The following is a 144,179-nucleotide window of genomic DNA, read 5'->3' on the forward strand; positions in this document are numbered from 1 at the left end:
ATTTCACAACAGGACTTTCAGGTGGGAGGGGGAACACATCAACTCTTTGCTGAGATTCTGGGACCAGTGTTCTTTTCTGAAAAAAAGGACAGAATTTATAGAACCTAAGTAATCTTGTACAGAATTCCATTGTAGAGTAGGCCTAAAAGGTTTTTCAACATAGATTTAAATATTCTCTCCAATTTACTTAATATGTGAAGATATGTAGGATTGTGAAATAGTTCATAATCAATCAACTTTCCTTTGGTCTGGATTGATCCCTGGCCCTGATGATGATAAAATGCACCCTCTATGGAGATCTGACTCCATGATTATTTTTACATCCTATCATAGTTTTGCACCTCTTGCACTTCTTAAGATCCCTCTAATCCCTCTCTTATCTAAATAAGGTAAATAGTTACCTATTATTCGTTTTTGAGTAATCACAATAAATGTATGGCTTTGTTAATTTTCTTTAGGATGACAGAGTGACATTGTGGTGTTTTTCCAACTGTGAGAACTTTTGTCTCAGGGGTTGATAAACCAATGCCCCCCATCCCCCCTGCCCCGCTTTTTGCTGCTCTTCAAACTATTTTTATGTGTAGATTTGTATTGTTTTATTGGCGACACCTTACAATAAGGTTCATTAGTTAACTACAGTTAACATGAACTAATAATGAACTGCACTTATAAAGCATTTATTAATCTTTGTCAATGTTAATTTCAACATTTACTAATACTTTATTAAAATCTTGTTAACATTCGTTAATGCACTGTGAACTAACATGAACAAACCATGAACAGCTGTATTTTTATTAACTAATGTTAACAAAAATGAAAAAAAAAAAACAGTAACAAATGTATTGCTCATGTTAGTTAATACATTAATGTTAACTAATGAAACCTTATTGTAAAGTGTTACCATTTTATTGTTTCCCTTGTCCCAGACCCAAACTTTCAATCTGACATAAAGATATGAATTATTGCAAGATCTGTGGAGCAGCTGTGCACATGATCTGGTCATATGAGTCCCCGAGAGCCCAACCTTGGACATGTTATGATCCCACAAGTTTTTTTTTCTTAGGAAAAAGCCCCCCAAATTACAGGAGATGGTAGCCTAATACTTTCATAAATGTAACCGCTAACAATCATACAACTATTTGACTTTTTCTTTTTAAACAAATCATTCTGTTCATCAGTGTGGCATAATTTCCAGCACATTCAACAATTTTGCCCCTACAGCCAATTAAAAAATGTATAATAATTAAGTATACCGGTTACTGAGGAGGAAACCGTGAAGAGGCTTTTAGAGATTATCAAAGAAAAACCAAGGCAAATATATGTTATTTGTATACTACTTGGACATTTTAAATAGACAAATTAAATAAACTAGAGTGTGATATATGACTAAATCTATTTTCTAAAAATCCACAGGTTATCCCTATAGGCTGTCAAACGCTGTTGTTGAAAAAACCCTCTTATAATCTTTAGTTATTTATTACATTTCGTGAGTGTATCTTGGCACTATTCAAAGATGCTGTCACTAAAGACCCTTCTAAAAACACCAAAAACAGTCACGAGGAAACTTCTGTATGCACTGGTTTGCATTAAGTGCGACAGTTAACGGGGCTCATTGGCCGTTCCAGCAGCGAAGGCCCCGCCTCCCATCCAGCTGCGCCACCGGATTGGCTGCCCCGGTCGCCTGTCACCGAGACATCAGTAGAGGCACGAGTTCGCGCTGCTCTCGCTGAAGTGTGATCAGTTTCAGCCGCGTAGTGGGACTCAGCGAGACTGATGCACAAGTCAAGGCGACGCGCAGCGGAGATGAAGCCGGATTGGCTCTGATTTTTAAAAGCCCTTTCATTCAAGAGGCTGTCCATTATCAACCGTCGGTTTCAGTACCCCCTCAAAAAATGGCGTCACTTAGCCGGGTCCGAGCCTTTACTTTGATTTTCTTTACTGCAAGCAGTTATTTAATTACTCCCACAAGTGGCAAGGAAGGAGGGGGAGAGGAGACTGTCATCATCGGGCTGAGACTGGAGGACACGGACGACATTTCCTTCATGGACAGGGGCTATTTGCGGGTCAGTGAGAGGTCTCGGGTGAAATTGAGGGTGTACGGGCAGAACATTAACAACGAGACGTGGTCCAAAATCGCCTTCACGGAACACGAGAGGAGTCGAGTGATTGGCAACATCGACAGCTCCTCGGGAGACAACAAGAGTCAGGAGGACACGTCGGGTTTGCACCCCTGTGGCATCAGGACTTCAGATATCCTCATCTTACCCAACATCATTTTAAATCGTAAGACCTCTGGCATCGTGGAAATCGAGGTCAAACCTCTGCGAAAGACTGAGAGGAGCAAGTCGTACTACCTGTGCATCGCCACTTCCACACCTGCTGTGGCTGGCATGCACGACCCGTGGACGGAGACCACGTGGATCTATCACGATGGAGAGGACACCAAAGTGATCGTGGTGGAGGAGAAAAAGTTCCTGCTCCCTTTCTGGCTTCAGGTCACCTTTATTTCCATGTTGCTCTGCCTCTCGGGCATGTTCAGCGGCTTGAACTTGGGTCTGATGGCGCTGGATCCCATGGAGCTCCAGATCGTCCAGAACTGCGGGACGGAGAAGGAGAAGAACTACGCCAGGAAGATCGAACCTGTCAGGAGTCAAGGGAACTACCTGCTTTGCTCGCTTCTTCTGGGGAATGTTCTGGTCAACACGACCTTGACCATTTTGTTGGATGATATCGCCGGTTCTGGATTGATAGCTGTAGTGATGTCAACCATTGGCATTGTGATATTTGGGGAGATTGTGCCTCAAGCTATATGTTCACGACACGGCCTCGCTGTGGGTGCGAATACAATCTTCTTGACCAAATTCTTCATGCTGCTCACTTTCCCTGCGTCCTACCCGGTAAGTAAACTGCTTGATTATCTCCTCGGACAGGAGATTGGCACCGTGTACAACCGAGAGAAGCTCTTGGAGATGTTGAGGGTCACGGATCCCTATAATGACTTGGTGAAAGAGGAGTTAAACATCATTCAGGGCGCGCTCGAGCTCAGGACTAAGACCGTGGAAGATGTGATGACCCCGTTGCGCGATTGCTTCATGATCGCTGGCGACGCCACGCTCGACTTCAACAGCATGAGTGAGATCATGGAGAGCGGCTACACGCGCATTCCGGTATTCGAGGGCGACAGGTCCAACATCGTGGACTTGCTGTTTGTGAAGGACCTTGCGTTTGTGGATCCCGACGACTGCACCCCTCTGAAGACGATAACGAAGTTCTACAGCCACCCCTTACATTTCGTCTTCAACGACACTAAACTCGACGCTATGCTGGAGGAGTTCAAGAAAGGTGAGAAAGATGATGCTCAAGCTGTGTCTTTGAACAGTGTGTCATTTAGTGTTTTCCTGCTATTTTAGTCTACGTTGCATAAAAGTTTTTATTGTTATATGAAAGCTACACTATTATGCGTAATGGCATATATAAGGCGCAGTCGCGTGCCTTTTACGCACCGGCTGTATTACGCACGACTAGATTTCATTTACAGATTCGACATTTCTTTTTCTTCAAAAAAGTACATTTTAGCTGTTTTTGTCCAACATTTCTATTCAGGTATTTAAACATTGACCTGACAGGCATAATTCATTCATTCAATTTACAAAGGGAAGGTGCTTCGTTTTAATTTTATTATGTAATAGCGCACATAGGCTATGGTATGCCTTCATCATCTTTTCATCTCATGTTATCATGTAAAATGCTCTGTTTTTTAACTCTATCTCCTTTAATGATTTAAACTCACTTATATTGAGATAACTTTTTTTTTAAATGGGCAACTTGCAGCATTACATAGATTGCATTTTTTGTGGTATCATGGATCATAGCCTACTTAAGAATAAAAAAGCATTTTAAACTCATTAAACATCTATCTATCTATCTATCTATCTATCTATCTATCTATCTATCTATCTATCTATCTATCTATCTATCTATCTATCTATCTATCTATCTATCTATCTATCTATCTATCTATCTATCTATCTATCTATCTATCTATTAGAAATTATATATAGAATAAGACACTTTAGTGTTACTTTGATGGACATAACTTGTTATATTGTAATAATTTGAGCTTTTTCCACACAAGGTCTAGTTTATCATTCATGGTCATCCTATTTCAGAGCTAGCTAAATACTTCCTCTCCATACCCATTGCTTACTCTTTCTTGAGTGTTCCTGCACTATTTAAAACTATTTTGAGTTGTCAGCTTTAGCCTATTTGACCCCACTTGCTGCCCTCAGGACCCTACAAACGTATTACAATGTGCCTAAGTGCAGGGAAGTGTGGTATCTCGATGTGCCCTCACAGAGCTAAGGGTTAATGCTTGCAGCAGTGGTGAGAATGTAGTGATGCAATGGAAATACACTGCAGGTGTACTCACAGTTGCTAAAGGATGACTCAGGGGGGTTATTAGGTGTAATACTTCATAATGCATGAAATAACATGCCAGTTCAACAATCTGTATTTTGTGCGAGTCTTGATGGGTGTTTTCTAAGTAGTCGAAAATAAAAAAAAAAGTTCTAAAAGTCATTACTGTGGAGTAAAGAAATAAAAGTAAAGAAAATGTAAGAGAAAATTGTATTTAATAGCATATTCCCTCTATAGATTTTAAAAAGACATTGATGTATAGACTAAACATACTAAATGGAATAACCAATTACATTGTCAATTTTCATTAGACAGCCTCATAACTAAGATCTTATGACAGCATGCCCACCTCTGCCAACCTGTTTGAATGTCAAACCAGCTTTCATAATATCAAAATCAACTACTTTATTAATATATTAATACATTTAACATTTTTGTCATCAAAAAGTTGACATGATTTTAGCACTCTGATTTGAACACTGTTTGTAGGAGCGTGTCTGCTGTGGGACGCCAGTGTAAAAGCCTACTGCTGTGATTGTAGTTTATTACTTCGGGAGTTTGGGTCATATGACAAAGCTATGGTCTGAGGCGATCAGGTGCACGTAGGGCGTGTCCGAATACACTTTTGCTAGTTTAGACAATTTAACAATGGATAAAAACACAAACGTTGGCGCGCCATATGCATGGTCCAAAAGGATTGTACCTAGTCTCTTAATGAGTCATTGGTGTGTTTTGGGTGTAACGTGCAATAATCGTGCAAAGTCTCCTCTCCCATTTCCTTTAAAAACCAGTTGCGCTTGCACCATGGTGGATTCGCTATTTACATGGAGAATTTGCGAGCAGAAAGACTGTACGCTTCTCCAGAGAGGAATCTTTTTATTTTTAATATAAAAAATGTTTGTGTGCTGCTGCACGTCCCTGTGTGTGTACAAGCAGAGTGTACGCGCGTTGTGCACCCGCCTATAGGCGCATATTACTAACTCGCCCTTTAAATAACACACAAAATACTGCACTATTGACTTCCGACCGGGTTTTTGTTGGTCAATGGTGCAGTCGTTTTCAGTTGCCTCAAAATAGCAACGTGCCAACAATACGTCTGAACACACCTCGTTTTCAGACCAGCATGCCCATGGCGAACAGGTGGGCGCGAGTGCATTTGCTATTTAAACAATGTGGCGCTGGACGTGAAAATTATAACTGCGTCGGGCTGAAACTAGCAAAAAACACTTGCGTCGCTCCTGGTGCTGCATTGCGCCCTGTGTATGATAGGGCCATTAGTATTTCATGTGGAACTCTCAAAAACTTTAAGCACATTTTTGCTGTAACAGACAGCTCTCAAGGTTAACTAATCGTGAAAAGTGTTGATTAGAGCATTATATCTATGGCATTAAATTTAGATTGTGGCATTAAAGGTTGCAGTGATGAGCACTGCAGCCGATCACAGACATTTTGAATCACATGAATGCAGTGATCTCGATCATGTAAATAAGAAATGTTGTTGATTATTACGGGAGTTTTGGGGCAAGTTCAGAACTCCGCTATTTGATTGACAGCTCCAGCAATTGTAAAGGGAGCTTCCTTTGATCGCTTACTATAATTTAATCAGTTTTAACAGATTATTTTCATTTTACTAAAAGAAACAATGTGAAGTTTACTGTTTAGTCCCTGGTTTAATTTACAGACACATAGACAGAGAACATCTGACTGCACATGAATCATTACATATCAGAAATGAATGGTCACAGATCAGGTATTAGAATTAATACAGTTACTTGCATGTTGTCGCATTACGGTCATCAAAGTCTGTTTGCAAAGCCTGATGATTTACCAAAGAATCCACTGTGAAATGTACCGAACGCAAATAAAAAATGCTCAACTGAGACATTCACATTGTTGAAAATAAATAACCACATTCCTAGCATTAGGATCCTTTGGAAGGTAGTGTTATTTGTAGTCCTTCCTGTATTGCACTTCTCTCCTCGTCATCTCACTAACATGCAAATGGGCGGGGGCAAAGTTGCAATGATGAAGTAGGCGTTGATTTTCATCTGCAGAGACGGTCTTTCACCTATATAGGATTCCACGAGTCGTTATCTTGGCTTGGTTACAATAAACAATGTTTTTGGACTAACAAGGACATTTTCAGTTCTGAAACAGGATATTCTTGTAGTATGTTATGTCAAAAGTTCTCAGTTCATGTACAAGTGTTTTATAAGTACTAATAAACAGCCAATATCCTAGTAATGTGAATGCCAATAAGAAACGAGTTAATAGTGAGAATCTGACCCTGAACTGTTACCAACATTTTTAGTAACATTGGCTATGATTTGGACTCTTTTATTCTTGGCTTCTCTCCAGAGGAAACTCACAATTGGCTGTTGGTATTCTAATGACTGATTAGGGGAGTGGGCACAAAGTTTCACGTCAATCTGGCTGCGGTTCGAGCACTCTCTCAGTTCAGAGTGCTTTGTATTGTAAGTCAGTGTTAATTAATCTAATGCCTCTTGTGGAGCTGCACAGCCATCCAAAGTAGGAACAAAATACAGCACTCCTGCCAAGCACACCTTCAAAGTGTAATTTGTTTTTCTTTGATGTTGCTTTTTGAGTGGCAAAAATAGCTTTTTTTATTATTTCAGCAGCCGACTTGCATGATAGCATTTGAACATGAGGTAGATGATGCTCAATTCTGACGGAGGAAAATGGACTTATAATAGTCAACTAATTAGGGTCCGAAAGAGAAGGACTTCTGACTGCAATCATGACCTTGAAGGTCAGCCCTAAAATTCCTAGAGCTACAGACTAGTTCCTTTATGATTGAAATAATTAGTGTGTCATAAAGGGACCCTTGCCAAACAGCAGTTTTGTGTTTAATGAGAATGGCATAGTTCATCTGGGCTTAACCCAAAGCTGCGCAGTTCAGGAGGCATTTGCTGCACGTTCAGTGTGTATTTTGTTTTTTACTCTTAGTATGCAAGTTTAGTTGTAGTAATATTTATTATGCTAAACAGAGTTGTGATTAAATATTTAATGATTCAACAATAAGGATTGCCCACTGGCCAGGAGTCAATGTGAGACAGTTGAGAACATTTTGCATTCATTGAACTTGTACGTCCAATTTTTTATACATTACAAACTTTTTTCTGTAATGTTTTCTACATTTTCAACATTTTCCAGGGGGGGGGGGGTCTTCAAATTTGTCTCAAAAACACCTTATTTATAACTGTATGATTTCCAGCTTGTGACATATATTATTAAGTGAACAAATGTGTTTAAAAAAAAAATCAAACCCAAAAATCTAAATTCGGTCGTCATTTACTCACTTTCATGTAATTTTAAGCCCACAAGAGTTTAGTTAATCTTTAAAACACAAAGTTTAATCCAAGCCTTGTGAAGAGATATGATCGCTTTAAATGAACAGATTTAATTTAAGCTTTTATTTACATCTAAACAATGATTGACACGTACACATAGAGCACATAACATGCGCAAATGTGTTTGTGATGCAATAGGACCAACAAGGTCTGTTCTTGGGTTTACCATATGTGATGTATACAAAGTATGTGTGTTTATAAATGGAACGACATGATAAAACAGATAAAACAAAGTACATAAAACAAAGTACATAAAGACAAAGGTCAAGAAATCAGAGCCTAACTCTCCTGAACTCACTAACCCTCAATATGATTTGGTTCGAGATAGGAAGATCTGTTATCATTTTAAATCATGCAGATGAACTCTTGGCTTCAGTTCTTTCTTACAAAGTGACTCCACACTCATCTGCATCTCCAAAATGAGTGTTTTGTGATCATGTTTTTGTCATTATGGTTATATGTATCTGTAGAGACTTACTTCATCTTATCTAATATTCATATTGTTATACCTTTACTTATACCAATACTCTGTAAAAAGCCTGCATATTCGTTTGCACATGGCATGTAATCAGTAGTGACATCTATAGATGTCATAAACCACAGTAGTTCATTTACAGTACAGTACTTGCTGTATTATTGTAATGCAGGGCCACTGAAGGTGGTTGGCCTCCACATGAGATCTTGCACGTATTGAACCATTCCACCAGCCTGCTAATGTAGGGCAATCTATGCTTAATTCAGATTCAGCAACCTCCTTTCCCTCTTGTTTTAACGTGGGAATTCTTTTTCACTTCACTTGGCCTAGTTATGGCTGCATTATGTCTCATAATAGATGACATGCCTCCTTCTTTTACTGTTATGCTCAATCCAAATAACATCCTCTTCAATGGAATCAGATAAATTTGTGTGGCACCCTGCATCTTCAATATTGACATTGTTCATCTGATAAGCAGTTGACCAGTGTAGTGATTTCTGCTGGGATGTTGGAGCGTACAGTACTTTGTAACACTTGTTTTGCCTTTGGGGATTATGTGGCGTGATATTGGCAGGAACTCTGCTGGATGCAGTGTGTGGGATCCCCCTTTGAACACACTATGGTTTCACACTTAGACTCACAATTCCATATTATACTAACACTAATACATTAGGGCTGGCCGGTATGACGGTATATATATATATATATCTGTAAATCTAGTTCAGTTATGAAACTCTAGAGGGCGCAGGCTAATAGGTCCTTTACATGCAATCTTCAAGCAATCACATCATTACCGCATGGCACAAGCTGATTGGCTTCTGCTGATCCTGCAGCCAGTTAGATTGATTTCTCAACATTTAAATAGTTTCCCTTAATTTTATGAAGCGACAATAATACTATTTGTGTGCAAAAACAAACAAAAATAACTTTATTCAACAATTTCGTTATAGCCTGTGCTAGTCTCCTACGCAGTTTCCGTTGTGGAGCGTTCTCGAGATCTACGGCAGCCGATGCTGTTCACGGGAGCACCACGATGCATGCGCGGGAGCTGCGCTGTATTTACAACGTAAACCGCGTAGGCCGTAGGAGAGTGGCACAGGCCAGAATAAAGTCATTATTTTTGTTTGTTTTTGCACACAAAAAGTGTTCTCGTTGCTTCATTAAATTAAGGTTGAAGCACTGGAGTCACCGTTCCGAAGATGAACAAAGGTTTTACGGGTTTGGAATGACATGAGAGTGAGTAATTAATGACAGAATTTTCATTTTTGGGTGAACTATCCTAACTTTGCCATATTCAATAACATGCTAAAACATCCCGAGAGTTGTCATGAATATATTGAAATGTATATTCTTTAACTGTTAAAGATGGCATTCGTACCGTTTAGTGCAGTACCGGAAGCCCTGTACCGAAATGGTTCGGTACGAATATGTGTACCTTTACACCCCTAATATCTCATACCGCCCAGCCCTAATGTAATAGTATCATACAGTGAAATCTATGCAGTTTTTTTTACGTATAGGCTAATTATTGAAATGCATCTAGTGTACCTGAAAATCTTAAAGCACTGTTTATATAATTTGTATCTTTATTTTATATTATGTCTCCTATTATTTGTAAATTGCTTCAAATCTTTTAACAACTATATTATAAAAAAAATATTAAAGTTGCTTAAAAAATGTAAATTACTTGCATACTTTTTTGGCCAATATATCCAAAATATTACTTCATGAAGTAGAGCCTAGTTGTATTTCACAATATATATCGTTGTCGAAGAGTAATTAGCTGGTGAAGTGGATTTACTTGTAGAGTTAACGAGAGTTGTCACGAGCATTGTAATGTTTGAAGCAGATGTCATAACAAGGTAGACCAGGAAGATTTTAAAACGAGCAGTCCATTCATAAATCCAAAAGATTTTACCTTCATGTTGTGGAAATATAACACAGAAGACACAGTGCAGCACTGAGCGTCTGGAGGGGATGTATGGTTACATGTGGTTTGGCACTACAAGGACGATCAGCTGTCCTACTTGTCTCCCCATAGCACTGTCTCTGGCGCTTTACATTACAGGCATTGCAGTTTATTGCTCTGACCACATCTGCAGTCCTAAAGCCTCCCTACAAGCAGGTCTATGGCATGTTTGCACAGTTGTTAAGGAACCCTGCGCATATTTCTCCTGGTGATTTTAGGAGTCAGTAGTAAAGTCTCTTTTAGAAAGTTCTCTCCTAAGTTATTGGAACTGTGACTTAAATTGTCTTAAAGTCTTCATAAAATCTTAATTTATAATTCTTATTTTTTATGGAATATTGCAATATTTATTATTATTTAAATAATTTTTCCATTCACATAATTATTTTTAATTCATGTGCCCTTGTAATTTTAATAGACGTTATGTTGAACGTAACATGATCAAACAGGAAAACAGGTCTTATCGCATCCGCTTGTCGGAGAAAGTGTTAACGGCAGTATGAACTGACAGCAATATGTTCTTTAAGGTATAATCAGCTAATTATTATTTTCATTGTTGCCGTTTAATTCGATTTTAGTGAGTAGGGTTAGGATTTTAGTGAGTAGAAAAAAACAACTTTTATGTCAATCTGCATATGCGATGGCCATTGGTTATGCTTGCTCATCTTTGCTCACTTCTTTGAAGGCATCTTGAGTAACAGCTCTATATTTAGCAAGGCACATACAAAAGACATGAACCGCAAGCGATGCAATCAGTTTTACAGAATACTGAAGTTTGTTGAGCATAACACCCATTAAAATAACTTCTCCTCCCATAAATTGACATCCTGTCTTTTCTCTGGCACTGTTTAAACATGTGTGTTTTGGTCGATCTGATCCCAAGGGGACGACACAAAATTCAGGTGTAAACAGGCAGGGTGTAACTTTTTGAGCTTGTCCACTTTCGACCACGTCCATAGGTAGCCGAAAACGCATTTGACCGGATTGCTTTCGTAGTGTAGACGCTCATGTGGTTGAATGTGTTTGAACTGCCACAAAACACCGCCTGCTGACCTAATGCGTAAACATTATTGGAAGTGTGCTAGCCCTATGGAATTCAAACTTTGTCAGCTGAAGACCCAAGTTTGGTTTGAAGATGAAAATCGTACCTTGCACGGTGTTCTCTCACCATTACTGATTTCTAACATGCACTCACAGCGTTCATGGTCATGGTCTGTCAAGGCAGAAACGGAAGCGGATGCTCTCCGTATGTTTTTCCGTTGTCTCCGGGCGCATTCATATGTAAACTGTGAGTTTATTTTGTCCATTAGATTGAAAGATCTGAAAAAAAAACTACTTTTAATACTTTTAACTGCCCATAGACCCTCCCAAAAGAGATGGATTAAAACACCAGGTGTATGTGTCTCCTTCGTCTACTACTTATGATCTGATCGACCAAAATGCATCTTAATACCAGGTGTAAACATGGCCTCAGATGACGTGTTAAGGCCGGGACAACCTGTCACTCACATGAGGTCACAGCAATAGCAAACCACAACAATCCAATCAATTCCCGAAGGACAAAATTAAGTACCGTCCTAGATTTGTTCTCATTCAGGAAGTCGTTTCACTCGATATTTGTGACAATAGGGAAGAAAAAATGAATGTACTCAGAATTAAAGTGCTGTAGTGATGTTGTTTTGATTTTGGCAAGCTAACGGCAGTAGTAGTCAGTTCTGTCAGGAGGGTTAAATGTTAGTGAGCATGCTCAACATTGTCATTCCATGTGTGCAGCTCAAGCGCATACTAAGACGTGGCTTTTCAAATGGCCTACATTCCTCAAATTCTGGTACAAGAACATGAAATGGCCTTAAAACCGATTAGTAAAACAATTGAGTAGTGCCAGTACCTCAACAAAGTCCGTCTGATCTTGCATTACTAGCCTCTGTTGTGTCTTGTTCATTTTAACAAAGATAACAAGAATATATTTTGTACTCAATGTTTGAGTGTTTCGAAATAGTTATTTAGAAGTCGCGTGCCAAAATCACTTCTAATAGAATTAGGTTAAGTCTTGTTCAAATCAAAGATTGAGTGCTGAGTAATGGCCTTTTATTTTTCCTGACTATTATGCAATCAGATTGTTCTCTGATTCAGACGTCTGCTTGTATCCTCACTCATTAATCTGTCTCCGCTTGGAAACTGGAAACCTTCCAGAAAAATACAAATGAAAACATGTGCTTTCCAAAAATACTTTTTGGATGTTATTATTTACAGTTTTTAAATACGTTTTTGCCGTTCGGAGGACAGATTGTTAAATGGTTTAAGGTTAAAAAGTTAGCTCTTTTTTTTCTTTTAAAAGCATTTTTTTTTAGGTTTTCACACATCATTAATCTTTGTGAGTATCAGAGGAATATTATGTTACTAATGCTGTCTTTTGAAACTCCCTTGAAGCTTCTGCCTAAATTGAGGTCTGCCACTGTACTTCCATTCTTGGAAAGAAAATTTGGATCCAGCTCTCCTGCTTTACTGTAATTTAAAGATCAAGCAAATTCAACATAATACTTCTCTTCCAAACTCTCCTTTTGCCTTTCTCACTCTTTCTCTCTGCCACCTACTTCACAACACATTCAGAGCTGCAGAACCCACTTGTGTTTCAAAACTGCCCCCTGGCATTCCCAAGGCTTCCGTGCCATGCCCCCTCCCCCCTCCCCCAACCCCCCCTCCCATATTGTCCTTTTGCCCGTTTCCCTCAATGTCGTAAATTACAAGCGACACAAACCCTTGCCTAATGCTCTGGCATGGAAGTCTTCCAACCAGAAGAGCTCTGGCTGGCATCATTGATTGCAGTAAGCAGTTCTCTCTCCCTCTCTTAGTGAGAGGAAAAACATCCATGCCAAACGGGTGCTTCCATGGAGGTTTATAAAATACAGCTCTAGTGTCAGATAAAGACATGACAAAACTTAACTCCTGTTAAGGAGTTTATCATGTAAGGCCCAAAATTTCATGGCTCTTACTTACATCTTATCATATTTCATGCCCAGTTGCATGAAGTGTATAATACTTGTTTTATGATCACTTTTTATATTATATAATTTATTTTTTCATAAGAAATGTAATTAATTAACCTCTGCTTGTAGAGGGTATACCTTTCTTTTCTTATTTTGCTTTTAGTTTAATGGAGTCCAGCCCCAGTGAATTGTTTTCATTGTTGTATCAGTTGTTATTTGCAGCTTAGTTGGCTTGGATTGAAAACATGCACATTTGCATGTATCAAATAGTGTTTTGTTACCATAGCTGTTTCACTTTCACATTTAAAAGTATAGTTTGCCTAGAAATCTACTTAATTTGCCCATTTCAATCAAAGGATGCATTTCATTTGAGTGCTTAAATTGGTCAGGAAGAATGATTGTTTCTTCAAATCACTGATTAATAAGAACATGGAAACATAGCAACTCTATTGAAGAGTACGCTATTGAAGTTGACGCTGAATTGATTTTCTGGATATTTCTAATCATTTATGTTATTGTTTACATTTCAGTACTACAGACATGATCTCCTGATTAATAGATGATCAACTATTTAACAAAACATTAAATGATTGTTTTAATATTTGTGTGCATAATCTAATGTACACTCACCTAAAGGATTATTAGGAACACCTGTTCAATTTATCATTAATGCAATTATCTAATCAACCAATCACATGGCAGTTGCTTGAATGTATTTAGGAATCTGGTTCTGGTCAAGACAATCTCCTGAACTCCAAACTGAATGTCAGAATGGGAAAGAAAGGTGATTTAAGCAATTTTGAGCATGGCATGGTTGTTGGTGCCAGACGGGCCGGTCTGAGTATTTCACAATCTGCTCAGTAGGGATGAAACGGTATGGAAATTTAACATCACGATTATAGTGACCCAAATTATCACGGTTATCAATATTATCACGGTTTTGTTCAAACGAAATGAAAGTGTTCAAAAAGAACAGATGCACACACTTAAAACATTTCAACAAGTTTTATATTTGAAATTCAACAAACAACAAATAACTAAAGCAGCTCTAAGCACTTTTTTAAGCTAGATTCTGTGGGATTTCCTTCCTTAATGGCTGTCATCAATAGCAACGCATAACACATAAATAATAATAATTTGTCGTAAATATAATCTCTAATATTATCACTGTAAATATATTCCCAAGCAATATTCTCATCAGTGTTCTATCAGACACATTTAAATCTAGCATATTTTGTGTTGGAGCCCAAACAGTATCCTAGTGAAATAATGCATATCCATATTTCCATATGATTTGACAGTTTATTTTATTAAATATCAAAATGTGTGCATCATACCTGACACCTAAATGAACACTTTACAGTCTTTTTATGACTGTCATTCTCTTCAAATGCTATTGAAGTTTGAAACGTGTATAACGTTACCAATGTTGTATGTAACTTTACAGACGGTCCCTAAATTCGTCATATCAGATGCGCTGTGGTTCTGCTGTGTTTTTTTTAAACCATTTTCGCTGCTGAAATAGAACAAAAACAGTCATCCACTGTATGATGAATGAATCTCCTGCGTACAGCACACGTTTATCTCTGCTTTGAGTGCAGATTTCAGCGTGTGAGAGCGGCGCGCGCTCCGAACAAAACTCCGCTAATCTGAACGCCTCTGATTATGAGATATTGCATTCATAAACTCAATAGAAGCACGTGTAAGTGCTTATAATGCGCAACGCGATTATAACAGATGGCTTTTGAGAAGACTATTATAAGTTCAACAGCCAGAGTGGCTAGTGTGCAGCCGAAATAACGTTACACTCGCAAATGGCGGTTGTTAATGTCAAACACTGATTATTATCCCTTAAATGTCACCCTAGTCTTGTCTGAATTTGTTCGTTCGCTTCACGTTATTATTTCCCAGACGTAGGTTTGGTATTGAGGTCAAAGTCCACTTGCCTTGCGTTCGTAGTTTTGAAGTGTTTTCCCTATTACAGCGACTTTCTTCTGGCATGTTTGCAGACAGGGTAGGGTTGCCACCTTTGGTGTGGCAAAATAAGGGACACCCATTTACTCGCCCTCATGATGTTCCAGACCTGTATGAGTTTCTTTATTCTGCTGAACACAAAAGAAGATATTTTGAAGAATGTTTGTAACCAGGCTTCTTTGGGGGAACCATTGACTTCCATAGTAATCTTATGTGTTCAACATAAAGAAATGTATACATGTTTGGAACAACTTGAGGGTGAGAAAATGATAACAGAATTATCATTTTTGGGTGAACTGTCCCTTTAAGCAGTCATTCTGAACCAATAATCACTTTTTTGAATTTCAAAAATGTAATTTTTTTTAATTAATTTACTTAAATTATGACTATATTATCATGTAGTTATTGGTCCCATTTTTATCAAAATTTTTTTTTAAATGTCATAAACTTTTTACGACAGGATTATTGGTTATGTATGATTATCGTAGCTAAATTATAAATTAATAATTACATTTATTAGGCTATAATCTATTAATTAACCTGTCTAAAAAATAATAATTCTGTCTGCCAAGCTCTGATAATTTATGGAATATTATATTAAGATATTATCCATTAAAAAAAAACTATAGGCTACCTTTAGAAGCACAGATGTGTCTGTCACCGCTGTTGCTTTAAGTCAGTCAGTCTGAGACACTGAAATGCTTCTCACAAAGTGTGCAGTTGGCCTGAGGTTCATCCTGAGTTACTGGACAGACCCATTGATACCTTTTTGATATTCAGCTCTATATCTGGAGATTGTCTTGCGTTTGGACGCACGCGACGCGAGCTCGACATGTTTTTTAAGAAACGGGCAAGTTTTCAGGCACACGGCACAGCGCATGTTCTCGAGACTCCGCCGCTATGGCAACAAAGCCGCTAAAACGCAATCACGCACAAATGAGCTCCTGTACTACTTATTGTGAAATTGATTTGTTTATATTTGCAATCAGTATTCTCCACACTGCAAAATCCGTGTGTGTTTATTGAACTATGTGTGACCTATGTAAAATACGGAACAAATCGCGTCCCGTATTGGTTTGATACGGAACGCGTCATTTTGCTTGTAAATACGGGACGATTCCGTATTTTACGGGACGGGTGGCAACCCTAAGACAGGGTACGGCAGTGTAAGGCAGAACAATCCCCCGAGTGCTGTCACTGCTTTCTGCCATTTCTCCTCATTCAGAAAACAGCGGTGCGCCAGACTGACGCTGACTGGACAAGATTTACCGCGAGTTTTCACAACCGTGATAATCACACGCGGTTTTAATGATAATAAAATTTTATACGATATTACTAACCGTCACTAAATTTTATCGTGGTTTATCGTGAAACCGGTAATCGTTTCATCCCTACTGCTCAGTTACTGGGATTTTCATGCACAACCATTTCTAGGGTTTACAAAGAATGGTGTGAAAAGGGAAAAACATCCAGTATGCGGCAGTCCTGTGGGCGAAAATGCCTTGTTGATGCTAGAGGTCAGAGGAGAATGGGCCGACTGATTCAAGCTGATAGAAGAGCAACTTTGACTGAAATAATCACTCGTTACAACCGAGGTATGCAGCAAAGCATTTGTGAAGCCACAACACGCACAACCTTGAGGCGGATGGGCTACAACAGCAGAAGACCCCACCGGGTACCACTCATCTCCACTACAAATAGGAAAAAGAGGCTACTATTTGCACAAGCTCACCAAAATTGGACAGTTGAAGACTGAAAAAATGTTGCCTGGTCTGATGAGTCTCGATTTCTGTTGAGACATTCAGATGGTAGAGTCAGAATTTGGCGTAAACAGAATGAGAACATGGATCCATCATGCCTTGTTACCACTGTGCAGGCTGGTGGTGGTGGTGGTGTAATGGTGTGGGGGATGTTTTCTTGGCACACATTAGGCACCTTAGTGCCAATTGGGCATCGTTTAAATGCCAAGGCCTACCTGAGCATTGTTTCTGACCATGTCTATCCCTTTATGACCAGCATGTACCCATCCTCTGATGGCTACTTCCAGCAGGATAATGCACCATGTCACAAAGCTCGAATCATTTCAAATTGGTTTCTTGAACATGACAATGAGTTCACTGTACTAAAATGGCACCCACAGTCACCAGATCTCAACCCAATAGAGCATCTTTGGGATGTGGTGGAACGGGAGCTTCGTGCCCTGGATGTGCATCCCACAAATCTCCATCAACTGCAAGATGCTATCCTATCAATATGGGCCAACATTTCTAAAGAATGCTTTCAGCACCTTGTTGAATCAATGCCATGTAGAATTAAGGCAGTTCTGAAGGCGAAAGGGGGTCAAACACAGTATTAGTATGGTGTTCCATGTCATATCAGCGTTCACCCTCGATTGGCTCTTGATTTCCAGTTTTACTTTCATAGAAACCATGAAAACACCTGTTTGGATACATTTATCAACAAAAAACTGATAATTGTTATATAGCTCAATGCGGTTAGTCTTATTGTTTGAATAAACAATTGTTTTCTTGATTCACGAGTAGCATGTTTTTACCATGCCTCACAGACGACACTATTTTGTCAAGTGGCTAACATTGCATAATCAGAGAGAGCTTTTTCTATTATACAATATATTTTAAAACTAATTGCATCCAATTTAGCAACACAAGTCATCCAATGTTTTATTTTAATATGACATTCTAATATTGATCTGGAGTATTGCCAAAGTGCAACAAGTCTCTCATAGCAGCCACCGAGCGAACGCACAGAGTAACATTATAACAACTTTCAACACACTCAGAAAAGAGCAGAAGTGGCTGACTACAGCATAAGCATAATAAAAGCTCTGCTGGACTCCCGCGGCTCTCGGCCTGCCCTGCTTCATACCAGACATTAATACAATGTTTAATACATTTGCTCATCCATGAACATGATTTCTGCCAATGTCCGTTGGATTCCTTTCCATCGGCCTTTATAAAGCTGGGAAGAGCCAGGACATTTTTAATATAAATCAGATTGTATTCGTCTGAATGAAGAATGTCATACACGCCTAGGATGACTTGAGGGTGAGTAAATCATGGGCTAATTTTCATTTTTGGGTGAACTATCCCTTTAATCCACACAGCATAGTCACTGTAGTCACAGTATAAGAATGCAATTTGTAGCAACGTTGTATCTATTTCATTCACTTTGCCAGTCTTATCTATAACTCCTTATAGTTCACCATTCCAACAGACTGGATATCACAATGAAACCGCTGTTAGATAAGTGCACCAAGGACACCTATGAAGATGATGCTTCCCGAATTAGCCTAACCAAAGTCCTGCAAATCCTGGGAATGGCATGAGGGAGTCAAACCCATGGTGATAAAAAGTTAAGGGAGTAATTTTTTTTTATGTTGTGGAATGAACCTGAAGAATGCATGCCTTGTAGTTTGCAATGTTTCTATTGTTAGTGTTGTCTATACTTTTATTTATTTATTGTATTACTAGTATTGTATGAATACTAGTAGATAACAATACAATTGCTCTTTTCACCCATAAAAATAAACCAATAAATTCGAATAAGTATTTTTTGTTGATCAAGCCAGTAACTCCTGAGTAGAAATGAATTGAATCAAGCATATTCTGCATATCCTGCTGCTTGTTAGCAATAATTTTCAACATTTTAGTGTTAAAAATAGTGGAGAGGTCTTGTGACTGTGTCTGTCTGTGCTTAAACGGCCCCTTAATGATGCTGAATCTGTAAGTAGCATTAACCCAGAGCTCCGGCTCCTGTAATGCAACGCTCACAGACAGATCACTGTTATTCATTGTGAACCTTCATTGAGGAAACAAAGGTGTTGGTTGGCTTAGTTACAGAGTAAAGAAATGAATCATTTTTAACAAGGAGGTCAGTGTAGTGAGTAAACTGAGTTTTGCACTCAGCAGTTGGGTTTTATGTAAACAAAGCGATGAAATTGCTAAATTTGTTTTCTTCAGATGATATCAATCTTATTTGAAGTCCATTTATATTTGTCAGGAAAAAAGGAACATGCACTGAGGAGCTTATATTTAGAAAACGGGCTGATTTGCAGCAGCATTATCTGGAGGTTGTTTTGGCTGGAGTTCATAATCACTCTGGGGGTTTGCACTGGGACTTTAAAATTACTTAAAAAAATAATCTATTATAAACTTGACCTGATTTTTTTTTCCAGCATTTTTGGGGTTAAAGAGTTTGTTTTGATTTTTTAAAAATGTCTTCTGTATTTTATTTTGGGGTATGGATACATAGTGTTCATCTTTTGATTAGGATTCAACAGCACATTAATTTCAGTATTTCTTATTAAGCAGGCAGATCATTCTTTATCCAGAACAGCAGTAATACCAGTTGCAGGACGGTCCCCATTGGAATAGGCTGGGGTTAGGAGTCTTGCTCCAGGGCACATTATTAAGAGAGTAAATTTAGTTCCTTGCTGTTATTTTTTCTGAACGTGCAGATGCTTAACCATTGATCTACTAGTACTACTTCTACCATGTTGAACTTTTCTAACGAATCAGCATTTATTGTGGTGCATGTTTGCTCACTGTAGATAAATCTAAATCCTGCAACCTAATTCACTCTGCGTGTGAGTTATATTGTGCATCTTGTGGAAAGAATAATGTACATGATAAAGAGAAAATAGAAAAAAAATTGGGTACACTTTATTTTAAAGTGTCTGTGTTACAGTGTAATTAAGCATTTAAGTACTGATTTATAATAATTAACTAAATGTACTTACTATAGGGTTAGGATTAGGGTGTGTTTTAGGTTAGTTACATGTAATTAAGCACAATTTATATTAATTACTAAAGTACAAGTAACGTGTGTAACAGACACTGAAATAAGGTGTCACCAAAATCTGTAATTATAGTGTACCTATAATGTACGTTCGTGTGTATATAAGGGAACAATGTGTAAAGTTTGGGAAATAAAGGGGTAACAACCAGGAAACTTAACAAATTATTTATTCTGCAAGTATTTTAGAACTAAGGGGTACTTCTACTATTTTGATAGGCAACGAGCTTACATTTGGGAGCAATTTAGTGAAAACATACACTGCATACCTTTTTGTAATAATTTTTTTATCTTGCTTGGCTTCTTCTTCCTCTTGTTCCTCTTCTTCTTTTTTATTATTTCCACTAATGAGTCTTAAGATTCCTTCTTCTCTTTAGATTTGTTTTGTCTCTTGTATTATGTATTAAAAGAAAACACAGTGCACCCAGAAGTGTTCTCATAATTTACTCATCTTTTCACTTCCGACCAACTGTCACCAGCATGTGCATGAGAGTTAGGGGTGTAACGATACACCAATGCCATGGCTCGGTTCATATCACGGTTTTGGAGCCACGGTTTGGTTTGGTTTGCTGTGGAGGCAGGGTTCAGGGCAGGGCACCAGCAATAATAACACTAGATTCACTTTTAACTTAATAATAACAACAACAATAATTTAACTTTTATATGCTGGCTTCATGTTTTCTTTAGAGCAGTTGGCATACCTGAGTAAACTAAAATAAAATAAATAAATGCCTCCACAGTAGTCTAGTTCGAAATAATCTACTCATTTTACAATTTTATCATTTACCATACTGTTTAAAAAAATAAAGCTAATATATTTTAATAAAATTGATGACACACACAAGTAATGTCCCACTTTAGCCTACTTAACAAACACATAAATTGTATGAATATGACTAATACTGAAGAATAAATAGGCCTATAAGTTAAAGCTATTAAATAGCAGTTTTTGTTAATACAATAAAATAGCCACCATATTAATTTAAAAAGAAACAAAATAACATAAAGTGAAAATAAAGTGGTATTTTGGGGTTATGGAAACAACAGTTACCATGGCGAAAACACAATACATCGTGGACTGTTAATGAATAATATAACTGCTCCTGATGAGCAGAATGAATATCATACCTGCATGCCTTCCCAGCTAACACACGTCAGACCAGTTACATGATTTATTGGTACTTTACTTTTATTTCATGACCTACAATTTGACAACGTAACGTTGCTCATAGTTTCTTTTGTGCTTTATGAAGTGATAGGGCTATACAGCGCGCGCCGGCGCATTTGCACATTAAACGTTAATTGAAGAGTGTGCGCTACGAGCAGAGTATAATGGCTGACATGACTGGACAGGAAAGCGGTTTTCTGAGGTGAGAAGAGATTTTTTTAATTTCGTAACAAGCTACAAAAATGACGATGTTGCTGGGACTTGCATTAAATGGGTTGCATTTAGCCTACCTGGCTAAATGGGGAAACTGGCTCTCTTTGTCCTTCCACCATGCAACTTGAGCGATCACCCAAGTCATGTGACATGCACTTGGAAGACAAAAGTATTTAGTAAATAAAATACATCTCGTATTAGTTGTTAAAACTGTACTAATTACTATTTATTCAAATTTCAAAGAAGAAAAAAATACTTTTGTGGCATTAGGTGAAGTGAAAGCTGGGAGGGCAGCAGGGGGCGGGGCGTGTTCGGTTCGACATGAGAGTATCGTGGTTCTTACCGTGGGTGGTGTATCACACTTTTTCGGTTCGCCTATCATAATAGTAGAATCAGTACCCCCTACTTCTAAAATACTTACAATAATTTGTTAATTGTCCTGGTTGTTACCCCTTTATTCCCCTAACTTTTCATATTGTTCCCTTATACCTACATGTATGTACTTTATAGGCACACAATAATTACCGAAAGTCATGCTGTAAATTTGTTTTAATTATGCAGTACTTTGCGGGCTGTAATCTAAAGCGTTACCAAAATCTTTTACATTTTTTTGTTTAAAACACTTGCCAAGTTCCTAGTATGTTTATATTTTTTTAAACTTATATCATTTTCATACTATTTAATGACTCCCTGACATCATAAAAATAATTAAATAATATAATATATTTTCCCTATACATTGAATACATGATGGGTGTACACATCTTAATCATTATTTAAAGGGGTGGTAAAACACAATTTCACTTTTCTAACTTTAGCTAGTGTGTAATGTTGCTGTTTGAGCATAAACAACATCTGCAAAGTTACAACGTTCAAAGTTGAAAGCAAAAGGAGATATTTGCTTTTAAAGAAATCAATTTCTAAGGACTACAGCAAACGGCCGGTAGGGACTACACACATTCCTCCAGGGCTGCTGACACCACCAGCCTCAATATTTACATAAACCCCTCCTCCGAGAATATTAAATAAGGGGGGGCGAGGCCATTTTGTATTGCTGTGGGGAAGAGTTGTTGTGGTATAGTTAGTAGGCTGGAGTGTTGTTGCCGCAATGCCGACGAAACGCTGTTATTTTCATCCGGATTGCAGATCCACTTTGTTCAGCCTTCCTAGGGACAGGGGTGTGTTGCAGTGCATTTAACATACAACATGTTATATGCATGTGTGTATGAGACAGAGGGGAACAGGTCGCATTTGCAGCAGATATATGCTGCCCATCATTAATCAAAGCACGAGACAGACAGGGGTCAGAGGAGAAGACCGGAAAATGTGAGATAATGGACAATATTCGTCTGTATTTGCAATACACGAGCCGCGGTTCAGCTGCGTGAGACAAACACTGCCAGTGTGAATGCACAACGGGCGCGCGCGGCTCCCGCTGCACATTTCACGGAGAAAAGCTTCCACAATCTTTGCGAGTTCAATGCAGGATTCGCACAACGGCTTGTCCTGAAAGATGGATTTAAAAACAGAAGCTGTTTACGGGCCACAACCTGTAAGTATGATTTATTTTGCGTCGATGATGTGTTTTCCTGTAATAGTTTGTATTGTTAATTGTACTTTATAGAAAGGTAGTAAACAAATGACAACGCTGTTTGGCTCTGCAAACCAGTTTGTTAAATGCTCATTCATACTTAACGTTATCTGACAAACACCTAACGTTACAAACTTTTTAAAAATCTCATCAGCGAACTTGGAATTAGTGTAAATTATTCTTTGATTAGAGCTTTTATGTATTGTTTATCTACATGCTTGTTTATCTACAGGCATGCTAAACATGGTTCTGTGTTTGATTTGGCTACTATAGTAAAGCCAATGTTTAGTGTTCGTTTTGGGTTAATAGTTCTTGCAACAGATATTTGGCTATAATCGTTCTAAAAATACAAAAGTCACGGTGCCATTCAGTAGTGATCACTATAGATCCGCAGTCTTTACTCAAAAAAATCCCTTTGAGGACTGAACAGGTTCTGCTCGATCATCTTCACTAAAATTGTCTGGGTCCAATTTGGGCTCAAATTGGTATGTTTTATTGACGCCATTGTTTCTAATACTACCAAAGCACCGTCTACTGGTAAAGGTAAGGGGTGTGACGTTTCCGACAAACGTGCACTCTGCGGTTAGCCAATCACAACACACTGGGCCAGCTAACCAATCTGAGCCCATTGCGTATTTTTGAGGGACCAGCTTCATAGAACCCGGAAACCATCAGACCGTTTTTACAAGGAGGGACAGAGCAGTGTAGAATAAAGGTAAAATATATGAAAAATAATGCAATTTTTTAAAAGCGAAGCATGAACACATGTTACAGTGCACCCCACAAACACAATCAAGCCTTCGAAAGAATGTGTTTTACCACCCCTTTAAAGGGGCTATATGCAACTTTTTCCCCAAAATAAACGTAACAATAGCCTTTTTATTTTACCATTTATAACTCAAACATCTCCTGATGAGCATACTGACACCTTGTCCGCTCACAGTGGGTGCACCTATAAGCCTGTATCCTATTTTTCCTATTTTCTGGCGGGTCGTCTTTTCCCGCGCTGTCTGCGGATGTGACGTCACCACCGCTGCGAGAGCGAGCAGAAAATGAGAGCAGTTCTATTTTTTGGCCACAGGTGTCAGTCGCGAGTTTAAATTTCAGAAAAACGCATATAGCCCCTTTAAAGAAGGCTTTAAATATATTTTCATTATTTTAAGGTAACAAATATTTTTTTACTGTCATGAATTATTCATTTATAAAAATCCCAAGTTATTGAGGAGTTGTACCACATATTATTTTACAATCTGAACAAAACTTGCTTTGTCATACAATTTTTACTGATCTTGACATACAAGTCTATGTATTTATACCCAGATTTTTTTGGGGTATATGTCCTTTTTTTAATCACAATCTTTTTAAAAGATTAAAGCTATTTATAGGTTATGGGTACAAGGTTACAAATTACATTTAGGGTCAAGTATTTGGACAACAATGTAATGGTTTTCTCAGACAGTCCTCTTATGAAATACGTCACTTAATCTGTGATATCCCACCGTTCATTTCCAGTGTCCCAGTAGTTGTCAGAACAAAAATATTTTCTGAGAAGGCTGATCACTGTCTGTCTGAGACAGTGGCCTTGTTGCCTTACGTGACTATTTATGGTGGGAATTACGCTATGGAAAAATATGACAAACTGCATTCCAAGACTTAAACTGGAAATGGTGGAAAAGAGCACACAATGAGTCTCAGAAGAGCTGAGGGGGAGCAGTAGATGTTCTCATGCTCATGCTCACATCCACAAATTACTGCTTAGCTATTATCCCTACAAAATTATATACAATATACATGTGTAAGTGTCTAAATAATGGATGAAGATGACGTTGATTTATAATAAATCAATAATGGGTGTGTTTTGGGCATCACATGCAATAAACCAATTAGAGTCTCATCTCCCATTCCCTTTAAAAGCCAGTTGCACTTACACGGCGGAATTTGCGAGTGGAAAGACTGAACGCTTCTCCAGAGAGGAATCCTTTTATTTTTAATATTTAAAAATGTTTGTGTGCTGCTGCTGTGTGTGTAATAAGCAGAGTGTACACCTGTTGTGCACCCGCCTATAGGCGCATATTACTCGCTCTTTAAATAACACACACAATACTGCGACTTTTGACTATTGACTTCAGACCAGGTTTTTGTTGGTCAATGGCACAGTCGAATTCAGTTGCCTTAAAATAGCAATGCGCCAACAATATGCCTGAACACACTTCATTTTCAGATCAGCACGGCCATGGGCGGAAAGATGGACATGAGTGCATTTGCTACAATGTGGCGCTGGACGTGAAAATGATAACTGCGTCGGGCTGAAACTAGCAAAAAATACTTGCATTGCACCTGGCGTCGCATTGCACTGGGTGTATGATAGGGCCCTAAGAGTCGTACTCAAGTACCCACGTAGTGAAACCATTCACTCATTTACCTTATCTTCAGACCAAGTCTGCAAAACAGCAAGCACATTATATGCTTTACACTCAGTTTGCAATTGTAAAACAAACTTTTTGCAAAATACTAAACACAGTTCTCTACATTAGACACATTGTTCAAAACGAACAGCTTTAAACTTTTCTTGGGTTAAATTATATTTGCTCGCAATTATTAATATTCACTTGTGTGTGCTTATATAAGTATCATTAAAAAATATTAGGATGTAAGTTATTAATGTTTTAAAATTTCACATTTAAAGAAATCTAGTGTTTGATCATGTCTATATGTATTCAAATGCAAAACCTAAAAATAAGTAAGCAGTTATGATCTGCAATACTTTTTTGAGCAACTAGATACATGTTTATTTATTAAAGAGCCGTACAGGCACCTATAGTGGGTAAACCATGGCATTACAAATTAAATGTATTATTTTTCCAGCCACAAAATGACTCTAATTTGCCTCTTTGTTACTGTTACTGTAATTTGTTAATTACACTAATTGTAATATAAATAAGAAAAATATTAGAAGAAAAACATTGATGTCATTGAATCATTAATGGACCATAATTATTGCACAAATAGTAGGCCTATTTAGTACCAAAAGTCTCCTCGAAGTATTCAATAAATATTATTAAACTAAAATATAGAACATTTATTTAATTGAAAAATAGTTAAGGTGTATAGTCACATTTGACCATCAATGAGTATGAGTGTGACCAATTAGTAAGGAATACCTGAGGGCTAAATACAAGAAAAACATTAACATTAATGTTAACAATGTTGCATCTCCATCACTCTCCCTAATAAAATGATACTGTAAATATGGTTGACGTAATCAATGCACACTATGCTGTACTGTTTACCAAGAATTGCTGCAAATACCTGAATAGTGAAACTGTCGTCTATCCATTCAAATGTATTGACACAGCGCTGGTTTGTTTGGAACTATTGAGAGCTCCGTGAACCACGTGACCGCGCGCACCGCCGGGAGATGAGAGCATGTCATAACTCTGTTTTTCAACACCTCTGGCTTTAGCTGCCACATTAGCGCCAAAACGCTATTTATTGTTTGAATTTCGAATTAAAACTTTAGAAATTGTAAAAGCTTAGACTATGTTTTATATCAAAAGCAGGTTTGGCCATTTGAGAGCGAGAGACGCGCGTGAGTGACCGCGAGAAAGCAAGGAAAGGAAATGCGGCTGAACGAATACTACGCGTGTTTTAAATAGAGTAAAAAAAAAGAAGAAGAATAACGACATGCAATATGTGGCGGCCGGTGTTGATTCTGTGGCGCACCGCCACGAATTAGTCTATGTGTGGGAAACACTGTTGAATGTTCCCCGTTGCCATGGCAACTCTCAACGGCCACCAGGACTTATACAGTTTTATAAAAGCTATTTATTGTTTGTTGTTAAGTGTAAGAATCACCTCAGAAAAAGGCGCAGTTGAAGCCCAGGACAAACGCTGTCAAGATGAGATGGTGTAGCCAGGCTATGTTTGTGTCATTATTCCAACATTATATGTTCATAACTCGTTACGAAATAAAAAGTTTAATACAGAAAAATGAACTTTCCTCTCTTGTCAACATTAGCCTGGTGTGAGTGCGCGCTCTTCAATTGCGTTAGTTGCTGACGCTATGGGGACACATCCTCACAGAACTAAGGCACGTGTAACTTCAGTGCGATATAAATAAGTGCTTAAATAGGGTGCCTACAAACATCAGCTTCATTGTCTTCAGTTAGCAGTGTGATTGTGTGTGGAAAAAGTCTCGTGTTTGTCAGGAGTTAGTTCAACGGAGGCAGGAAAATAAAAATAGGATATGAGAAAGAAAAAAATGTATACGTTATATTACACCAGGCGATGCACATGAGATGTGTGCCATCTGTTTAGGAGCTATGTAAACCGTGACTCTCTTCACGAGTGATGGGAGTGAAGCCTCTGAGCCTTGCGGTTTGGGCCTTTGCATCTCTGATGCATCTCTGATGGAGCTATCAGAGGAGCTTGAAGGGGTCTCCCTCACTTCTCTGGCTAGCTCTGCAGCTCTTGGATCTGGCCCGGAAGCCTGTGTAGTGGCTTGTTCCTGGTTGGATGAGAGCAGTTTGCTCGATTCTGGTTCCGAGGAACTAGATATGAAGTCAGTAACAGACATTACATCTAAATCTGATACTCTCCCCTCCAATCAAAGGCTTGCATACGGTGAGTTATTGGAGCTTATGACTCGCGTCATGTTTCGACTAAGTTTGAATTGGCGAGATTGTCCGTGGCCGCTTAGATGAAAGATACCAGTTCATAAGTCTCCAGCTCCAGTGTGCCTTCCCTTTCTTTCAGACCTGCACGCTGAGGTGGCGGGTTTGTGGAACCACATTTTATCTGCTCACATAGTTCCTTCAAATTTGAGTTATGCAAATATCGAGGGGATGTGTAAGCAGGGTTATGGACGGATGCCTTGAGTTTAAGACAGGGGTAGGCAAGTTCAGTCCTAGAGAGCCGCTGTCCTGCAGAGTTTAGCTCCAACCCTAATTAAACACACCTGAACCAGCTCATCAGTGTCTTCAGGATTACTAAAGCTACAGGCAGGTGAGGGTTTTTCAGGGTTGGAGTCAAACTCTGCAGGACAGCGGCTCTCTAGGACCGAACTTGCCTACCCCTGGTTTAAGAGAATTTGGCTCCCCGGGGACTTTGTCACTGAATGCTCCCCTTCTGCCATCCAAGCCATGCAAGATAACATCCTAGGCTGGCCAGTAGTATGCGGCAACATCCCGATGGTGCTGCAGGCATACCAGGCTGACCTACTCAAATACCTGTACCAGGGTGAGGGTCTATCCCCTAAGGCAGTTGCTGAACTGAGCATAGCCACAGACCTGGCCCTCCAACAGGCAGCCCACTCCATCAGCCTATCCATTGCGGCAATAGTGGCGACAGAGAGGCATTTGTAGCTTAACCTGTTGGGCATTAAGGAGCCTATCCATTGTGGCAATAGTGGCGACAGAGAGGCATTTGTAGCTTAACCTGTTGGGCATTAAGGAGAGTGAAAAGACCCCAGTCTCGCATTAGCTTTTCGGTGGAGAAGTTCAGGGAGGTGATAGTGCAGTCGGTTGTCTTCAAAAAAGTTGCTTCTGCTCCTTCTGTTTGAACGAGTTCTTGGAGAGAGGTAGCCTAGAAATCTAGATGCACCCTAGTGGCGGAAAATTTATTTTGCCGCGAGTGTAGTCTAGCAACTCTCGGTAGACCTCAGAGCTGGAAAAAACAAACTTTGGTCAGGCCAATCACAGCATGTGTAGAGTCGGTGGGCGGGCTTAACATAATGACGGAGCGGAGTTGTGGAGATTCTGCGTGCTACAGGTAAACAAAGAAGCTGATGACCAGCGTCTTTCAAATCGGTTTTGGCCGCTACTCTGGAAGACTTGGAGTTAAGCTTTTCTTTGAGGAAAGAACAAAGAACGGCACTTAAGTCATTCGTAAGAAAGGAAGATGTATTCAGAGTTTAATCTGTCAACTAACGTTAGCTCCACCTCGGTTGGTTGTGGCGCTATCCAATTGCGTGCAGAGGGAATTTGAAAGACAACCGTTTATCCCGCCCCTCGGATTGAGCCCTGTCAATGGTTTTCATCTTGATGTGGGTCTGGCTTGTCAGGCTAGGAGAAAGGAGCAGAAGGTGAGATTCATAACTCCGAGGAGTAGGGGGAAGAGGCGCCGAGCTGGGAGGAAGCCGAAATCCGACCTGAGGGCTGTGATTTCGGCAAGAAGGAAGGGAAAGATGGGCAATTGAGCTAGATAAAATTTGTGCTCTCACCCTTCTCTTTTCCTTACTATGCACATCAGGAGCTTACTATATGATGAGTATTAAGTGGACTATTTCGGAAAAATCCGTCCAGCTCTCTCATCGGCTGCACTCCCCAATCCTTTGGTTTCTAAGAAAGGCTATGCTCCTCATGGATATCTGTTGGGTTGAGCTTGACACTCAAGACCTTTCTTATCCAGTCTTTATTAGGACTTGAGATGGATTAGGCATGTTGATGTGGTCCAGACTTCAGTTTGGCCATTTTTTCACCTTGTTAGCCCTTCATCTGGTATCAAAGCCGAGTAAAAAGAACTGCTTTATGTAGGCCCGATGAGTCTCTTGCCCTTCCCAGTGTATTGTAAAAGACATAAGCAGGGCTGTGCTCTCTGACGGATATCCAGTAGGTGGAGCTGACAGGTGAATAGATAGGATAGATAGGAATATTGGTTATGTTAGGGCTTATGCTCACTTCCTAATGGGTAGAGCAATATGTTAATTTTTTTTTAAAGTAGAGCTGTACGGATGAAGGTTGAGGTGGTTGAGTCATGAAGCAACCCACACATTAATCTTTTGCCTTCTTCAGAATGGATACATAGTAAGGCTACAGCCTTGCAGACTCTTCAGTAGAATGGGTGGTACAGTTGACAGATGAAACTAAGATCAAATGAAAACTATTTTTCACTTGCCTCCTTCTCCAGTTTTTCTACTGAAGTTTTTAATCAAGGCTGCACTCCAGAATTTGGCTGTGAGGTTGAGCTGGGCAGATGGACTTGTAGTCCTTCCTAGTTTTATTCTATAGGAGTTTAAATATAATTGTTCTCCTGGGTGGTCCAATTTCTTTCCATTCTACTTGGTTAAGGTTGATCCTTCCTATGATGAGCTTGGCAGATGGAATCTGATACCCTCCCCAGTTCATAAACTGGGTGTTCAAGTAGGGCAGAGCATGCTCATTTGCATGCTCCCTTTGGTCCGCTGCTCTCCTAGGATTGTGCTTAGGTCTGGAATCGTATGTAGATATTTAATCTCTATATTTCATCTTCGCCTGGTTTAGCTGACGGGTGTGGTGCTATGAACTTAGCATAGGCTATGTCTGTTAGCTCTGCTCTTATTGATATACTCTGGCGCTCTGTGTGACATCATCACACTGCGTCAACCAATGATATTGGTGTGAAGTTTTATTTTGGGAAATGTATATTTTTACTTCAATACATTCCAAAGCATAATATCATACTTTTTACTCCACTACATTTCATAAAACATATTGTTCATCATATTTCAAACTGAATAAATCACTGTATAGATACTTGGAAAAACTTAAGTGCTTACTTAAATACAGTAAGTAAAATTACTTTGTTACTGTACACCGCTGTATACAAAGCACACAGAGTAAGAAATATAACATGTAATCATAGATAAACTTTAAATAAGTTACAGTATAAGATATAAAGTCACAATTATGAGGAATGAAGTTGCATTTACATGATATAAACTCGCAATCATGATATATACATTTGAAATAAAATGATTGAAGTCTGGATCTCACAATAATGTCATGTACAGTATTAAACTTTCAAAAAAGTTTAGATTTTGTATTGTGCATGTCTGCTTTAAGTTCTCTATGTTTTTAGTTTTTCCTGAATATCAGTATTAAGAATTAAGGTGCGATCAAATTTGCCATTGTTCAGCAAATTTTCAGGGGTAAAATCCAATTTCAATAGGAATTCACACTATTTAGGAATTCCTGTGAGCGCAAAATATTTCACAATGAAAATTTCGCAATAGATTCCACTTGCTAGGTTTGAAAGTGACTCCTTTGTGAGCAGTGCTTTATATATTGCTACACTGTAATGGACTTTTTTGCCCAATAATGTTCAATATAAAAAGTGTCAAAGCAACATTAAAGCTGTTGTGCATATTTCTGTACCACTAATGGCATCCGATTTAATTGCAAATATGTCTGTCTGCATCTTCCATTATTCAAACAGATTATTAGAAACAACTGCAGTGATTTTAAAAAAAGCATACCTATCCTCAGAATAAAACATTTTGTTTTATTTTTTTCCCTCTACATTGGGATAGAAATAATCCCTGTAGAGAACAGAGGAGAAGCTAATATTCTTGTTTCCTTGAAGGGGTGAGATATGGTGTACTCAAGGGAACTTATGAAGGAAAATACATAGAGTAAACATGTTTTTTTTTCCACTGTGGCCTGAATAAACCCTTCTTTTTGTGCTGAGATTTAATGCTTGAGCACTTATTTATTTAGTCTTGTGACTTCTACTACCCCTTGACCCTTGCTCTTACGTCCTCTCTTTAGGGTGATTCATTTCCACTTGCATACAAAGGATTGAATGATATTATTTAAATACTATCTTGAGGAGTTGTTTACTGTGGTAACACTGGTAACCTTTGCCATCATGCTACTTCATTGTCACATATCACATAATCCCCCTTTAGATCTAGTGTAACTCTGTTTCCTAGTAAGTGTTTCTTTTGAGGTTTAGTCATTTAACTGACTAGGTTTATCTGACCTTAAATTAGATTTAGTTTATAGTGTTGTGCAGATGAGTTTGGATAAGAATTTCAGATCAGGTCATCAGTCTAAGTAACCTTTGAGTATGAATAAAATGAGAATGAAATTACTTTATTTTTCAAAAAAATGTTTTAATTATTTTTTAAATTAAATTATAATAAGACAGTTCAGTTATCTTTAATAATCATATTTTTTGTGTGGTTATATATATATATATATATATATATATATATATATATATATATATATATATATATATATATATATATATATATATATATATATATATATATATATATATATATATATATACAGTGCCCTCCACAATTATTGGCACCCCTGTTTAAGATGTGGTTGTGGACTTCTAAAAATTCTCCTTTTTTTTTAAACAACATAGAACCCAAATGCAAAAAAAAGAGAAAAAGTACAAGTTACATTAACTACATTACTTTGGTGGTAAAAAAAATCACACATTTAGAAAAAAAAAAAAAACTTGAAATCATGTGTCCCACAATTATTGGCACCCCTAACAATTCCTCTGAAAATTTTTATTGATTTTTTTTTAAATATATTTTTCTGTAGTTGCTAAAGTTGGTCAGGGTATCTAGGAACTTTTAATTAGTAATTCATGACTTCCTGTTTCCCTGGGGTATAAATATTACGTGACACAGAGGCCTAATTCTCTTACCCATTTGTCAACATGGCAAAGACAAGAGAACACACCATTCAAGTAAGGCAGATGTGTGTCGACCTTCATAAGTCAGGCAATGGCTACAAGAAAATAGCCACTCGCCTTAACTTAACCTTAACCCGTATCTACAGTCAGAGGAATCATTAAGAAGTTTAAAACAACTGGAACAGTGACAAACAAGGCTGGAAGAGGTCCCAAGTTTATCTTGCCACAACGCACAGTGAGGAGGATGGTAAGAGAAGTAAAAAAATGTCCTAAGCTCACTGTCACAGAATTGCATCAAAGAGTGGCATCTTGGGGTCACAAAGTCTCCAAAACAACCATCAGACGCTCTCTACATGCCAACAAGCTGTTTGGGAGGCATGCAAGAAAAAAGCCTTTTCTCACTAACACTCACAAACGTAAACGTCTGGAGTTTGCTAAGCGGTACTGGGACTTCAACTGGGATCGTGTGCTTTGGTCAGATGAGACTAAGATTGAGCTTTTTGGCAACAAACACTCTAAGTGGGTCTGGCGTAAGACAAAAGATGAGTATGCCGAAAAGCACCTCATGCCCACCGTGAAGTATGGTGGAGGATCTGTGATGCTGTGGGCCTGTTTCTCTTCCAAAGGCCCTGGGAACCTTGTTAGGGTGCATGGCATTCTGAACGCTTTGCACTACCAGGACATTTTAAATAAAAACCTGATGGCCTCTGCCAGAAAGCTGAAGATGGGTCGTCATTGGGTCTTTCAGCAGGATAATGATCCAAAACATGTGGCAAAATCTACACAAAAATGGTTCAGCAGTCACAAACTCAAGGTCCTCCCATGGCCATCTCAGTCCCCAGACCTCAATCCAATTGAAAACCTGTGGGGCGAGCTAAAGAGGAGAGTGCATAAGAGAGGACCCAGGACACTGGATGATCTAGAAAGATTGTGCAAAGAAGAATGGTCAAAGATCCCTCTCTCTGTGTTCTCCAATCTTGTGAAATGTTATAGGAGGAGATTAAGTGCTGTCTTGTTGGCAAAAGGGGGTTGTACAAAGTATTAACATCAGGGGTGCCAATAATTGTGGGACACATGATTTCAAGTTTTTTTTTTTCTAAATGTGTGATTTTTTTTTTTACCACCAAAGTAATGTAATAAAATGAAAGGTTGGATTTTTGTCTTTTTTTGCATTTGGGTTCTATGTTGTTTAAAAAAAAGGAGAATTTTTAGAAGTCCACGACCACATCTTTAACAGGGGTGCCAATAATTGTGGAGGGCACTGTATATATATATATATATATATATATATATATATATATATACACACACACACACACAATAGTGTGTACAATAGTTCCCACATATTCCTGGATGTTTAGTGAATCAAGCTACATGCCTAGGTTCATTGAAGTCATTGCAGTGGCAAAATAAGGAAAAGAAGGTACACACACTCAAGTTAAGGCCACACTCCTTAAGCAGAGATTTATATCCAATCATTGTTTGTGTGTTGTCATGGGGTTTGCCACAAGTGCGTCCCAGGCTTCCTAGTATTTCAGCAAATGGCCATCTGCATATAAACGACCAGCTCTGAGACAGATCAGATCACCCAGCAGTCGCTTTGGTGAGAATATTGCCCAAGTGGAATGGAAACTTCATTTCAGGGCTAATATTAGCCTGGCCCTCTGGAAAATTCCTTCTAAAAGTTCACAAGCTGAGAAAAGGCAAAGAATTTGTTTGGTGTTTTTCTTGACAGTATACACAAAAAGAGGCTTTCACTTTTGTCTTTGGGCTATGTATTAAAGTTTCAGGAGAAACCTGCAAGGTTCACCCTCGTCCTTTTACAGGGTTTCAGACAGTTTTCATTTAGTTGAAATAAACACCAATTATCAGGAGCAGGAGCTCATTCAATCTTTCTTTTAAAGTTTTTTAGACAGCACAATGGTTATGACATGTTTGTCCACTCCAGTGGAGATATCTCACCAAGACTGGACTACTTTTGTTCAAAGACACAATACACAATATTTTGAGACTGAACCCAGTTACTCTAGACCTCTAGACCTTCAATATCAAAGACAAAACACTTCAGTGTTTTGGGAAACAGGGTCAGACTTTTGAGTTTTTGGCTTCATGTCATTGATGCTCTGAGATACTCTAGAGTGTTGGTTGTACAGGTACAGTACATATGTTTGATAATTTGTTAAGATTTAGTGTTGAAAGCACAATAGGATTGTTGATTGATGCTAATACCATAATCAGCCTGTAAACAGCAGTTACACATTGACTTTTGTCAGAATTTTGAAAGGCAATGAAAGTCAATGGGGTCCAGTGTTGTTTTGGACCCCACTGACTTTGGATTTATGGAGGAAAACTGTTGAAATGGGTCAAAAAAACACATTAAATGTTCCTTTATTTACAAATAGCTTAAACTGTTTTAAATCAAGAATGGTGTGCGACCTCTAATCAACCTCTAAACAAATCTATTATTTCCTAGGTAAATCTCACCTGGCAATAGTCCAACGGGTTAACAACGAAGGAGAAGGCGACCCATTCTACGAAGTTCTTGGCATTATCACCCTGGAGGATGTCATTGAAGAAATCATCAAGTCTGAAATCCTGGATGAGACAGACTTATATAGTATGTGCCATGAATGTCATGTACTTATGCATGTGTTTTTACAAAGAGCAGTTTAAAAAGTGCAAAGTGTAAAATCATGTAAAATGACAGTGTCATGGAGAAATGCGTATTTTGTCCTGTATCTAATGTCTTATTAAATAGTTATCCAATACTAGCTTGTTAAAATATGTTGCATTTTCCCCATTTAGTACTTTTAGTGTCAGAGTTACGTCAGCGCAAACCCTCTTTTGGCATTGGTGTTAAAAAACAACTGTCAGGATTTACTAAAGACACGCAGTGAAAACATAGCCTTGAAAAGGCATGGACAGTCATTTTTGAGGCTGACCTTATTGCATACAGTTGTTGGAGTTTCCCTTTTAGACGCAACATTTATGAGAGGAGAGTATTAAAATGAATAAAATAAAATTATTTACCGCACAAAAAAGCATGTCTTAACCAGATGCTAATTTGCAATGCTCTTGGTAGAATGCGTTGGTCATTCTGGAAATTATCCGGCTGCGTCTGTATTCTTTAATTTGCGTGTCGACGTGTATTCTTTTATGTTGTGTATCAGGCGCAGAACTTTCCACTCCCTTTGGCGCTTTTTTGGAATTGCGGTCTCTAGCTAATCCCCTGTTTAATAAATCTGGCCCTTACTTTAGTACAGTTTTATGTAATTCCATTTGAATAGATTGACATTATAAAAAGTGTTTACCTTTTATGGTAACACTTTACAATAAGGTTTCATTAGTTAACATTAGTTCAACATCTCACTATGGGAAACATCTCTTGTGGGGCCATCTGTGAAGCCCTATGCAATTACGCCTCCCGGGAAGCTCCACCCCATTCTATATAAACAGCTGCACTGGCCCAAAGCTTGAGTCCTTTTTTCAGTACACTTAGTCTTAGTTTGGTAAGACTAAACTGTCCAAAATACAAGCTACCACTTGTCAAAGGGTGTAAGGCCAAATAAAAAAAGAAGTGTAGTGTAATGCTTAACCAAGCATATGGTATAATAGACAAAAAATGAACTCACCAGTTGAACATGACTTCTTCTATGAAGTCTAACATGTCCAGAGCACCTTCTCACACTTGTCATGGTGGATGTGGAATTACTATTGCAGTTAAGGATCCGCACGTGGTATGCCCGGCATGTCTGGGCCCAGAGCATGCCCAAGCATTACAGACACCAATCTCCTGTAAGCAGTGCAGTAAACTTTCACCTGGAGTGCTGCGCAGAAGTGTTTGTACAGGACGTGTGTCGCGATCCCTCACAGGGGATAGACAGCACGGCATCCCCAGAGAAAATAGAATCTCCTTTGTCAATGACAAGTTAGGCTGGCCAGCTTAATCCTTCGGATGTGTTTGGGGAACCGGTTGCTTTCGAGGTGGAAATCAAACCATTCCTGAAGGTCCTACTGGGTGACTATTACGTTTCCGTCCTTGCCTCTGATGATCTGTTAGATGAGAGCGAGGAAGATATGTTTGTTCTCCAAACAGAGTCCCTGGGTTACCTTACAGAGGCAGACAGCAGCAGGGTGTGTAACACATTTATGGTCGTGACCCAGGGTGGCAAATCCTCATGATTCATTTTAAATTTAGATATGGTGGGCGAGATGGAGCTAACATATTAAAAAGAATAATTCAAGCTATTTTGTTTTGTTGTGATATATAGACACATTTTCGTCATGCATTCCATAGGTAAGAAATGTGTTTAATGCTTAACTTAAAAAGTTAAGAGCATATAGGCAACACACACACACACACACACACACACACACACACACACACACACACACACACACATATAAAGCATATTTAAAAAACTTCATTATAAATGTACATTTATTTGTCATATTAACAGCAATAATACGATATTCCTGTTTTCATTGCCTAGCTTTGTCATGGTTACATTCCAGGTGAAGATAATGAGGGAATTATGTGGTCTTTCAATGCTTCCTTCGCCAAGTGCGTTCCAAACGACATCATTATGACACACAAGTACCATGCTCCCTCCAAAGTGACTACTTCAAGGGCTCTGCCCTTCGGAGTGAGTGGGGCATAGGGATGCTCACTTACATTTGGAATTTACCCATTGACTTTCTTATTGAGTGAGTCGTTGAATCATTCATTCAGCCAATTCGTACAAACTGATTGATTCATTCAGTAATGAAACACCGCTTGTTGCTGAGAGATACAAAACAGTTCTGCTGTGGCTTTGTTTAGAACTATTTTCATTGGCGAAATATATTTTAATGTAAGTCATTTAATATTAAGCTCTTGTTTATTGAACTGTTCTATAAAATCAATATCACATTTTTGCAATATCTGGGGGGAAACAGCGCTCTCCATGTGATTGCTTAACAAATACTCAATAAAGAGCTGTTTTTTACTGCATTTTAATTTAGCAAATCTAGCAGTGAGAGTTTGCACTCTAAATGCGCATACAAATTGAGGGACATAATATTAGATTGCACATCCTTAAAACAAACAATTGCGATATTATAGACTATATATATATCGCACACCCCCTAATTTTCATCAATACTGTTATACACCAAGCACCCTGTAGAAACTATTGTTCAGAACACCATCTACAGTACTGGTAGAGAGCCTGTCGCACTTTCTTGCACAGACTTAAAGTGGTTATTAAGCACAAACCAAAATGGGGGGGTACAGACTGCAATTTGCTAGAAAACCCCCGGGTACACCCCCGGGACAGTCAAAAGTGCAGGAAGAGAAAGCAAACGTTTTGAGACAGGAAATAAATGTTCTCCTTTTCAAACAAGCAATTCAGTTGATGCCGGCAGAGGAATCAAAGAAGGGGTTCTTCAGTCAGTATTTTCTTATTCCAAAGAAGGGGTGAGGCATACGCCTTATTCTGGACCTCAGAGTTTTAAACGGATACCTGAGGAAATACAAGTTCAGAATGCTGACACATAAATCCCTGCTTCATTCTGTAAAGTGGGGAGACTGGTTCAACTCAATCGATCTTAAGGATGCATATTTTCACATCCAGACCCATTCCCAACACAGACCATTTCTGAGCTTTGCATTCAAATGAACAACATACGAGTTCAGGGTTTTCACGTTTGGTCTTTCACTTGCACAGTGCTTTTCACAAAATGTGTGGAAGCAACATTGACAGCATTGAGACAGTAGGGCATAAGGATATTAGCATATCTTGACGACGACGCATATCTATGGTTAATAAGTGCCAGATCAAGGGAGATGGTGGAGCTGCATACAAGGGCAGTATTAATACATTTTAATTATCTTGGGTTCGTACTAGTGAACCAGAAGAAGATCTCATTAAACCCAACACAATCAGTGGTATTTCTTGTTTTGAACCTAAATAACTTACTGGGCAACCCTCTCAGAGCAGAGAAGGAAGAGTTTATGGAACTGTGTGAATCAGTTTCGCCTGTAAACGACATTCTCTTTTTGGCTTTGTATGATACGACTGGGATTCATGGCTTCAGTCATTGCAGTCATAGCCTTTGGGACTGTTGTTCATGAGAGATATACTGCTTCTCTGAAATGAAATCCCTCCAGATGTCTGCACAAGAAGTTTACTGCAGGATGGATTCTGATTGGTTGTCAATGTTTTTATCTTTCATCAGCTGGATACAATCGTTCTGAAAGTGATTCCATCGACATCGTTTCTCTGTGCTGTTATCATTAGAGCCCGACCAATTTATCGGTCTGCCGATTTTATCGGCCGATATGTGCCTGTCGCAGATATATTGGCATTGGCGTATATGACGCAGATATCCCACTGATATGAACGCATGCCAAAACATGTCCACGCGTCTCACAGCGCGCAAATATTCACACAAAATGAAGTCAAAATGCCGATTTTGTCGAGTATTATCATAACATAAACATGAAATTTGCCAGTCACCGCCAGCATTGAAGTTTCATGGCCCACAGAATATCTTGTTGTATGAATATCTGAACATGCAATATATCAACAAAAAAAGAACAGAGCCTCTGTTTTATTCAAGCTTCATGCATTCTTTTTTATCAACAATTGAATATGGGTACGTTTCATGAAAAAAAAGCAACATTTTGAAGAAAAAGCTGAGAAAATCGTGTTTTTAACGAAGAGTTTTGGCTGGTACTGTACCATATACACATAAAGAATATCGGCCGATATATCGGTATCAGAATTTTTTACTCCTTAATATTAGTATTGGTATAAGCTCCCAAAAACCCATATCGGTCGGGCTCTAGTTCTCATTATAGCTGTGGCGTGAACTCTGCTATTCTTTAAAACTGAGACCGATTTTTAGAACTATATCATTATCTTTATAGTTATCATTCTTGGTGTGAACGGGCCTTTAGTCAAGTCAGACAACACAACATTGGTTGCTTATATAAACAGGCATGGAGGCATCTGCTCGAGAAATCTGCATGCCCTGGTAAGGGGGAGTGCTGCTATGGAACTAGAAACCCTTGCGTCCCTCAGAGCGAGACACGTTCCAGGCCTAGTAAATATCGGGGTGGACCTGTTGTCGATGGGGAATCATCACCTAGGGCAGGGTTCCTTAAATCCATGCATAGTTTATTTCCAACCCTAATCAAACACACCTGAACAGGCTAGTCAAAGCTTTCAGAGTTCTTAGAAAATTGAAGGTAAGCGAGTTTGAGCATGGTTTGAGTTAAACACTGCAGGACCAGGGCTGTATTCGAGGAACCCTGACCTAGGGGAATGGAAGCTCCACCCAGAGATGGTTCATGAGATATCGGGCAAATATGGCCAGAAGAGGGCCTGAATATTGGGCGTTTTCTATATCCTATAGCGAGATGTCAAACGAGTCGACCAATAGAGTTATGGTTGTAACCTCCGTTCTCTGAGGGAAATGAGTAAGACATCTCACCAGAAGGCCTCTTATTCATCCGCTCAGAAGAGCTGTAAAGTATGCCATTTTGGGCCAGTGCTGCTGTTTATATAGGATGGGGTGGGGCTTCACGGGAGCGCTGGCCTGATAGGTGTGACTGCATAGGGCTTCACGGATGTCCAAGCCAGAGGCATTTCCCATAGTAAGATGTCTCACTCATCGTCTCACTCATCAGAGAACCATAACCAAACTACTTTAGTTAAAATGAATAATACTTCTACATAATTTATTAATCTTAAACACTATTCGCACGGGATTAGTATTACCTGGTGACCTCTAATCATTTGTAATAATCGCGATGATTGTCTGTGATCTTAATCCTGGGCGAATCGGCAATATCTGTAATTTCTAAATAGGGATGCACCGAATCCAGATTTTTGGGGTTCGGGCGAATACCGAATCCACTGGTTAATATTCGGGCGAATCCGAAACCGAATACCAAATCCTTCTCCCATCCTCAGTCCATTATTACAGTAAACACATTAATGAAGTAAACAACGTCCACAGCAATGTAGGGATGCTATTGACCATTTAACCGTTAACCGAAAGTAAGAACTTTGACAGATTAATACTACCAGTTACCAGTTTTTAACGCTTTTTTGTTTGTTTGTTTTTTGATGCATGGTTAAGAAAAATATGCTGTATAGCGTTATTTGTTCACTCATGGAGTGCGTCGACATGTGCAACCACAAACCAGATATATCTCTCAAAATGAAGCAATGGAAAAGCTTTCTGTGTGGGACCATTTCGACAGAAAAATACAGCAGTAGGACAAGCTCCTGACTGGTGGAAAGCAAATGAACGGCGCTTCCCGAGGCTGGCCACTCTAGCGAGGCGTTATCTCTGTATTCCCGGGACATCAGGTCCATCTGAAGCCTTGTTTAAGGCTTTTAATAGTGTGGTTTTGGTCAAGTTTACTAAAGTAAACATTGACGTGTATGTTCTTCTCGCTGCTGTTTCCTGATGGTTTATAGAACAATTACCCCGAGTCGTCCTCTGTCGTTTAAAAGAAGCACACAACGGAGAGCGCAGGAGGCGCGCGCGCGCTGTCAGCCGAGGCTCGCGAGCTGCGGAGACAGAAGGATTGTTTTCTGCCGCGGGTTTAACTGTCAACAGGCTGCGCTCCAGACTAACCCACATCACTTAGACATGTTACTTAAAAAACAAACAAACAAACAAAAAACATACAAGGTGTGGATTGAGGTAGCCTAGGCCTTCTATTTTTATTTGGGAAAAAAAAACGATTCCGGTTCTTTAAAGCTTACGGATTCAGTGTATTTTCGTTTTGTCATCTTAATTTGGTAATTATTTAAGTGAAAAATATTTAGTGTAGGCCTATGTATTTTATTCTTTTTATTTATATTTTATCTGATCTATATGCGGCTGTTTGCACGGTAAAATAAAATACATTTTGGCTGCTGTCTGTAGATTCCTTCATACACAACTCGTATTCTCTTGTATGTTTCATACGCAAATGTTTTAACAGAGGCTGTTGTTTAGGGTCCTTGTCATCACGAGACAAAGCGGCATTGCAAATTGAATATGTAGCTCGACTTGAATCGCCTTCTTTTGACTTAAAGTAGCAAACTGCCACGTTTTCTGTTCATGAGTTCCATTTTCACTTTCAATGGCGGCATCATTACGTTCGACCAGCGGGGCGCGCATAGTGCAAGCCTAGGGTTCGGGTTCGGTGGAAAAAAATTCTGAGGTTTGGCAGAAACCGTACCCCGTCAAAAAGCCCAATATTCGGCCGAATCCGAACCCTGTTTCTAAAGTAATAATTCCCCTACAAATGACCTCCCATATTTCGCCGAACACAGAGGTTCTGTGATAATAGTCCCGTGTGAATCTGTATTTCTGTGATTTTGGCATGGTCGTATATAATGGGTTTTTGTTTCCTTTGCGCCTTTTTATCGAACTTTCGCAAAGAATAGAGGCTGCGTTGGAAACATTTTAAAGTTCATTATACAACTATACAATTTGCAGAAAGAGAAAGCTGAAAACCATCAGAAGAGCGAAAACAAAAAGAGTAAATTAGATGGAGATGGATGATGTGAGGGTGAGGACATTTTCCCACCGGTTAATCGACGTGTGATAACACCGGTATCACCGGCAGGGGCTTTTAAATTGCTAATTCTAAACCAAAAGTAAAATGTGCATGGCCGCACAGGCATAACGGTGCAGAGCAGCACAAGTGTTTAATTTAAATTAATTACAATGAAAGTTGAGCTTTTTTATAGTAATAAAAATCATCTTGTCAGTCAGCTTGTGATAAATGAGATTTGACTCCTGCTGATCTGTGCTGCGACTCTCGTTCGGTTCACGCTATATTAAGCAGACACGTTCAGTTTTTTAATTGTAGTGTCTGTTCTCTAACTGAACTAAATAATTTGTATTTCTATAAAAATCAAAACGATGGTGGGCAAGTGATGTAATCTGTGTTGTGGCTTAACACAGACAACACGACTTATCGCAGAAAGCCTAGATGACATGTATAGCAGCATGCGGTTAGACACAATCTTATGTTTATGATATATCATACAGCTATACCTATAACGACAAAATATTTTGAAAGATCTGAGTCATCACGCCGGAGACGGGTTTATTGAGAATGCCGTGTCGATGAGGCAATTATTAGATAGAAATATTCGAAAGATCGTAGTCATCACGCCGGAGACAGGTTTATTGAAGATGGCGTGTCGATGAGGCAATTATTAGATAGGAATATTCGAAAGATCAGCCGGAGACAAGTGTATTGAGGATGTCGTGTTGAGGAGGAAATTCATTAACTAACAATGAGTAATACAAGTGTTACAGTATTTATTAATCTTTTTTTAACGTTAGTTAATAAAAATAAAACTGTTTATTGTTAGTTCATGTTAGCTAAGGTTAATTAAATAATGAATATAGATTCCAATAATGTATTAGTAAATGTTGAAATTAACATGAAATATGATTAATAAATGCTTTAGAATATTTTTAATTGTTTGTTCATGGCAGCCAATGTGGATAACTAATGTTAACAAATGGAACCTTGTTGTAAAGTGTTACCCAAAAACCTTTTTAGGTATCATTATAAATATTTGTACAAACATATTAGGCAAGAATTTCATTTAAAAAAATTCTTCCTCTTTCATCCCATTTTTCCGACAGCCGACAACAAAACAAAAAAGAAAATCACCCATCGAGAGAGGAAGCAGGATTTCTCGGCTTTCAAGCACATGGACAATGAAATGAAGGTTAAAATATCACCTCAGCTTCTACTGGCTACTCTGCGTTTCCTAGCAACAGGCAAGTGTACTGCATTGCTGCTTGATTTACCCCAGTGTCCTGTGACTGTAGTATGGTAAGGGCGCTCACACAGAAGAGCTTTGCCTCTGGTTTTTGGTGAAAGTTGTGCCATGGTGTTGTTGTTTTTCTTTCCTTCTTTTTTTAGGGAGGGGGGGGGGGTGGGTGGGGGGTGTTGCATTCTAAGGTTTGCATTTAATAAGAAGCAGCTTGTTTGGGTTAGTGTATAGCAGAATGACTTGGAGCACATTATAACTTTACAAACAGCTGACAGAAAACATCTTTTCTGACTTTTTTGTTTCATAAAGTGTGTTTCTCCAAGAAAGGAAAAATATTTGGTGTAGAAGCCAGAGTAGAATTTTTGCTATTGTTAAAGTTTTTGTTGCTGTAATGCACTGACAGATATTTTTTTTAAGCCAGATTGTAAGAAGCATATACATATACATAATACATATTAGATAAATAACATACAGTGCCGTTAAAAAAGTTTGGAGTCGGTAAGTTTTTGAAAAAAGTATCTTTTGCTCACCAAAGCTGCATTTATTTGACCAAATAAAATAAAGCTGATTTTCAGCATCATTACTCCAGTCTTCAGTGTCACATGATCCTTCAGAAATCATTTTAATATGCTGAAAAATATTTCTTATTATAATTAATGTTGAAAATGGTTGTTTTGCTTAAAATTTGTGGTTTCCATGATACATGTTTTTCAGGATTCTTTTATGAATAGAAAGTTGAAAAGAACAGAATTTATTTGAACATTGTAAAAATCTTCACTGTCACTTTTTACCATAACCAACAACTAAAGCAACGTTCTTTTATAGGTAAATCTCGGCAGTTTTTGGTGGAAGTCATGATGTTGATGTTGTTTCTATACTAAGGTTTGGACTATATTTAAAGACTGCTTGATTAGTGTATAAAAGAATGATCTCAATCTCCCTGAAAAAGCCAGCTAACAGCTGAAAGAAGGAATTAAAAACATGTTGTTTTTTTTCACAGCAGAGATCCCCTATGACCCTCTAACTAACTACCACATTTTGTTTTGTGGTATATGTGTTTCCTAGAAAGCACTTTATTTTTATAATGTATAGAATAAATGTGTTAATGTCAGTGTATATATATATATATATATATATATTATCACATTACCTCTTCCACTGCAACTGACCAGTTTCTGCATGAAACTGTAATCCTTTTTTTTGTGTAAGCTGTTTTATAGTAGACATTTACACTACTGTTTAAATGTTTGGGGTCAGTAACATTTTTTCATGAAATTGTTGCTTTTGTTCAGTAAGGATGCATTAAAGTAATCAAAAATGACACTAAAGACATTTATAGTGTAACAGACTTGTGTGCTGTTCTTTTCAACTTTGTATTCATCAAAAATCCTGAAAAAAATATGTAACCGTTTCCACAGAAATTTTAATCAGCGTGACTGTTTTCAACATTGACAATAATAAATGTTTCTTGAGCAGCAAATCAGCATATTATGATTTCTGAAGGATCATGTGACACTGAAGACTAATGGCTGCAAATTCAGCTTTGTCATCACAGGAATAAATTGCTTTTTAAAATATATTAAAATAGAAAAGAGTTATTTCAAAATGTTTTACACTCTCAGAAAAAAGGTACAAAGCTGTCACTGGGGCAGTACCCTAAGGTACAAAAGTGAAAAGCTGTGTACACTTAAGGTAGTAATATGTACTTTTAAAGTACGGCAACACTTTATTTTACAGTGCCCATGTTACATGTACTTACCATAGTAATAACAGTAAATTATGCATAATTACATGCAACAAACCTTCAACCAAACCCTAATCCTACCCTAATACTATAGTAAGTACATGTAATTAATTAATATCACTCAGAACCTTTTCGCTTTTGTACCTTAGGGTACTGCCCCAGTAACAGCTTTGTACCTTTTTTTCTGAGAGCTGTAATATTAGATCAAATAAATGCAGACCTAATGTAGAATTGCTGATTCTTGTATTCTTGCAGAACTCTTCAGGCATTTGACACTACCTCCTACAAGTCATTTTCCTTTCCCTTACTATCCATCAAGCTGCTGTTAAATGGTCTCAAGGGTGTTTGTGTATAATAGAGACAAAAAGGGTATGCCAAACATTCTGAGTGGTATTCCCCTTTAAACGTAATTCTGGGATTTGGTGAGCACTTTCCCCTTGTGGCTTACACTAATCATTGATTAACACATACTATACTATTAGCGTTCCCTGGTCAAGGAGCAACCAGCTGCCAGGTGACCCAGATACTGTAAACAGAACAATGTTAAAGTGAGTCATTTAGCAATTGCTTATTCATACACTTTGTACAGTCACAGAAACTTTCATGCTCTGAGTTTAGTTTCAGCTTTTGAGAGAACAAAACAAATGTTGAAAGCTGACGGTGTTAACGGAACTGAAAATTAGTTTTTGCTTTTGTATGTTTCAGAAGACTTAAAACAGTCAGAACAGTGTCACAGATGGTTAAGCAGTTATTAAAACAGTGTGTTTGCCTGCCACAAGCTGTATTCGTCCAAAAAAATGACCTAGGGTTTACTAATATACCGTGTGAAGTTTTGAAACCTGGAAATGCAATGTTACCTTTAAACATGGTTTAGAATGGTTCTGAGGTAACAATTTCAATTGCGAAAAACCCACAGGAACAGGAAGATGATGTCATGTCTTCTTTTGCTTTACAGAAGTTGAATTATTCAGTCCCAGCCAGATGTCTGAAAAGATCCTTCTGCGTCTCCTCAAGCACCCCAACGTCATCCAGGAGGTCAAATATAATGAGAAGAATAAGAAGGCCATCGAGCATTACCTTTTCCACCGCAACAAGCCCGTGGACTATTTCATCCTCATCCTGCAGGTCAGCTTGTTTGTTTGGTCCAGGGCCGTGGAGGGCATAGAGAGAAAGGATTGAGGTTATTAGCCTAGAACAAGCTGGGATTTTCGCAAGTATTTAACACGCCCAGTATGAAAACCAGCTAAGGTACCTACGTGAAAGAAGAATGTTTAGTTTAGTGAGTTTTGTGAAAGACAGCCATGCTTCCAAAGGAATTACTGAAAGCCTTCGTTTGCAAAAAACTAATTCGTAGTAAAAGTAAGTTGTTTAAAATGTATTGAAAAGTCTGACCTTCAATGTGATCTGTTCTCTAAGGGGAAGGTGGAAGTGGAGGCAGGGAAGGAGGGAATGAAGTTTGAAGCTGGAGCTTTCTCCTCGTATGGGATCATGGCTCTCACCGCGTCTCCAGGTAAATACAAATAAATAAATGTAATTAATTTGCATTGTTCTACAAAGTACGAAAAGTAGTATCCTATATACTATGTGCTCTGGTACTTAATGGTATTTAAGATTTATGTATTTGAATTGCATATAACATTTCCATATATTTGGATTACACAGTTTTAACATAAACTGACAAATATGCATCATATTAAGTTTATTCGTTTGTCATACATAAAATGTAGGAAACAGGTAGGATTTCAGTAATAGTAATAATACATAGAATGTGTTTTAAATACACAAGTACATAAATACACAAACACAGGTTTATATACGTATCATCAATAAGTCCAGTTTGTTTTAACTCATACATTTAACTTATTGAATATTACTTGTTCCGCAGCTAGACAGACTTTAAACATATTTATACTTCGTAAAGCTGAACTATTTGAAACTGAAACTATTTTCAGTAAAATATCCAAAAACCACTAGGCCAGTGTTATATATTTTGTTCAGTTGAGTACTTACAATATCCCAAAAGTTTCCAACTATTTGTAAATCGTGAGAAAATTGCTATTTTAACCAAGGAACCGGGACGTGCGAGGGAGTCGCCTGTCAATTGCTTCATATCTGCGATACCCTCAGTTTTATTTTGCAGAAACGCTTTACTCTCACTGTAGTGTGCAACAAGTGTCATAGCAGCCGCAGAGCTAACCCTAACCCACACACAGAGTAACGTCATAACATCATTTTTAACACACTCAGATGTATCTAATATGATAAACAGAGCTGCGTTACCTCGTACTCATGACCGGAAAAGCGGAAATGGCACCGGCGACTGTGTCATAATAAAAGTACCGCTGCTCGCGAGGCGTGTGTTGCGTTCATCTTATTAGCAATCGCTCCAGCAGCCTTGCTCAGCTCCACACCACTCTGCTTCATTCTAAAGTAATAATCGCATCCATGAAGTCCTATCCCGATTATTTTCCACCGAGGTGAAGACCACATGTCCCAAGATTATCCACTCAAACGTGGCGTCATCAAACTACGCCTTTGTTTTGAATAGGCGACCTCTAGCGGACGGAAACGTTACATAGTGCACCTTTAACGGACATTTTTTTCATTGTTTTTACAATGAACAATGGTTGAGAAGATTCCCCCCTTCTACATGTAAAGCGTTTTGAGTACACAGAAAAGCGCTATATAAATGTAACAAATTACTATTATAGCTATATGTGTTTCTCATACTGAAGTGTTAACAAAAAATGTTTTTTGAAAATATGATTATTCAAATAAAATCAAATGGGTGCAAATAGTTATTAATAAACTATGCCATGATTTTTTGAGTGCATAAATAGTACTTTTTTTGTACCCTTGTTTCATTCAAGTATGACTGACAAATATACATCACATTATTAGTTTGTTAATGTTAAAACTGTGTAATCTAAATGGTTGGATATTTTCTATGCAATTTAAATACATAAATCTTAAATGTATACTGCAATCTAAAATTCCTTCGATAGCACATGATACACCCACACACCATGCAACAGTGCAAGCAGTTGTGGGCAGTATTAGGCCAAAAAGTACATACTTTGAAGATCCACAGGAAGTGGAGCCTCATTCTGGCACCTTTGACATTCTGTTTCCACTATGATTTGGTACTATGATGCACTAATTACAGTCAGGCGTTATTGTATGCAGAATGTGTTTGAGACACTATCAGAAAATAACACCGTATCACAGAAGCTTTCGTTCCAGAGGTCACATGGCAATAAGAATGGGGAGAGAATTTTAGACAGCCATTTGTTTTGCGAAATGATCGAGATTCTGCTATATTGTTTATTCAACAGTTGACATATTTGTGCAGCTATCAGTGTGCAGGATTGATTAATATATAAATACAAACGATAAAAGACACTGTTTAAAAAAAAGCATTTATTATTATTTTTATCACCACAATCCTGCATAAGACAATCGGTTTGGGAAATAGATGGATGAATGGGATTATTGTTATTATTTGTATTATTATTAATCATAATATACTATTATACTACCAAGTATAGTATAGTATAGTTTAATAGACATACTCTAGCTTGCCAAGCAACATTGAAACTGCAAAATAGTGACTACTAATATGTTAATTCTAGTTCTTCCAGTGTGATATTCTTCTGCTTCATATATTACACATTTTTGGGGGGCATCCACTGACTCTTTTGAAATAACTGCATGGTGTTTTCAAATCATTTTGAGCATATTTAGATCCATCAGAAATTGATAGGGGTTTAATATTCTGCCAAAATTTAACAAAGTGTCAGATGTGCCACTAGTTAGGGGACTATCACAGAACATAGGTGACCTCTGGTGGTGAGAACATGGGCCTACAGTAATACTAAAAGTGCTTTATTATAGGGGAACGGAGAATCGTTATCGTTATAATGTGGATTAAAACAAGTGGTGTCTATTTATTTCTTTACTCCTAGAGCTCTTCAGTTCTTTTCCCTTCAGTTCTACATTTTCAGTCACCTGTTTGTTTCCCACTCTCTTTTGGTGCTTTTCTCTTCCTCCTATTCCTTCTCTGCAGTTTCTCGTACCTTTGTGGTCAGTAGGGCTGAGTCTGTTGCTGGATCTCCAGGTATTGTTAAACCAAAATGACTAATCAAACAACGGAAAGGTCAGACATTAGTCTGTCTGTTACTCCCTGTAAATCATACCGTATGTTATAGTAAACCCACAGACTCCCTCCCACACATTTCTACTTCACAGGCCTCCTGGAGTAAAGGGTGACAGCGGGGCCATACGCACGCACACACATACCCCTGTACATAGTCACCCACACGCACATGCACACACATACTGTTCCCGGTTCTCACATACCTCATGCTGACTACCAGCATGTAGGGTTGAGAGTTGGGCCCCTTCAGGCCAGCATTGGAGCCTTGAACTAAAGACGCGGTGGCTCCCCCACTCCACTCACACATACAAACACAGATTACATACATTCCAACCAAATTGTGGCATTAACACACCCCACTGTGGAAACCTGTGTGTGTATATGTGTATGTGCGTCTATGCGTGAGAGCAAGAAAAAAAAAAAGGTTAAATATATGTGCTCGAGTGTGGAAGTGTGCATATTTGAGTGTCTGTTACCAAGTATTTTGTGTGTGAGTAAAGTCAGTGTTTGTGTGTGTGAATTCCCCCTCTTTATGAAGTGGAAAACATAAGCTGTGTTTAATTAAAAACAAGCCAGTCTTCACTTTGAAAGCTCTTAGGCTTTTTATCATACTCTTGCCAGCGGCAACCCTTTTACATACATGAAACACCCCCTTCATAACTAGCAATGCAATTATTGAGTTCTAAAAAGCTGTTACAAGCTATTATAAAATAATATACCATGTGCTTAGTGTGCTACTTATTGTCCCTATAAAGTTGTATTTGAGGGTCTAGTCACTAAAGGGTTCAGTGTCATAAACATTTACAAACACACTACTGTTCAAAAGTTCCGGGTCGGTAAGAGGTTTTTGAAAGTCTCTTTTGCTCACCAAGCCTGCATTTTTTCAATCAAATATACAGTAAATATATTAAATATTTTAAAACATATTTTTTTTGCTGTGATGTTAAAGTATTTTCAGCATCATTACTCCAGTTCCCCTTCGAGGGAACTTGGGAACGCCCACAGCGTTGCGCGTCTGAAGTATGAATGAAATCAAGCCAATCTGATTGGTGGTGCGTCATGACGTAGTAGATGACGGCATACCCGGAAGATACAAAAGGGACGCTGATGCAAACACACAACAGCTTTTGCTCTTCAGCGGAGCGCTCTATGTGAAAAATTGTCTGTCTATTTGGTGTTGTTTGTTCAATATATATATAGAAAGATGGCTAGTGGGCAACAATTCAAAAGGTGTGTGCACCCGTGTCCACGATTCCTTTCGGGCACGGACACACCTTTTGTGTGTGCAATGCCTGGGCATGCAGCACGCTAGGGCGGCTCTCGAGGGAGCCGCCTGTAGCGAGTGTGACAAGCTGTCGCTCAAGGTGTTGCGCTCACGGCTGGCCGTGTTCAATGAGGCCGGCCAAGCCCACGAGCCCCAGGGATCTGGGCCCGCTGTTGCTGAGGCTCAGCGGTGCCGTAGATCATGGGGCTCATAGCGGGACCTCGTGACAGGATATGGGACTGCTGAGGCACTTTCCCTATCCTCGTCCGAGGATTCCGATGTTCTCCCGCCCCGCATGGAAGCCCGCGAAGCGGCTTCTTCCCGCGGGGGCGGAGAACCCGATGCTTCAGCTGTTTGGCTCCGAGGAGTCAGATGTGCTGAGTGTCGAGGCGGGTGACGTGGAGCCTGAGCCATCGCTTCACGCACCCGCTCCAGAGGAGCTAGTGGAGGTTTTGTGCCGCGCCGTGGCGGGGATGAAGGAGAGAGAGAAACACTTTCTCCTGGATTCCCCGATTTCACCTTCTGGACTTTTCGGCGGCGCGGTTAACACCGTCGTCGAGAGTTCCAGGAGGTGAAGAAACAGTCGGCGGCTTTCCAGCAGTATCTCCCTCGTCGGTCCAGCTCCTCGGGGAAGGCTGTCTCAAAGGGACAGCCTCGGCCGTCTGCTAGCTCCTCGCACCGGCAGGTGCAAAAAGAGAGCGTCGCTTCTCAAGCCCCTCCCGAGGGAGCTTGGCAAAAGAGGCGGTGCTCTCGTGGTAAGCCTTCCGAGCCTAAGGTCGATCTGAGGACCGTCCTTCAGGCGAAGAATGCTTCCACCAAGCGGTGCTAGCTGCGGCTGGACCACTTAGAGCTGTACCCCCCGGGGTGGAGCGACCGAGGTCGCTTTCCCCCCGGAGCTCTCGGGAAATCAGTGCTGTGTTCCCGCCGTCAAAGACGCTTCGGGCCTCACTGATTTCCCGCACACGCACGCTGTGTTCGTCGCCTCCAATAGGACTTGCGACTGGACAGCAAACATGTGCACCCACCGAAAATCCGGAAAAAAAAAAGATTCAGGTTCAAGATGCTCACAATTCCAGCCATCGTGAGTCCGATCCAGTCAGAGGACTGGTTCGTCACGATAGATCTAAAGGACGCATACTTCAATATTTCCATCCTTCCATGTCACAGGAAGTTCCTGAGGTTTGCTTTCGGGGGCGAAGCGTACCAATATCGGGTTCTTCCCTTCGGCCTGGCACTCTCCCCTCGCACCTTCACCAAGTGTATGGATGCAGCTCTGGCTCCGTTGAGACTCCAGAGCATCCGTATACTCAATTACATCGACGTCGCGCGAGATCGCGGTTCGGCATCGAGATGACGTTCTGGCCCACATAAGGTGCTTGGGGCTGAGACTCAACACGAAGAAGAGCATGTTGACGCCCTCCCAGCGGACTACGTTCCTGGGGGTTGTATGGGACTCCACGTCGATGCGGGCACAAATGTCCCCCGCGCGCGTCCATACTGGCGATGGTCTCCAGAGTGAAGCCAGGCCGCAGCCTCAATGTGAAGCAGTTTCAGAGACTGCTGGGGCTCATGGCAGCAGCGTCCAACGTGATACCTTTTGGCCTGCTGCACATGAGACCCCTACAGTGGTGGCTGAGGGCCAAGGGGTTTTCCCCGAGGGGAAATCCGTTTCGTATGATCAGGGTAACGCGCAAATGCCTTCGTTCCCTCTTCATATGGCGGAAACCTTGGTTCCTGTCCCAAGGACCAGTGCTGGGAGCATCATGTTGCCGGAGAGCTGTTTCAACAGATGCTTCCCTCACTGGCTGGGGCGCGGTCATGGACGGCCGCTTTGCGAGAGGTCTGTGGGAGACCCGGCATTCTTCATGGCACATCAACTGCCTGGAGATGCTGGTGGTCTACAAAGCTCTGAGGAGCTTTTACTCTGACCTCCGCGGTCACCATGTCCTGATACGTTCAGACAACACCTCGGTTGTCGCGTATCTCAATCGTCAGGGGGGGGTTGAAGTCGCGCCCTCTTTGCAGACTGGCTCATCAAATCCTCCTGTGGTCCCAGGGGAAGTTATCGTCTCTCAGGCCGATGTACATCACCGGGGACCAAAACCAGGGAGCAGACGTCCTGTCGAGGCAGGGGCTGAGGCCCGGGGAGTGGCGACTCCACCCAGAGGTGGTGGAGGCCATGTGCGAGAGATTTGGCCCAGTGGAAGTGGATCTGTTCGCGTCTCGAGAGACGTCCCACTGTCCACTGTGGTTTTCTCTCAGGCATCCAGCTTCGTTAGGGCTGGACGCCATGATGCAGACGTGGCCGAGGCTACGTCTGTATGCATTTCCCCCAATCGCTCTGCTGCCGGGATTTCTGGAGCAGGTCCGCCGGGAGGGCATCAGCCTGCTCTTAGTAGCACCCCGGTGGCCCACTCGAGTATGGTTCTCGGACATTATAGCTCTGCTAGATGGCTCTCCGTGGCCCTCTGAGGAGGGATCTGCTCTCGCAGGCAGGGGGAACAATATTTCACCCCCGGCCGGAGTTATGGATCCTCTGGTTCTGGCCCCTGAGGGGGCTTGGTACCTAGAGGCGGGCCTGTCAGCAGAGGTGGTCGAGACTTTACTCAGCTCCAGGGCTCCTTCCACCAGGAGACTGTACAGCCTCAAGTGGAACGTATTCTCCACTTGGTGTAGAGAGTGTGAGGTGGACCCAGTTAACTGCCCAGTGGCTTCAGTGCTGGAGTTCCTCCAAGATCGCTTCTCCTCTGGTCTTACCCCGTCCACCCTGAAGGTGTACATGGCTGCCCTTGGGGCTTTCCACACACCTCTAGGTGATGGACCTTTGGGGAAGCACCATCTGGTTGTACAGTTCCTCCGTGAGGCTCGGAGGATGAGGCCTGCAGCTCGCTCCAGAGTCCCAACCTGGGACCTGGCAGTGGTACTTGAAGGGTTGGCTAAGGCCCCCTTCGAGCCACTGGAGTTGGCTGAGCCAAAGAACCAGACCCTGAAGGTGGCCTTTCTCCTCGCCATTACCTCTCTTAGGAGAGTGGGAGATCTCCAGGCCTTGGCGGTCACGCCAACTTGCCTGGAGTTTGCCCCTGGCAGAGTGAGGGCCATATTACACCCTAGACCGGGTTATATACCCAAGGTTCCATCTCAGGGAGCCCGGTCTCTGGTTCTTCAGGCTTTCCATCCCCCTCCCCACCTGACGGCGAAAGAGGGGAGACTTCACCTGCTCTGCCCTGTCAGAGCCTTGAGTATTTATCTGGAGAAGTCTTCCCACTAGAGAAGGTCAGACCAATTGTTGGTGTGCTTTGGCTCACCCAAGAAAGGGCTGCCTGCATCAACGCAGACGATCAGTAATTGGATTGTCCAGGCTATAACCGCGGCTTATAGGGTGCGCAATTTGCCTTCGCCCATGGCTGTGAGGGCCCATTCCACCAGGAGCATGGCCTCCTCGGTGGCCCTCCTTTCTGGCGTCTCGCTTCAAGAGGTATGCGAGGCGGCCGGGTGGGCCACCCCGCACACCTTCATAAGATTTTACAGTCTGCACCTCCCGGTGACGCCTTGTGCTCGAGTGCTTGCGTCCTAAGTGTGCCTGGGTTCCAGCTTCACACTGGGACATGGGGTGATTTCGGTGTGGCCTAGTGGGTATTAACGTTCCCAAAGTGTCGTCACTCGACGACGCAGTGCGAGTTCCCTCGAAGGGGAACGTCTCGGGTTATGACTATAACCCTTGTTCTCCGAGAAGGGAACGAGACACTGCGTCTCGTCGCCACACCTATCACGGTCAGAGCGCTCGCTTCATCGCAAGTGCTGTTGTGTGTTTGCATCAGCGTCCCTTTTGTATCTTCCGGGTATGCCGTCATCTACTACGTCATGACACACCACCAATCAGATTGGCTTGATTTCATTCATACTTCAGACGCGCAACGCTGTGGGCGTTCCCAAAGTGTCTCCTTCTCGGGGAACAAGGGTTATAGACATAACCCGAGACATTTTCAGTGCCACATGATACTTCAGAAATCATTCTAATATGATAGTTTTCTCAATTTTGCTCAATTTAAAAAGTAAAATTATTGATTTATTACATTTTTCTTTATTCATATTAATTGTTAAAAAAGTGATAGTGTACTTAAGTGTTTTGAATTGTAAAATCTGCCATTCGGAATAAAAAGCAGTTTTGGAAACACTACTCAATTCTTTCATTACTCAAAGAAATAGTCCTGCCCCTAACTCATGTCATTGGTTGAGCCATTGTTGCTACATAAGGCTAATCGAAAATTTTGTTAGATAATTAATATTCATTAGTTTACAGTGTGTCCCCTCCCTATCGTGCCCTTGATTTTTTTTTTTGTGTTGAGTTTTTCTGATTTTTTCTGATTACTAAAGTCACAATGCATTCCCTTTTCCTCTGCAGAAAACAAATCCCCCCCTCGATCATTTGGACTCAACCATTCTGACTCGTTAAATCGTAGCGAGCGGATTGAAGCCATCACACCGTCACTGGGCAGCAGTAACAACCAGCTCAATGCCTTCCTGCAGATCTACGTGCCAGACTATTCTGTCAGAGCGGTGTCAGACGTACAGTACATTAAGGTAAACAGAACAGCACAAACTCGCCAACTCGCTTGCAGTTTATGAACATGTTTTCTTGTCATTACACAACATAACCAACATGCCCAAAACAATCAGAATCAATGTAATCCTTCAGAAGACATTCATTGCACCTTTTTAATGCCATTGTGGGGCTTTGGGTTCAGACTGTGGTCTAAACTGTGGCCTAATGGCTCTATTTCAGTGGTAGACTGACCATGGTTTGTTGGCTAGCATAGACTGTTGCTCAATTACAATCTTTGGCTTTGGCTTAATGGCAGATGTGGATTAAGGTGTTGGCTCTGGGACAGATGTGGACTTGGGCGCTGAGTAGGGGCCTGTGACTTACGTGGGCACTGGTTTAGTGTCTATGGCAGATGGAGACATGAGCTCTGACTTGGTGGTCATGGACATGGGCTCTTATGTGGCCATAGAATGAGCTCTTTTTAAAATAAAGGCTCCAATAAAAGAGATTTCCATAGATAACGGTAATTCCATAGAGGAACCGTTTCGGGCTCCCCAAAGCCCAAAAGCACTGGAAAGGTTCCATGGATGTTAAAGGCTCTTTGTTGAATCTAATATATGAAATAATACAAGCAGTTTTTTTAATGGAACTGCTAATTGAACCTTTCAAAATTGAAAAATAATTCAATAAATTGTACACATTTGTTGAGTATCATATTTGATACATCAGGCTTTTTATGGCTCATAGTATGAAATAGGAGAATATGGAGCTCATACTTGAGGTGGAAGAACACCAACATTTTATTTAGATGGCCAAACCTTGCAAAAATATGCAATTTGGTGCATGTTTTGATGCAAGATTCTCACAGCTTTTAATGTGAATCAATGTGATCTTTATAACAGTATAAAAGACTACTTACACAACATGCATTTAAATATCAGTAGTCGCTCAGTATCTCCCAATCATATGCCTTAGTAAGATATAAAAAAAGTACAAGCTATCAGACAACAGAAGGCATGTAGAAGATTGTGTGCAACAGGTTTTTCTATGGCTGATAATGGCTGTTTATCAAATATAATACAGTATGCTTTATAGGGTTAAGTGTTGTTGTCAATAGGTTTGTTGGATTGGAAACATGGTAAATTCTCAAAAGAGCAGTCTTATGAGTTAAATAGTGTCTTAAATGAACTTAAAGCTGCTGTTTGTAACTTTTGTTGTGTTCAAGATTTACAAAAATTATATAATGGCAATATACAACATGAATCCATTTTCCAAACCGTGTTTTTGTCTTACCCTGAATCATTATGGTACACTTATAATAAGTGTTTATATAGGGACTATTTCAGACCGGTCTGGTAGGAACCGCTGCGGTGGAGCACAGTCCCTGCGTGACTCGCCATAGACATAAACAGAGAGAAGTAGCTCCGGCTGCAACGTTCTTCCGCAAGACGCCTGCAGTTATGTTTATTAACCGCTAGAGCGCAAAAAGTTACGGACTGCAGCTTTTAAGAGTGACATTCATTATAATGGGTTTATGTGAAGATTGTTTTAAGTTCACTTAAATTAAAGGTGGTTATTTAATAAATGTTTGAAACTGATAGCTTTCATTTAATTGCGATTAATTACAGAACAAAATCGTGATTAATTAGTATTTTTTTTTAATCGATTGACAGCACTAGAACAGATTTGTAAAAAACAACAACACCAACACAACAATATTCCAGCCAATCAAAAGAGTGTGTGGGCAGAGTCTCACAACAAAATGGATAAGTATATAATGTAATGCATTTTAAACCATTTTACCATTAATGAAATATATACTGTGACTGGTGCAATCTTTGTCTGAAAAGAGGTTTATGTATCCTTTCATTTATTTGCCAGATCTGAAGTAAACTATCTATTGTTGCTTCAGTATGGCTATAAAGGTCATGTAAAATTATATTCAAACCCACAATAGACCCTTTTAACATGAAATAAAGCACATAATCAGTACCTGAAATTATCATTGTCATAGTTTGTTTGTTGTTGTTCCAGCTGCAATATCGCAGAAATAGAAGCTGCGTCTAAAATAGAAACGCTTGTTGCGTATTGTTTGGACAAAAACACTGATTACCATGGAAAAATACCTTTCATCTTTGCGCCATCTGGTTAGGAGGACACAGTTTAAGATGTTATAGTCTCACGTAGCCAGACCTTCAGACTGACGGCAGAAGGTCTGGACTTTTTCCACAGATTTCATTGGTCAAGGACCACCCAAGAGGACGTTTGGCTGACATGTAACACAAACAATCACAGTTTGTTTTGTTCCGCATCATGTTTATGGGTGTGAAAATGTAAAGTCGATGTCTCTGCAATAACAGGCTGGTGTACATCTATGAATCCTTAATTCAAGAACGTTGTTCAAGTTTACTGCAACACGAACGCCACGAACTTCACATACTTTTGATAATCCAGCGTTTGGTTGATCCTGGTAAGCGCTCATTGTCACAGTTGTAGACAGGAAAGCGTTTTTCTCGCGGACATCCTGTATTCAACCAATCAGATGACGCCTTCGAAACTCCTGAAGTGTTTCCAGAAAAGTGTGCCATATGCATCAGACATTCTGCCAACGGTCCATGGGCGTGGCCGAGACTAAAAATTTTATAATAGGTTTTTTTTTGTAACCCCCTTTTCCATGTGTTTTGACAGGTAACACGCCAGCAGTATCAGAACGCCGTCGTGGCATCACGTATTGACAAGACGCCACAGTCTTCAGAGAGCGAGTACACCAAAATCGAAATGACTTTGACAGAGCTCCACGACGGAGTGACCGACGAAACCACCGCTCTGTTCAACCAGACACAGAACTGCGTCGCCCACAACAAGTCGAACCACACGGGACACAGTGAGGGGGCCATCTAGCCCTCAGTGGGGTGGTGGAGCGAAGCCCATAGCAGAACCCTAGAGCTGCCTCACCACCCCAAACCACTCTAATCTGGTAGTGCAGTACCACTGGGGCCAGAGCTTGGGTTGACCCAAGGCAAAATGGGATAGTCCAGTGAAACTCATCGGTCCCATTAAGTTTTCAGATAAACCACAGTGTTTATGTCCCCCAGCCAAAGAGTTTGGAGGATGGACAGTTTTGTGCTCCGACGAGCCCCTCCAGCTACACTCAAACTGCCCAGTGATGTTCACAAACACAAACGAAATACTCCAGGCAGACGCTGTAATAGGGTAAATCAAAGACTGTTCCAAATACTGCTTTGAAGGAAACCGTGAACCAAGAGCATTCTACTCACATATTTATTTATTTTGTATGCGTTTGTACATACGTGCATGTCTGAGGATATAATTGTCGGCACATGCACACACCTGTCTGTACGTTGTGCATGTGTATGTGTGTGCCTCTATGAGTGTCACTGATATCATGCACATGCTATATACACGTAGTTATATAGCAAAGACATCATTGTATATGTACTGGTGAGGGTCTTTTACATGTATATTTCAGAAATGGCTATTTTTACTGTTCTAAATCTGGTATATCCCACAGTACCTTGACACCTTTTTAAAAAGATGAATCATTATATTGCCTTTAAAAAATCATATTAATTTTTTTTTAACAAGTGCAATGAAACACGTTTTATTTAAAAGATGATTTATCATGATTACTGTATTGTAAATTATAGATTATTTGTGTCATGTTTGTATATTTGACATTTTGGATGAACAGGTCCTATTTGTCTGCTTTAAATGTTTAATTCCTATCAAAGGCACAATAACTTTACAAGTTAGAACGCATTCTTATTCGAACTAAACGAAAGACCTGTCTTTAGGACTTTATGCAAGGGAGAATCCATATGCATCCGTGCAATTCCTAATCCAGCCCGTAACAAAATGAGTCTTTACCGCGTCATTAAAACAACTACTCCATTAAATTGTTCTACCCATCACACGTCTGGAAGCGAGGTGGCTCCTCCATTCTTCTTGTATTACCTGTAATGTTGACTTCAATGGTTATTTATATGAACGCTGGAAACTCATGCTATGCATACAGTCGTATTTAGAAATGAACACAAATGTACTGTTTTGTTAATGATAAACCACTTACATTTTCTCTTTGAACCGTCACAAAAGTGATCCCTTGCCATACTCCAAATTAGCCTGGCTCCGCCCTCCTACGTACTTCCGCTCAATTTTCATTTTCTTTCAGTACTCCGTCTGGGATTGCGGTATATTCTGTGGTTTTCTCCGGTCAAATTTTAACCGGTCCAATCAGCGAAGAGAGGGAGTGGCTGGGAACGCTGACGTTGATGTCGTGTGCTAGTTTGAGATGATATACGTCACGACCAAACGTTAGCGATTGGTTATGGCACATCCGGAGTGACTCTGGGCAGATCCAATAGTTTTAAACCGCCTTCAAGGAAGTTAACGCTTGTCAGTGGAGAGTGGCCAGACTCTCTGTACAAATGAAATGTACAAGAGTCTGGTAGGACCAGGCTAACTCCAAATGACCAGTTGTGGCAGTTTTGCTCCCCTCATTTTACAAACCCAAACAGCTTATCAACAAACAGAGTATAACTCATTCCAATACCTATTCCTATATGTTCTTATAGGTGGCAGCTGCATGACCCTGTTTCTACAATGTCAGACTTTGTGGTAAATCTGATTCAGGCAACTTTTAAGACTTCACCATAGATGTTTTCATGTGTTCCAATGGTTACTTGAACCACAACAGATAAATAATAGGAACGCATCACTTGCTGTATTCTATTATTTATACATGGGTCAGTACCACAGACACCCACTGCTTGGCACTACGTTCTAACATTTAGCCAAATTTAGCCAAACTAAACCTTGATAAGGTTGTAATCTTAAAACTGATGCTCTTTATACCAAAGATTTTACATAAGAGAGGTGAGATCAGAGATTGTTGGGTTTTATTTAGTAAATGAAAGCCAACTTTGATTCTTTTTTCGTAGAAAGATGCTCTTGTGGGGTTAAATACAGGTTCTGGCTTTTTACATGTTTTTTATTTTTTTTCTAATTTGCTTTGTTAATGAATTGTAGCTACTTTGTAACTAAAATGTAAACCCTAGGGAGGAAAATGGTTCTAGAGAAAGTGCTATTAAACATTCATTGGTTTCACTATGGTACTGTGTTCTTTCTGCACTTTATTTTGCATATTAAACAGCAAATATATTATGATTGACTGTGAATGTTGCATCACATAATTTTTGCTTTCTACTGGATAGACAAATGACTTGTCGGACTGGTAAGGCTCATATTTTTCCTTTGTTTGAATGTTTTATACCATGTTTAATGTGCGATATGTAGTACATGGAGCTGTATTTTGGACAAGTGGCCGACTAATTGTCCTGTTGCTCAAGCCATGTTAGACTGGAGAAAACCTGTTATGAAATATAAGTGTAGTCATTAGGCTCTCAGAAGTAAACACGACAGGAGACCAATGGTGAATTTATTAAGGAAAATTAATCTTTATTTTTACATTGCAATGCAATTTCCCATATGTATAAGTTTAGAACTCTATAAATCAGAAACTATCATAAATCCAGGAAGCATAATTGAAATTTGAAGACATGAAATCACATGCCCTAAACAAACAAAACGACAACAAAACAAGAGAAATGGGATTAATAAATGCCATGGATATTTTGCTCTTGATCTCTTCTACAGACACAACCGTTTTCCACCTTTGCTTATCTGAAAGCTAAAAAAAAAAAAAGAATGTTCGCCTACATCAGGAGCTAAAAAAAGATTTCAGAAATTAGGAAAAAGGTAAAAAATAGAAAGGAGCAAAACTCAGTATATTAGTAAGTTATTGGCATGTTCAACACGCAACTGTAAACTATGCCAAAATATAATATGAAAACACTGGTTGAAACAGATACGCAATGCTATCTATGACTAAACGGACGAGATCTTCACCCGTTAAGGAGGTATCTAGGATAATGACTACTGGGATAATTGGATGAATACTGTTTAAACTCAATGCCTCTATTATATTATTTTTAAAATAGAATCTTAGCCAGTTTCCCTTGCATAGACAACTAAAAAGGACAACTGCCAACACCAGTGCAAATTAGCCCAGGACTAGATTTGATCCATGTCCAGGGAGCCAGCCATATTACATACAATACTGAGTTTGTATAAAAAGCTAATGAAAACAGAGGAAAAAGAAATGCTGGATCGTTTCTTTTACCAGGACAAACACTTGCTCTATACTGTGCTCTCTAAAGCCTGGACCAAGAACAAGGTATATTTTGAAAGAGCTGCCCCATTTTAGGATGTCCAGTTGTTTTAAAACTATAACACAGATCAAATATGCATTGTACATTTAAAAAATATATTTAAACTTCTTTAACTGGTTCCTTGAAACAGACGTTTGAAAACCTAAAAAACTATCTTTGTGCCTAACCACAAACCATTGTACTATAAGTCCTACTTGGTCTTCCCTTTTGAAAACTGACAGTCAGACCCATGAAAAACTACATTCTCTGAAATAAAAAGAACAAACAGTTACAATATGCATATGAGTAATACAGGTTGCACTATGGATTGGGTAGCTTCATTCAATCAGATCCTACATACTATTATCTTAATAGTAATAATGCATATAAAAGTCACACTGACCATCCTAATCTACCTGTTTCATGCACTTGGGACACTTCCCAGAGCTAAAACCGCTTCCTCCCTAAAACCGTGAACCGTCGTAACACTCGAGAACAACATTTATTTCTTAAAAACTCCACATCCTTTACTGTGGGACACCTACAAGTGAATAATGAGACCCTTAAAGCTAAATCAAACAATTTCTCGACACTGTTTTGGTCCACATGAGTTCACACATTAGCCAGGACTACATTAATTTCCATAGAAACAGTCACTAGAGCAACAGCACTCTCTTTATCAGTTTCAGAATGCCCAGCGGTTAACTCCATTTTCCTATTCTCTCACTGGCTGATGCATCTCGACAAGCTCCTCAGGCCATACAACAGTTTTATCCATTGTTTTTTGCATATCAAGGTCACTTACTGTGTGTTTGAATAGTTTGCATCTGTCTTCTCTCAGGCAGACATCAATGGCACGTAACAACTAAGATAAAACTAGACCGTTCTGTTTAGCTTATATAGGAGCATCAAAAATACAGTATGTCATTGTTTAATGTGACATCATCGAGCAGGTAGTGAAAAGATGTGTCTGTGTGCGTTCGGACACAGAGGCATCAGTTTGCTACTCTGTAGCACTAGCTCTTGCCAAAATGTCTGCATGAAAAAAGATGAAAAACAAGAGGTTAACAACAAACCTAAAAAAAAAAAAAAAAAAGCACCGGCTACATGCTGTTGCCAAGTAACTGGATTCTTGTGTTGGCCGCATTTCCTCACGCACGTCACAATGAACCATGCTTCGTGTTTTTTTTGTGTGCTTCATTCAGATTCCCAACACATACAGAACTTCAACACGGACACTCTGCCAACACGCACTTGTTACAAAAGGGACAATTATTGGATACAGAGCTTTTACCGAAGGTAATCTGCCGGGATGGCCAGGCTACTCAAAAGTTGTGTCTAAACTGATAAAAACTAATAGTAAAATCTGACTATTACATACCTATAAACTAAGTTGTGTATCTGTTAGGATCCAATAACTGACTTTATATGAAAAGTCTTTGTATGAAAGTTAATGCAAGACTTAGCCAACATGCTACATGTATGATACATACATGACAGTCTCATGTAAACCTCCGAGTGTCCTTCCGCTGAGTTTCCATTGGATGTTTATCACATGTGCTTATTTAGTGGCTGATAAACGATTCCAGATAGCATCCAACGTTCTTTTGAACAAACTTTCGTTCATTCTTTTTAGTCATCTTTACAGGAGGGTAAACTGAACTCTGGTACTATGAACATCAGCTTTTTGAGCTTGGTTTGGCAATTATAGTCTACTTCATACATCCACTTCTCCTTTTCTACCTCACTCGATATCATCATCCTCATCATCACTCTATCACCATCGTCCTATGAATCTTTACCCTAGAATAGGCCAGAAACATCTACTCTTCCTCCTCTTCCTCCTCCTCTTCTTCATCGTCATCTTCATCGTGGCAGTGTGTTATTTCCTGTGGCGGCTGAGCAAACAGGTGGGGCGGTTTGATTTCGCTAATGGAGCGCGTGAGCTGGTTTCTTTTGCAGTCGATGTCCTTGCAGTCCACACAGTGGCGGTTGCGTGTGGCCAGAGGAGACTCGGTTTCTGTGTCTACATGGGCGTGCTCCACTGTGGACTCATGGGGCATCTGGGTAAGAGAGAAGAAAAGATGGAAATAGTAAAAAAAAAACAACAACAAAGAAACATGTTTAACAGGTACGTGAAATGTAGAAATGTAGGTGTGTTTCGGTAGATTTGAGAGGAAGTGTTTGTGTAATAGGCAGAACCGGTATTTCTGTACCAGTTGGTACTTGAGTTAGAAAAATGTAACAATTCGTTTTTTTCATTCCAAGCTTTTCTATTTTCAGTACCGCGGCTACTGCCCAACTTTATTTGGAACATGCGCTTACGCCTAGTACCTTTTAATCTACCATTCTTACCGCTGGTAAGATTTTTAGAAATATTAAATAGAAGTCTCTTGTGCTTACCAAGCCTGCATTAATTTGATCAAAAATACAGTAAATACAGAAATATTTTGTACTATTTAAAGGAACTATTTTCTATTTAAATATATTTACAAATATGTATTCCTGTGATGGTAAAGCAGAATTTTCAGCATCATTACTCCAGTCTTTAATGTCACATGATCCTTCAGAAATCATTCTAATTTGCCGATTTGATGCTCAAGAAACGATTATTATTATCAAAGTTTAAAACAATTGTGCTGCTTATATTTTTTGTGGAAACAATTATGCATTTTTTCCCCCAGAATTCTTTGAAGAATAGAAAGTTCAAAAGAGCAGTCTCTACTGTAACTAATGCATCTTTGCGGAGTGAAATTCAGTCACACTTTAGTTCAGGGTCTAATTCTCACTATTAACTAACTATTAACTTTGACTTTTTCCTCAATAAACTCCTAATTGCTGCTTATTAATAGTTAGTAAGTTCGATGTTATGTTTAGGTATTCGGTAGGATTAGGGATGTAGAATACAGTCATGCAGAATAAGGCATTAATATGTGCTTTATAAGTACTAATAAAACTGTTAATATCCTAGTTATATGCATGCCAATAAGCAGCTAGTTAATAGTGAGAATTGGACCCTAAACTAAAGTGTTACCCATTTATTACCATTATATTTTTTGTGTGTATTGATATTAACATTTAACCTTAAATAATTATATTATTATAGTCTGGGGCATAGAAGCCTGACGTCGTCATACTCAATTCTAGTCAGAATATGAGTGACTAGACAATATGATTGGTCCGAACAGCTCTGGTTCGAGCATTGTTGCTCCACAACGGATCAAGTCCAGACCAAACTTCCCGACCTCAAATGTTGTGGGCGGGGCTAGGTTCGGCTGGCATCCAGGCTAAGTATTTGTATAACTAATCCAAGCCAATGTTTATGGGTGTGTTTATATGTGTGAGTGTGTTTATAAGTATGTGTTCTCACCAGTACATGGGCGGCTCTGAACAGGTAGCTGAAGGGGTAGTAGAGCAGGTTGATGAAAGAGGCAGCATACAGATCAGCATAACGCATCACCTGAGAAGCAAACAGAGTCTGCCGAGAGCCACTGCGGAACAGGCTTCCCATCATCCCGTAGCACATGTCCATGTCATGAGTCACTCTCTAGTGAACCAAGAGGCACAGAGAGAGAATTACTGAATCAACATGTAATGTATAACATCACTCTTGTAGCTAATTCATTCCATCTAAATATTTATAGGCTGTTGATTACCAAGGGCAATAATTAAACTTATAAGACTTCAAATCTGCCATTACAAGCACAATTCCTGTTTGTTTATGCAAACTGAGGAATGAGTCTAAATGATTGTCTCAAGAGCATTCCACAGATACTCTTCATGAAAATAATCCATAATATCTCTAAACTCTTTTAAAGTTCTTAGGGCACTACTTTTTATCGAAATTGTGTTTGCGTCAATAACTCAAGCCTATGTTAATGGGTGTGGGTATAGATCGGGGTGTTAAACTCAGTTCCTGGAGGGCCACAGCCCTGCAGAGTTTTGCTTCAACCTTTATAAATGCACCTGATCCAGCTAATCAAGTCCTTCAGGCTTAAGGCTGCAACATACTCCGCAAGAACAGAGAAAAAGGTTTGCGAGAACAAAATGACGTCATTTTGTTCTCAGAGCCCTGGTTTGGGAGTTCTCGCAGCTCGTTCTCGACACATCGTCTGAGCAGAACTTTTTTCTTGTGGGTGTCCGAGAACTATTGTGTGATTGGTCAGAATTTTACAGTTAGCGGTTTTAAAGTGAGTTCTTGCCACCTCGAGAAAACGAACAAATTTCTTTGTTCTTGCAGAGTATGTTCCAAGCTTTATTTGCAAACCACAGGTTTGTCTGTTGGAGCAGGGTTGGTACTAAAATCTGCAGGGCTGTGGCCCTCCAGGATCTCAGGTCAGGAGTTTGACACCCCTGGTATAGATAGACAAGTCACACTTTATATTAGGGGCCAGATTTACTAAACAGGGCAAATTAGCGTAAGAGCGCAATTCCACAAAAGCGCCAATGGGAGCACGTGATCTACTGATGACACACAAATTCCTAATCCGGATCATTTCCATAATGACCAACACAATCTACTAAGATCAGCGCAAATTAGCGTCTGGTTTTGGGCGGTAAATAATGCAGCATGACATGATTCATTTAAATACTCTCCTCCCATAAATTTTGCATCTGAAAGGGGAACTCCAACAAAGGCATATGCAATAAAGTCAACCACAAAAATAAGTGTGTCCACACTTTTCAAGCGCTATTTTTTCCACTGCTTGTCTTTAGTAAAACGTGACAGCAGTTTTTTAACGCCAAAAGAGGGTTTGCGTTGGTGCAAGCTGTTAGTAAATCTAGCACTAGGTGTCTTTAACTAACATGTACTTACATTAAAAACATTTTTTTTTAGGTACAATGTACTTATTGTGTTCATGTTGCATTGTAAAACACTTTTGTTGCTACTGAGGTGGGATACAGGAAGGTTAGGACAGGTTTGGTGGTATGGTTAGTGTGGCAAGCAGGGTGGGGCCAAGAGCTGTGGGAACGGAGCGAGGCCGCGAGTGCTAATGAGCGTCACCGGTGCGCTACACCAGCCTCGAGTCTCATGGAGGAGCTGAGGAGTGGTGACAGTGAAGGACGAGAGAGGACCAGGCCTGGGACTTGTTGTTGTTGTTTTAGTTACTTTCGTTTTATTATTTGTTTATTTTGATATTAAAATTAATGTTGAACGTTCGCCGGTTCCTGCCTCCTCCTTACCTGAGCCTTAAACCTTGCTACAGTTAGGTTTAAGGGAGGGTTAAGGTGTAACGGAAGGGTCAACAGTGTAATTATAAGGGGCTTTCACACTGAAGGAACCTTTTCATAGTCCCTAGAACAAACGGCAAAAGTACCGGCTTTTTAGCATCTTTGCACCGCAGAAATTGGGAACGATTTTTGGGGAACTAAAGCCGCTTTTCCACCGCCGGACATTTAAAAAAAAAAAAAGCCATGTACACACACATTATATATTTACTCCGCGAACATTGAAAACAGTGATAGATGGACCTCTCAACCTTTACGCCAAGGAGAAAATCCAAACTAAACATGATTATGAATTTCTGCTCAGTGACAGTGGACAAAAACCACACGGCAAACGCAAATACTTTTTCATATACTGTCTACTTTCTTTGTATAACAGTTCTATCTAATAACGTATTAGACAGAACTGTTAGACAGATCGTGAACTAATGAAGACGGAAAATGGGAGCACTGCGTGCTTATGGTTTTGTCAAGTCATGTCGTAAAAGATCGTATTTAAGAGTTTAACGCACACGAACACCACCATAAAGTCGTAAATACCAGTGGGAAGCTCGGGATTTTCATTAGGCCCCGATCTTTACGAGTTGGGGGCGTTTCGGCGAGAAACATAATAATACCACTATACTTAAAGATATTTAGCAGTGATATTGTCAGGCTTTTCTATTTACAGCGATAACATATGATAACTATGATAGCATTATAATATGACAAAATAATACGATAAACGATTAAGTTCACAGTGCCTTCATAAATAAATTAAAAACATAAAAAAGCTAAACACACCGGATGCACATTCCTTGCTCTTCCACTTTCTGAAAGTAGATTTTAATAACCTTGCTGTATTTTTGTGCAATTAATTAAGAGAAAGTACTCCGCCATCTTACTCTGGCGAAAGTGACTGACGTCACATGACGTCGTAAACACGACTTCCTACCTCGTAAATACAAACTTCCCAGGAGGACTTGAACGCACCATTAGACTCAAAATAAATGTCCGCCGCGCCATCAAAATAAAAGTCACAACAACAAGTGTGGCTTACAGAGTTCCTACTCACGGTGCGAATGCAACCAGAAAAATGGCCCTAAGGGAACATTTAGTTCTCTGGGAACCACCCTGGTGGCTAGTTCCTATAACTAAGTTCCTAGAACTACCCGGTGCGGTAATTCATTACAGCTGTTAATGCAGTTGTACAGTATTTAAAAAATTAGATGTATGTAAAAAACATGTACGTACACAATAAGTGCATTTTGTCAAACGATAAATTTAAATTTAAATGTTAGTACATAGGAGTTAAAGACACTTCATATAATGTGAGAACGATAGATACATACTGTAAACTGAAGATGAAATTTCAGCCATTTCAAATCTAATAAAACAAGATCAAAATTTAAATATGTTGAATGTGCGTGTGTGATTTAGTGTGTGTCTGTGTGTACCTTCATTCTTCTCTGGATGGCACTGATATCTGGCCTCTCATTGCTGCTGCTGTCCAAATGCCTACGGAAAGAAAGAACGTGAGCAAGAGAAAAGTCGAGCCAGAGTGCTTTCCTCTCCTTCTGGCCAAAGAAATTGGGATATGATCCAGCCCTATGACTCTAGAAGGTCGTATAAGGATAGCGAGAGAGATTATGGTGTGTAATTACCATAATGTCAACCCGAATGTTCTAGTCGGAGATGTTCACATAAGCTACTCAGACTTATTTCTATGGCCAAAATGCCCAAATGAATATGCATAATTTGAGTAATCAACAGACAAAACCACAATACAACACACAACAGAATTTAATCAAATGCCTTATTGATTAACTTTGTATTTAGTTTTTATTCGTTTATTTAGCAGGACATTAGTCATTTGCTATCAAGCTCTGTTAGGTACATTAAACTGTATTGTTATTCAGTGTTAATAAAACATCAACAAAAGAGGAATTATTAAACAGGAATATTATGAGATAACTACTTAACTCCATTTTACTGGTGAAGTGGTACAAGTCAGATTCAGAGTTTGTAATTTGTAATTAAAAGCACTTTCTACAAGTAGGAATCTAACAATTAAGGTCATTCTGAAATGGTGAGAACGCATTAAATAGATTTTGTGATGCTGAAAAGCACAATTAAAATCACTGTTGATGGCTGTTTTGTCGATTTTGTTGGGCTAATGTAATTCCTCTGTTGATTTTCATCCTGTGGGTCATGGCCAATTCAATTCAAATTTTAACCTCATGAAATAAAAGGGTGCCCATTTTTAATTCTGAAATTTGTACATCCCTGAGACATATATAAATCACTAAATTGCATGCACACACACTGGTATTCCTATCATTATGAGCACATTCCATAGGCGTAATGGTTTTTATACTGTACAAACTGTATTTTTTTTATCCCCTAAGCTTAAACCTTCTCCTAAACCTACCCATCACAGAAAACTTTCTGCATTTTTACATTTTCAAAAAACATCACAGTGTGATTTAGAAGCGGTTTTCCTCATGGGGACCAAAAATGTCCCCACAAGGACAATGATTTTGTCTTTGTGGGAAACATTTTTCCCCATAACATAGGGTTTACCTGAACCACACACACACACACACACACACACACACACACACACACACACACACACACACACACACACACACACACACACACACACACGCTGAGGCAGCTTTACTCACTTGTATAGTTCTGCCAAGAAAATGTCCAATCCCTGCAGTTCTTCGAACAGAGCTGTGAATGAGAGGACATAACCCTGTCATGATTGGGTTTCACATCTCTTCCTGAGCCTTTCAAGTGTTAACATCTTATCTCACTCTCTTTTTCCTCTTTCTCTTTGTGAGAATCCTTTTCTTTATTGAGTTTCTCACAAGAAGGTCCGATCAGCGTAACCACTTGTGTTGTGCTTTTCACAACGACAGTGTTTGCTTTGTAATAGAACTACTGCTCAATACAGAAAATAAAGTAGTTTCTAAGGTTACGACACCAAGTAATTCCTGTAGTAATGGTCATGATATATAAAATAGTTATCGGAAGTAGGCCATTGATTATTATTACAAAATTGATAGTCAACTAATTTAATTTATATGTGAACAGGGAATACATTTACATCAAAATGAAAATAATTCTTCATGGATTGGAACCCCAAAATATAACTATAAATTGCTATAAAAATCTATATTACAAAATATCACATCGATAAATAGGTTTACAGAGGATATTTTCTGCAGAGATCAGCACCAAAACTCTACTTGCAGCTATACATCACTAATGTGCTTATGCCAACAATGCTGTGTGCTGCTTACATTCTGTGTGAAACAGGTCAAAGGCTTATTTTACTGAAATATGGCAATACTCACAGCTTTTGTCTGTCCACACGTGCAGCTCCTGAGCCAATTCAGGAATCACCAAGAATGTCCGCCAACCCTGTCGCTTCTTGGACTTAAGAATATCTCCAAAAATATGATCCCCAATGTACACAATATCCTTGCCTTTTGCTCCAAGCAAATCACACACAGTGTCAGAGGAACCTGGACAAAGATGACAACATACATTTTTAAAATAGAGTGACATTTTCACATATAATGTCTATGGCATATTCAATGGCCAGAGAAAAATTGCATATCGAATCAATTTGAAATAATTCTATCACAATATTTTCCCAGTTGAACATGAGATTTGCTGTTTCTGTCTGAATATTTTACTTTGTCCTTTCAGCCTTGATATCCCAGAAACAGTGATATGAGATGTTTTTATGTTTGTCTTAGCATAATTTTAACCACAATTACTATATTTGTCAAAATAATCTCACTATGACTTTATCATGAATATCTCAGCCAATCAATGCTCTCACAGGTTTCCCCTTTAGTGAATAAGGAAAACACTTTCCAAGATCCTATTTTGTAAAATGTGCCTTAACTAACATTAACTAACAATGAGCAATATATTTGTACAGTATGTATTAATCTTTGTGGTCACACTTTAGATTAGGGTCTAATTCTCACTATTAACTAACTATTAACTACGGCTTTTTCCTCAATAAACTCCTAAATGCTGCTTATTAATAGTTAGTGAGTTAGATGTTTCGTTTAGGTATTGGGTAGGATTAGGGATGTAGAATACGGTAATGCAGAATAAGGCATTAATATGTGCTTTATAAGTACTAATAAACTGTTAATATCCTAGTAATATGCATGCTAATAAGCAGCTAGTTAATAGTGAGAATGGGACCCTAAACTAAAGTGTTACCATCTTTGTTAATGTTAAAGTTAATAAAAATACACCAGTTCATTGTTAGTTGTGTTAGCTCAGGTACCATTAACAAATAAAATAAAACTTTTGATTTTAATAATGTATTAGTAAATGTTGAAATTAACATTAGCTAAGATTAATAAACGCTTTAGAAGTATTTTTCAACTAATGTAAACTTATGTAGTTAACTAATGTACACACGCTGTGGAAAAATAGCGTGAGAACGTGTTGATCTGTAATAGACTAGTGATCTAAATGTTAGTCATCAACAGAATATGTTTCAGGGCCTTGAGGAGATGCATCATTTCCAATTTCCTATATATCATAAATTAATTTCCTATCATCACTATAAAGCTGCTTTGAAGCAATCTGTGTTGTGAAAAGCGCTATAGAAATAAAGGTGACTTGACATCTGTGAGTGTGTCGTTTGCATCTTTATCCAAAAATTCCCAGTACCTCCAGAGTAAACAATGCCATGTTGTAAAGGTCCAGTGTATGTTCCTATTTTCAGCCGCCCTGTGGTCTAGGATAGAGAACAGACCAATTAATATTTAGATGTCCAAACTGTCTGAATATTCATTCAGTGTAATTCAGTGGTGATAAACCAGAGGGCCGGGGCCCACTCGGGGGCCTCAACGCGTCAAAGGGTGCCGCAAGATGACTTAAAACCAGACAAACAAGCTTGAAAAACATCTATACAAAAAATATCTAAGCAGACTTTAGCTGCGTTTACATGGACCCTAATAATCTGTTTGTAATCAGACTACTAGAACAGTCGGAATACTTTTTTTTTTTTTTTAAATCACGTCACACATAACCACATCAATCAGAATGAATTGGGTTGCTTCGGATTGTAAGGGGTGGTTTAAACCTTTTCTAATTCCGTCAATAGGACATGTTCATCAAAATTAAAATAGAAACTGGAAAGCTCTGCAATGTGTGCAATGACGTAGAAATGGCGTAATGACATATGATACATGGAACAAGCTGCTGTTGTTGAATATTGTGTAATAAATAACTGTCGTGTCATTCTATATTTCTCATTCCACTTATCGCCTGTGAAGTGCTGCAGGAAAGCATTGTCCAATCATTTCATCTTATTTTGGGTGCGTGAAGGGTGAGATTTTACTGCTTGATAAATATAAGCAACACGGCACAAGGCTTCATGTGACCACTGTCTCCAAATCAGGACCCAAAATAGATAAATATTAAGTCTGCTTTTTAAAACAAAGAAATTAAGTGATGGTAGGATGATGGTTAGTATGCGCAACAGCGGGAAACTCTTATCATGCAGTGTGCACATGTCAAAAGATCAATCCGATTTCAAGCTTGTGACATATAAACGTGCACATAAACCCGATCACTTTATTTAGCATTCATGTAAACACTATGTTCGGATTCATTAATCGGAATGATTTGAAACAAAAAGTGTCCATGTGAACGTAGCTATTGTATTTCCTATTTTCATCTGTTCCCTCAAGAACTGTCATTTTTATTTATGAAACAGCTTTCTCTTCTCTAATAAGTGTAAACAATAAAGAACATTCAGTTATTAACATCTCTGGGATTATGGAGTTTAACTATTTTAAATACACATAATTATTTTATTTGAAAAAATTGCCACTGTTAGTTACTGTACATACAAAAGTTTGAAAACAAGCAGCTTTGCCATTACATCAGAAGCACCAGAAATATCTTGGTTGGCCTTTGAATATTGTCTTGGAAGATGAGAGGTCTTGGAGTCAAAAAAGTTGGAGTACCACTAACAATACGGGGCACCTAAAGGAACATGGTGGTGGAAAAAAATATCAGATGGGAGGTAAAATAAGAAAGTTTTGAAGTCTTTTGAGCTCTTCGTGAGCGAACGCAAAGTTTCTCGGTGGAACACAAACGTTTTTGCGAGGGAAAGTAAAAGCACAGACAAATATTTTACCCCCATCTCATATTTTTTCCCTTCACCATGTCCCTTTAGGGGCTCCGAACTTTATTACCGTTACATTTTCTCAGAACAAATAAATAAAGAATCACAAAGAATCAATTGTGCCTGCTGAAAGCACTGTTTATGTGGACACACTGTCTGCGTTGTTTTAGCGACCAACTCAATAAATTAATTATGCAAAGCAGGTAATGGTGCTGCAAATACACCCCCAAAATAAGAACTGGAATAAATTTAGCATTTTGCACTTCTCAGATTGACTCTTGCCAGCCATTTATGCTGTGTACTGTTTAGCCAGGACAGTGCTCAGCTTTCAGCTATATTGTGCTCAGCAGACTTCAGTATAAAAGCTCCATACTCAGTGCTGACTAACCCTCTTTGTGATTGGGTTCAGCAGGATAAAAGGTCCCAAAATGTAATACTACACCTGCTGACTTTGAGAGTTGGCTTCTGTTTTTGTAGGGGTTTTGGTGTGATATACTCACTGTATCCACCTGTCTCAAAACCGTTCCCTCTCCAAAAAATAAAGGCTTTCGAGCATCAACTAGGATGAGGTCAAAGTACGACTGCCACGGACGGTGAGAAGTGCCATGCTACAACAAAAAAACATTACAATGAGCAACAATGTAGAGCAGGAAACTCTTCAGAAAAGTTTAAAGAGAGGTTGAAAAAAATATTAATACCTTTGGGCCATGGGGGAAGTCAAACAAGTATGTCATAATTTTCTGTAAAACAAATCAAAACAAAAGCTGGGTTAGTTAAAAGATGATGATGATGATGATGACTTATAGTTTCATGAGGGTTAGGGTTTGTATATAGATAGTATGTGCGTCCAAATATGAAACAAACCAGTTGCATGTGTGACTGTCTGTTGCTCTGATCTAAAACCTAAAGAGCTGCATACAGAGGGATTTTTAAGGAATCATAGGCACAGTTCTGATGCAAAGCTATTTGAAAAGCTTTTTAATTCGTTCCCTCAACAACTGTCATTTGAACCAGTGTTCTCACAGTCTTGGAAAATCCTGGAGATATGAGGGATTTTTTTTTATAATGAATATAATTTTTCCTAGTTATGAAAAGCTCTAAAATATTTTATTGGTCAGAAATTGCTGAGAGATTACCATTTGTGAGTAAAAATTGGTTTCTTCCAATTGCTAAGGCAGAAACGTTCATAATTTAAAAAAGAAATTAATAATACTGACAGCGATAGTGTTGATAATACTAAAAGGTACTGATAAAAACAGTTAAATGTAATAGACTTTAGTGAGGGTGACGGAAGTGCCATATTTAATTGACAGGAATGAAAACGAGGCTGTGAGGTTTAGGCTAAAATACAGTACAGTACTGGCTAGTACTATTGTTTAACAAAATACTTGTTCAGCTGATGAAATCTTTCCAAAAGGCAGTAAGGGTTTTGAAAATTGTGAAATGAAATGTGGACCTTTATACAGCGCATGCCATTGTAAACACTGTAAGTCTATTCCTCAAAGCCTGGCGTCTACCCTTAAAAGAGGAGTAGTTCACATTCAAATGAAAATTAGCCCATGATTACTCACCCTCAAGCAATCCTAGGTGTATAATATGACTTTCTTCTTTCTGATGAACACAATCAGAGTTATATTTATATTAATAATATCCTGACGCTTCCCAGCTTTCTAATGGCAGTGACGGGGTTCATTGAGTTTGAAGCTCAAAAAAGTGCATCCATCCCTCATAAACATACTCCAACACAGCTCCGGGGGGTTAATAAAGGCCTTCTGAAGCGAATTGATGGGGTTTTTGTAGGAAAATTATCCAAATTTAAAACTTTATAAAGTAAAATATCTAGCTTCCGTCAGACCAACTTCCACAGAAAGTGTAACGTCTCTCGCAGTTCAAAATGATTACGCTACGTTCTAGTGATGCATCACGCCAGCTATGCTTTTTTTCGTAAGTTGAATATGGAAGGCAGTCTGCTGGAAGCTAAATATTTTACTTTATAAAGTTATAAAGATTGGAAGCGTCAGGATATTTATTAATATAAATATAACTCTGATTGTGTTCATCAGAAAGAAGAAAGTCATATTCAGCAAGGATGGCTTGAGGGTCCTTATAGTTAGCATGCTGACATAGGTGGCTGTGCATGTGTGCTTGTATGCAGCGAGGCAGCTCAATAGGTTCTGAAAGAGAGCTTATGAATGTGTTTGAATCAGTAAACTCACTTCTGTGTATTTGTAGTCACTGTTGGTGGCTAAGAAAACTTTGGCGACTTCAGTCATGCGGCTCAGCAGCAATGGCAACTTTGCCTTTAAATGGAAAAAAAAAAAACTTTTAGAGAATTACAACTTTTTAGAATTACACTTCCCTTGCCAAATCTAATACAAAAAGGCAAATCAGTAACTTCCAAAAATTGTAAGACAAACTTACATCTTTCACAACATACTTCTCCAGGTTTTCCACTGTTTTCTCCTTCAATGTTCCCTGAGTAGATCAGCAACGGAGCAAGTTTAGGACATTACTTAAATTATGATTCCAATAAACACCTATTGTTTATTTCAATTTTACTATTAATCATAACTTCTTGCTATTGATGTACACAGCAATGTTACTTTGGCAGATTACTCTGACAACTAATATTCAGCATTATTGACTTGACTGCACTGACACTATTGGATGAGAACTGAACCGTTTTCTGTAGCGCTGCTATATAGCTGAATTGAATTATTAATTAACAGTTCTTGAACCAAACTTGTCTGGCTATCACCAGAACAAGCTCCATTTTTTTAGATTGAACATTGGTCTGGGGATTCTGCTCTGTAGCAAATGATTCTTTGACAAATGACGATATTGGATAATCCTTCAACCAATTAGACCAATGATCCATTGCTTCTCTATCTGTCATTGTGTTAAACTCGCCAAACAGCGCGCCAGGTGGATAAGCCAGTTTGTGATTGGTCCCCGCAAATCTGAAACAGAAGCAGGATAAAAAATATGTACAGGTTTCCAGCCTGAGCTGCAGGGCGAAATCAAATCGCCTGCAGATCGGGCTGGGTTTACCAGTCTAGAACCAAACTGGATTAACAGTGGACTGACTTGTCTTTTTAGAGCAGAATTGAAATCTGTGTGCATCACTGATCATTATTTGCCAAAGGTTACTTGATTTTCAGAAAGCAAGAAAGAAAAGACAAACAGAGAACCTTTTTACCTTAAAATGTATCCAGTCTACAGCGTCTCGGATATCTTGGAACATGCTCTTGAAGGACATGAAAAGGTCTCCATCCTTAAAGCCTGTTTCACAGCTAAAGGTTTAAAAGAACAAAGGGACAGCAGAGTAAGAGGCCAAGCGCCAGTTTTGACACATTTTATCGACAGTCAGACATGTTTAAATGGGACAGTCTTCCCTTGTTTGAGGTTGTCCGAGCCAAACAGGAAAGCTCTCTCCCCCTAAAAGGACCAACAGGTGTTTCAGAGGACATGCATCCATACCAAAACACAAATCACAGACTATTACGTTTAAACAGATTTTACTAAATCGGTCTGGCTGCTTTTTTTTTTCAGAGCATGAATAACATGAGTTATTTCCATGCTGTTTAAAAGTTAGAATAAAACATTTAAACTGTCTATTTTATGTACTTTACATGCACTGTGATTAGTCATTAGCAAGTAACAGTAAACTGATGATAAATTATGTCATGCATGAACATGAATCATAGTTGAATCACAGACAACAATCTGCTTGTATCATCCTGTTTTAAAGCATAGTTGTAAAAGTTTATGCTGTATTAAGTTTTTTCTTATCAAGTTGTAACGTGCTTTCTGGTGGACTAATATAGAGCGTCAAATAGTCCTCACCCACAGTAAATGATACGGATTATCAAATCACTGGTATGGCTGTATGCAGTGTCCATGGCAACAGAAAAATAGAATCATAGTCAGTGGAACTCCTACCTGGAATATCGGTCACAGTTTGAGAAGAAGTCAACCAGGCAGGCTAAGAGGTATGTTTCTGTGTGGAGAGAGAATAACAGATATAGAAAGAGAGAGAGTGTGAAAGTTCGCAAATTTAAGCATGAACAACTTACAATTTGTTTTGCACATGATTTAATGATACACTACCGTTTAAAATTTTAGAGTCAGTAAGATTTCTTTTTGAAGAAGAAGAAATTACTTTTATTCAACAAGAATGCGTTAAATTGATCAAAAGTTGAGTTAATGTTACAAACATTTTCAATTATTTCAAATAAATTATATTCTTTTGAACTTTGCAAAAATGCATTACAGTTTCCATAAAAATATTAAGCAGCACAACCGTTTTCAACACTGCAAGACTGGAGTAAGCTTTTCCATCAAAGGAATAAATTACATTTTTAAATATATTAAAATAAAAAGTCATTTAAAATTGTAATATATTTCACAATATTACTGTTTTTACTGTATATTTGATCAAATAAATGCAGCTTTGTTGAGAAGAGACTTTAATATTAAAAACTCTTACTGACTTTTGAAAGGTAATGGGCGTAAAAGTAACATTTTGCCACACCTGCCAATGGCCAGTGCCTTGAGAAAATTGAACGGCCATAAATAATTTTTATCAGCCCTTAAAACTGTATGTGTATTATTTAAAGGAAGGTACGCAGACATGCCCGAAGCAAGGCAAAGCAGCTTCTCATTCCCCTCTCAGAGAACCAGGATTATATAACCAGAGACTTTCCCTTTCGTAGGGAAGTCAACGCTGCATCATTTGCTGACACTATGGGGACATTATACCCACTACGCCATGCTGAGATTAATGAAGGTTACCAAGCACAATTTAGTCAGGCTTAAATGTGTCAGCAACCAATTAGGACGCATCATGTGACAGCCTTGGTCCCTAGAAAGCTAGTGTTATAGGCCCTAGGCAAAAAATCCCAGAAGCTTCCATGCTCAACCGTTCCTAACACGGGTACTCTTGCCCAAACCAGTCCGAGCCACAGCTACAACACATCCAAGAACTCCAAAGAGCAGAGCTATCAGGGGAGATTACAGACATAGCCTCAGCTAAATCCCTAGCACGTACAATCCAGCAGCCGAACCAGGTGACAGGTAAAATATGGAGTCACCCGCAGCAACTCTACACTGTTAGATGTCGCTGTAGATTTTGCAGCACAGTACTGTAAAAACCTACAGTAAAATATCACATTTCTACATTAAAATATCGTAATTTAATGCATTCTGGGTCATTTAGATTGAGCAGGAATATTTTAGTGTTGCTGGAACCTGGCTGTAATATGCCAGACAATAATCCAACAATACCACCTTACATCACATCACACAGTCAGAAGAACTGCTGGTGACTGGAGAAGGAGAACAGTGGATTTCTGGAAGTTAAGCAAGGCAATTGCTATAATGCACATTGTTTTAAGTGTGGAATGAAATGGCAAATTTAGCCAGCGAACGTTGCAATCTTCTCCCACACTCAGTAATTTCTGGTCGAAAACACTGTTACAGAGTTAGATGTCTACCCGCTGATTTATTTCGACCAAACTAGAGTTGATGATTGTTGAAACAGTGGAAAGACAAACTTAAATGGTTTTGGTGTGTTTTATTTTGTTTCTGTCGAGTTTGAATGAAGTTTGTTTTATGAGGGTGTGAAAGGTAAGAGTACTGTATTTGTCCATGGGGTCCGGTGGTTTTGAGGATATCGATAAACGGCTGTTTGTGTTTAAACAAAAAGGATCTTATGATTAACCAAAATGTTCATCTCTGTGAGGATTCTTTTCATAATGTTCTCCGATAAGAGCCTGTCAGTGCCACAAATTTACTTGGCCTTTATTTGGATTGGAAGAATTCACAGAGTGAGCTTCCAAATCCAAAGATGGGGCTTTTTTTATAGTCAGGAGGGGAGCAAGAGAAAGGGGAACACCCATCTCAAGCTCCACCCACTCAAACCAATAACATGCTCTCAACCAGATCGGATTCGGTATTGCTAACGGAGCAATGGAGCTAGCAGGAAAAGCCCAAAGAAGGGAAATCAGACTCCTGCAATCTACAAACCCCATGCACCACGGGGTGCAGACGCTCGACTCATCATCCCGGAAAGAGTCAAGCAAGGCTGGAGCTTCCCACTACGAATGCTCACAATGAATGCATTCAGCTCCCTCAAGAGCCTAACGCGCTCTGTGCAAATGCATCCCGAGAGAGAGAGTCAAGCAAGAACAGATCTTCCTATCGTAAATGCATTGCAATGAGTGTATCCTACTCCCTTGGGGTCGAATGTGCTCTGATCGACTCCTAGCTTCACATGCACATACAAACAAAGTGGCTTTTTGAAGACAACAAAGCTGATAACGTGTAATGCAGGCACCCTTTTATACGCTCAGTCACTCCATGTAACGTCATCGGACTGCAGTCAACTAATAAGATTGACAGCGAGTCAATCATCAGACACCAGGTTCTGCGGGTTAGCAACTGACGCAGTGTTGAGTATCCTACGAAATGGAACCGCAGGAAATTTTTCTTTTGAACTGCTTCTCTTTTGGTTTATAAATCTGTTGTCAACATTCTCATTACAAACTTAGGAATATGTTTGGCACATGTTGCATTTTCAAATTCACGTTATAAACTCACAGCACTTGCGAAGATGGAGTTTGTGTGGCGCAGCATTTACTGCGACCAAGACACTCAAAACAATCATGTGAAAAGATACCAGTACTACGCTTTACTCTGAAACATGCAGCGCATCAGATATAATAACAATGCAGTCTTTACGATTTGATAATTGCGCTAAAGAATATATTGCATTCTCAGGCATTGTTAGAATTAATTAAAAAAAGTTACCGGCCAACTGGTGATTAAAACTGTTTTATCTACCCGCCAACATTTATTTTTACTCACATTTGGCACTTGGCGAGTGTTATTTTTAGGCCCTGGTAGTGTATATGCAAGCAATTATACATACATTTAAAACAAATATTATACTAATCCATAACTGCAATTACCTGCTTTAAATGTAATTGGAAGTAATGTGTTACAATTGCAACTTAAATACAAACCAAGCTTGCATTTTTATAAGAATGAATCACTTCATTACTCACTCTATACAACTGTACAACAAAATTCCTGAGAGAATAACAGCACACAAATACAGTAGAACCTGTTCCTTATTATTACATACAATATGGTAGCAGTTAGTCAGTCAGAACAAAGATCAGATTGTTCAAACCCTTTGCAACTGAGGAGTTTCAAATACGCACTCCTCACACACAAGTATTAAGAGTTTAAAAAGCCACTGTTTATGTGTCTCTGAATGGCATCCTGTGACAGGGATAAGCAAGAGAGTGATGGAGTGCCTACCTGGAAGGTTAAAAAGTGTGTTGAGGATGTAGAAGCGTTCTGTGTCATCACGCTGGATAAACTTGTTGGGATAGAGCTCTCGGATGTCAGGGCTGGCAGGGAACACAGGAACATTTTGAGCACATACTCCACAGGTTTCATCAGAGATCAGTAACCAGGCCCATCCATCGGGGCCGGGATTACTCACCCTCGCAGGAAGTTAAATCCATGGACACAGACCAGGATGTTTCCGTAAGCATCCACCTTCAGGAGGTTGCCATACATGGTGTCAAACACAAGACCTCTGCAAAAAAAATACAATAAAGGGTTACACGTGCTAATTATCCAATAAATATAATATCACAAGATATACTGATAACTTTCTCAAATATGGTCTGCCAATGACAGTTCATTACCTTGTAGGGAAAGTAGGGTCGTAAACAAAACCAAGCAGTTCCTGTGGGTAGCCAATGGAGACGAGGCGCTCCACAGTCAAATCAAAGCCCAAAGATTCATATTCAGGTGATTTGTATACTATAGATAGAGAGGTATTCGGTGAGATACATAGGACAGCATAAATAAAATGAACAGACTACTATATAATTCCATCTGCTACATCCAGTACAGTCCTGTAATAATGAATGTACCATTAAGGAATAGTTCATTAAAAAACGAAAATTCTTTACTTAAACACCGTCATGTTGTTCAAAACCTGCATACGTTTCTTTTAGTGAAAGTGGAACACACACCAATATATTGTTGTGTTTGCCCATACAATTACAGTCAATGGGGTCCAACAACACTGAACAAATTTGTTGGGTCAAAATATTTTTTGCGTTCCACAGTAGAGAATGTCATACATATTTTCAATGACATGGTGAGTAAATTATGAACTATGCCTTTTAGTATGATGCCTTACAACCACTGTCACTTCACATCATTAACATTTTTGAAAATTTTTGGCTGAAATTTCTGTAAATTCCCTCGAAGCTAAAGGAGAGAGAGGGAGCTCAATAACCACTGACCAAAAATAAAACAGATAGATGCATGCATGGCAGCGTAAGTGTTGTATTTAAAGACACTGTCTGGGAGCGCTCTTTAGAACAGCACCTGTGTTATGTGTCGACACCAACCTTGTCCTTTCACAGAGCAAGCAAAGGGTACCAGAACATTCACATTACAAAGGCTTAGCAGGGCCATGTATGCTCTGTGATCTAATCCAGTATGAAACCAAACCCATTTGCCCTGAAAGTTTTAAACCCAATTAGACCCCAAGCCTGTGTAGAGGGATTTGGGTGGTATTTCAGCAACAAAAGCGATTTTGCATGACTCTAATTTCTATATTTGTTGTTCTATCATCACACCCAAATGAAGAAGAAATTAAAATAAGAAAGACATGTACAGAACAACAGCTTCAGCAAAACTGGGGGTTACTGTACTGTACACCGACTCATTTTTACATGTTGTTATGAAAGAGTTGGAAATGTGTTAAGCTTGTTGTTGATGAGGTGGCAGGTCAAAGGGCAGAAGGATCTCTTTAGAGTGGGGAATGAGAAGCAGAGGAATGCCTCAGGGTGAACTCCTGAAAATGAAGACTGAGATGTTTGACCACAACAACCTGCTTGTGTTTTCTGTTCTAAACAAACAAATACATAAATTCCACTTAGACGGTCATAATCGTGTGCGACGCATTCAAAACAGAAAAAGATAGAAACGGTTCTACACATAGTCGTAGACTTTTACCAAAATGCTTTGTTGTTTAAAGGGGTCATGAATTGAGAAATCAACTTTTCATTTTGCCTTTGATATATAAAAGTTCATCGTGATATAAGAATATCCTGTAAGTTTCGGAGCCGAAAACCTCCTTGTTAGTCAAAGAAAAGCTTTTATTGACACCAGGCCCAGCAAAAGCTCGATCTCAGAATGTACTAGGCTGTGACGTCTGAGTGTGGTGAAACACCGCCTCAACAGAAGAAGATCAATGCCTACTTCATCACTGCCTGTTTAGCCCCGCCCACCGATTCGCGACTGTAACATAGGCCTAGTGTTCGAGCCAGCCAAGTAGATTGAGCTACCAAGCAATAAACATGCCGTTGAGGATTACAAAATATTGTGCAGTGCCTGGGCTCGACAGTAATGCAACATGTAAGTAACTGTGTTCATACTAATGCCTGATCTGAAATGTAGTCAGATGTTCTTTGTCTGTGTGTCAGTAAATCAAACCAGTGACTAAACGTCAACTTGTGTTGTTTCTCTTAGTAGGATGAAAATAATCTGTTATTTAACGGTGATTAAATTCTATAAAGAAAGCTATCAAAGAAAGCTTCCTTTGCAATCATTGGAGCAGCACGCGCTGAACCTGTCAATCAAACAGCGAGAGTTTATCAGTGATACGTTTATCAGTGACTCCCGTTTTATTCAACGAATCTCTTAACTATATCACGTTTGCACTGTTAGTGAAGATGAAAGCATTCGTTAGTGTACAGAAACTGAGTTGCAATGATGAGATCACTGCTTTAATGCGCTCAACATGTGTGATCGGCTACAATGATCATCACTGCAACCTTTCATGCCACGATCTAAATATAATGTTATAGATCTTAATATAATGTCCTAGATCTAAATATAATTCCATAGATCTAAATGTAATGCAACAATTTTCACGATTAGTTAACCATGAGAGCTATAATAGTAAAAACGCGCTAAAAGAGAGAGTAATACTATTTCAAACGGAAAGATGTTAGCCAATCACAGCAGTGGGCGTTTACACTGAACTCTCACATCAGACACGCCCCTTAAAACAGAGCGTTCAGAGCAGAGGGCTAAAATCAGGGTAGGAAAAATACCTTTTATTTATAAATTATGATGTAAAAAGCATTCTAACATTATAAGTGCACCCCAGGAAACAACATAAAACAATAAAGCAATGCAGTTCATGACCCCTTTAAACAGACTTACAAGCTATGGCGATCTAATGGAAATGTTCTATTTTTCTTTCCATAGCTACCAATTCCTTTGTTATTTTCCTAAAACATACAGACTGTCATAACCTGGTTTTTCCAGTTCCATCAAACTGACTTAACCAACTACAAGTTACCAGACTGTAAGTTAAATGAGACGGCAAGTTATTTTTAGAATTGTATCCGGTCTGTTCCAGGCTTTGAATTTTTACAGATGATAGACAAGCTGTTGAGGGGGAAGTGGATAGAACTGAATCCCCAACAGAACCACGGCAGAAGTACTGGCGCACATAGGCAAGCAAACCCCAACAGAGTCACTAACTCAGGCCAGATTCTTCCACCCAGATAGCAGCTGTACATAAACACAACTGCCCCTTCCCTTTCTGTTTTTCTCTCTCCTCTTCACTAAGTTCCATGAAGCTACAGCGAAACCTATTTTGAGCCTCTTTTTCCTTCTCAGTCACTATTCCCATCATCACTCTTTGCTTAACTGCATACCAGTGTTGACCTTGGACAATCTTGTCCCTGAGCTAGCATACTACTGCTAGGGTGAAAGGAAAACAGTTTTACTGAGGTCTGCAGACAGAATATCTATACCTCATTACATGTGGCCTACATATAGGTAGGGTAAAGGTTTAAAGCCAAGGGTTAAAAATTATTGTATGATTATTAACAAAAAAGAAAGGTTATGAGGTATACATTTCTGTGAAATACAGATCAAACCAAAAAATAAATAAAAAGTATACCATAATTTACTCACCCTCAAGCCATCCTCGGTGTATATGACTTTCTTCTTTCAGCCAAACGCATTCCTGGCTCTTCCAAGCTTTATAATGGGAGTGAATAGTAACAGATTTTGAAGCCCAAAAAAGTGCATCCATCCATCATAAAAGTAATCCATACGGTTCCAAGGGGTTAAAAAGGCCTTCTGAAGCAAAGCAATGCATTTTTGTAATAAAAATATACATTTTTATAACGTATAAAGTATAATAACTGGCTTCCGGTAACAGACATACAGTACATGAGTCTAGTTCTGGCGGAGAGGGAACTCTGATCCGACGCATGACGTATTGATGAACGTGGAAGATAGGATAGAGCAAAACAAAACACTGGTCATGAATCAAAAGTCTAAAACCAGAATTATTAAAGAGAAATATTGTTTGTTGCCAAGCCCTGTATGTTTGAACAGTCTACTCTCACCTAAGATTACGCTAAGCCCACATCCTACGTCATACGCCGGAACTTGACTCTCTCATGAATGACGGGGACGGACGTTACCGGAAGCTAGTCTTTACAGTTTATAAAGTTATAAATATGGATATTTTTCTTACAAAAATGCATTGCTTTGCTTCAGAAGGCCTTTATTAACCACCTGGAGCCATATGGATTACTTTTATGATGGATGGATGCACTTTTTTGGGCTTCAAAATCTAAGTTACCATTCACTCCCATTACAAAGCTCAGAAGAGCGAGGATATTTTTTAATATAACTCCGATAGTGTTTGGCTGAAAGAATAAAGTTATATACACCTAGGATGGCGTGAGAGTGAGTAAATTGTGGGATAATTTTCACTTTTGGGTGAACTAACCCTTTAAGCTGACTCCAGAGAGTATTCACCTCCATTACTGACAGTAAGATGAAGCCAGCTATATTATGCCTTACATTTCTGTAATGACACACAAGTCCTCTCTATTACTTTTGAGGTAAATTGATTATTAGCAGCTCCCCAAAAGTCATGCTACCCAAAGTCCCCATGCTTTCATTTACAACATCTTATATTTGTCATTCCAAATTCTACAGCTCCAAACTTGTTTTGAACGACCTGTGCGTCACCCTATAGGGCCACTGAAGATTCATGTTTCTTCCTCCATACACCGCATGCACTCCTGGACAGATTATTACACATGCATACATGATCAGCATGAGGGTATGATGACAGGCTGGAGTTCATGGCTCATGTTAACTTAAGTAAAAAAAAAAAAGAAGTAATTTGTGTTTGTTGCACTGAATAAACAAACTCTCCCAACCCCTCAGGCAAACTCTCCCTAACTAACATGTGGTTGACTTTGGACTGCTGTCAGGTTTTTAAACAACAGCATATAGACTTTAATGAATGCGTCTTTCATTTACCAAATTGATAAAAAAAATGTAAAGTGTTCTAAAGAAAAAGTTACCCTGGGGTTTTATTTCTCTGTCCTGTAAAAAAAGCATTTAGTCTATACAAAGAATGCAGAGGTGGCGGGTTTCCTCTGTGATTTAATGGACTGTCAGGTTGAAGAGCTATCAACACCAAGCTTAGATGAAGAGTTTGTTCCACAGCTCTGTACACGTGCAGGGTATTATCTTGCCCGCTGGTCCCAATCACAAAGGGGATTTGGTTGAGCAATGGACTCAATAAGCGACAGGAAATATTAATCAGGGCTTGGATTGAGCATTGTGTTGGAAAGTGGTCCTAAAACCCTCTATGGTTTGGTATAATGCTTCTTTGTAGCCTGGATTTGGGATCAACAATGAATACTAACATCTATTAATATTCCATTGTAGTGGCAACATTTGTCTCCACCAAGAGTGGATTTTTCTCTCTTTCTTAAAAGAGTATAACATGTTCATGTAATAAATCAAATATTGATTGGTAATTAAAGAATTTTATGAGATGTATCATAAGTTAAATTTTTTGACAACAATTCTGTCTTCATTTATTCACCATTACGTTGTTCCAAACCTGTATGACTTTCATTATTCTGTTTAACACTGAAGCAATTTTTCAAATTATCTTGATGCTTTTTTTTTTATGTCCATACAAATAAAGTAAATGTGGTCCATTGTTGTTTTGAACCCAAGGACTTTTCATTGTTGGGAACAAAAACAGATAAACCATCCTTGTAAATATCTTTTGTTTTATGCAAAATAAATCAAGTCATACGGGTTTTGAATGACATCAAAAATGAAATATTAAAAATGAATACAATGGCTAAAAAGAACATCTCAAGATTGCAAGACTACAGTATGTTTCCCAAATAATTTGTGTGCGTTTCCTTTTAATGACTGTTATTGATTTTTGAGGACCTCTGAACTGTGGTTGCAACCTGATCAGAGGATAAGAAACAGTATAGGGTTTGTACTTGTAAACATTTGCTCTTGGTTACAGCCAGCTGTAATGTGGAGGATGTCAACAGCTGAGCTGCCTTTAGCTAAGGCCACATTAGCCTGTTGGCTACGATACACGCTATCCACCTCTTAAGAGTCATCAATTTTAACTGTCAAAGAACTGATCTGCTCTCTCAGGGCCCACAGCCCGGATTTAGCGAGGACTTTATCCGCCACCAGCAGCTGAGTGTCTAGGACCAATAACAGAAAGCAAAGGGATTTCAGAAACCCAATGCATCTGATCCATGTTAAACTGCTGCACCATACAAACCAACCCCTCTCTTATTTCAGGTTCTTGGCTCACCTAAATGACAAACATATTAAGCTGTAAATAATTGGCTTGTTGATGTTGATAGTCGTTAAAACAAACTAAGCTCATAGCCAACAAAACAAACTCTATGGTTTAGATCACATAAAATAGAGAACTTTGGGACAGATTTACTAAACAGGGCAAATTGGTGCAAGAGCGCAATTCCAAAAAAAACGCTGATGGGAGTGGATAGTTCTGCGCGTGATCTACAGACAATGCACAAATGAAAGAACACAGACGCAGCCGCATCATTTTCATGACCAACGCATTCTACCAATTAGCATCTGGTTTAAGACATGCTTTTTTTGGGCGGTAATAATGGTGCAAATACCAGTAAATTGACAAACGCAAACCTTAGTAAATCACCTTGCATGATTCATTTAAATACTCTCCTCCCAATTTTGCCTCTGAAAGAGAAACTCCTACAGCGCAAATTTTTCACCGTGTGTATTTAGTAAATCCTGACAGTAGTTTTTTCAACAAACTGGTACAAGCTTTTAGTAAATCTGGCCCTTTGTGTATAAGAGACATCACCTCAGTTTTCCAGATTCCAAAACCAGGTGAGGAGTAGCTAAATATACCCAAGAAACCTACTGTATGTTTACCCTGAGATTCTAAGCAAGAGTGTTACTGGCTCCATTTGAGAGACATAAACATAGAGACAGATCTAGCAAGGTTTTTATAAATCGGCACACTCCTACTATTGTACATGCAAAAGAGACGTTTGACTGTAAACAATTAAGCGTGATCAATTAAAGTAGGAAACACCTCACCTGCTAAAGTGTAGTCCATGTCAAAGCCAAAACATTTAATCTTTTCCATGGCCAAACTTCTGTTCACAAACACTCTGGGGAAGAAGGGGAAACAGTCAGAGGTGTGTTTGGTTGCAATAAAATCAAGACTGTGATTTTTTTCCAGAATTTCATAAGATTTCAGGTCAATAAAACAAATGATTTACCACCAAGGGACCTTATTCAAACAGTCTTGTGAAGGAATTCTATCAATCTATCAGTCTCTACAGGACTAAGACAAACTCCAGTCAGATGCTAAATCATTTCTCAATTTCATAAAATAAAAAATATCAAATAAAACATTCAATTCAATTCAATTATAGAGATAATCTTATCATAGTAAGGGATACCTTTCAGAAAACAATATCAGAAACCACTACAGTATGGCATTCCAGGCAATAAATAAACTCCCATTCCATGTGATGGGGCCAAGATGATCTGCATTTATTTCGCATACTGACAGCTCTATGCTTTAGTCCATAAGCCATGATATTTAAAGCCAAGATATGAACACAAAGGAAATTCTGAATCACTCTCTGTGCATGCAATAATTTGATACGCACACAAAATGAATCACAAACAAAAACAGACATTTGTGCAACAGAGATATTTGTGTATGCACTGCCATTGCATTCATAATTGTACAAGAGCTTTAAAGTTTATATTGCATCCAGAAAATATTTCAATTATATGAAATAACAAATTATATTTTTACTACAAAAGTGGAAATGTTCATTAGAGACATAAGACCTGTGCTAAACGTTTTTTTTTTTCAACCCGATAAAAAAAGAGAGAGAAATTCAACAAAAAAAGAGAATCATTAACTACCAAAAATAACTTTGATCAAACCTACCTTGTGGTGGTGGTATAACATTGGACTACATCCCATGATTCACTTTTCCAGGTAGGACCTGTGCGCTGCATTCTGAGTGGATGTCCCTGCTCTATCTGGTCTGTCAAGCCCATCTCCCTGTTCACCCTGTTCCCCCCTGTTTAAACAATAGCCCCCTCTCTCTGCTTTCTTGTCATTGAATTTCTGACTTGTTGCAAAAATGATTGTGCCAGTTCTATAGCATTCTCTGTTGTTGTTGTACCAGTTGTTGAGTTGTTGTTGTAGGGTTGTTTGCTTCCCTTCAAAGACATCTAGAACAATCAACAAAAGCAGGAAGAACCAGGCGTGTGCAGCGGCTCAGACAACAGAGTGTGCATCACTAGTTAGAGACAGCTGGTAAACAGATTACTCTTCTATCTCAAATGGATCCTCATTGTTGCCCTATTCTGTAATAGGCTACTTATACTGTACCAGAGACATAATAACAGGGAGGAGGAGGATCACTTGTATAAAAATGAATGGAAGAAATATGGCACCTGTAAAAAGGAAAGTCCCACCTTTTCGAGTTTGTTTACTCATGAACGTGCTTGTGAAAAAGTGATTTGAGCATTGTTGTCAGATTTTTTTTTAGTTTAGTAATATTTTGTTGAAATTAGTGATGCACCAAAACGATTTTTTTTTTTCACCAAAATCAAAATTCAAGTTTAAAATTAGCCCAAAACCAAATCTAAAATTTGGATAAATGTGAAATTGAATAACTGTTCAGGGTGTTGTGTTCTCAGGTGATAAATGAAACCAGTCATAGTTAAGTTGAACAAATTTTACATATTGCTGCTTTAGGAAAAATTTGGGACATGTTTGTAGCTTATTCACGTTGTGTGCACAAAATAGACCCTGACATGGTTCAACCATGTTATCGGAGAAACATTAATGGGTCAGTTCACCCAAAAATGAAAATTCTGTCATTAATTACCCTCATGTTGTTCCAAACGCGTAAGACCTTCGGAAAGTTTGTATTTTGCGCATAAAAAGTATTCTTGTCGCTTCAATTGCTGTCTATGGAGGGGTCAGAAAGCCCTCAGATTTCATCAAAAAATATCTTAATTTGTGTTCCGAAGATGAATGAAGGTCTTACGGGTTTTGGAACGACATGGTGAGTAATTAATGACAGAATTTTAATTGTGTGGTCAATGATTTCGGCCCTCCAAAACTAATCTCTTAATGATGACGTTTCGACTTAAGTTATACACCAACATTTCGGCAACTGTTCAGATATATTCAGCTAAAACGAATAAATAAAAAATAAAAAATTCGGTTTTGGCTGAATATTTTTGAATGGTTGCTGAAATGTTGGTGCATTACTGATTGAAACATCAGACAGATTGTTTCAGGGGCGGATTAACGCATAGACTAACCTAGGCTGTAGCCTAGGGGCCTCTGTTCAGCGTTTTTTGCCAATATTTTCTGATTAAGCTATTTCTACAGTATTAGTAATTACTAGTGTTACTGGATGGAGGTTTTAAAATAACAGGCAATTGATGAGTGTTCAGTGAGCACGGTGGATTGATGTTACATCATCCCTCCCTACGTCAGTTTCAGTTGTAAACTCACACCACACCAGTCACCAATGCTAGCCTAGTGGGGAGTGCTCGTTTTCTAAACTGGCACTTGTCAAGAACGGGTACTGTTAATCTGACAACGCCATTGGACCAGAGCGCTGTCAACCACTGCTTATTCGCTGCCCATTGTTGTCTGTAAATTTGACAATACTCAACACAATTGGATCAGAGCCCTGTCAATGCTTTGGCAATGCAAAGCCTTTTTACCATGCCAATAAAGCTACTTGAATCTGAATTTGTCAACCGCTGATTGATTTGTAACGTGGAGTTTTTCAAACAGGGGGACAAACACAGACTTGTTCGTGGTATGTAAACACTATGTAGCCCTGGTTGTACCGAGTCAGTGTTCTGATTACTTTCATGTGACTGATCAAGTTATTTGGGGTGCTCTAGAAATCCCTGAGCCTAGGGGCCGGTGTAGACCTTAATCTGCCCCTGGATGGTTTTCAGGTTATTGTATGCTTATTACCAATATAAATAGCCTGGGGGTGTTACAAAGCTGGTGACCGCATGAACTGACTTACCTTAAAAAGACTTTGACTTTTGTATTAAGGGCCACAGATTTAGTCATTAATATGGACTGTAACCTTTTTTTTCTATGTTGTATATTCTACAGCTCCACCACTAAATTCCACAGAGTTGACCGATTTTTCACTGCACATCACACACAGCAGATAACACCAGTGCCTTTGGACCTCAAATAGACTGTACAGACAGTGGAATCCTTGCCTTGCCTTGACACTCACATTTACTTTTCCTTATCTCAACCCACTTATCGGAGTAATGGAAAAAAGACAGTGAACTTTTGGCTTCAGCAAGGAGAAATGTAAAGTCAAAGTTCACGTAAAGTAGGAAGAGTAAACTACACTTACAGACGTGACCTTTGGTTGGATTAATGCCACAAGTGTGACGACGTGCATTAAAGAGGCAGATGCTTGCGATGAACCGCATGGCACTCCTTTTATCTATTGAAGATTGCATAACTCCACTGCATGGTAGTTCACCGCACAGACATATTTGTTGGGTTGCACAAGCTCCTCTACTTTTCTCAGTCACATGTCCCACCATGTACATTTTCACTATGTAGTTTGAACCATAGCTGCAGGGTTTGGCCTATAATTTTTTCTTTTTAACTTTAATTTCACCAATGTCGTTCGGCACATAGTGCAGCAAGTGTTCTTCATCCCCTTCACTGGCACTAGCCTATAATTAGATGGCCTTTTTCTTCAGTTTCAAAAAACCAATTTACCAGAGGAGCTACTGTCTAAATACTAGTACCATTTCTAGACAGAGTTGCATTCTTAACTTAGAATCATGGAATATGTGCTAATGCAAAGCTCAGTGAACTATTATACACTCTGAGACTCAATGGGCTCTTCTAAAATGAGTGGATTGCAAACAAATGACACTTTTTCTAAATAGAAAGAATTAAAGTATCTGTGTAAATATTCAAAATGCTGAAACTTCCTTCTTAGGAAGCCTAGCCACCCAATTTTAAACACAGTCATTATTATACAGTCAGACTATTCTTCTGATCTACCTATGGTAGGCCTCTCTCCTGTATTTCTTCATTGCCAGGCCATCCATGTTTGCCGGGAGGTCTGCATAGTTCTGAAGTCGATCACTCCATGATGTCGTCATCATTAAATTGGTCAGTTCTGAATCTGTAAAAAGATTTAAAAGATCTATTAAATACTTTAAGAAAAACAAGAAATAGAAAAACCTCAAGCAATGCATATTAAGTGACTCTTCCTTCTTATCTATCTTAGGCCCCAAAAGATCCCATTAAAGTATGAATGCACTTAGATTTCACAGATTGGATTAGTTATTATCTGTAGATTCTATCACCTATTAAGCAAGCCAATACACAACTTCTGGGCTCGTTTATGTGCCAACTCCTAATCTAATTGCATCAGACTGATTTGATTATTTGAGTAATTTAAATAGAAAGCATTACGCCTTGAAACATTTTGTCTGGCGGTCTCGTGCAAAAAAAAACGTACACAAAAAAACAAAAACAAAAAAAGTCCTTGTGAAATGCTTTTGTACTGCTGACAGAAATGTTTGACATGTATTATGTCAACTTCTGGTAATGAAACTGTGCTTCCAAATTGGTGTGTAAAATATAAAACAACCTCTGTGTCTAAAATACTTCATATTTGGTATGGAAACGGTTCAAGTATGTGAGCAAAATGCAAGCAAACAACCAAAACACAGGCAACCTGATATTTTCTACCCTCTTTCTCTTGAAAGAAATTAAATTACACCTCACAAACAAATCTAAGCACCATCCAAACTATTGAAGCAAGATGAATGACATGCAGTATAAAAGCTTGAGTCAGCATACTGGAGCCAGTGGCCTTCACAAAGGCTGACTTGCACAAACAAGCTGGAGACCTTAAGGGCAAAGGAAGGCGATTATCCCACCAGCCGTCTATTTTACGAATAATGTTGAGGGAAAAGGGGATGTGAAAAGAACTTTAGGCCGTACTGACATCATTTTTCTCTTCTGTAATAGAATAGCTTGCTTCTTAGAAAAGCATTTATCATTCGTTCTCTTTTTCAAACATTTAGACATGCTCCTTAGGACATACAGCAGCAAAAAAAAAAAAAAAGTAGGTTAAAACTCTTTCATTTAATAAGCAAAAATACCCCAAGCGGGCAGCTATAATGGCACACTGTGGTCTATCAGACGGATTTGCATCTACATTTTTTTGGGGGAAAAAACTGAAAAGGAAAGAAGGTTGTTCTTCTTTTGAGTGCTTTTGGTCCCAAATAGACACAACAAAAAGAAGAACCTTTTTTTTTTTGAAAGTTGTTTATATTGGCAGGATGTTCAGCTGTCATGGGAGAAGTAGAAGGTTGATGGGTTTAAGTAACCTTGCAGTAGGTAGCTCTATATTTAGCAATATTTAACTCTATAGGTTTCACAAATAGTACAGATTAGGTATTCACAAATAACTAATAGTTTGACCCAGATTTAGCTTCGAAATGTTATGCCAAGTCATACCTCCTTACAAAGCCTCTGGAGTCGAGGCTGGAGACGAAAACTTACTCATATAAACAACTAACATGAACCAATTTGTTGCTTGCACTATTTAGATGCTTTTTTGCGAGTCATAACCACAAAAAGTTACATTCAGCAGATGGAAAACAAGGACAAAGCCCCTGAGGACGTTATGGGCTGGCTAAGGCTAAGCAGCTATAGAATTTCCAACGAAAATGGCTGAAAAGGAGCTTGACAATCTACCAGTTTTGATGTGTAAAGGACGTATTAACGTTAAGCATTTGTAATATTTGGTATTGCGTCTGGTATCTTGTATATTTACGTTACGCTCTGGTAAAATATATTTTGACTGGAGTTCGAGCACACAGCGCAGTGATAAACATTTTGAGCTTCGCGCAGAACATCAAACATCACCCACCGACCTTTTCCCGTAAGCAGAACACAAGCGAAGAGACGTTAATGCTAACAATACAAACAAACCGTTGACACTAACAATAACTGTAAGTTCAACCCGATTCGCTCACTCACCTTCCGGCAATGCACAAAAGCTCAAGTGCACAGGCAGCGCTGTAAACCGCGATGACTTCAGGAAATAAAAACAAGACAGAAATCGCTGCAGTAATGCTACTCAAGTGAAGCTGCAAGTCTAACTGTTAATCTGAATCAAAAGCTCGTCTTTTCATAACCGTGTTGTAAGCAGTTGTTGAGGGGCAGGACGAGGCGGTGCTTGCGCTGTGCTACATCCAGAAGAGGAGGAGCGAGCAAAACCTGTCAACACATCAGACACGGTGAAATGTGAAGGCGGGACCGCCAGACTCTTGAAGATGGTTGGTCCACTGACAGATCATTGTTTACAGGATTTTTAGCCTGGTTGCTTCATTGTTTCATGTTTATCCTTGAGAATCACTTGACTAGTTGAGGTTCATATAGGATTTAGAAAATAATTAGTAATAAGTAATTAAATACATTTTGGACTGAGTAAGTTGTACAGTAATCTAATTGAAGACATAATTAACTAGTAATTCATTACTTTTTTAGAGTAACTTACACTGATTATAATGAGCTAATAGCCTTTTTGAAATTTGGATAACACCATGAATGAGCAATATATTTTTACACAATTTATTCATCTTTAGGGGTTGTTTATGTTAGTTAATTAGTTCACATTGCATAGTAGGCTATTAATAGGCCTACAACTTTTGATTTTAAAATAGGCCTATATTAGTAAATTTTGAAATGAACATTAACTAAGACTAATAAATGCTGCCTGCAGAAGTATTAACTGATGTTTTTAACTAATGCTAACAAATGAGACCTTCCGAAGTTGCTAAAGGGTATGTTTTATTTATTTATTAAATGTTTTTTTTATTTATATTATTTTAATATCATTGAGATACTATTATAGTTAATAGTAAATAAATGAATATTAATATTTTAAAAATATTTTACATTTCACATTTTACATTTGTTTTAATTGTGAAGTTTTACAATGAAGCTACAGAAGTTTTAGTTGTGATTTTGTCATTTTTATTCATCTTTTAAATATATCTTTCTAGTGTTATTAATATTTATTTTAGTTTTAGTTTTTTTAGAAAATCAAGTTAAGCTGTAAACAAAAATGAGAAATGTTCCCTTAAGATTCCTTTAGGTTTGTTTACTTATTTGTATTTTACTTTATTTCAGATAATGTATACTTTATTTCAAGTAATGAATATAATCAAAACTCAATTTCCTCCTCAGCAGACTTTCCAGTATCTTTAATAATCGGCTTCAGGTGTTTCCGAGGGGTTCTTGTTATCTTTTCTGTCTGCTGCCGCAATGTCTCGTCCTCAGATCATAAAATGTTCGCAGAATGCCACAGTTTGCCATCTGGCTTGCGCATTGTTCACCACATTTAGATATTTATATTATCCTCACACAGCAATAAACAGATGTTTTCCCACATGGTCTCTTGTGTATTGTATGATGACATTGTATGTAATTATGCTGTGTTCAGTGTTGTTGTTGTTAGATAAAAATTTCCTTCAAGGATCAACAAAGTAGGCCCTACATCTATCTGTATCTAATTAATAGCTATACACTGTATATTGTTTAGCTGACTATTTTATCCAAAGACACTTATATAGTGATAACCCCCAGGGAGCAGCCTGGGTTAAGTGCCTTTTTGGTTAATTGGGTTGATTGCCTCATCTTTAATCTCACACTGTTATAAAAGCTTTTAAAAAAAGGGAGAACAAAAGTTTAAGAGTAGTTTGATGAGTAATTTAATGATTAGGCCTACATTCATTATTGTAGCTAGGCAGATTGATTCAATCATATTCAATAATATATATATATATATATAATAAAACAGATTAATTTTAATATTTTAATGCTAGTTGCTTTAGATTTTATTAAATAACCAGAAAATGTAAATGGTGTTATTTTTGATTTTAGAACCCTGTATGCCCCATCATACTCTTACTGTGGAGTTCAATAGTTAATGCGTTTAAACAAAATTCTTGTCAACCACATTTCCAATCTCAAAAAAATGGTATCACAAATAGGCTACTGTCTGAATATGAAGGCCACACAAGGACATGGAATAATGGAACGTTTGCCAAACCACCTTGTTCTTTGCCTTTAATCGGTTGAGATCTCGAAGCAGCCAACAGATGGCAGCAGTGTATAACTGCCATGAAATTGCTGTGTGGCCCCATTTTATACTTTTACATTGACAGTCCTGTCGAGTTTAACATAATTAGCCTATTGTTATGGCTGCATTATATTCACAAACTAGACAGGTTAAATCTGTTGCAGGCTATCTGTGATTTTTTTGGTTGATAGCCTATGTGAGGAACCTAGTTTGTGTAGATGTTGCGTTAGTACCTGATGCATTAATATTTTTATAAATCTGATAAAAATGGACAAAATGATTTTTTTTTTACTATAATCGGTAGCCATTTAATATTTTTCATTAATTAAAAAAATGCTGCAGTAAAAATCGATATACAGTAGGAATTAGCCCACTTGACAGAGAAGGACCAAACATCTTGGCCATTCAAAAGTGATGGTTTTCATAAGAAATAAATAATCATTTTATACTTCTACTAGAGATGGACATTCCCAGAAGTCTCTGCATCAACCAGTAAGTTGAACTCGGTGAATTCGTCATTAGACCTATTTAAGAACAGTTCTTAACAGCATAATGTTGACATAAATTTGTAAATTAACATAATACAATTGTGTAGATATTATATTATTATTATTATTATTATTTAACTTAATACATAATAATAGGCCTAATAATAATACTAATAATAATAATAAAACTTGCTCAGTGCTCTGATTTAGCAGAATGATATGTGTACGGGGTGTGTTCTTGACATAGGTGGGGTCTTATTTTCAGAGATGGGGTGGCATTGGGTATTTTTCACAGAGGTGACATGATGGTGTGTGAGTGAGTAAATAGGTAAGGTAGCATTTTGTTGACATCAGCACTGCGCCAAAACGGACAGTTCCATCCGCTCGCTGCTGCCGACCTGAGTTTCCAGTGAAGGACTGAGAAGAACACAGTCAGAAAGCACTCTTTGTGCCTTTAAAAGTTAAAAATAACCTACAGATCAGCTAATTTGTCGTCTTTTTTCGGGTCTGTCCATCTGAAACATCTGCAGTGAGGGAGGTTTAATGCGAAGAGCAGCACGGGTAAATTATTGATTGGGACGGTCCTGCTATAAAAGGAGACGCCGCCTGGGTTCTGCTCTTGTCTTCAAACGCCAAGATGAGCTACGGATCCGACATCTACTCTGCCTCTTCCTACAGGAAGATCTTCGGGGACTCCACCCGCTTCTCAGCCTCTCCATCCCGGCTGAGCAGCCCCCGAAGCGGGTTTAAGTCCCAGTCCGTGACCCGAACCAACATCCCAAGCTCCTACAAGCGTTCCACCCGATCAGCCTATCCATTGTCTCTGGAAAGCTTGGACTTCACCCAGAGCACAGCGCTTAATAATGAGTTCAAAATCATCCGTACCAACGAGAAGGAGCAGATGCAAGGGCTCAATGACCGTTTCGCGATGTTCATTGATAAAGTTCGCAATTTGGAGCAGCACAACAAAGTGCTGGAAGCCGAACTCGTGACCCTGCGCCAGCGCCAGACAGAACCGTCCCGTTTGGCCGAACTCTACCAGCAGGAGATCCGGGAACTGCGGTCCCAACTCGACGAACTCAACGCGGAGAAGAATCAGATGATGTTCGAGCGCGACAGCATTGAGGAGGAACTTCAGAAACTCCATGAGAAGTTCGAGGAGGAGATGAGAATGCGCGAGGAAGCTGAGCAAACGCTTAGGGCTTTCAAGAAGGACGTGGACAACGCCACCATGGTGCGCCTCGACCTGGAGAAAAAGGTCGAATCCCTTCTGGACGAGATCAACTTCACGAGAAAGGTGCACGAGGAGGAGGTGGCTGAGCTCATGAACATGATCCAGGCTGCCCAGGTGTCTGTTGAGATGGAAGTGGCTAAACCCGACCTTACGTCCGCTCTCAAGGAGATTCGCGGCCAGTACGAGTCGATTGCGAGTAAGAACTTGCAGTCCGCCGAAGAGTGGTACAAGTCCAAGTTCGCCGATCTGAGCGATCAGGCCAACAAGAGCAACGAGGTCATTCGCGCGAGTAGGGAAGAGCTCAACGAGTTCAGGAGGCAGCTGCAGTCCAAGACCATTGAAATCGAGAGTTTAAAGGGAACCAACGAATCACTGGAAAGGCAGCTTCATGAGATGGAGGACAGGAACAACGCTGAGATCATGGGTTACCAGGTTGGTTTTCACTCTTTTTTTAAATGATTAAAAGCATATTGGCGCTTTCGTAACACAACCAAAAACAAAACAAAAATAACCAAACATTTTTTAAATAAAATATCAGCGTTTGAAACTTGTGTTTTTGTTAACCAAGCAGCAAACAAAAGATCCCTGTGAAATGGGCGTGACCACAGCAACTGACTGTATGTTAGCTACTGCTCTGTCCATGGTGCTAAATTTACTTCAGACAGTTACTTACCAGACAAAGCTAAATGAACAGCCTGCATTAGATATTTTATTTATAAGGCTTCCCAAACCTTTTAATATAACATCATAAAATAATGATAACAAAGTGTCATTTAATAATGAATGTAAGTGCTTTAGCCCATGACAAAAGCTTTTCCGCCAGCATCACATTTTAATTTAGGTAAAAGTAGCCTGTAAAATATTTCTTTCTTTCTTATTCTTTCTTTCTTTCTTTCTTTCTTTCTTTCTTTCTTTCTTTCTTTCTTTCTTTCTTTCTTTCTTTCTTTCTTTCTTTCTTTCTTTCTTTCTTTCTTTCTTTCTTTCTTTCTTTCTTTCTTTCTTTCTATATAATATATAACTATATCTTGTAACATCACCCAGGATTCAATTGGGCAGCTGGAGAATGAGCTGAGGACCACTAAGAATGAGATGGCCCGTCACCTTAGGGAGTATCAAGACTTGCTGAATGTCAAGATGGCGCTTGACATAGAAATTGCTGCTTACAGGTATAAACAAAGTTTGCTTTTGACATGTTTAGGTGTATGCTAGTCAAATGTCCGTTCAGTCATACTATCCATTTTTTTATCAACATACCTAAAATGAAAAGTGTGAGAATTACTCTTATGGTATCTGCTGATGTGATACAGAAATGTATTGCACTGTCATCACCACCTTTTCCACTCTTTGTTCACCCTCTCCTTTATCGCCCATCTCAGGAAACTGTTGGAAGGGGAGGAGACGCGTATCAGCACTGGGATCAACTACCCCACCCCCGGCTCGATGTCCGGCTATAGCTACCAGTCCCGTATGTACAGCAGCACCAGTGTGAGCGGAAAGAGAGAGGGCAAGGATGATGACGACAAACATCAGCAGAGCAGCAAATCCGGCAAAGGCTCCTCCCAGTCTGACGACTCCAAGAAGGGTGACAAGATCGACTCTGGAGACGTGAATTCCACCAACCAGAAAAACTAAATGTCTCACCCCTCTTTTACTTTCATCCTCTCCTCCCTCTGCCTTCTCCATTACTCTCTTTCCTTCCCCCAAGTAACTCCCTTCCAAAAAAGGGGGTCTCAGAGAGGAATCTAGTGTATTTCAACTTCACAGTCACAAGTCACAGGGCAGCAGTCCCTCTGTAGCAAACCACTAACTGCTCAAGACACCCCAGGTGTCACATTGTTCAATGCATATATTTCCAGGGCTGCACTGTGCTCATATCGCCCCTGTTAACTGCACTATAATGGGCTTCTCTCAGCACACTCTGTCAAGGAAATGTTTAAGTGTTTAGCTTTGTTGAAGGTAGCTTTTTCTGCTGCAGTTTTTTCCACAAGCTAGCTCAAAACTTGTCTCATAATGTAAGCTGTACGTAATGACAAAGCAGCCCTTGTAACAATTGTATCTATTTCTTGACTCCAGTTAACTTCTTGGCATGCTCATACATTCCTGCCAAATAAATAAATACAAATCCAGAACTAGACATGCACAACTTCAAAAAAGTCCCTTCAGTCAAATTCCTCTCCAAGACTGCTCTTGATTCCTCTTTAAACATCTTATTCCTACACCCACCCACTTGACAAGGATTTGAGCCTGATATCAAGTCCCCACTGCACGAGGTGTGTCTGGTGTTTGCATGGTGACTATATGTAGGTCCAATAGCAGTTTACCAATACTTTCTTAGCAGTGTGCCTGCCATCCCTCTCAGTACTTAAGGCTGCATTAGTTCTGGGAGCAAGAATGTTACACAATACTGCTGAAGCCTTTCACATGCTGCTAAATGCTAGTGATTAATAAGAAATTTGAGTCAATCAAGTCAGGGCACTTAAATGTATGTAAACAGCATCTCATCCATATCAACCGTCAGAACAAAAGGGAAAGGGTAGAATGATTGGAGAAATAGGGAGATAGGTATTGTGAAAAGAAAGTGAGAGTTTGAAAGACTTTTTTTGAGCCAGCTTTAAGTTTAGTATACCCTGCCGCTTCTGAGTTTGTCCAGAATTGGTTGTGTTTGGGCGGATGAAAGAAAACGAACTATATTTAGAAGTTAGAACATACATAAACATCTCAATAATCGTGTATACTTATGGATGCCTGAAGCACATTGGCAGTGTGGAAACGCAGTCACCAACACAACTTATCACGATGTGTCTCAAACACCTAAACTTCTTACTTGAATCTAGTTCTCTACACTCAGTGTACTCTCATGCAAAGAAGCCACTGTCATAGTGAACCTCCATGGGTCAACAATTAATCTTTTTAGTAAACTTATAAGATGTAAATGCTAGTCAAATATCCTCATAACACTTCTGCTACACTGCCAGGTTTTGATACCACTTGCCTCTTGCCTCTATGGCTTTGTTAAGCCTGACTTGCTGCACTCTTTCAATGGATAGTTTGAACGGATTAATATAGTTGGACTTTAATTTACTTTAAGAATTGTATTATAGGAAGCAAGTGAATGGATTTCTTTCTCTGTCGGAATTCATTTTTCCCGATAAACACTGTGACATTGGCATGCTTAGCTGCGAGGGAATGTCAGGCAAATCTGGAAATTTGTCTTTCCGTTCTCACAGATGCTCATTAGACCTGGTAACCCTGTCACAAAAATCTGCATCAGATCTGAAGGTTTTGGGAATTGTTCGGTTATTTTTGGGAGGGCCAAAGGTGATTGCAGAACGCGTAGCGACACAAGGCAGTTTGAAGAAGAAGAATTTCAAACCTGCACTGCCAAACTTTTGTAATGCATGTGCGATCAACATTCCTCCGTAAAAAGGCAACCCACATTTACACCAATATATAACAAATCATCTAAAATGCTACTTTTTATGTATGAATGCTCTAGGTTATAAATATGCCTTAAGCCACCAGCAGCTTTCTGAATCTGGCAGGGTGTGCATTAATATTTTATTTCTTTTAAGAATGTGACCTTGTTTGCTATCTAGTGTGTAGGGGCCACTGTCTACTGGATGACTGAAAACTTTAGGAGCTGAATGTAATTGATGTCATTTCTATTTATTCATTATCTTACTGCTGTATGGCACATGACCAATAAATACATTATGAAGCCCATCTCAACGTGTCTGTTGTTGGTGATTTAATATGATTTCTGAAAGCTCTGATGATCCTATAACTCTTAAATCCTACTGCAAACGGAGTTGTTTTAGTTTGTATCATTGTACAGCATTGTACATATTAATCCAGTTTTGGCAGTAGAACTCAAGGCATTAATGTCAATATTGATCATATTTGAATATTTTGTGGTTAAACCCTTACGGAACAAAAATGTATGGAAATATACTGCAGATTATAATGCGATATTTTATATAATACATTTCCATACAATTTTTGGAAGAAATTTCAAAAATAAAGTGAAAAGGAAATTGAAATATAATATGGGAAACTAGTGCTTATATTTTTTAGTATACTGCAATATATGCATTGTCCATGTATGGCTATATATTGATACATATCAAATATATCGAAATGAACACAAAAAATAGCATTACATGTAATTTTAATAGTTTTATCCACTTGACCAGCCAACTTAAAGTTGTATCCTTTATTTGCACAAACATGTTCTCATATAAATGTGAATGTATACACACACACACACACACACACACACACACACACACACACACACACACACACACACACACACACACACACACACACACACACACACACACACACACACACACACACACACACACACACACACACACACACACACACACACACACACACACACACACACACACACACACACACACACACACACACACACACACACACACACACACACACACACACACACACACACACATATATATACACACATTCACGGAATGAGTTACATCAGATTTGTTCCCAGCATGCTTTGCTTCTGACTGTTAAAGGAGAGTAAATGTTAAAATTAAGTGTTATTTCACATGTTTTGCTCAATATTAATAAAGGGAGAGATATGTTTTTTTTTTTAAGTTGTATTATTTTGTAATTTAAAAGGGTTTCTGGTGTGTGAAAGTTTTTGGGTTCCCATTGTGCTGAAGAGTAGAGCCTGTGGTGAGGTTGATGATTGGTCAAACACCATTAAGACTATTATAAAAGCTGTGATCTATTTAGTGCAGTGATATCCTCTTTGATAAATAATTTAGTACATGCAGGTGTAATTGTGCTATATATTGTTAACTAGCTTGACAAAATGAAACATTTATAATGCAAGAAAATTTAAGAAATATGTATTATCTTAAATTTTTCTCATTAGTGTGTTTTATACTGCAGGAGTAAATATATCTGCAATATATTATACACATGCAGTATCGTATCTTATCACATATCTGTATATGTATAGGAAGTGTATACATGAATACAAAATTACATACATAAGTGTAAGGGAAGGCAAACTAGTTTATGCATCTCTATTTTTATTATAATAATGGTCAGCCACTTAAGTATAATGTATACTTATGTTCAGCCTGCAGTTGATGAGATTGAGCTTGACTTTCAAGCCAGTTGAGTCATTGAGATACTATTATATTAGTTATATATATATTATTTTTTATTATTATTATTGCCTTTAAAATCTAATATAGTTTGTTAACTATAATAATCCTGACAAATACATATACATACACTCTAAAAAAAAGGTTCTATATGGCACCAAAAATGGTTCTTGGCTCGTAATCATAGGGGAACCTTTTTTTAGTGCTATATAGCACCAATTTTGGTGCTTCAGTGGTTCTTCAGCGGTTCTTCAGAGGTGCTATATAGCACCTTAGTCAAAGAACCGCTGAAGAACCACTGAAGCACCAAAATTGGTGCTATATAGCACTAAAAAACGTTCCCCTATGATTACGAGCCAAGAACCATTTTTGGTGCCATATAGAACCTTTTTTTTAGAGTGTATATATATTTAAAATTGGCAATTTATGTGAAAGCGATTAAAAATCTTAAAACTGTACATTACTAAACAACTGCAATTTAATTAAATATTAACAGCAAATATGGCACACATTTTTCCACATATAATGTGAGTAAAAACACAGCAGGAATCCCACCTTCAACTTTGTGCTTGTTGTGATCCATAATCCATCATGTTCTAGTTTATGTAAGTCTTTAGGGATCAGGAGTGAAGGGGATAAGGACAGTCTCGGTCTGCTGTGGATTTTCCTCTTAGTAAAAATCAATGGACATGTTGTATGAAATACATTCAGAAATTAAACATTTATTGTACACAGGACACACAGAATCAAGCTACATCTTTGCTATGTGAACACAGGCACACACAACCTTTGCCTTTATCAATCCCACATATGGTGTGGTAACACACTCATGTTTGCACCTCTGCACTGTTAGCTGATGTAGAGAGCTGTGTGGGCTCTAACATGCGCTGCAGTTCTTCAAAGATTTATATCCCTGCAATGCTGCCAACAAGCTATGAATGTCCCATTGTGACAAACGCACACCGAGACCCACCTCTCACACCCCAGGTATAAACAGAGGCCTTATTTTACCCATTTTCCAATGCCATTCTCTGTATCAGGCACATCTGTTTCCAGCAGACTAACATAATCAAAGACTGTATAATTTGTACATTGATGACTAACCTCCTACTGTATAGAGTCAGCATTTTTCTGTAGTATGTTGAGTTTACTTGATTAATTGAGTTACTTGGACGTGTTATCCACACCTCAGTGGACATAGACTCTAAATGACCTCTTCAGCTGTCTTGCTATAGAGACCAATCTGATATGAGCAGCCAGGCATTTCAAGAGAAATGAGAGTTTAGAGATTTTAGAGATGTAGCCATAGAGATGTGGATGGACATTGTGTGAATGCATGTGAATGTGTTAAACCTAGATCAGGTTTAATGAATTCATAAAAAATTATAATGAAATAACTATATTTATCCTGGATAAAATCCAATTATAGTATTTGGCAGTCGATGAATGAAAGAAAATGTTTAGCTATCCACTTTCATGTCACATGGCCATTATGGTGCAAGATTGTTGATGCATCATGCATGACATCATTATTATACAAAAATGATTAGAATTGGAATTTTTATTTCACTTAATATATGTATAATAAAAATATAAAACAAAGCCCAACTCATTATTTTTTTATTACAGCTACTTCAAACCAACAAAGCAAAGAACTACATTTTCCTAATACTGAGCATGCAATACACATGGACATTATCAGATTTATTAAAGTAAGTAACTGAAACTTTATTGTAGTTCACACAAAACACTTCTACATGTCCATATAGGCCTAGATAACAGTTTAGCCTTACTTATCTACAATCACTACAAATTGGATGAAAATGCATAAAATAATTCACACACACAAAAAAAAAAATCAAAATCGAAAGCTAAAGGTTCCTTACTTTCTAATGAAATAAAAACAGCACACTGAAACCTTCACCATAGATATACCAAATATGTTGCTTAAGGTGCTGGTCTGAAGTGTGTTAAGATTTGAGAACCAAATAATTGATGTCCAACCTGTGCCATGTTCAGTTTAAGAGCTGCAGTGGAGAAGATTATCATTGAATAATGCCTGAAAACACAGTATGTTCGTTTATCACACAAAACCATTAAATAGAAAACCTGGATTATCAACATTCTTCAAATAATCTTCTTTTGTGCTTTAGCAGAAGAAAGAAAGTCACGCGGGTTTGCAACATCACGAGGGTGAGTAAATGATGACAGAATTTTCATTCTTGGGTGAGCTATCCCTTTAACGCAATCAAACATGCATATGCACATCAGAGAAGATATACTGAATTATTCATGTTTTTCTCATGGTGTGTTTGAGCTGGTGGAAGAACAATGACTGGATGAGGCAACAGAGGGAAAATCTCACCTCAAAGTGTCCTCACTCTGACCTTCTCCCAGACAGCGGTCATCTTGCACAATTAGAAGAGGCAGGGGTGGTTGATGAAAGAGTCATTTTCTGAAACAAAAGAAATTATATTATTACTGTACACTCTTAAGAAAAATGGATCTAAATGGTACCAAATTAGGGTTCTTTGGCTTGTAACAATAGCAGAAACCTTTTTGGTGCTAAATAGAACCCTTTTTGAAAAAATAATTGTGCTTTGAAAGTGTTATATAAGACCTTAATGGTGTTATAAATAACCTTTTTAATAATATTAGTATCTTCATATTATTAATATTAGTATTATTATTTTTAATGTATTATTTATTAATATTGTTTTTTTAGTCATCTATCTGTCTTATTGCCCTCTATTTGGCATTAAAAACAGCATATTGTGTCAAATAGGTACTTTTATTTTTTATTGACATAGCAAATTGTAGAAAAAATGACAGCGCTCTAACGCTCAGTTAGCTGAATATATTAATAAATAACAATTGACATTGAACATGATATAGATGTAATGATGTAAACCAAGTTCCAGTGAAATATCTTCACAATCCTCTATTATGCACAAAATGACAATCCGTTCTTAAGGGACTTGAGAAAAATACTGACAATTCAGCTGATGTCATTTAAAGAGACCCTATTTTATAAAAAAATCCACCCACTCTTTTTTAATCCCCATAAATCATAAGCAGTGTCTCAGAATAAGCTGTTTGTCACATTGCACAGGCCCCGCCCACGGCTGCTGATGCCCTATTAGTATAAACCCCGCCCTGAGTGAGCTGTACACAGTCCGCCATGTTTATCTCCTCGCCAGAGCATTTAACAGCAGCATTCAAGTAAGAAATGCATTCTTATTTAAGCTACTAAATTTATTCAATCACGATGTTTCTGTTTTTCTTTTTTTCTTTTACAAACTTTTATACAGTTTTTTATGATTGCTTAAGCACAATTTTTTAAAAACAAGGCTCATTTTGTCAAAAAATGCACACAATTCAAACATCCACACACACAAGTAGCAGAACACATCAGTTCTTTTGCAAAATGAAACACTTCTTTCAAAATTTTACAATAATTTAACAAAACCCAATTTTGACACCGTATGGAACACACAAGGTTCATACAATCTGATTCTATTTGATTAATTTACACACTGTTGTTCTCAGTCTTAAACACTTGTAACATTTCTACTTTTTCTACTGCATATTGATGAAAATATTTATTTCTCTCCACGTTGTAAAATCATTTGATTCATTCATGCATTTTCAAAATCAGAACAGTCTAAATACAATATAGTACATGAACAAAAACATTTGTGGAGACAAAACAAAAGCATGATTTTACTTTTTTTTTTTTACGTAAACACCTAGCATCATCTCTTCGCCTAGCTGAATCTGGCCATAGCACTTCATCCACATCACAGGCGAAGAATCTTCTTGAATGGGGAATCCATCCTTGCACAGACCAAGGTATTGGAATGAAAATTGTGGATGATCATGAAACAGATCAGTGGAAAGATACCGATAACTCATCTGCTCTGCATCTATTTGTTTTATTCTGCTGTGACAATGTTGTGAAGTCTGTTTACAAATGTGAGAATGTGGGCCGAGTTGTAAGGACCTAAGTTGGCATGGCAGTGGAGGACCTCATTCTGTGTTATTGCAGCACACATTGTGATGTTGCCTCCATGTTGGCCCGGGACATTCAAAATAGCTCTGTGGCCAATCATGTTTCTCCCTTTTCTTCATACTTAAGTCAGGTTAAACCCAGACTCATCTATGAAGATAAATTCATATGGGATTGGATCAGCATCAATTAGCAAAACTCTGAAAAAAAGAGACAATATGTAAAAAGGTTGTATTGGGTGCACAATTCTGAAGTGTACTTACCTCCACATATTCATGCCGTAGGTCTTTTACTCTTTCAGAATTTCTTTCAAATGGCATTCTGTAAAGTTGTTTCATCTGTATGTGATGCTTTTTAAGGATTCTTCCCAGTGTTGATAGAAAGACCTGATTGACATTATTGAAAACTGTGTGGTCATTCAGGATGTTTTTCTGAATGTCTCTCAGACGGATCGGATTATTGGCCAAAACCATGTTTATGACAGCTCTCTCTTGTTCCTCTGTGAATATGGGGCCACTTCCTACTCTAAGTTCTCGACCCTCAATCCTATGTAGACCAATCAAAATACATGCAAATGTCACAGGACAGCACAACATTTGTTTCAAACATGGGACACAGTGAATGGTACCAAATAGTACTGATGGAGGTCATATAGTAGGCTAAATTGTACTGTAGATAGTAGACAAAAGTTTTGTTTTTTCCTGTGCTCTTGTCGAAATGTCTGAATTCCTGTAGTAACAGTATGCCTGCTGAGGTTGGGCTGAACTCTCTGTCCAGCCTCTCTCAATGTAAACCCATGGTTTACAACATGGTCAACCAAGGTTGCGCGAATCACATCTGATAAATTTGGTCCCCGTCTTCTTTGTCCACGTCCTATTCCAGGTCTACCTCTTCCTCTCCCCCTTCCCTTCTCTCCCACTCTACCCCCTTCCCATCTCTTTCCCTCTCTTCCCCTCTCTACCCCTCTTCCTCCACAGGCTCCCCCTCTCATTCTCACTCTTCCTCTTCCTCTTCCTCTTACTGCGACGTTCGCTTCCATTTTTGTTGTAGACAGGTGAACTCACCTGTTGATGGCAAAGAAGTGACATAATGCTAGATTTTTTTTGTCTAATGTAGAGAAGTGTGTTTACTGTTTTGCAAAACACTGTGTGTGGTGTTTTGCAAAAAGTGTGAGGCTGAGAATGTGCTTATAGTTGGAGTAGTACCAAACAGTTTCAAACAAGAAATTCTTCATCCCCTGTTAAAAAAACTTAATTTGGATCAAACAGTTTACAATAACTATAGACCTATTTCCAAATTGCCTTTTATTTTCAATATTTTAGAGAAAGTGATCTACGCACAGTTCTACTTTTGATATTTTAGACACATTCCAGTCGGGTTTTAGGACCTGTTACAGCACAGAATCAGCTTTGCTTAAGGTCACTAATGATATATTATTATCGTTGGATCACATGTTGTTCTAGTTTTACTAGATCTGAGCGTTGCCTTTGATACGATTGACCATGAGATTCTTCTCAACCATCTGGAATGTTGGGTTGGTGTCCAGGGTACAGCCCTCCAGTGGTTTGCATCGTATTTAAAGGATAGGACAGTTGCTCTGAATCTGGGACACTTTTCTTCCACATTGACACCTTTAGTTTGCGGTGTTCCTCAGGGGTCGATCTTGGGACAGTTGCTGTTTTCTCTGTATATGCTTCCTCTAAGCTCTATTCTTCAGAAGTATAGTATTGCGTACCACTACTATGCCGATGATCTTAGATAACACATGCTCTCTGTACAAATGCTACAGTGACATAAATCTTTGGCTTTCTAATAACTTTCTCCAATTAAATGAGAGCAAAACTGAAGTTTTGATTGTAGGTTCTGCCACATCACATGCATTTGCTGGTCATCTAGGTTCCCTGTCCTTAAAGCTTGATGATCATGTTAGGAGTTTAGGGGTAATTATGGACTAATCTCTAAACTTCAACAAACAGATTGGGGCCGTAGTTAAAGGTAGCTTTTTTTTAACCTGAGATCTATTGCTAAAGTAAAGCATTTTCTATCTAGAAAGGATTTGGAAATTGTGGTTCACTCCTTTATCTCATCAAGGTTTGACTACTGTAATTCGTTATATATTGGACTCCCCCAGACTGCCTTAGCCCGCATGCAGTTAGTGCAAAATGCAGCAGCAAGGTTTCTAACCTTGCGAGAAAGAGAGACCATATTACCCCTGTACTGCAATCCTTACATTGGCTTCCTGTTACTGTAAATTCCGGATAGATTTTAAAATTCTCCTGTTTGTCTACAAGGCAATTTCTGGCCTTGCTCTTCAATACATTAGCGATCTTCTCATTCCCTACTCTCCTTCTAGAGTTCTTAGGTCCTCAGACCAACGGTTTTTAAAGGTCCCTCACTGTAATTTTAAAATGAGAGATTGTGCTTTTTCCGTGGTTGGTCCGAAACTCTGGAATAGTCTCCCACTCCATGTGAGGTCAGCTTCTTCAATTTCCGTTTTTAAGTCCTTTTTAAAAACTAATTTTTGTTCTTTAGCATTTGAATAAGTAGTGTTTGCTTGGGTGTATGCAACATTAAATGTTGATCATAATGTTTTCATTTTTGTAAAGCACTTTGGGGAAACGGCTGTTGTTTAAAAATGTGCTATTAAACAAAATTGCTTGCTTGCTATAGTTGTGCAGATCTGGGCTGGGTTTCACTAACTAATTTTAATTTTAGTGTGCATGCAATCGTGAAAAAACTGTAATAGCATATACAGCAGTAGGTACTGTATATTACGCTGCTTTCACTTTAATATAAAGATCTAATATACACATGAGATTTCTCTACTTGCTGTTTGCATTCACAAACATAACCGACTGTGTTTATATGACATTTGTGTGTTTTTGACATAACCCTGTGTATTTGACTTAAGCACAATAAGACGAGAACGAGAAATTTGTTTAATACTCACGGGACGTACCGTCAAACAGCCAGCTTTCTGTGCGTGTGCTTCGGATTTGTGTGCTCAGAAAACCATATATCAGAAGCTTAGACTGATATGGCTTTACAACGCATGTAGATAATAACCTTACATGATGATTAAGAAGTGCAATGTCACATGAGTGTGACCGCGATAGAGATAAAAACCAAACAGATGTTTTATGCCCTGTCCCAAATGGCAAACGAAACACTTGCAGTCTTCCTATGAGTCCCAACTTTCGTGCAGCCATTGTAAGTCCACAAGACCGAAAGTGCATATGAAGTGTGCCATTTGGGACATGGCCTTTGTTTTTGGCAGAGTTTTCGAGGCACAAAGGCTCCGCTCGCCAGGGTAGCTCATTTGTATTTAAAGATATATACATGAAAACAGCATGTTTTTCTTTCCACTCAAAAATGACATGGTATAATACACTTTTTCTCAATTGTTTAAACACAAATACTGGTACTTGAGTCACAATGACCACAACATGCAATTCATGCACCAACCCCCTGAACCAATTCTGCTAAACTACAAGCACAATTCCTGCTTTAAACTCAAATTGCAGTTCTAAAACACTTCAAAATACTACACACAATTCTCTGCATTTGGCACAATTTTCATCTAGAAAATCTCTTGTTTTCACAAGGAACACACTGCCATTCAAATATGCACACTGACTCATCACATGGGCAAACACCTGTCACACAGTTTTACAATTAACAGACAGAGCGTTAGCATAATTTTGGAGCAGCATAGTTTTTTTTTATTTATTTTTTTTACTGTAACTGTATACAGTAAATTCTTCTGTAGTTTTGTACCACTGTATGTGCAACTTTGTGTTGGTTGGGATGTACATTGTTTTTGTGGGGAAAATGAAATATATTTGTTACCGTGTATTTGAGTGTTCTGAGTATAAAAACAATATTCTCAAATATTTTACAACACACTTATGTATGTACTGTGTGTAGTAAGTGTAACACTGAACCAAAAAAAGACCTCATTATGATGAATAGAGAAGAAGTGATAGTGTTTTACATTGAGCACATCAGTGTTCAAATTGTTCTTATAAATGTATATTCATATGATGGTTTGTGTGTGTCATTTGAAAACAAAATACCAAATAACATTGTTTTGAATGTAAAGTTTCATTTTGCAGGAGAATTGAGAGGTTTTGCCCATTGTGTGTGTGTATTTTTTGATTTGTGTGGAGAGTTCTGAGAGTATGAGGCATGCTTTCAGAAAATGTGTGTAAACAATCGAGAAAAACTGTAAATGATCTGTGGGGTATTTTGTGCTGAAACTTCACAGACATATTCTGGGAACAGTCTTATGTTACATCTTGTAAAAAGGGGCTTAATAGGTCCCCTTTAATATAATCACCTGAGGTGAAAAAAAGTAACTATCAATATGATAAGACACAATCTAAACATCAGTCATTAACAAACGCTGACTTTATCAGTTCTTCAGTCATGCCCAAGGCACAGTGAGCCAATCAATTTAATCATCACAAATGCCCCTCAAAATGACTGAGATAAAACAGAAAGTCAATGAAGAGCACCGGGCTGTGGAGTCACCTGTCAGCAAAGTGTTAACCGGCCTGCTGCAGCAACTGTTGCCGTGGATACTGTTGCCAAGCCCCAACCCACCGTGCCCTTGCAGCACTGAGAGATGCTTGTGGGAAGCCGCACGCACACTTCACAAGCCCACCCTCCAGACAGTGAGTAATCAAGAGAAAATGGATTTATAAGGAGACAGATGAAGGAACAGCCTGAAGTTCTACAGGGGAAAAAAAAGACTTTCAATGTCCTCAATAAGTACATCATAGTCATTTAAAGTATTGTGCTTCTAATGATGTGTTCCACAATGTCATCCCCTAAAAAACGGTTTCAAATGTGGTTTGAAAAGATTTGAAAAATAGGATGAGAGAAATGGACCTGTTTCTCAAGCCATTTTAATCCATTCTGTAGACCACAGAGCGAATGATATTGCTATTACTGTACATCAAGCAATCGTTTGTCGATTCAAGTGAACAAATTCAAATGGAGAAAACTGCTCATTCCTCAAATACAGCTAGATTAGATGGTATTTCCATGGGGATGCTAAATAATACAGCCCCCATGATGCAGCTACACTGAGTTCTCATCAACTTTAGTAAACCTGCAGGCCTTTCCTGAGGGAAATCACTAGATACTGTGTAATGAGTCTGTATAGAGTCTACCATGAGTCATCAGCTTATGGGTATCCTGGGGTGAGAGGGAATGAGAAAGAGTTCTTGAACACATATCTCTGACGTATGCAAAAACACTGAAGAAGTTAAGAAGCAGCAAAGCTATAGTCGATTTATACTGGGAGTTACAAAAGAAAAGTGTTGGGAATGTCACCCTATTTTTTGCTTCTTAACAATGCACATAAGGATGCTGTCTTTTTCTGGATTGTCTGTATGTGTGTGTGAAAGTGACAGAGAAAGAAACTGAGCTAAAAATAGCACACACAGACACAACAGAGAGAGACTATTCAGAGAGACACTGTCACTATTCTACTTGATGCCTCACAAACTACTGTACACCATCCCCACATGCACACACACACACACACACACACACACGCACGCACGCACGCACGCACGCGCACACACACACACAGGTTTGATTTGCTATCTGACGACATTCCATAGGCGTAATGGTTTTTACACTGTACAAACTGTACATTCTATCCCCCTGCCCTAACCCTAAACCTACCCATCACAGGAAACATTCTACATTTTTACATTTTTAATAAAACATTGTTTAGTATGTTTTTACAGTTTTTTTTATTCGCTTTGGTACTATTTTCACAAGTAAGGTGTACATTTTCAAAACTCTTGGTACAAAAATCCAAACTCACACTTGTAACACATCTAGTCATTCTTTAAAAACCTGATCTCATGCTTTCATTCAGTTGCACATATTTTCAGTCCACATAATCATTGTTTCAAACACAAGATTATTATAATATGTAATGAGAACATTTGGTTTAATCACCGAAACACAACAATATTATCTTCTTTCAGTTTAGTACTTTAAACAATCAGTTCATCCAACAGCGAACAATGCAAGATACATGTTTCAAATCTCCCTCGTTGCTGAATTATCTACAGTACTAACAGGCTACATATGCCTCATTAGAAAATACACTTACATTACCTAACTTATGTCATTGAATCCATGATGTTTGTAATAGTATTATTCAGTGTGTTATCTGGTGTGATAAAGTTGTGACACAGCCATGAGGTTCTGTGCTATATCAGAGTTTGCTGCCAATACATTTTCTCACTGTTTATGACTGAATCTACTGTAGTTGAGCTTTATAAGGGTTACAGTTACAGTAATGTGACAGTCTCTACCACGGTAATCGGTTTACAGTATCACATGGCATACATACTGTAATGTAAAATGCTATATTTGATGCCATCTGTCTCCCTTCTTCAGATTTTTGATCAGTCTGATTTACACCGTCATTGACTATTTCCACTCCCTTATACTCTATTCTGCTCTATTCACAAATTGCAAATATTTCTGCCCCCCCCCCCCCCCCCCCACACACACACACACTCCATAGACTCTCCATAGACATTATGATTGTTATACTGTACAAACTCTATATTCTCTCCCTTTACACTAAATCTACCCATCACAGAAAAATGTCCGCATTTTTACGTTTTAAAAAAAACTCATTCTGTATGATTTATAAGCTTGATCAAAAAATGTCCCCGCAAGGGATATTAGGATATTACCATCATTATGGGGACATTTTGTCCCCATAATGTAGAGTTTACCAGGCCACACACACACACACACACACACCTTATAATAAATCACTTATAATGTAAAAATAATTAATGTCATATGGTTATCCATTTCGGAAATTGCAAACAAATTAGAAACTGTGTCTACTCAATATCTACAGAAATCTATTGGTGTACCAAATGATTGATTGATTAACCATTAAGGTCAGTTGGATTAAATAATAGACGCATGTATTAAACTGAACGAGAAGAGATGCAAAGCAAAAGTTTGATAGTAAGAGCTTTATGAAAGGCAGTTACTGTGAATGTAACATTTATAAAGATGAAACAGTTATTTTAAAAGGATACTTTGTGGTTTTGTGAATTGTATTCACACAATTGAAAATATGCTGAAATGTGCACTTTTGATGATCTGTTGTGATATTAGCACTATGAGTTTTGAAAATGTACACCTTGCTTGTGAAAATAGTACCAAAGCGAATAAAAAAAAAAACTGTAAAGCTATTTTAAATATGAGGACATATGAAATGTTTACGTTGTAATACCAGTGTAATACCTGCGTCATTATACAAATTTGTGCCCTCATGAATCACAAAAAAACACACACACACGCAAACGGGCACACGCACCCACACGCACGTACACGTCGTACACCGTACAGGCACACACACGCGCACACACACTCACACACACACACACACACACACACACACACACACACACACACACACACACACACACACACACACACACACACACACACACACACACACACACACACACACACACACACACACACACACACACACACACACACACACACACACACACACACACACACACACACACATGCACATTCAAATACTAAATAATGGTTCTATGGGATTTTCAGTCATTACTCAGTCATCATGTTTCATCATAGTTTTTTTTACAAGTAATTTTATAATACAACATAATGCAAGAAATAAAAATGTTTATCAATAGTTGTAATTAATTATAATTAATTATGTCCCTTACCTACAAATTCAATATTCAGTACACAAATTGCGTAATAATGAATATTCCTATTGGAGCAAGGTTTATGTTCAATGAAAAAAAGGATTAACAAATGTATGAACTGATTTCATATAATCCTGATAATCCTCATAATCCTGATTAGGATGTAATTGTACATCAACATCAAAATATTATATTTTATAAAATGTTAATATGAACATATATTTCTTTTAAAGCCCTCCACAAAATATTCCCTGCAGCATGCAACATTTTTATCCAACAGATATTGTACTTCACATTCAACTGCAATTCTAGAGAGATTTAAAACAAAAGTACTCCAGCATTGTGTTGTGTTAAAACCTTTTTTGACAGTCAAGCCTTTTAGATAATAGCTTTCAAAAGGTACATGTCTATTCAGAGGAGGCTCATTATTTTGGCTGCAGTGGCACCAGACAACAACCCTTTCCCTTTGAGACATTTCCTCAAATGCACTATGGCTGATGGGTGTTTCCTTTAGTGTGAACATTCACATTTACAGAGTTTGCACCTTTACTTCTGCTAATAAGATTTTACAAGTAGGTGACAAAGCATGACTTGGCTGGCATAACTGAACCAGAGAAAACAACAGAAACACCTTTATGAAACATGATTTTTATACGGTACAAACTGTATAATCTATCCCCTAACCATACCCCTACTCCTAACCCTACCCATCAAAGAAATGTAAGAAAACTTTCTACATTTTTTACATTTTCAAAAAACATCACTTAGTCTGATTTATAAGTTTTTTTTCCTCATGGGGAACAAAAAATGCCCCCATAAGGACAAATATTTTGGATATTGTCATCTTTTTAGGGACATTTTGTCTTCATAATGTAGGGTTTACCTGAACCACACACACATATACACTCACCTAAAGGATTATTAGGAACACCATACTAATAACAATTGGCACTAAGGGGCCTAAAGTGTGCTAAGGAAACATCCCCCACACCCTTACACCACCACCACCACCAGCCTGCACAGTGGTAACAAGGCATGATGGATCCATGTTCTCATTCTGTTTACGCCAAATTCTGACTCTACCATCTGAATGTCTCAACAGAAATCGAGACTCATCAGACCAGGCAACATTTTTCCAGTCTTCAACTGTCTAATTTTGGTGAGCTCGTGCAAATTGTAGCCTCTTTTTCCTATTTGTAGTGGAGATGAGTGATACCCGGTGGAGTCTTCTGCTGTTGTAGCCCATCCGCCTCAAGGTTGTGCGTGTTGTGGCTTCACAAATGCTTTGCTGCATACCTCGGTTGTAACGAGTGGTTATTTCAGTCAAAGTTGCTCTTCTATCAGCTTGAATCAGTTGGCCAATTCTCCTCTGACCTCTAGCATCAACAAGGCATTTCCCCCACAGGACTGCCGCATACTGGATGTTTTTCCCTTTTCACACCATTCTTTTTAAACCCTAGAAATGGTTGTGCGTGAAAATCCCAGTAACTGAGCAGATTGTAAAAATTATACTGAGACCGGCCCGTCTGGAACCAACAACCATGCCACGCTCGAAATTGCTTAAATCACCTTTCTTTCCCATTCTGACATTCAGTTTGGAGTTCAGGAGATTGTCTTGACCAGGACCACACCCTTAAATGCATTGAAGCAACTGCCATGTGATTGGTTGATTAGATAATTGCATTAATGAGAAATTGAACAGGTGTTCCTAATAATCCTTTAGGTGAGTGTATGTCTGGTTCGCTATATTTGTGGGGACTCTCCATAGATGTAATGGTTTTTATACTGCCCATCATAGAAAACTGCATTTTTACTTTTTCAACGTAATACATTCATTATGTATGATTTATAAGCTTGTTTCCTCATGGGGACCACAATTTATGTCCCCACGGTGACACGAGCCCCCTAGAGTCAGTGAGCATTCAGGTTGAAGTCCCCACCGGGATAGAAAAACATGAACACATACACCCCTCCCACACACAATGTTGGGTTTCCATGTTTATGGGGACATTCAGCATAATGTTTTTTTATACTAACTGTACATTCTATCCCCCTACACTAGCCCTACCCCTAGACCTACCCACCACATGAAAATTTCAGCTATTTTAGATTTTCATAAAAAGATCATATGATTTATTAGCGTGTTTCCTCATGGGGTCAGAAAAAAAAAAGTCCCCACAAGGTCAAAATGTACTGGATTTTCTATGCTTTGGGGGACACTGAATGCTGAAAAGGTGAGAAAATAATGGCAAAGAAAAAAGATAAGTTTGGGAAAAGAACGGAACAGGATTAAGACGGTAATAGACCCTTTTCACATTTCAGGGTTTCTCAGAGCGGAAGTCGTAATAGTTGGGTTAAATATTATAGCTGTGAATGAGAGAATACATTAAATATTTTTTTGTGTGCCCATTTGCTCAAATAGCAAAAGAAAAATGCCACACGAGAGTGATTTCACCACTTTCAAAAAGAGGGAAAAAATAGAGATAGATTGATAACGGCAGTCAATAGAGAGAAATATGTTAATTTTTACCATCACTCCCATAGACGCTGCATCAGAAACACCCTCACAGCAGCGGTAACTTGTCTTTTGTAATGTGATGCAAAAATAATAAAATACAAAGTTTTAGTGTTATAAATGTACATATATATATATATATATATATATATATATATATATATATATATATATATATATATATATATATAAAAAATTAAAATACAAAAAACGTTGCATTATTGATGACTGTTAAAACGCGTCATCACAGTCTGTGAAAAGGGTCTATAGGAGATAAAAGTGTCAGAATGCCACACCCTTTGAAATGTGTATGTGTGTGGAGGGGGGATGTGATGCGTGAAGGGAGCAGGGCGGTTAGCACACACAGGCACATCCCACCAATGTTGCATACATGTCATACTGCAGAGGAGAAGAAGGGGAGAGGGATAATGCTGCATTGCCCTTCATCGCAGGTGCACATAGACACGCTATTTGCTGCAGTAGACATGTGGGAGGTATGTTATGTTGAAATGAGACAGACACATCATTCCATGTTTAAACAATAATAGGGGGGGAAAAAAATCTAATTTACATGGCACAAACATTCTAATTCAAATTTTTTTGAAGTGATGGTTCTTTATGTTCTTCATTGAAAATTCTCAATGACATCTAACCATAGCCCAATAATAGACTAATCATCTAGAACATGAACATGTCAAAGAAATGAAACCAGACACCTTGTAATCACTGTTGACTTTGCTTACACAATGGAATATTATACATCTTGCAAGTTATTTTGGCAAAAAAACGACATGTAACCAAATTCAAGATTATTTTGGCTAGAAGTGGGTGTGGCGAGCAGCGAGGCTGAGGGACCGTGAGAGCGGGACGAGGCCACGGTCATTAGTGATGATGAGCGCCAGCTGCGTGCCGCATCGGCCTCGTGTCTCACGGAGGAGTGACGGGAGTATAAAGGAGGAGCGACGACAGTGAAGGATGAGAGAGGACCAGGCCTGGATTTGTGTTTTGTTTGCGTTTTGTTATCTGTGTGCGCGGCAGTTGTCCGTGAGAGGCTGCCGCTTTTACTTTCATTTTGTGTTCATTTATTTTGATTAAAAGTTGTTGAATGTTCGCCAGTTCCCGCCTCCTTCTTCCCACACGAACTAACATTACTACAGTGGGTTACTCATAGTCGGACTATATCGGGTCTATAGTTAACCGAGACTGTGAAATGATAGCTATTGCTTGCTGGGCTCTGCTTCTCAATGAATAACATTCATTTTGGAAATAACATTATGGCGCTTCCTTTGGCAAGGAAAGGGGCAGTTATTTAGGCCCCCTCCTAGTTGGGGGCAATTATTAATAAACTCTATTATTACAAATATTAGCTTCCTGCTTCTGTGTCTCAGTCCTTCATTTGTTGCCCCTCCAGTCCATACCTGGAGGTGATAGTGTGAAAATAGTGGGGGACTATGTTAAAGGATTTGTTCACTTCAAAATGAAAATTTCCTGATATTTTACTCACCCCCATCTCATCCAAGATGTTCATGTCTTTTCTTTCACAATCATGTCGGAAACGTAGAACTACCGCCTACGTCTAGTGTGACGTTTTCGACGTGATTTCGCAATCACTGGTGAGCGCAGAGCAGCGCAAGATGAGCAATTAAGGTAAAAAAAGTATATTCATTTTAAATGTTTTTGGGGAAAATGACCGATCGCTTCGCTAGATAAGACCCTATTCCTCGTCTGGGATCGCGCAGAGCCTCTGAAGCCTTTCGAAGCGCTTTGAAACTGCATTGATTTGGACCTTCAACATTTTGGTTGCAATGGAAGTTAATGGTGGAATGTTTTCCTCAAAAAAACGTATTTTCTTTTCGACTGAAGAAAAAAAGACATGAACATCTTGGTTGAGATGGGGGTGAGTAAAATATCAGGAAATTTTCATTTTCAAGTGAACTAATCCTTTAATGTGATTTCGTGCATGAGGAGTATTTGGACAGAGTATAGAAGTGGACATCATCACAGCTGACGATCGCTGGAACTGTAAGAATGGGCAACCATCAGCCGAAAAGGGGAAACTTTGTTGAGATTAGCATGACAGCGCTTAGCTCGACGGTGATTTCACAGCACAGTGAGCAGGCATTTGGTCAGTATAGCATATAGTGGGTATTTCATTCCCATATAGCATCAACTACATGACACAGTGTCATGTGGTGGGACACCATTCACTGAGCTAATGATATTTTCCATACCCTACCCCTAAAGCTTATACACTTCTTTCAAAGATTTTTATGGTTATTTATTATATTTATTAAATTGTTGTTTGTTTTTGTTCTCATTGTGACATCTGGCTTGCTGTTGATTTCAGGTTTTACTCTCCTTGGGGGGACCAAATTGGTCAAATCTACCCCCAAACACACACACAAATAGCCAACGATGCTGATTTGCTGACAGCAGTCGAAGGGCTGATGGGAGAATTGTGTGTGAACATAAACAGCGATTGATTAGCCTAGCCACCACTCTCCACACTACTCTGATCTAGATGTAATTAAATAAGCTATATGGCTCCATCTTTGCTATTGATTTGTCTATTCAAACGCAAATGTTTCTCTGCCATATAAGGAATGCTTCCAGATCATTACAGTTTTTTACAATCGCTATGACAATTTTTTCAACACTTTTAACAAATTTCCTAAACTCTTAACGCACTACCACACCTACCACACACAATTGGCAAAACGGTTAATTTCATGTTCAAAATCACACATTGTAAACTAAACTCTAACACTTATTTTCTAAATAAAATAACACACTACAACAATACACTAACACATGTTCTCTTCCAACAGAAACATTTAGTCAATCATAGGACAATGTTATAAAAACACTAACATCAGATGGAATTACAGAAACTGCATTATTTTTTTTTGTCAGATCTGCCCTTATACAATAGACTGTATATTTTATTGATCATAGATTGTGTGTCGTTTGAAGACTCTCCACATTTGTGTTTTGTTGGGTTTAGTAAATGCATGCATTTTGTTTCTTTTGCTGCAGAAATTCAATACAAAAAATGAATGACCCATCTCAGAGTAGCTTTATAGAATGCCCTTCAGTTTTATTTCATTATCAGCAATCACCATGTTGACAATAACAAGTTCCTGTTCTTCATTTAGGAGCTTTCATCTGCCCCCTGAAGGGGGTAGATGTTGAATCCTTAGAGGGACAAAATACAGTTAGGGACCAGAGGCATACAGTCACTGTAATACATGGTAAAATTACTTACACTTTGCAGTAGGAGAAGCCCTTATACAATATCCTACCTGTTGGTATCTTGAAAAATCTGGATAATGGATGCCACTGTGTCCCGGCTGAGATTTGGCTGTACTCGTTCACCAGCCTCTCTGTATGATAGCCTGTGGTTTATGACATGGTCTATGATAGTAGCTCTTATTTCATCAGTTACCCCAATCCTGGCCCTTCTTTGAGCGCCACCATGCATTCCGAACTCCTCAATCCCTACCTTGCCCTTGTCCAGGCATTCCTCTCACTTGTCCCGGTACTCGTCTTCCTCTCCCTCATGCAGGCCTTTTTCTGACTTTCTTTGTGTTGCTCATATTGTTCCTTTTTCACACAAGATCAGCCCAAATAGGCCCTCTTTTACTGTATACCATATGGTCATGTGAAAGAACATCGACACCTAAACAATTCCTAGATATGAATCAGCTGTGATTTATATATTTGCATAACTTCAATCGGCTGTTTATCAGTACCAATGGAATAAAATACAGGGGATATATTTGTGTTTCAATTCTCAATATAAACAGCTGTTTACCTTCACTCTAGTCTATAAGGTTAGGGTTTAGAACAAGGTGTTATCTGTTCTGACATACAGTGTTAAAGCATTAGTAAATTTGGCAGTAAAAATCCATTGTTTTGGCCTTGGTTGAGCTTGTGTGTAAAAGAAGTTCAAGCATTTTAAATTTGTGTTAACTATATGCATTTTGTATAAAAGCAACAATAAATGTGTTAATTGTATAGCCTTCACAGACAGATGTTATGCTAACTCTGTTAAGAGTTTAGGAAATGTGTTAAAAGTATTTAAAAAATTGTCATAGCGATTGTAAAAAACTATAATACAGTGCACGCTAATTGCATGTTAATCATCTAATTTCTATAAATGAGGTTACGTATCTGCTTACACCCTTTTCTTAGAACTTACGAAAATTCCAATGAAATCAGATATTACACCCAGTTCTTCACAGAAGCAGTCTTTAAAGTGGTGAGCAGAATTCTCTTTGATTGTTTCCATAGAGACATGGCATTTCAACCTCTGACTTGATTGGTTAATGCAAATGACATGCCTTTGACTGTGACTAGGCACATTTAGAGAGGCACCCATATCACTCAAGCCATTACATACGTCTTCTTGATTATTCAAATTTTCAAAAAGAGGGGGGATTATTTTAATATTTCTGTATTTAACATCTTATTTTCAGATACACTATAAAAAAAAAGGTTCTATATGGCACCAAAAATGGTTTTTGGCTCGTAATCATAGGGGAACCTTTTTAAGTGCTATATAGCACCAATTTTGGTGCTTCAGTGGTTCTTCAGCGGTTCTTTGACTAAGGTGCTATATAGCACCGCTAACTATGGGGCTATATATAGCACCGCTACCATATACAGAACATGTTAAGATATGGTGCTATATAGCACCAAAAGTGGTTCCTCTATGATTACGACGAAGAACCATTTTTGGTGCCATATAGCACCTTTTTTTTAGAGTGTAGGATCAAAATCCTTTTGGTGAAATAATTCATCATATTCATTATTGAGAATAAACATAAGATTTGATTATTTTCAAGGCTTATATAATTTATTTAAAAAGGAATGTATAAAATTCACATGTATTATGAAATTGACATAATACATAATTAGTAAATTTTCCACAAGGAATGGAAAAATATTTCATGGCATTTAACACACCAATGACAGATATCTCGGACACTATGTAAATTATGCTACTAAAGTCTATTAGATGACATTTAAAGAGATTTTCATAAATATTTATTTATTATGTTTCATTGTGATGCATTCACATTAGTTCATAGCAAGATTTAAAGCTATTTGGCACAATCATTACCCACTTAGGTAACTAACAATGAGCAATAATTTTATTGCAGTATTTATAAAGTTTATTTTCACAAGTTCATACTTACAAATAAGTCAGATAGAATTAATGATATGCGTATTTGGTGTGCTGTCCGAGGAGAGGGTTCCGAGCTCGGTATTTGGCCCGAACCCAGAGTACTCCCCCCGTAGTCCTGGCTGTGAAATAAATAAATAGTTCAGGCCAAATACCGAGCTCGGAGCCCTCTCCTCGGACAGCACGCCAAATACGCATATAATTTATTCTATCTGACTTATTTGTAAGTATGACCTTGTGAAAGTAAGCTTAATAAATACTGCAATAAAATTATTGCTCATTGTTAGTTAATTTGAATGAATGCATTGACTAATCTTACCTAGAACCTTATTGTAAAGTGCTACCTAAATGGGTAATGATTGTGCCAAATAGCTTTAAATCTTGCTAGGAATTCATGTGAATGCATCACAATGAAACGTAATAAATAAATATTTATGAAAATCTCTTTAAATGTCATCTAATAGACTTTAGTAGCATAATTTACATAGTGTCAGAGATATCTGTCATTGATGTGTTTAATGCCGTGAAATATTTTTTTCCATTATAATATATACTGAGTATATATATATATATATATATATATATATATATAGGCTTCCTCTCATGTTGATAGGATAGTGGTAATTGCTGATGACAAGTTGTTTTGGATATATCCTTTGAACGTGCTCCTCCTGAAATTTGTTAATAAAACATAATTTAAAATACAACTGTTTATTATTAGTTTTAATTTAATTAACAAATGGAACCTTGTTGTAAAGTATAACTTAGCTACGTAGTTTACATTAACATAATGGCACATGCAACATAATAATGATGCATGGGTTTGTTAGTGCATTGCATGTTTTGTTAAATGTATTTTGTAAAATTGAATATTTCCACAAGTTCTAAGATAAAAACAAAACATGACTGCAAAGACTAAAGATTATGGTTCAGCAAATGCATTAATCCATTCTTTCTCTTTTCATTGTTTAAACTGCCCCCTTTTTTAATAAGCACACAGAGGTCAGATGGTCTGGCTTAAAGCCAGATCTCTGGAGCTTAATGGTGGGGTGTGATTTGTAGAGCCATCTTCACACACACACACACACACGCATGCACACACACACACACGCACACACACGCACACACACGCACACACACGCACACACACGCACACACAAATGTGCTGTAGTCAGGGAGGCTGAGTCTAGTCATTGGTGGTGAGTCAACACTAGTGTGACAGACAGCAGTGAGAAAATCAATTGTGTTTTGGGACATTAAAACTGTGCAATTTGATTCAAACTCGCATTTTGCTAACTGTGTGCTATTAGATATTATAAGATAAAATGTTGAAAATATGATTTTAAAAGTCCTCATTATTAGATCAAAAGATGAACAGTTGAAATTAGGACATTAAAAACTCTGAGAAAAAAAATCAAAATTTTGGATTTAAAGTCAAAATTATGACTTAAAAATCTAAATTATGATTAAAAGTCCAAAATTATTACATACAAATGTAGATTAAAAAATTATTTCCTATATCATCACTGTAAAGCTGATTTGAAGCAATCTGTGTTGTGAAAAGCGCAATAGAAATAAAGGTGATTTGACTTGACTTGACTATTACCATGCAACATGAACATGATATAAAGCAAGGATTCCCAAACTTTTGTCAGATAAACCCTTTTGACCTACAATATTTACTAAAATATTATATAATATTTATATATTTATTATTATAATATTTACAATATAATATAATAATTTAAAAACACATTACATATTCATGATTCTCTTATGTTGATTATTTGTCACACATGACATGCAGGCAAGCAAATACAATAGATTAATCGCTTACATTTTTTGATTATTTACAATAATTAATTTATTTAAAATTTTTCATATTTCATTAATTATTACCTTTTACTGTAAATAAACTTGAACTCCCTGCAGTGTGGGAAACCCTGATATAAAATTGATCAATAGGAAAATTCAGATTCCGTCTTGGTTTAATGTATGTTGTGCTCCATTTTTTATGTGGCACAGGTGAATAATATCATAAGAAATGTCCATGAAAATAGGGCCCAATGTGTTAATATTTTTTTTGTAAATTAATAATTCATTTTCTGTATTGATTTTTCACAGGTGTTTTACCCTTACTTTGAATTACAAATTACATTGTGCTGTGTTTAGGGTTAAAGAAATGTCTTTAAAAAACTAAAATGCCTACTTTTGCGTCTGTTTCTCATACAAAACTGTCACATGACTTCTGCCTAAAAACTTATTTTGTGTTCTTTTGAAAAAAGTTGCTGTTACAGTTTTGGAACAACATGAGTGTGAGTAAATAATGACAGAATTTGACAGATCAGTTCCTTTATTTCCAAATTACCTTAACTATTAATTAAAATAACTGCAATTGTGCTCATGTTCTGTTCTCACGTCTTTCTAAAATGGGGCCATTTCTATGCTATTGTGTCCTACAGGAAGCTGGTGATCATTAGTAGTCTAGGAAGCAGAGGGTTCTCAGAGCTGTCTGTGACATAACAGTCTCCGGGGAGGTCTTCCCTGTCATTTATCCCAGAGCTCTTTGAACCAATACATCTGAGTCCACAGCTGAGCTTTACCCTCGCAGTCACGACAAATCAGATGAAATGGTTAAATAAATTCAATGAAATGTTAAATGAATTCAATTAAACAGACAAATTAATTCAATGAAATGTATAATAAAGGATCAAAGGAGGTTACTACAAATTCATCTAAACCCTTAAGTGTATTGAATATATAGAGGATATATATATGATGTTTTTGTAATGTACTTCAGGATATCATTGTTGGGTTTGTACAAATCGAACCATAGTGGATCGACGCCAGGCCAATAAAGTTGAGGTCTGGCAGATGTCCCTGGCAAACACTCCCTGCAGTAAGTCTTTGCTGACATACAAGTAAAATGATACTCCAAAGAGTTCAGCAGCTGCCTTTCACAACATCAATCACCAGCTACAGTCTGTAATTGAGATGTTTCTGGATATTTTTATATGGTTTATATATGTCTTTGTTGTTGATGGTTTTCTTTTGTTCTATAGCAGAATGAGGTGCTTAAAGTGAATAAAATATACAAAGAAAAGATATTGGTTATGTAAACGCCCACAGATACTTTAGTGAGAAAAGACTCATGCATCACAGGTCACTGGTGTTAATGTAGCCTTTGTTTAGCTTTAACCAGCCACTATAGATCAATCGATCTCTGTCAGATCCTCCCGCCCATCAATTACGCACTGAGTGTGTGTGCATGACCCACATTACTTCTGCAGCTGACAGAAGCTGACTAATGAGATTTTTTGATGAACAGTTTTCCGTGATCAGTCAATCAGGGGTGCGTTTCCCGAAAGCATCGTTAGCCAACTATGGTCGCAAGTTACGTCGTTATCAGCATAGTTCAATGAGGAGGTGTTTCCAGAAACCATCGTTCCAACGAACATTCGCAAATAGCATTGCAAAGTTGCGTGGTTGCAACGACAGCTCTCGACCTGTGGTTTGCATAACATGTGGACTTAAAAAATACTTATCTTGAGCAAAATAAGCAAGCTGACATTCAGTACTACCTATATCTTTTATTTAGAATACATACAAATGTCATCTACGTCTTTTAGTTTGTCAAGAGATTTAAAGCACTGTTTTTTAAAGAGTGCGCATGTGTGTACGTGTTCTAGTACGTAATGATTGAATCTGAAAATAAAGCAAAATAACTGAGAAAAATTTGAATTAGTCCTCAGATTGCATGTTCATAATTTATAGCAAAAAATCTAGCATTAATTCAACCCTAAACAGATGCATTAAAATAAGTTATTACTCCACCATCTGTGTGACATCATTAACCATCGTGGTTGAACAACAAATTTGTGACAATGCGGTTTTCGGGAAACAGTCGTGACTAGCTAGTTGATTTCTTCAACGATCCATCGTACTATGGTAGTTAAGCAGTGAGTTACGTCGTTGTACGGGAAACGCACCCCAGAATAGCACTACAAATTAATATAACTTCCTTTTTTTTTCTCATATGATTAATTATTTGGCCAAAGACTCACCACTCTTCTCAAAAATATTCAGTTAGGAATATATATAAAACTTAAAATCAATTAAACTTCTGTTTGCAAGCCACTTCTGTAATGTGATATTTCATATATTAGTAAAAAAAAAAATATATAGGATAAACAGATTTATATTTTAACTTTTTCCACATTTTGTTATTTTAGAGCCTTATTCCAAAATGGATTCAATTCATTATTCTCCTCAAAATTATACAAATAATATCCCATAATGACAACGTGAAAGAAGTTTGTTTGAAATCTTTGCAAATGTATTAAAAATAACATGAAATAAATCAAATGTACATAAGTATTCACAGCCTTTGCTCAATACTTTGTTGAAGCACCTTTGGCACCAATTACGGTCTCAAGTCTTTTTGAGTATGAAGCTTGGCACACCTATCTTTGGGCAATTTCTCCCATTCTTCTATGCAGGACCTCTCAAGCTCCATCAGGTAGTATGGGGAGCGTTGGTGCACAGCCATTTTCAGATCTCTCCACAGATGTTCAATCGGGTTCAAATCTTGGCTCTGGCTGGGCCACTCAAGGACATTCACAGAGTTGTACCGTAGCCACTCCTTTGTTATCTTGGCTGTGTACTTGGGGTTGCTGTCCTTTTGGAAGAATAACCTTTGTCCCAGTCTGAGGTCCAGAGCGCTCTGGAGCAGGTTTTCATCAAGGATGTCTCTGTACATTGCTGCATTCATCTTTCCCTCAATCCTGACTAGTCTCCCAGTTCCTGCTGTTGAAAAACATCCCCACGGCATGATGCTGCCACCACCATGCTTCACTGTAGGAATGGTATTGGCCAGGTGATGAGCGGTGCCTGGTTTCCTCCAGCCATGATGCTTGCCATTCAGGCCAAAGAGTTCAATCTTTGTTTCATCAGACCAAATAATATTGTTTCTCATGGTCTGAGAGTCCTTCAGATGCCTTTTGGCAAATTCCAGGTGGACTGTCATGTGTTTTACTGAGGAGTGGCTTCTGTCTGGCCACTCTACCATAGAGGCGTGATTGGTGGAGTGCTGCAGAGATGGTTGTTCTTCTGGAAGTTTCTCCTCTCTCCACTGAAAAATGCTGGAGCTCTGTCAGAGTGACCATCGGGTTCTTGGTCACCTCCCTGACTAAGGCCCTTCTCCCCCGATCACTTTGGGCAGGGATGGAGGCCACTGTGCTCACTGGGACCTTCAATGCTGCAGAACATTTTCTGTACCCTTCCCCAGATCTGTCCCTTGATACAATCCTGTCTCGGAGGTCTACAGACAATTAATTGGACTTGATGGCTTAGTTTGTGCTCTGACATGCACTGTTAACGGTGGGACCTTATATAGACAGGTGTGTGCCTTTCTAAATCATGTCCAATTAACTGAATTTACCACAGGTGGACTCCAATCAAATAGTTTTTTTTTTTTGACCTGGGGATGACCTGCCTGTGCCTTCTGGGAGTATTTGCATTACTGGTTATTTCCTAAATTTAAAGATTTACCTGAATTAAAAAAGAAAAAAATTATATTTCTTATATTTATGAAAGATGAAACATGACTTGGCAATTAACACATTTATTATTCTTGGGAAATTATTTTTACACAAGAATAGATTTCTGAAAACACTTAAAAACTTTTATGTTTTTCACACAGAACTGTACCATTACTTCTCATCGTTAAATCTAATGAAGAAAAATAATGCCTTAACATTCTTAAATTTGCTGAAAACCCCTAATCTTTTATTTCCTCGTCTATTATTTACCTAAATGTATTTGTATTTTTGGTTTATTTAATTTATTAATGTCTTTATTTATTCAGTTTATTTATTTATTTCCTTTTATTAATCTTATGTGTTGATGCTTGTCTGTTGTCTGATTAAGACATTTCATATTTTGTACCAGGCCAATTTTGTTTGACAAGTTTATATTGTTTAATAAAGTTCTTGCATTTGGAAATATTATGAACAATCCTATAGAAAGGCTTAAAATGTTGTACATGAAATGTATCAATATGATTAGGATCATCTATAAATGACAGAACAATTAACAGGCCCAAGCAACACAGTCTCACTCCCACTCGTCACATATTGACGCTTGGTCAGGACCCCTCGTCGTCACTTTTTTACGTACAGGGTACCCCTTGAAAGGCATTTTTCGACGTTAAGGGTACTGCAGTGATTCCAATGAGACACCTTTGGCGTCATACACAGACGTGTTGGGCATGTGAATGTTATCATGATGTAACTATTTATTGGGTTATAATTTTTCCATTATGACATGTTGGAGTATGATTCTCAATTTAATCAGCCAGCATTATTTTATTTACATTTATTGATTTGTATTTACGCTATTCAGACACGTTTGAAAGTAGCCCAACCCCGCCCCTTAACCTACCCATTTGCGTTATATGATATAAAACATAGAATATAACAGACAACATGCACACTTTATTGAAAAATGTCAAGTATTCCAACTGTTCCGAGGCCAAACGATTGATTTGTGTGAAGAAAAGACCCAAAAGCGATCTGCGTTTCCCTCCGCACCCCGGCGTAATAGTGAAGACGCTACAGGCACGGCCATACCCCTCGGCGTCAGTCTATAGACGAACTGGGAAATCCATTGCTTTCAATGGGAAACCTTTGCCGGTATTCTATCGGTATGAAATCTCGCTGAAGAAGTCTCATTCAGAATACATCGCGATGTTTGGCATCAGTGCACGTGGCCCACATGTTGGTGAGTAGCCATGAATATTTGATATAAAGTATTTTCTGTCGTTATTGATCAGATTATGTTCAGTCACTGCATTATATCTTTCATTTCCACTCAGGCTTCGCTTTTCTTTGCTTTCTAAATCAACACACCTTGCTAATAGGGCGATTAAACACTGTCACGTGACGTGCTATAGACCTTTTAAACAGTTATTCATATTTAATAATAACAACTAGTGTAGTTCCAACGTGGCATTTGTAGTAGAAGCACAATAAAAACAACCTAGTTGTAATGTGATGTTTGTTGTAAATAGACAGTATCCACAACACTTACCATGCTTTTTAATGCCTTTTAATGTAAAATCCAAATATTGTGATGTAAATAGTACTTTGTCCTGTATATAATGTATCTGTTATATATTATGACTTTTTCTCTTTTTTTTTTTTTTACCTGAAACGACCAAAAGGGCCTTTCGGACTCAGTCAGCCCATTCTTGTTCATGGAAAAGTAATGGAGAAGACCGAAAGCAGCAACAGCAAATATTTGCCATGGTAAGTATATGTTGGTTTGAACTCTTTATCAAGCATTTGTTGTTTCTTAAACATATTCTTACAAACCCCATGGCTCAATCAGTGAGAACATGTTCTCAAAGTCTTAATAATTCACAAGATTTAACAAGCTGTCATTCATATGATACTCGTACATATTTGTACAAATACTCATACATAATCCTGCAGCTTTTACTCCGAATCCTGCCATTGGCTACAGCCTCAATTCCTGTACATATTTATCATGATTTTTGTAAATCAGTTGCGCCCCTTCTTGGAAAGCAGTCCCAGAAAGAAAAGTTTATATTAGGTCCAATGTATTCTTTAAAATGATTACAAATTGGGCCATTGGGGAGGTCTCTTCACACCTCATGACCTACCTCTGTTTGCAAGTTTAACATCAGATATTCAATTATTTTGTCATCAGTTGCACTGCTGATAACGTCCTGTTTGCATGTAAATAATTTACGTGATCAAAAGATCAAGTAAATAATCAACATTTTTAAACAAATTCATATGTGCTACTAAAAATATACTTTTAATAATGGAAATGCACACCTATCAGTGAACTTGTTTCATAAATGTATTTAACATTTAATTATGCAACACTTTTTAAAGAAAGAAACAGTTATGTATGAAATCACAACTTGCATGCAATGTAATGAAATTTCCTTTCTTTCTGTTTTGCAGGATTACTTGCAGATTACTTTTATGAGCCAACCCTCACAAGAGCTACTAGTTAGTTGTAGTGAATCTTGCCGTAATCAGGTAAATAATATTTTTAGTATATCAGTATTTACTCATGAAATGCTCCCCTGAATTGTATGTAAATTCATTTTATTGTAACTGTCTTAATGTATATGTTTCAAAAACATACTTTTAATAATGGAAATGCACACCTATCAGTGAACTTGTTACATAAATGTATTTAACATTTAAATATGCAACACTTTTTACAGAAGGAAATCCTACAGTTATGTAAAGGGACAACAACAACATCATCATCATGTCCTGTCCTGTCCTGGGCACACTGGGCAACATGTGTCCTCCCACATATTCGATCTGTGGCCACGTTCTTCACATCTTCTCATGGAACACCTGCATTCTTCAGGTCTTCACGAAACATCTGTCTCATGTCTTCCTTGGTCTTCCCTGTCTCCTGCGTCTTCCTGGTGGTGTCCACTTCATAACTGTTTTGGGGTGTTGTTGTTTGGGCATGCGTAGGATATGTCCAGTGAGGTGCACCCTTTGCTGTGTCACAGTTTCTCAAAGTCTTCACGTGGAGTACCACTCCTCCTCATGATCTCTTCGATATATGCAGAACCAATATTCATAAACTGTACTTGATGTCTGCTTATGCCTTTATCAAAAAAGCATCAGTGCTCATCAGGAGTTTTAGTAAAGGACATATTTATTGCCATCGACTTCATGATGCTATATTCCAATGTATATATCTGCATTTGTATATTTGCATATATATGCATTTGTATAACAGTGTTTGTTTGAACAAATGAAGATAGTGAGAGTGAACACCTTTTGAAATCAATATGTATTCATTAAACCTTTTATTACATTGGGATAGTATTCACTATAGTAAATGTCCACCATAACTAAATATATGGTATCATTATATCACTACCTTGCTAATGTAAATGTAACATGAATGTATTTTATTAAAGCATTTTCTTACTGAAAATGGTTAACATTTATAATAATCATTAACTATTTGAATTGGCCTTTCATTTAGTTACAATAGAAGTGAACAATAATCACAAGGATATAGTTTATATAGTTTTAAAGTTGAGAATGTAAAATATTCTTAATGTTTTTGCCTATTTATTTCTTAAAGGCAAGAAACCAATATATTTTCAGATAAAGTTTAACCTCATTTCTTTTATTTGTACCGCAGCATGGTTATTTTATACTGTTGTGCAGTAGTTTGGCCGCTACATTTGTATTTAAACTGTTTGACATTAAATATTGGAATATGCTTACAAAATTGTGTGCATTCATTATGCTTTTGTTACATTTATTTTAATTCCAAGAGTTCAGATGGTGAACGATGGCATAAAGAAGTGATCTAATATATATATATATATATATATATATATATATATATATATATATATATATATATATATATATATATATATATATATATATATATATATATATATATATATATATATATATATATATATATATAAATACACACACACATATATATATATAGCGAGAGAGAGGGAGAGAGAGAGAGAGAGAGAGAGAGAGATATTTATGCATCAGTTTAACCACACAAAGGAGATTTTTGTTTTAAAATGTGAGTTGTATTAATTAATTAGAAGAAATAAATATTTAGCAGCCTAAATATTAAATATTTAAGGATATCCCTTCAGTTGGAACCGGATGAGATCTGTCATCATTTTCCATAAATGGACAAGTAAGTGTGACGCCTCTGTTCTGCTGCGTTGTCATTGGCTAGGACTTTATCGCAGAACTCGCTGTGATTGGACTATCTTTTAACCGATATAAAACGGCGTTTCATGTTACAAAGTATGTTTTGGTGTTATTGTTACGTTAGTAATACGTTAAGTTAACTATAAAGTGTCGCTATGTTGTGAGAAATTACTCCTTTACCGAGATCCCAACCCTAACCCTAAGCATTTCTGCACACTTCAATGAACTACAGCGCCATGTTTCCCATTGCATTGATACACTGACAAAGGTATATGGGTAATGTAGTTTAAAACGTTTAATAATGAGACAATAAATGTTAAGTAAATGACATCTTTAATGGACAACTGGATATCTAATTATGTTCATTGTGTAAACCTTTATGACATATATGAGGGGCAGGCTGAAATTTGATATTTTACTGTGAGCACTTTTAGAAAACCTTTATGCCAGCTTTCCATATCTGTCTGAAAGCTGTGCCCAACATTATTTAGTAAACATAGCATAAGCAGTTGTCCTGCCAATTTTCTCTGTGATACGCTAACCAGACTTTGAGTAACAGCCATTTGAAATGTGCTTTTTTTTGCCCTTCCAGGGGCCTCTACTGGGTCCCTGAGGGCGGAAGGGCAGTACAACATACACAGATCTATTTTCCTCATCATGGACAACAAACTTTGAGTCACATTTAAATATCAGAGTATTTTCTCTTTTCTATTCTAACATCATGCTTGTATTAGGTTTTGATGGGTATTGTGAGACCATCTGATGAAATACAGAAATATTTGAAAGAAATGTAATATAATTATTAATATTTATTTTCTTTAATGGATAAACACCCATAAATATAATGGATGAACCCACAACAACTTGCCATTATCCAGTTTCCAGTGTAAACAAAAACTATTTAGATTTACACTTCACTATTATTATTAAATATAGGACAATGCACCATTAAGTAAAATAACATGTATTTTCACGTACCTGACATCGGTAATGTGCATGCTTTAATTTTTATTGCAGTAGTAAATGTACCAGATTTATCAACATGGATCATCGTCAGTTAAGCTTGAAGTGTTTGAAATCCTTCCCTTTATTTCACTGAAAACTGGCGTATTGTCACAGCATGCAAATACAACTTTTTGGTGCATTGTTGTACCAAATATAATATAACCAGATGAAAAATGTTTATGTTTCAAGTAAAATAATATTGTTAATTACTTTGATAACCTAAATCAACTCATAAAATGTGTATTTACTTTAAAAACACCATACACAATATTCACCATACTTTATCACTCAACTCTTTATTGGAGGATACAGTATACAGTTGATAAAGTAGCATAAAGAAAAATTAGATTCAAGATAAATAAAAATGGGTCTTCAAAAATACATTAACATCATATTAATCCATTCACAGCTGCTGAAGCCACACAAATGAGTGCCACAGAATCCCATCCAGTCAACTATGATACAGAAAACAGATTTGATATTGTGTTGAAAAATGTTTTCAGTTTGCCCACTTGTACCCTACAGTGTATAACTGATAAACAGATGATGTGGTCACTGATGTGGTGTAGCCTTTTCTCAACCAGAGGAAGAAGTTGTAACATCCCATTGTCAGGCATTCTCCAGTCCTGGTCTAAAAGTAAAAGAAAAAACACAATTCAAATTAAGTTTAATGTATTCAGGTTAGCATATGTTCTGCACTATTTAAGCAGTGGTTGGCTACTCTGGGCCTCAGCATCCATTGTCCTGCAGATTTAGCTCCAACCTCAAACCCACCTGCCTGCCTATAATTATCTATAAGTAAACCTGAAGACTTTAGTTACAAATTCCAGGCATGCTCGATTAGTCTTGGAGGTAAACTCTCCATTTCAAAAGGCCCAGATTTGCCCATTCCTAATTTAAATTTACAAAGCCGCAGTCAGTACATTATATAATATACACATTGAAGCATTATGTATATAATATTGCAGCACATTATATTAGCCAAGTACTGACAAAAAATATTTTACCCATATCAACAGCAACCTTTTAAACAGCAGATCTTTAAAAATATATTTTAGAAAGGCATGGTCTCTTCTTAGCCTTTGCCAGTGATGCTAGATTTCTTTTAAGACAACATACTCTTCTGTCACTTGTTTCAAGAGCATCACTTGTGATAGCCTGCACAATGTAAAATTGTTAAAATACGGCAATACAATAGGTACAGAGGCACAAGACTTACCATGCTTATGAAGCACCCATGGCTATGCATAGTTCTCAGAGACTGGAGTTTTTGCCTCTTGTATTCCTCCTTGGCTGCACATTAGTCTTTTCCTGTAGAATCTTCTGAAGTGTGTGCCTTCTCTTGCTATCCATCTTAAAACACAAATGCAATGTGTTTTAGTCTGTGGAGTATAAAGCCTTGTTTCAAGCCAAAAAACTAACCAGATATTTCACATAATTCAAAGAACATTTACTATTTGATTCCTAATATATGCCACAACTCATAATCTTCCAAAGCTACACAGAACCACCCATGGTCTACAAAACAATAGAGAAATACCTGGAGTTTATACCAACTAAATGCTTTTTTTAACCCTTCAATACATGTCTGCTTTTATCTAAGACAAACAGACGGTGCCATTTTTAAGAATTGAAGGCCAAAAGTGTTACAGCCTTTATGCTAAAAGGCAATCATTTTAATAATAATTGTATCAAAAAGGGAAACAAATATTTACCATTTTAGATAAATCCAAGATACAGAACCTAATTTGCTCATTTTAGGAGTTATAAAAAGATTTAGACATGAATAATGGTGTGTATTTTATCAGAGTATAGAAAGAATGATCACAGCTGTTCTTTGAGAGATCAACATCAAATTCTGTACTACATATTAAAGCAAGACAATACATCAATACAAGACATACCAATGGACTTGCGCAATTTTCTGTCGTCTTTGGGCACAAGATGGCCATGTTCCTTCCTCACCCTAAACAAAGGACTTATTCGATTAGCTTGCTTCGATATAAGGGTCTGGTCTTTCTTCTCTGCTGTAAAACAAGAAAGTCTCACTTACTCTATGTGCAATTACTATTGTTTTTGAAACATATACATTAAGACAGTTACAATAAAATGAATTTACATACAATTCAGGGGAGCATTTCATGAGTAAATACTGATATACTAAAAATATTATTTACCTGATTACGGCAAGATTCACTACAACTAACTAGTAGCTCTTGTGAGGGTTGGCTCATAAAAGTAATCTGCAAGTAATCCTGCAAAACAGAAAGAAAGGAAATTTCATTACATTGCATGCAAGTTGTGATTTCATACATAACTGTTTCTTTCTTTAAAAAGTGTTGCATAATTAAATGTTAAATACATTTATGAAACAAGTTCACTGATAGGTGTGCATTTCCATTATTAAAAGTATATTTTTAGTAGCACATATGAATTTGTTTAAAAATGTTGATTATTTACTTGATCTTTTGATCACGTAAATTATTTACATGCAAACAGGACGTTATCAGCAGTGCAACTGATGACAAAATAATTGAATATCTGATGTTAAACTTGCAAACAGAGGTAGGTCATGAGGTGTGAAGAGACCTCCCCAATGGCCCAATTTGTAATCATTTTAAAGAATACATTGGACCTAATATAAACTTTTCTTTCTGGGACTGCTTTCCAAGAAGGGGCGCAACTGATTTACAAAAATCATGATAAATATGTACAGGAATTGAGGCTGTAGCCAATGGCAGGATTCGGAGTAAAAGCTGCAGGATTATGTATGAGTATTTGTACAAATATGTACGAGTATCATATGAATGACAGCTTGTTAAATCTTGTGAATTATTAAGACTTTGAGAACATGTTCTCACTGATTGAGCCATGGGGTTTGTAAGAATATGTTTAAGAAACAACAAATGCTTGATAAAGAGTTCAAACCAACATATACTTACCATGGCAAATATTTGCTGTTGCTGCTTTCGGTCTTCTCCATTACTTTTCCATGAACAAGAATGGGCTGACTGAGTCCGAAAGGCCCTTTTGGTCGTTTCAGGTAAAAAAAAAAAAAAGAGAAAAAGTCATAATATATAACAGATACATTATATACAGGACAAAGTACTATTTACATCACAATATTTGGATTTTACATTAAAAGGCATTAAAAAGCATGGTAAGTGTTGTGGATACTGTCTATTTACAACAAACATCACATTACAACTAGGTTGTTTTTATTGTGCTTCTACTACAAATGCCACGTTGGAACTACACTAGTTGTTATTATTAAATATGAATAACTGTTTAAAAGGTCTATAGCACGTCACGTGACAGTGTTTAATCGCCCTATTAGCAAGGTGTGTTGATTTAGAAAGCAAAGAAAAGCGAAGCCTGAGTGGAAATGAAAGATATAATGCAGTGACTGAACATAATCTGATCAATAACGACAGAAAATACTTTATATCAAATATTCATGGCTACTCACCAACATGTGGGCCACGTGCACTGATGCCAAACATCGCGATGTATTCTGAATGAGACTTCTTCAGCGAGATTTCATACCGATAGAATACCGGCAAAGGTTTCCCATTGAAAGCAATGGATTTCCCAGTTCGTCTATAGACTGACGCCGAGGGGTATGGCCGTGCCTGTAGCGTCTTCACTATTACGCCGGGGTGCGGAGGGAAACGCAGATCGCTTTTGGGTCTTTTCTTCACACAAATCAATCGTTTGGCCTCGGAACAGTTGGAATACTTGACATTTTTCAATAAAGTGTGCATGTTGTCTGTTATATTCTATGTTTTATATCATATAACGCAAATGGGTAGGTTAAGGGGCGGGGTTGGGCTACTTTCAAACGTGTCTGAATAGCGTAAATACAAATCAATAAATGTAAATAAAATAATGCTGGCTGATTAAATTGAGAATCATACTCCAACATGTCATAATGGAAAAATTATAACCCAATAAATAGTTACATCATGATAACATTCACATGCCCAACACGTCTGTGTATGACGCCAAAGGTGTCTCATTGGAATCACTGCAGTACCCTTAACGTCGAAAAATGCCTTTCAAGGGGTACCCTGTACGTAAAAAAGTGACGACGAGGGGTCCTGACCAAGCGTCAATATGTGACGAGTGGGAGTGAGACTGTGTTGGCCCAAGACATTTGACAATGACAGGACCTTTCCACTTCACAGTAAGTTTAGCCATAAATCCTCCACTAGCACGTGACAAAGGATGAGTGTGAACCTAAACCAAATCTCCAACCTGGTAATGTGCAGGCCTTCTACGGCAGTCGTAGTACCATCTCGTAGTACCAACGTTCTTTTGCACAGTTCTTATCAGGTCTCTCTGTCTTTCTAACACTGGGTATGCAGGACTGTCTAGATCTGGAGGTCTTTGAAGGGCTTTTTTTGGAGGTCCTTTTAGTTTCCTGTCTAGTGCTACTTCAGCTGGAGTGAATCCCGTGCTCTCCTGCCAAGCTGTGTTTATGGCATAACGGAATTCTGCCAACCATCTGTCCCAATGCCGGTGGCGATCATGAACATAGGACAAGATCATGGTCTTGAGAGTACGGTTGACCTGTTCAGTGAGGTTAGTTTAAGGATGTGCTGTGGTAGCCAATTTTTGGATGAAACTCCATTGCTTGCATACTAGACTGAGGAGTTGGGAAGTGAACTGGGTTCCTCGTCAGATACCCAATACATTGGAGTCCCCCACCTGGGGAAGATTTCTTCTACCAAGATGCGAGTGATTTGAGGTGCTTTGGCCACACACAGAGGGAACAACTCCCCCCATTTCAAACAGTAGTCTACTTTAAAAAAGCGATACTCATTTAATTTAGAACTCCTAGGAAACAGTCTCATGAGGTCGATCCCTATCATACTTTCAGGTTCCACCACAGGGGTGGACTGCATATGTCCAGCTAACTTGGAAATGGAGGGTTTGTATTGTTGGAAAACCTAGTATTTTTTTGCAATACTTCCAGATGTCAGAGCGCAGCATATATAACATATCTCTACCAACCTTGGTAGAGTTTTGAGCCTACCAAGGTGTCCACTCAACGGGTTGTCATGTGCATGGGCTTTGTTGGCGAGTTCTTGGACTTCTGGATCATTCTGTTGGGATTTGGCAAAGTCAGACCATTCTTTCGGAAAGCTGGAAAAGTGGTAGATGAGTCCTGTGATTTGACGTGGGCTACCAGCGAGAGAGAAGCATCCGATGACTACGGGAAAGAGTATCTGGCATGATGTTACACTGACCTGAAGACATTGAAGTCAAATTCTTGCAATCGGATGGCCCATCAGGTCAATCTGGAAGATGGCTTTGGGTGATTGAACACCCACATAAGAGCCACATGATCAGTGATCACTCCAAAAGTTCTGCCTTCCAGATAGGGTCTCCATTTTGCTCCTTTTCTTTTTAAAGCATGCAATGGTGCAGCTTTTTCAGAAAATTTAGGAATAAACCTTTGGTACCACCCTGTGAGACCTAGGTACCTCCGTCAAGCATTGAGGGACAGGAAATTTAGCAACAGCTTCTACCTTTGCAGGGTCAGTTTGGATTCCGTCACTAGAGACCACATGTACTAAAAATGTCAAAGACTTTTGCATGAGATTGCATTTCTGGAGATTGATAGTGGTCCCTGCTTTGTAGAGACAATGAAGGTCTCTGCTTGCAGGTCTGACAAATGCTCTTCCTCTGTCTTTGAGTACACCACAATGTCATCGATGTACACAAAACAACTCTTTCCCTTTAAATCCTTCAGCACTAACTTCATCAGTCTTCGAAATGAAGCAGCTGCATTTTGAGCCCAAAAGGTAAACAAAGAAATTCAAACAAGCCTGATGACGTGACAAAAGCAGTCTTGGAGATGCTTTCAGGTTCCATTTCAACCTGTCAATATCCGCTTTTTAGATCTAGGGTACTGAAGATTCCAGCTCCATGAAGAGACTTGAGGATATCCTGTTTTTGCGGCATAGGATATGCATCTAGGAAGGTCTTTGAGTTAAATCCTCTAAAGTAAACAGAATCTTTGTCCTCCCTCCTTTCACGCAGGTAAATGCAGCGCAGTTAAGAAGTTTCTGGAAGATGAATTGAAACTGCATGGGTGATTAATCGGAGCGTGGACTGATATAGTCTAGCTCTGCCTAGCCGTTTTTAGCTGAAAGATCGGATCTGCTGGAGACGTCCGACAAAATATTTAGGTGCGGCGAAAGAAATCACAGTATGGAGACGTCCCAGAGCAAGCATAAATTATTCTTAAGTTTATCTATGTATCATATTTTACTATTTTAATTCCTTTTATAACTGTATCATCTTTGTATCTCTTTTAATTCCTTTTATGTTTTAATTTTCCTTTCTTTTATTTTGTGATTATTTTAATTCCCTTTTCTGTGAAAAGCACTTTGAATTACCACAGTAAATTAGATGTGCTATATAAATAAACGTGCCTTGCCTTTTCGTACCAAACCATTTCGGTACATGACTTCCAGTATGGTGCATGTGTGTATCGAACGGTACCGAATGCAATCTTTAACAGCTAACAGTAGCCTTGTTTTACTCGCAGAACATACTTTAATCCGAGTTCCTAGTTCCCACATGAACATATTAAGTATTCTGTCCATTTTATCACGAAATTCAAATGATAAATGCCGTTTTGACACTCTTTATTGTGATGTGACTGAACACTGTATAAGCGCGTCAGTTAAAATGGTGGCGCGCGAGTGAACGCGATCATCTCTACCTAGTTAAAGAATAAACATGAATCCACATCTGAAGGTATGTTGAGGATACATTACAACGTACTGAAACATATCATATGTCGTGTAATCGCTCAATTAGTGTTTCAATGGCGGAAAGACGTCAATAAAACAGCTTGTAAACAAGGTCAAGTTGTATCACATTTACCTCAGGCCAGTCATTCAGTGTCCACTAGGGATGGGCGATACCACTTATTTCGATTCGATACCGATACTTTCAAGACCAGTATCGCCGATATTGCTACGATTCAATACTTCTAAACTGAACTTTTAAGTTATTAAATGTATTAAGTTATTAAAATTACTAAGAGTAAAATGGGTAAAGATACCCACTTAACATCATATTTGAATGGCATTTTAACATTCAATACGTCTGAATTGCAATTTATTAGATTATATTTTTGTTTATACATGGTTAAAATATGTGTTATAGCGGTAACCATGGAAATCTTCAAAATCTTCGTACCGTCAGTTTTGTGTACCGTTACACCCCTATAAACTGGTAAACTTTATATCCTTTAAACAACTCTGACGAACTGTAATAAAGTGCACGCTCTCCCTTTTATTACTGCCGTGACCAGTATCGCTCTGGAGACTATAAGCTGGATCATGAACAGTTAGTACAGATCAAAACAATGGAGCACTGTGTACAGCTTACTAAGGGTGGTCTATGGTGAAACGGCAGTGTCCATCAACAGCCGTGGGAGGGGCCTGTGAAAATTGATGTCACTTTGCCCAGAATCTGCTAATGGTTTGTTCTGAGACACTGATTTATGGGGATTTAAAAAAAAAAGCACTGGGTAGATTTTTAACATTATAGGGTGGTTGTGTACACACACTGCCAACAGACATTTATGTTCAAATACCCTGTAAAAGTGAATTTTGCATAATAGGTGCCCTTAATAGGGAATAAATTTTTCAAAAAAAAAAAAAAAAACGTACACCACCATGTAAAAATCTTTGCATAATGTCTGCCTGTGCCCCTCCTCAACATACCCCCTTTCTTCCCGTTCATTCCCTTAGCAGCACATTCACACTAATAGAAAGTGGAAGTTATGATGATCATAAATATTCAAACAGTTCACACTGAGGACTGAAATCTTGCCACAGTTTCATTAGGAACTGTTAAACTTTGTAATATACATAACTCTCTAACGTTGTATTTTCCACCATTACTTTGGCAAAGTATCTGTCAAACAAACTATTATAGAAAGTGCAATATTGTGCCCTTTTCAAATCACAAAAGGCTCCATTCAGCTCATGATCCAGTGTTTTCAGAGAGGCTTGGTTCACAGTAAATGCAGTAAACTCCATATGTGCTGTGAGTTACACTTTATTTTCACATTTGCGTAATTTCCAAAATTTTTGTGGACAGTTGATTACAGCATTTCACTAGCTTTATAACGAGATGTGTTTGTAAACCTGTAGATTTTCAACAAAATAAATGCCAAAGAGTGCAAGTGCAAGTTAAGTATTGTAGTTTACCTATACTGTAGTGTAATGTAACATAATTATGAAAAACCTGTGTTCTGTGCTAGACAAACTGAGACATGTTACAGCACTTGCATGTTGTTGCTCCTTGTTTGTCTGATTGCTTCTATTGCTCTCCTAATTTGTAAGTCGCATCTGATAAATGATTAAATATAAATGTAAATATTTATTTTTTAATTTACATTTATATTACAGTGCATTTGTTTTACAAGTTATATATATATATATATATATATATATATATATATATATATATATATATATATATATATATATATATATATATATATATATATATATATATATATATAACTGTCTTATAGGATAATAATAATATAAAATAATAAGGTAACACTTTATAATAACTGCACACTATGAATCATTAGTTAAGCATTAGTACATGTCAGTTCATAAAGCATTAATAGACATTAGTGCTAATAACTGCACACTATGAATCATTAGTTAAGTATTAGTAAATATCAGTTCATAAAGCATTAATAGACATTAGTATGCAGTTTATAAATACAGCTATAAACGCATTGTTCTTGATTTATAAGCATATCTTTAATGTGTTTAAACATTTCATTTTCAGACTTTATTAATGATCAATTAATCATTTCTAAATTAAATATTATCCATCCATCATCTTCCGCTTATCCGGGGCCGGGTCGCGGGGGCAACAGTCTAAGCAGAGACGCCCAGACTTCCCTCTCCCTAGCCACTTCCTCTAGCTCTTCCGGGGGAACCCCGAGGCGTTCCCAGGCCAGCCGGGAGACATAGTCCCTCCAGCGTGTCCTAGGTCTTCCCCGGGGCCTCCTCCCGGTGGGACGTGCCTGGAACACCTCCCTGGGAAGGCGTCCAGGAGGCATCCGAAATAGATACCCGAGCCACCTCAGCTGGTCCCTCTCGATGTGGAGGAGCAGCGGCTCTACTCCGAGTTCCTCCCGAGTGACTGAGCTCCTCACCCTATCTCTAAGGGAGCGCCCAGCCACCCTGCGGAGAAAGCTCATTTCGGCCGCCTGTATCCGGGATCTTGTCCTTTCGGTCATGACCCACAGCTCATGACCATAGGTGAGGGTAGGAACGTAGATTGACCGGTAAATCGAGAGCTTTGCCTTGCAGCTCAGCTCCTTCTTCACCACGACAGACCGGTACATCGACCGCATTACTGCAGAAGCTGCACCGATCCGTCTGTCAATCTCCCGTTCCATCCTTCCCTCACTCGTGAACAAGACCCCAAGATACCTGAACTAATCCACTTGAGGCAGGAACTCTCCACCCACCTGAAGCGGGCAAGCCACCCTTTTCCGACTGAGAACCATGGCCTCGGACTTGGAGGTGCTGATTCTCATCCCAGCCGCTTCACACTCGGCCGCAAACCGTCCCAGTGCATGCTGAAGGTCCTGGTTAGAGGAAGCCAACACGACAACATCATCTGCAAAAAGCAGTGACGAAATCGTGTGGTTCCCAAACCGGACACTCTCCGGCCCTTGGCTGCGCCTAGAAATTCTGTCCATAAAAATTATGAACAGAACCGGTGACAAAGGGCAGCCCTGCCGGAGTCCAACATGCACCGGGAACAAGTCTGACTTACTGCCGGCAATGCGGACCAAGCTCCTGCTCTGGTTGTACAGGGACTGAACAGCCCTAAGCAGGGGGCCGCCGACCCCATACTCCCAGAGCACCCTCCACAGGATGCCACGAGGAACACAGTCGAATGCCTTCTCCAAATCCACAAAACACATGTGGACTGGTTGGGCAAACTCCCATGAACCCCCCAGCACCCTGGAAAGGGTATAGAGCTGGTCCAGTGTTCCACGACCGGGACGAAAACCACACTGTTCCTCCTGAATCAGAGGTTCCACTATCGGCCGAATTCTCCTCTCCAGTACCCTGGCATAGACTTTCCCGGGGAGGCTGAGAAGTGTGATCCCCCTATAGTTGGAACACACTCTCCGGTCCCCCTTCTTGAAAAGAGGGACCACCACCCCGGTCTGCCAGTCCAGAGGTACTGTCCCCGACCGCCATGCGATGCTGCAGAGGCGTGTCAGCCAAGACAGCCCCACAACATCCAGAGACTTGAGGTACTCAGGGCGGATCTCATCCAACCCCGGTGCCTTGCCACCGAGGAGCTTTTTAACCACCTCGATGACTTCAGCCCGGGTGATGGACGAGTCCACCTCTGAGTCCCCAGCCACTGCTTCCTCAACGGAAGACATGTCGGTGGGATTGAGGAGATCCTCGAAGTATTCCTTCCACCGCCCGACGATATCCCCAGTTGAGGTCAACAGGTGCCCATCTCCACTGTAAACAGTGTTGGTAGGGCACTGCTTCCCCCTCCTGAGGCGTCGAACGGTTTGCCAGAATCTCTTCGAGGCCGACCGATAGTCTTTCTCCATGGCCTCACCAAACTCCTCCCAGGCCCGATTTTTTGCCTCCACGACTACCCGGGCTGCAGTCCGCTTGGCCTGCCGGTACCGGTCAGCTGCCTCCGGAGTCCCACAAGCCATCCAGGCCCGATAGGACTCCTTCTTCAGCTTGACGGCATCCCTTACTTCCGGTGTCCACCACCGGGTTCGGGGATTGCCGCCTCGACAGGCACCGGAGACCTTACGGCCACAGCTCCGAGCGGCCGCAGCGACAATGGAGGTGGAGAACATGGTCCACTCGGACTCAATATCTCCAGACTCCCTCGGGATCCGGTCGAAGTTCTGCCGGAGGTGGGAGTTGAAGATCTCTCTGACAGGGGGCTCGGCCAAACGTTCCCAACAGACCCTCACAGTACGTTTGGGTCTGCCGGGTCTGTCCAGCTTCCTCCGCCGCCATCGGATCCAACTCACCACCAGGTGGTGATCAGTTGACAGCTCCGCCCCTCTCTTCACCCGAGTGTCCAAGACATATGGCCGAAGGTCTGATGACACGACCACAAAGTCGATCATCGACCTCCGGCCTAGGGTGTCCTGGTGCCACGTGCACTGATGGACACCCTTATGCTTGAACATGGTGTTCGTTATGGACAAACCGTGGCTAGCACAGAAATCCAATAACAGAACACCGCTCGGGTTCAGATCAGGGGGGCCGTTCCCCCCAATCACGCCCCTCCAGGTGTCACTGTCACTGCCCACGTGGGCGTTGAAGTCCCCCAGTAGAACGACGGAGTCTCCAGTCGGAGCACTTTCCAGCACCCCTCCCAGAGACTCCAAGAGGGCCGGGTACTCCGCACTGCCATTTGGGCCGTAGGCACAAACGACAGTGAGAGACCTATCCCCGACTCGAAGGCGCAGGGAAGCGACCCTCTCGTTCACCGGGGTGAACTCCAACACATGGCGGCTGAGCTGGGGGGCTATAAGCAAACCCACTCCAGCCCTCCGCCTCTCACCATGGGCAACTCCAGAGTGGTAGAGAGTCCAGCCTCTCTCGAGAAGTGTGGTTCCAGAGCCCAAGCTGTGCGTGGAGGTGAGCCCGACTATCTCTAGTCGGTACCTCTCGACCTCCCGCACAAGCTCAGGCTCCTTCCCCGCCAACGAGGTGACATTCCACGTCCCTAAAGCCAGATTCCGTGTCCAGAGATCGGGTCGTCGGGGGCCTCGCCCTCGACTGCTGCCCGATTCACAAAGCACCGGCCCCTTACGCTCCCTCCTGCAGGTGGTGAGCCCACAGGAGGGCGGCCCCACGTGACTCATTCGGGCTGAGCCCGGCCGGACCCCATGGGGGGAGGCCCGGCCACCA

At 38.7% G+C, this 144,179-nt stretch overlaps 3 protein-coding genes across 4 annotated transcripts; 2 read left to right on the plus strand and 1 right to left on the minus strand.

Moving 5' to 3' along the window:
- Positions 1–1,731: 1,731 nt before the first annotated feature.
- Positions 1,732–60,019, plus strand: cnnm2b (cyclin and CBS domain divalent metal cation transport mediator 2b). Its single transcript, XM_079811574.1, has 8 exons — positions 1,732–3,342; positions 34,866–35,009; positions 43,046–43,183; positions 45,879–46,048; positions 46,340–46,433; positions 48,990–49,040; positions 54,746–54,924; positions 57,575–60,019. The coding sequence occupies exons 1-8, from the start codon at positions 1,893–1,895 to the stop codon at positions 57,785–57,787; spliced, it is 2,439 nt and encodes an 812-aa protein (XP_079667700.1). The 5' UTR covers positions 1,732–1,892; the 3' UTR covers positions 57,788–60,019.
- Positions 60,020–60,339: 320 nt separating this feature from the next.
- nt5c2b (5'-nucleotidase, cytosolic IIb) lies at positions 60,340–93,237 on the minus strand. 2 transcript variants are annotated; one of them, XM_079811577.1, is made up of 18 exons: positions 93,003–93,237; positions 91,008–91,131; positions 86,999–87,072; positions 80,224–80,341; positions 80,016–80,111; positions 79,829–79,920; positions 76,445–76,502; positions 75,702–75,795; positions 74,924–74,977; positions 74,719–74,802; positions 73,201–73,242; positions 73,003–73,110; positions 71,038–71,104; positions 69,690–69,860; positions 69,012–69,063; positions 67,779–67,839; positions 64,487–64,663; positions 60,340–63,179 (listed from the first exon to the last, which is right to left on the minus strand). In XM_079811577.1, the coding sequence occupies exons 2-18, from the start codon at positions 91,109–91,111 to the stop codon at positions 62,940–62,942; spliced, it is 1,692 nt and encodes a 563-aa protein (XP_079667703.1). In that variant the 5' UTR covers positions 91,112–91,131; positions 93,003–93,237; the 3' UTR covers positions 60,340–62,939. The 2 variants fall into 2 exon arrangements, with proteins under 2 accessions (XP_079667703.1, XP_079667704.1); XM_079811578.1 differs by lacking the exons at positions 91,008–91,131; positions 93,003–93,237 and adding an exon at positions 87,870–88,075.
- A 2,651-nt stretch (positions 93,238–95,888) lies between these two features.
- On the plus strand, positions 95,889–100,554 carry inab (internexin neuronal intermediate filament protein, alpha b). The gene is made up of 3 exons (XM_079811580.1): positions 95,889–97,263; positions 97,873–97,997; positions 98,208–100,554. The coding sequence occupies exons 1-3, from the start codon at positions 96,235–96,237 to the stop codon at positions 98,461–98,463; spliced, it is 1,410 nt and encodes a 469-aa protein (XP_079667706.1). The 5' UTR covers positions 95,889–96,234; the 3' UTR covers positions 98,464–100,554.
- The last annotated feature ends 43,625 nt before the right edge of the window (positions 100,555–144,179 follow it).

Source organism: Gobio gobio (genome assembly GCF_949357685.1).
Source record: "Gobio gobio genome assembly, chromosome: 3".
Classification (NCBI taxonomy): Eukaryota; Metazoa; Chordata; class Actinopteri; order Cypriniformes; family Gobionidae; genus Gobio; species Gobio gobio.

What these genes read in the sequence shown, in the direction of transcription:
- inab (XM_079811580.1), top strand. Translation starts at nt 96,235, where the DNA reads ATGAGCTACGGATCCGACATCTACTCTGCCTCTTCCTACAGGAAGATC. An exon ending in CTGAGATCATGGGTTACCAG is followed by an intron (nt 97,264 to 97,872) that starts GTTGGTTTTCAC and finishes AACATCACCCAG; the next exon opens with GATTCAATTGGGCAGCTGGA. An exon ending in ATAGAAATTGCTGCTTACAG is followed by an intron (nt 97,998 to 98,207) that starts GTATAAACAAAG and finishes CGCCCATCTCAG; the next exon opens with GAAACTGTTGGAAGGGGAGG.
- cnnm2b (XM_079811574.1), top strand. Translation starts at nt 1,893, where the DNA reads ATGGCGTCACTTAGCCGGGTCCGAGCCTTTACTTTGATTTTCTTTACT. An exon ending in TCTGCGTTTCCTAGCAACAG is followed by an intron (nt 43,184 to 45,878) that starts GCAAGTGTACTG and finishes TTTGCTTTACAG; the next exon opens with AAGTTGAATTATTCAGTCCC. An exon ending in ATTTCATCCTCATCCTGCAG is followed by an intron (nt 46,049 to 46,339) that starts GTCAGCTTGTTT and finishes CTGTTCTCTAAG; the next exon opens with GGGAAGGTGGAAGTGGAGGC.
- nt5c2b (XM_079811578.1), bottom strand. Translation starts at nt 87,982, where the DNA reads ATGGGCTTGACAGACCAGATAGAGCAGGGACATCCACTCAGAATGCAG. An exon ending in AGAAGTATGTTGTGAAAGAT is followed by an intron (nt 74,803 to 74,923) that starts GTAAGTTTGTCT and finishes TTCCATTTAAAG; the next exon opens with GCAAAGTTGCCATTGCTGCT. An exon ending in TTCTTGGCAGAACTATACAA is followed by an intron (nt 67,840 to 69,011) that starts GTGAGTAAAGCT and finishes TTCTTTCCGTAG; the next exon opens with GCATTTGGACAGCAGCAGCA.